We start from the raw sequence: 144,179 nt of genomic DNA, 5'->3' as shown, positions 1-144,179 counted from the left end.
CTGCCGTCGTTAGTAAATTCTGCTGCTGGGTAATTCTGACCCATAATAACATGTGAAAGGCGAAGATAACGAACGCAATACAAAATGGATAGTTGGGCAAACACGGACCCTTGGACACAGCAGTGGTGGGATCAGTTGCCTAGGAGGAGTAAGCATCTACTGTCGACCGGTCACATCCGACGTTAGCCCTATATCCTGATCAGGTAAACGGAGTTATCTTTAGTCAAAATCAGTGTACCAAGAACGACCTAACAATCGGTATGAAACACGTCAGATAGCATTTGACCCAATGATAGGTTGTACTGACGAACTAGATCGTTATAGCGAGCATAGACCTTGCGAAATGATGACTTCAATCGAGACTGTTTAAACCCCAGTACCATCAACTTGTTTGTCAGTAGCTTGCCTCGATTCAAAAACTGACTATACATAAATAAATACATATATAGTGGGTATCTGGCTATAGATAGTGAAATATATTGTTAGAATGTTAGTGCTCTAGCGTTTGTAATGGCAGCTTGCACTGTATGCTTCCTAGGAGGCTGAGAACGTTCTAGAATGATATAAGGTCTGCCGGAGTAATAATGCATTGTAAAGCGCTTTGAGCAGCATACGCTGGAAAAAGCGCTATATAAAACGAATTATTATTATTATTATACGCAGAACAAGTTCTTGCGTATCGAATCAGTTGAGAGATATAAACACCATATGCAAATGATAATGGAATATTGCTTCATAAATATGGGAAGTTGACGATGGAGAAGCTGAAATCAACCCGTTTGTAATACAGTTGAGTTGTCAGTTTGCCGTTAATGTCTACTTTCAATAACATATCTAAGTATGAAGCAGAGGTGAACGACTCCGTGATGTCTTTAATATCGAGCGCACAGGGATATATCGAATCGACATATGAATGAAAGTTATTGTTAATAGACAAAACGTCACCGATATATGTAAATGTCGAATTGAATGCCACAGCAAGAGATATTTTCTTCTCGCGTAGAAGTTTTTGATTAAATTCTGCTTCATATGAATATAGAAACAGGTCAGCTAACAAAGGAGCACAATTCGTGCCCATGGAAATTCCAACAGACTGTTGGAAAACCTGATCACCAAAGACCACGAAGATATTGTCAATGAGGAACTTTAACATATTTTTTATTTCAACTTCAGAGTACTTGTGTGTGGAATCAGAGTAGTGTTCAACAAAGTAAATTTTAAGATGATTGATCACTAGATATGAGTATTTCCGTTTTCCATTTTCTATGATGTCAAAAAGTCTAGTCTTTAATATAGCATGAGGAATGGTCGTGTATAGTGTTGAAAAGTCATAGGTTCTGATGTTATTAGATTTGGTGGAAAGTTTGTGATTTCAAGTTTCCTTTAGAATCCATATTTCATTAACACCACTTCTGGCATATGTAGTCACACAGTACGTTTGAAGTTTCTCCTTCACAGCTGTTAATATTTTGTCAGGAGCAAAGATAAGGGCTTGGTAGACCACTTCCTGGATGCAGTAATTTATCTTTGTTTGTAAGGGCTTTTATGTAGATTAGGAATCCAGTAAAGGTATGGTAACTCATATTGATTCGACCCATTGACTGGGATATTGAATGTATCTAAAACTGAAGCATGATTTTGAAGAATTCATCTTTTGAAAGGGCAGTTGGAGTATAAATACGATTACGATACGCCAATGAAAAGACCGAGGTTGTCTGTCTATAGGACCTTTTAGAATAAGTTATTTTAGGTCCTCATTTTCAACTATATCGACATCACCAGTAATGACATGTCCAGCTGGACTATAGTTGAAAGAGAACACGTTGGTGGGTTACGTATAAGATGGTCTATATCTAGGCACTGCAAAGTTGGTTAATAATTACAAAGTTTGGATGCAATAATAGAAGTATAGCTGTAGGATATACAGGGTGTAGACTTGAACTTGAAATAAGTTGGAATGCACGACTGAACCCTTTTATGACGAAGAATGTTGCTTATGTTGACGGCATCTATTCCTTTGTTTGTAAATTTGAGCTTAAAGAACTGGGGGCATGAATTGGAAGGAATATCGTCCATGTATAAGATATGTTATAAGACATATTTGATATCCCGTATGTTTTATAAGATATCTCATAAAGTTGATGAGGTATCTTACAAAAATTCATTTATGAGATATCTTCTTATAAAACATATGAAATATCTTGATATATGTTTTATAAGATATCTTACAAAAATAAATTTATAAAATATTTTCTATGTTTTATAAGATATCTCATAAATTTTATAAGATATCTTGTTCAATATACAAGATATGTTATAAAGTTTATGAGATATCTTATATAGTTTTAAAAATATCTTGTATATTTTATGAGATAGATTATCAACCCTAAATTATATGAGACATCTTGTCAAATTTATTAGATATCCGATTTAAAATAGAAGATATCTCATAGATTACATTTGATATCTTTATAAAGGAGTAAATATAAATATGGCGTGACATACATCCTAATAAGTACGAGTGCGCAAACACGCATAGAAATATAGATGAGCACACAGAGTGAAATACAAAGGAAGTACTATAGTATCATTTGCCATGGTTTGATAAGAAAATGAAATCTTTGAATTCGGCATAAACAACACTGCGTACACAGTTTTAATTTTAGTGAACATAAAATTCATGAACAGCACTTTACCACTTATCATGTTAACTTATTGTAAAAACAATCCATCAGTTCTATCATGATGAACAGCATTTAAAAAAAGGAATTTAAGTCATAGGTAAGTCAACTACTAGCGATAAGCATGAAAGTAAAATGTACGAAATAGCTACAAAATTGGCACTTTTACAAAGTACGCATCAAATTGAACAGGTGGAGTAAGCAAGTCTATAAAATTGCAACTTCATAGGTATGAAATACTTTTCATACATGAAATTTGCTCTTGTAAAATACATTGTAGACCTATCGGCGACCAACTGTACCGAAACGACCAAACGTGCCGTAACAAGGCTACGAAGATATTGTCAATGAGGAACTCCAGCATATTTTTATGTCAACTTCAGAGTACTTATGCATAAAATAACACAAATGTTTAACCAAGTAATTTTTGGATAACTGATCATTAGATAGGAATGTGTTTGTTATAGTTTTGCGATTTTAGATTTACTAAAATTTCTTTTAAGAAAAACTTGAAATCCACATTTGATTTACACCACTTCTGCCATATGGCACAGTACGTAAGTTTCGCCTTCACAACCGGAAATAAAATAGTAGGTCTAATTTAGCCTTTTTGCGCGCTTCAACACCCCGTCCCCTTTCCTTGGGCGGAAAATTTTCTGTATTGAATGATATAAATATTGATGCTCAAACTGGAATTTCTCTTTTTAAGGACCTATTGCAATTGGTTGTCGTCCGTCATCGTGCCTCGTCCGATATGCGTTAATAGTTAAAACATTTTTAACGTCTTCTTGATAACTACTATTCCAATGCTTTTTCAAATTTAGTATTAAGCATCTTTAGGACAAGGGCGGCGGGGGGGGGGGGGGGGGTAATGATTGTAAATTGCAGGACTCCTGGGGCCTTAGGGGCGGGGCAAAAATTGACCAATTTTCAAAAATCTTCTTCTCTACAACCGCACATATGTAAGAAACACTAAATGTATAGTGATGTAGGGTAGGAAGGCCTCTACCAACACTGTAAATTTCATGATCCCCAGGGTAGGGGTTCTGACCCCATGGTGGGGCTTAACTTAGTTCATAGTGTTTGTGTGTAAACACTTCAATGATATATTCTTTAGTGCTATTGATACTAAATTGAAACTAAATAAATATTTAAAAGAGCAGGTAGTCCTATTACAAAATTGTGAATTTGATGATTCCATGTGTAGGGGTTTTTGTATCAGGGTGTGGCCAAAATGGTCAGTTATTAAATGAGCAATAGAAATTTTTCAATTCTTTTTGATAACTACCATTCCAATTCTTTTCAAATTTGGTATGAAGCATCTTTGGGAGAAGGGGAACATAAATTATAAATTGCAGGATGACTGAACCTCTAGGGCCTTAGGGGTGGGGCAAAACTACAAAAACTTGACCAATTTAAAAAAAAATCATCTCTACACCTAGATATCTTTAAGAACAAGTACATGCATAGTTATATAGAACAGGGTGGCTTCTACAAAAATGATCTTTCATCCCTGTGGTAGAGGTTCTGTCCGCAGGACGGGACCAAACTTGGTATATATATATATAGTGTGTGTGTGCAAAATATGTAGATGATATCTGCTTTAATGCTATGGATACTAAACTGAAACTAAATGGATATTTAGAAGGTGTAGGTAGTGCTTTACCATAATTTAAGTTTCAAAATCCTAAGGGGTAAGGATTTGGTTTCAGGGTGGTGTAAAAATTTTTATAATGATTTGAAGGACTTCTTCAAGTTTGCTGATACACATGTACCGTATAAAATCTAATACATATCTAGGAATAGCAGAAAACGATGTACAAAAATTTATGAATGAAGTATCATCAGTTTTAGTGTTAAAACAATTCTTTCTGTTTGTATGTACATTTTTCCATACTAGATCTGTTGTTGCTGTTCTACTTAGTAATCTTATTTTACGTAATATACATTTCTTGGATGATAGCGAGGGAGATGTGAAGATTTATTCAACCAAAAAAATTAATTTTGCATTATTCACAAATCTTTACTTGAAAAATCAATGGAAAACATCAACTATAATTTAAAGTAGATTGATCATCGTGTGATGTCATAAGTTTTTGAAGAAATCTTTATTATTAAACTTCGCGCATGATAGAAGTATATCTTTCAGAGGAATTTTATTATTAAAAAAAAAATTGGTAAACTATTGATAGTGAAAAAGTTTATTTTTTCCATAGATAATCAATTAGCTATAATGGAAAAAAAAATGTTGTCAAGGGCGAAATGCATACTGTATATCTGTTATACAACGATTTCCCTAATACCTACAGTTAATTTATACATATCTATATATTAGCAGTTCTTCCAACGTTTGACATAAAAAATCTCCTTTAAACAATTTTTTATCATTTTTTAATTTTTTTTATTCCGTTTTATACAACACTAAGTTCTTATAATCTTTTAAATATTATTCTGTTTTATGAAAATGTGTGATTTTCTGATGTTCACCTATACTTCTGTTTTTGTGTGTCTGACATCTTAAAAAAAGGTGGCAACATATTCAACTGTACATTTTTCTAAAATTTCTACTTTATTTGATGCGTCCAAAATCTTTGGATATTACTTACTTTAACCACTACGCTGCCCATATACCATGTGTGTAGACTAGAAAATAATCTCAGACTGATAGTCAGTCACCATGATATGTGACACAAGTCTTTTAAAATTGCTTCTTTATTCTCTATCAGTTCAGTACTTTATATCTATATTTCCCAGTCAATAAACAGACGCTTTAAATACCAAAGAGCTACCGAGGCAGAAAAAAACGACAAGACATACTGATGAAATTCAAAGAAAACTTTATAAAGGCAGTGTTACAGAAATAGCATGTATACCCTCCAGAAATCACTGCTGGTAAAACAAATAACATCACAACACGTTAAGACTTAAAATGAAAAATACTGGTCAACAAAATAATCAATATTGTCAAAATTACAAAAGCTCCGGATAAAACTCTTGTCGCCATTTGTACAGGAAACACAGCTCTACTATAAATGTGGTTTGATCGTTCGGAGTGGGATAGCTGTAAAGAAATTCCAGGAAACTATTAACAAGTACAAATATAGCAATCAGAGTAGACGTATAATCATTCTTTCTACATGTCAGTTTTCAAAAGCTGATTATTGTTGGACTTTTTTTTTTTCCATCAGTCGGTGTGTGTTCATTTTGACGTATTAACTTATTTGGGGTCCTCATTTCCTTACCCTACAGTACTGACTTGAATTTCTTGGGAAAATCTCAAACTGAAGTTTGATGTTTCCTTTATTTGGAGCAATCAAAAGTGAGGTAAGTGGGTTTTGCCAAGAAACCCAGGCCTGGTATAGATTTGGGCTGGGATTATTTTTATGTTCCTCCGATAATTCAGAATGTGTCAGTCATATCGAGACATCAAAGCCCCTGTGTGAAGTGCAGCAATTTAAGATGTGTACATGCCATTCAGGGTCATATCAGTTAGGTTATATTATCTTGCCAACACATGTCGTGACCTCAGCAGTAATGTCGGAAAGACCCGTGACTTTCGCGTCTAGACATGTATATATTTACGTAAGAAAGATGTCCCTGCTCTTTTGGTTTGACGCGACCAAAGTATCTGCGGGACAGAACCCTTAAACCAGATGTTGATGGAATAAAGTGCTTTACCATCGTCCAACTGAATCACTCTCACGTACCTTACAATGCTCCTTAATACAGTTCCCCTGTGCTGGATGTTGAATCCATCTCGAAATGAGAATAGCCGGCTGGGTATGAAACAGTCCACCAGGGCAAACCCTGCAAGGGAAAACAAAACTTGCTGAATACACATAATGGATTGTAATGTCCATGTATTTCAGATTGGGGAAAGTAATCAATTGTAGGAAAGACAATGTTTAATCTACACTAATAAGTAAGAATAAGTCCAGATTCCAGCCTCCGTATTTAACTATGTATTAACCACATGCATTTTATTTATTGTTTTTCTATGTGGAGGTAAAAATTGACTTGCATAGTGGAGATAATAATTACATAGGAACTGTTTCAGACTTAATAATTACCTTGTTTTTTACAGCATAAAGATTCACGATTTGGCAGTCCGCCTTGAAGTTGATAATCGCCAGTGCAGTTGAATCCACCAAAAGCATCTGTTGGGGGAAAAACCCACATTATAAGATTTGGAATAAATGTCAATGTTGTTTGTATTATCTGGTTATATAAACAACGACAACATGTTATACATGTATATGTATACTCAACATAGAACGGGTTAACCGGCTGTATACTCAACACAGAACGAGTTAATAACCGGCTGAAATTATTCCCATAATTCCGTAGTGTTTATATAATCACCCAGTCTCTACCCAGAGTTGTCGTTCCTTGCTCTCACTTACACCTCTATTAATGTCTCAAAATAAGCAATGTTATTCCACATGTAAATCCCCCTTTTTACGGCTAATAAAACTAAGAACTATTTTATAAAATATCGGGAAAACGTAGGACAAGCAACTATTTGTAGATTTTTTTATCATTACTATATATTCTTCATGTACCCATGTATAGTCCTGGTGCAATAGAACTACCCAATATCCACGTTTCAACCCAAATCAATGCTTCTTGTGTCACAAAAAGACTTGACATCTGCTCAGTATTTATTTATTTACGTATATTTTTGTAACTGAAGTCAAAACCCTACTTTATTTGAGCATACGTGCCATTTTACAATAAAGTGCACCGCCACGGCACATGATACGCCCGTCACATATTGTTAACAGTATAGATTGTACCCATTAAAACATTTTTTTTTATATCACCTTAATTAAATGTCACAGTGACCTTAAAGTAGGATGCGACACACCTTCTACCTAAGATGCATTAATTGACCAATTTTGGTGATTCTAGGTCTAATAGTTTTCAAGTTATGAGCCGGACAAGTTTTTGCCATATATGGACATATCTTCTTAATGAAAAGTCACAGTGACCTGGTTTTAATGTGCGACACACCTTCTACCCAAGATGTATCTACAGACAAAGTTTGATGATTCTAGGCCTTGTAGTATTTAAGTTACGGCTCGGACACGAAAAAGCTAACAGACGGACGGACAGACGGATATCTTCTTAATGAAAAGTCACAGTGACCTGGTTTTAATGTGCGACACACTTTCTACCCAAGATGTATCTACAGACAAAGTTTGATGATTCTAGGCCTTGTAGTATTTAAGTTACGGCTCGGACACGAAAAAGCTAACAGACGGACGGCCAGACGGATATCTTCTTAATGAAAAGTCACAGTGACCTGGTTTTAATGTGCGACACACCTTCTACCCAAGATGTATCTACAGACAAAGTTTGATGATTCTAGGCCTTGTAGTATTTAAGTTACGGCTCGGACACGAAAAAGCTAACAGACGGACGGACAGACGGACGGACATGAACACCATACCATAATACGTCCCGTCTTAAGACGGGCGTATAAAAATCTTGTAAAACCCTTGAGACGTTGACAGAGGTGTAAGTGAGTGTAAGGAACGATAACTCTGGGTAGAGATTGATCATCACCTAAACATTTTATACACTGTATATGGGTTTTTGTGTCAAAATAGGTGGATCTTTTTATTTATAAATTTAAACATGACACAAGTTTGTTATGGGTGCGAATATACACAGAATTTTATTAACACACAGACTTCCATAAGATCTATACATACTGCGGGAGACTGGTTTCTTGTTAGCAGTCGGGGACTTTTTTATGAACGTATTTTTCATATACATATATGTACAGGAGTTGCACTCGCAATAATTCGCACACAAGGAAACGTTATAATTCTCTGCTTAAGAAAATTACCCGAAGCCCAAACTATTCATTTTAAAGGTAGAACAAATATATCTGCAAATTTCAGCGCTTCTTTACTGTTCATTGTCTTGTTTTCGGACAGTTTTACAATTTGATATGTCACATGTTTCATTCAATGAAACTTTAAATGGATAACATGTATTAACGTGGCATACCAAAACAATTCGGTTACACAGAAATGTTTTTCGCAGATGTACATTTTCCATTGCTTCCTACACATTGATGATACACTGGTTCCCTTACTTAAATACTCACTTTCCCTTTGTATTGAAACATTTCTGGATTGATAAATATTTTCAATCTACTTCCATGTTTGTACTATAACTTAAAAAAACATATTTAAGAACTAAATTTCATTTTCCAAAATACAAGAGGGCATGACCTGCGACTTACGCTGGCATATTTTATGAAACATGTTGTCTCTTTGTAAAAAGTATGCCGGTGTGAGGCATCGCAAATTCATAGTCTCATATATTTTCAAAAAAAGCAAAGATTTATTAAGTCCTATTTTCATTTATGTCGGAATTCCGAGCCGGTAAACTAGACGATTTATATTTATTTGTATTCCAATGCGGATTCTTTACAATTACAATTTAACGCATCCATGAGCAAATAGCAATCATTACAATTTGTTAAAGCAATACGGGTGGTAACTGACGGTATTTTTTCAACTATCCAATTATTCACCAAATAATACCTATCAGTATAACTAATATGATCCCCAAGATCTGAAGAGTAATTCAGCAAAATGATCATGGGAATATTATTTGAGAGCATACCTACAAAGAGCGTTTCGTATAAACCGTCACTGCATCGTATACACGGACATGAACACGATTATTGCCGAACATAATAGGGTTACTAAGACCGAGGTCATATATAAAGACGGAAACTGAAGTGTCTATACATTTCGTTTGTTTTAAAATATTATATCATTTCATGAATGACAAGAGGTACTATAAAGGCACATTTGCGTAATTATTACTTTCTTACACTTATAGTACTATTTGTTTACTAATCTGACACGTACTCAGCGCCTTTCTTTCGCTTTTTCCGAGTTGGCTACCTCCGAGGTTAATGCACATCGGAGAGTACGAGCAGGAATTACTGACCGGATGACAATAATTCATAAATCGACATTTTCTGCTGATTTGACGGGGTTTATTGCTTCACATCCACTCTGATTCTGTGAATTTATATATATTCAATCACAAATACATGTATGTTAAATATTTGTTGTTTATTTTTCAATATATTTACCGTCAGCTTGTATTACTTTATGATATGAAAGATATTGGAAATATAAATATAAAATAAGGAGTAGTCATTATACATGAGTAAGTGAGGCTCAATTTGCCTGAATTCCTTGGGTAGCCTTGTGGCATTCCACGAATTAAAAACCCCTACGAAATATAATATTTACAAAATGTGTTCGTTTACAAAAACCATATTCAAGAAACAACATACCAACGAAACTGGAGGACCATGTCAATCCATGGAAATAGGTCCCCGAGAAATTAACTTGTTCTACACATTAACTGACAGTAAGATTTTCCAAATCTGTTCCTAAATGACGAGGGGTTTTCATTTAACAGTGACATTAACTTGTCAGAGGAGATGATGTATCTGTCAAGTCGTCTCATTAGTGTAAACGATAGCTTGCGTAATATTAAAATATCTTAACTGCAAAAGGGCATACGGACTGGTTCCGTTCAAAGAGCAGGTCTGTGTTTTTATTTTGAAAGAGAGTGTTATTTGGAAGGCTACGGAAACAAAGATTTATGTATGACCGGAATCAGTTCATCTTAACAGCAGTAATTCACCTTTGTGGTATCCTATCAAATAAATTTAATCTCCAAGTATTTTACGTTGCGGTTTCAAAAAAAGTCAACATGCATGTACGATGTCGACGCTACAACAGCTGTAAAGATAGCACGCATGTTTAAGGTAAACACGCTGTATGTTTTTCATTTAACATTTTTCTGTAAACAAAAAACAAAACAAAGGTTATGATATACGATATTTAATGCATTTTGTGTCCAAGCGTCCACCAGGTAGTTACTAGGAATGTTTTGAACATAAAGTTTCCACATTATCAGATAATTAAGTGTAATTTCCATGCATCGTATTAAATATTCTGCAGACACGACATAGCGATGCAATAACGGGCTTACGTTGGAGCGGGGTTCATGCAGAAAAAACAATATTTCTGGATTACTTTAGATTTGGGAATTGTGGCAATGTTTTTTTTTTCTTAGGTTGATTTCTTAATCCAGGGGGGAAATGTAAGCTATTGTTTTTACCTAACACAAGTTATACAAATCTATAGCAAAAATTTAACCTTTCGAACATCTTATTGTTGCGAATTAAATCGGAACTACAATATATGGTTTAGTGTATTAAGCATAAATTCTACCTTGGACAAAACACCTCCCGTTCCATGGGCCTGGCACACACGTGTGGGTTGCTTCCGCGTCTTCCGGTCCGCGCCGAATTCCGACATCCAACTGGTGGTCTTCGCAGACACGTCGAAATTCCGTCTGTGCGGCAGACAAATTAAGGGCGATCAAAAGGTATGCTGACCATTGCAGAAATTTGGACGACATTTTCTGTGTCTAGTGTACTGGTTGATAAAGATAAATCATCAGTTATTTCAAAGCAGTTCTTCAAAGGGGGATATTGCCATTGTAATGCATACAAACTATTTCTCCTTTGCCTTTTCGAAAATGATATGTAAATAAATGTATTTGGCAAAGCAAAAGTATAAATTCTTACCTTGTAATTGATATTTGATTGAAGTCGTCTTTTAACTTATGTTTATATATATATGTGTGTGTGCAAGATATGGGTTGAACATGACTTGCCCCTGACTTCTAATATATTCATGCACACCAATGAAAAGCCAATAGCAGAAACTTGATTGATTATAATTGAACTTTAACAGGTGTATAATTTATATTTAATTGAAGAAAGACTTACAGGGCGAATGGCTGTGTACACTTTGATATTTTTGTAACCAATAGGTGATCCGGGAGAAAACTGCACCTAACAAATTTATGTGCAGAGTTTGAAATAAACAGGTTATTTTGGAGTTCCTGGTCCAATAGAACCCCTGATCACTGATTGATATTGGATCGATTGATATTGAATTTCAAAGGTTATTCATGTCATGTTTTCTAATCGTCTGGTTAACGACTTACTTTGACATAATTTTGTCTGTTTATTTCACATCTGACATAAATCATCGTGTGTTGATTTGGGCTTTACTTTGAACTTTGAATTGCTTCAAACTTATCAATTGTGCTATTTGATAAAATGTGATTGTACACCTTATAGCGGTACCCGGTGAAATCGTCCATCGTCATCAATGAAATCGCAATTAAATGCAATGCATTTGTGTACTATTACAACATCCACCTTTGTCCCCGGCACTAGATTTTAGAGCAGGGGTCATGGGCGAATGGGCAAAACGCTTAAAATGTCAGTATAACCTTCAATTGTCGTGTTGATTACTGATATATGTAACATGCGTCACAGATATGCGGAGTAACCGCTTCACCTATCACAATGTGTAAGCATGTTGTGTACTTATAGAATAATAAAGTTGTAAAACATAAACATTGTGTGGCAAGGGCATTTACATTATCTGATATTGGATTATTCGCGGTTTTCATTATACAATACAATACTAAGACTTATAGAGCACCCTAATCAATTAAAAATCTCTAAAGCGCTTTACATAAAAAGCAAACAATTCAAAGTAGACACAACAATGTCCTACATAACAAATGATGGTACATGTATATGATTGTAATACACCTTTAAACAGTTTGTGAATAACATAGATCGTCTCTTTTAGCTAGATATTAAAAGCAGTATTTAAAAAATGAGTCTTTAGATGTCACTTAAAAATGTACAGAGATTTAGCTTGGTGTAATCCGAGTGGTAAAGCGGTCTACAGTTTTGGCGCGGAGTACTCAAAACGCCTGTTTCCGTGAGTCTGTGTTCTTATTTGTGGAACATTTAGAAGCATCCCATTTCCCGAACGTAAATTTCTTGGAGGGCAATACCGGGTAATAATCTCACGTTGGTCCGGTTTTGTGAGCTAACGGTCGCGGTGCTTCAGTGGTTTGAATGTTTGCTTCGATACCAGGTCGTGGATTCAAGCCACGCTTGTGCTTTGAGGACCCAAAAGAAGTCAACATTAGATGAGGATAATAATGCCCGCACGTTAAATATACTCTCCGTCGTACTTGTGTAACTAGCATACCATATATATTTTTACTATATATGTCAGTTTTTTAAGTATATTTGAAACAATTGAGGTATTGGCCCTTAAATCATATATCCAGATACAATGGGTATTCCGATAGACAATTGTACTGGGGTCATCCCAACACCAACATTTTTAAAATCAAATATCTTTGAAATGTGTGAGATTCCCACCATTAAAGCAAATATATTTTTTGTTGCACACGACACAATGCACTGAGCACCAGGTTTTTGTTCGTCGTTTTTTCATCTCATTTGCCCCTTAAGGTGAAAAAGAAAATTCCGAAAACTTATTGCACATGAAAAGGACACCAACATCCATCGTTCAAAAGATGGTATGGCTACGCATATAATGTAAGAGGAATTCTGAGAACCTGGTTTTTGTAGAAATTGTCGTTTTCGACCCCCTATTTGGCCCCCAGGGTGACCTTATTGCACATCTACAGGTCACCACCAATCATCTTCCAAAAGATGCGTAAAATGTATGAGAACCAGAACCAGAAGTCCCGCTTCGTGACGTCAAACTTAAAACCGTACGCCCGGCATTGAATTTGAGAGTCACGGGTTTCTCGTGTGATGCCTTGAAAATTGAGGTTCTGCGTCACGAAAAACGTTTGACACGTTAAAAAACGAACCTTTGAACGTCACATACTGGTGTACATTCGCGGTTTACATACAGCTGGCGACGTATCAATATCAGTGAAACATTCTCATATACCGTATTCTTTTGCTATCACCGTTGGAATAAAAAGCTCAAAAAGTCATGAAGCTAATTTCTAATTATGTATTCTCTGAGTCGGATAGTGAACGTCCCATTTCGAACTTTTTATGATCGCGTGACGTCAAAAGTAAACAACTACAAGGCAACCTAGTGAAAGCGTGTACGCGGCCTGCAGGCAGTTGACGGGACACATTTAGCAATACAGACAGTCAGACGGAAAACAGGATAGAGAGAGCCACTTTTAGCAATAGAACGGGAGTTAAATTTTATGTTCAAAATGAAATCCACATTCAGTAGGACTATATATTCCCATGATGTTTCTTATAATATTTTTCTCACGCGCTTGCGCACAACCACCATAAACGTCACTCCTTCATATGTTTTCTCCTTACTTTGAGTAGATCTACTCCTTTAATACCCGTATATGATTTGTTGAAATTGTCAAATCGTATTATTTTTTATAGTTTATCATTCTGACAAAACTTTGTTCTAGTTTTTAACATCAAACAATACGACCCATTTGCATTTAAACAACGAATGCAGGGAAAGTTGTATGGCAAGTTTTAGTTTTTTTGTCCATAAGGTAGAAAAATGTTTGACTTCTTAATTTACTTACATACTGATTGCAAAAGTGAAGATAACGGAAGAGTTTTCAGTCTTATAAACATGATAGAGAGTACAGAAGTGAGTATGGCAAACAGAGACCCACATGCACACCAGAGGTGGGATCAGGTTGCTATGAGGAGTAAGCATCCCCTGTCGACCGGTCACACCCGCTGTGAGCGCTATATCTTGATCAGATAAACGGAGTAATACGTAGCCAAAATCAATATGTAAAGAACGGCCTAAGACACCAGACAGTGAATGTAGCGTGGGTGAACATTAAGGCCCATTGCCCTCTTTTTAGTAGAACATGCGATTTATTGCATACCCGGTTGAATGGGATAAAAGTGTAAGAATCAAGAAAAAATACTTGTATTTGGTATGCATATTCATTTCATGTCAATTTGCATTCAGGTACACGACATTGCAGAAGAAAAATGTGAAAGACCGATGTAATGTCACTTCATGGGAGGTGTTCATTAAAAACCCAAAACAGCTAAAATGTCGGGCTCTTGTCAACATTTTCAAAGGACCCTTGTTTAATAAGAACCTGTGTTCCAGTAATGAATAATTTGTAATACGTGTGCAAGAAGTATTGTGATATTTAAAAAATCGGTCAGTTAAAAGTGTAATATAAACTGAAAAAGGTTAATTGCCTTTCCTGTTATGTAAAGAATTGGTATGTAGAATAGTAAATCAAAGAATGGGTTTTACATTATCGTAATCAAAAGTTTTCAAAGTAGAGCAAAATGAATAGAAAATCAATATCAAAGAGAAAATATATAAATATACTTTAAAAATCTTTCTCTAGAAATGCAGTATACAAGTTTGATATTTCTCAAACGTTTCGCTGTACATTCTATCAAGCTTATTTCTCAGCGATATCAAATTCCCCCTCTTTATCAATCGATTGATTGTATATTGTTTAACGTCCCTCACGAGAATATTTCACTGATATGGAGACGTCACCATTACCGGTGAAGGGCTGCACAATTTAGGCCTATGCTCTTTATTAAAATATTCCATTCTGAAACACCCCCTCTGAAGATAAACAGGGTGAAGTTGTACGGTTGTATGTCGGTTTATGTTATGCTTTACGTCACTCATGTAGATACGTCACCAGCTGTGGGTGAAGTGTCACAAAGTTTGACGTGTGCATGACGTTTATGTAGGGGGTTGTACTCTATCGTGCCAACGCCTTGGGAATCCTGGTTAGAATAGGTCCTCAGTATCCTTTATTTGTTGCAAGAGGCGATTGCTTTGGATGAGATCGCAAAAACCGAGGCCAATTGCCACAGCAGGTTTGGCACGATAAAGATCCCTCACTGCTCAACGGCTGTAAGCGCCGAGCATAGGCTTAAAATTTGCAACCCTTCACCGGCAATACTAAGGTCTCTATATGAGTGAAAGATTCCCGAGAGGGACGTTAAACAATATACAATTAATCAATCAATACTGGGTCTTGGCGAAGGAAGGGTCACGACCTATGTTAAACTCAGCGCTGGGATCCAGAATCCGGGCCTCCCAGAGGTGAAATGAGTGTCCTTAGCGGTACAATGGAATACGAAACTAATACAAAAGTCATACGGTATCTAAAGTTTGGGTTCAGAACTTCAGACACCCCCCCCCCCCCCATTATCTAGAACTAAAAGTACTCTACTTTGGGTACTGTCACGGTCTTTTGGACACATTCTCCTGTGTCTTGATATCAATTATGATAAAAACACACACTGTGCAATCAATCTAGTATATGCATGTACTAAAATAATGCTGTGTTTCTAGACAGTTTCTTAAGTGTTATCAATATTTTAAGAATGACATTTATTGATATGTTTAAAATATGGATTTAAATGCGTTCAATCATTCCAATAAATTATAAAATCGTGTTCGTTTTTTTTTTTTTTATGTTTGATTGATGGAGAAGAGGAGATTTTCAGTACGTTTTTCTGTTCAAAAAGTACAATTTCTCGCAATTTAAAAACCGCTGCTCTCCGCCTTCATGTGAAAAACAATTCTATTGCGAAATGAGTCATTTCAAAATATAGTTATGCCGTTGGGATCCGGGCTAGAATAGGTCCTTTTCTTGTCGTAAGAGGCGAATATATGCGGAGACCGTAAAAACCGAGGTCCCGTGTCACAGTAGGTGTGACTCGATAAAGATCCCTCCCTGCTCAAAGACCGTAAGAGCCAAGCATAGGCCTAAATTTTGCAACCCTTCACCGGCAATGGTTTCATCCCCATATGAGTAAAAAAAATTTCGAGAAATATCAACATATGGGTATTATCAAGGAAAACTGACTCACGGATGTTGCATGTGATACATAGGATCAAATACATGTTTACATATTACATGTACATAGTATCAATTGATGTGTACATATTTGATAGTATTGATTGATTGTATCATGCTTAACGTCTCACTCGAAAATTTTTCACTCATATCGAGACATCACCAAGACCGGTGAAGGGCTTCAATATTTGATAGTATGCAATACGCATGTACAGTATGAAATATGCATGTACACATTATCAAGTATCAAATAAATGTGTACACGTACATATTATATACTATCAAATACATGTGTACACATACATATTATATAATATCAATTCATGTGTATACGCACATACTATATAATATCAAATCCATGTGTACACGTACATATTATATAATATCAATTCATGTTTACACGTACATATTATATAATATCAAATACATGTGTACACGTACATATTATATAATATCAAATACATGTGTACACGTACATATTATATAATATCAAATACATGTGTACACGTACATACTATATGATATCAAATACATGTGTATCAATTCATGTCTACACGTACATACTATATTGATATTAAATACATGTGTACACGTATACATTATATAGTATCAATTCATGTCTACACGTACATACTATATGATATCAAATACATGTCTACACGTACATACTATATGATATCAAATACATGTGTACACGCACATACTATATGCTATCTAATACATGTGTACACGTATACATTATATGGCATCAATTCATGTGTACACGTACACATTATAGGGTGGGACCTCAACTAGGGGATTTTATGGGAATATATAGGGAAAGTTGGAAACATCTTTAGATTAATCTTCATCTCAATAAGACCAGGGCCATGATTAGTCATATTAATTCACAAGTATCTCCAGACACTACAGATTCAAGTTTATTAAAATCATGACCCTCGGAGGAGAGTAGAAGCCTCGATAGAAGATCAAGCCTTACATAAGAATATATAGGGGAACATGTTTAGAAATCTTAATTTTAACAACAACAGGACCATGATTGGTTTTATCAATATCTACAGGGAAATCAAATTTGCACATATCTGGGGCCGTGATAGGATCAAAGTTTCAAATGGTAATATACAGGTAATATACAGGTAATATACAGGTAATATACAGGACACTAACTTAAAAACAAGTTTCTTTCCAGAGTAGCAGGATCACACTAAATCATATCGGTCCTAAGTTGTGTGGTTTCAGTCTGGAGTTTACCTAAGTTGTGTGGTTTCAGTCTGGAGTTTACCTAAGTTGTGTGGATTCAGTCTGGAGTTTACCTAAGTTGTGTGGTTTCAGTCTGGAGTTTACCTAAGTTGTGTGGTTTCAGTCTGGAGTTTACCTAAGTTGTGTGGATTCAGTCTGGAGTTTACCTAAGTTGTGTGGTTGCAGTCTGGAGTTTACCTAAGTTGTGTGGTTTCAGTCTGGAGTTTACCTAAGTTGTGTGGTTTCAGTCTGGAGTTTACCTAAGTTGTGTGGTTTCAGTCTGGAGTTTACCTAAGTTGTGTGGTTTTAATTTGGAGTTTACCTAAGTTGTGTGGTTTCAGTCTGGAGTTTACCTAAGTTGTGTGGTTTCAGTCTGGAGTTTACCTAAGTTGTGTGGTTTCAGTCTGGAGTTTACCTAAGTTGTGTGGTTTCAGTCTGGAGTTTACCTAAGTTGTGTGGTTGCAGTCTGGAGTTTACCTAAGTTGTGTGGTTTCAGTCTGGAGTTTACCTAAGTTGTGTGGATTCAGTCTGGAGTTTACCTAAGTTGTGTGGTTGCAGTCTGGAGTTTACCTAAGTTGTGTGGATTCAGTCTGGAGTTTACCTAAGTTGTGTGGTTTTAATCTGGAGTTTACCTAAGTTGTGTGGTTTCAGTCTGGAGTTTACCTAAGTTGTGTGGATTCAGTCTGGAGTTTACCTAAGTTGTGTGGTTTCAGTCTGGAGTTTACCTAAGTTGTGTGGTTTCAGTCTGGAGTTTACCTAAGTTGTGTGGATTCAGTCTGGAGTTTACCTAAGTTGTGTGGTTTCAGTCTGGAGTTTACCTAAGTTGTGTGGATTCAGTCTGGAGTTTACCTAAGTTGTGTGGTTGCAGTCTGGAGTTTACCTAAGTTGTGTGGTTGCAGTCTGGAGTTTACCTATTTTAAAATAATGTAATATTATAATCAATATCTTTTGAACTATTTAAGGTTATGGCCAAAATGTTGCAATTTTCAGAATTGTACATGAATTTATTTTATCTACAAATAGATTTGTTTAATTTCATATATTCTTTCATTCTCATACCACAGAACCAACTTGTTTATATCTTTTTTCCTGTGTAATAAATTTCTATATCCATACCTAAATTATAATTGTCAGTCATACATCAAGCTGTAAATTATCATAGAAATGGAAGCTGTTAAACATATCAATATTATTTTGCTTCATTATCATTATATGATAACTATATCTGTATGATCTTTACCATGTATTTGTTTGGAAAGAGCTTATATTGGCAACGCCTGTTGTCCAATCCTTTTATGTATTATACATTATAAAATATTGTTTAAAAGAACTATTTAAGGTATAATTGTTATACTTCATATATAGATTTCTTATGACAAACACTTTTATTTCATACTATGACCTTTGACATTCTCTAGTACAGTAAAGTCATATTAGACAACAGAGGATGTTTACTCCTCCTAGGCACCTGATCCCACCTCTGGTGTGTCCGGGGGTCCGTGTTTGCCCAACTATCTATTTTGTATTGCTTATAGGAGTTATGATATTGATCACTGTTCGTTATCTTCACCTTGCATTAGACATTGGTATTGGGACATCCCGATATAGTATGAATTCAAGTTAGATTATGTCTTGACCCTTTGGGGCTATCGAATCGAAATATGGGATCAAAATCTTTCATGGGAATAAAGATGATTTTTTTTTTCTATAATCACGGCAGCAGGACTTGAGACTCGGGTGAGCGATTTGGCTCAGGGGTCTTTTGATGACTGACCAAAGATATGAATATTTCCGAGTTCTATTTCTATTGAAAAAGCAGCTATCTATGTCAAAAAGCCTTATTAGGCTCCGCCATAGTGTACGTCCATCAGGACTTTCTATGGCACACAATGACCTAGGTTTTATATATAACAGTTGGATTACGTGCAGGAAGACCCTTTTCGAATTTCAGATTTGTCTTGACGGAGTTATGTGACTTTGAATTTTTAATACTTATATAACATTTTATGGCACGTAATAACTTGATAATACTTGCGGAAATTTTCGTATATTTAGTAATGCTCAGATTAGATAGAAGAGTTTCATTTTCAGATTTAACGGTTTTGTCGTTACGAAGATATAGGACGTTTATCTTAAAGTATTCATTGAGAGACCCTAACTTTTTAAGTTTTCTTGTCTGTAATTTATCCTGAGGAATGTTGGTGTAAAGTATTGAAAAGTCGTACGTATTAAAAATATTGCTTTTGGAAAAGTTTTGTGATTGGAAATTAACTTAAATGTTCGTTAGAACGTTTTGAGAATTCTCGGTTGAATCACCCCACTTCTCGTACACACCCGAAGTTTGTCCTTCACGGCAGTTATAATAGTTTTGCGAGATGTAACGATGAGGGTTTGGTAGAAAGTATTTTGATGAACTTTTGGAATCATGCTTTCCATTATGAATTCAAAATGACACTGCCAATTTTTTCTCTCTCAATGCATCATTTCAATAAATTACACTTGCTTATTGTTATCCTGAAATTTGATTGAAATCCCTGTCAAAAGACACACAAAAAACCAACAAAAAACCATTACATTCTATGGTAAAAAGGAAAAGTTTTATTTTTTAACATGATTTTTGAGAAGATGCCTTTAATCTGCGCCAATAAGCTCACGTTTATCTTATTAATTGGACTTGTCAAAAATAACTCCGTATTAATTGAATCAATGTTTGAATTAGAGATATAAGGCGTAAAGGACGTGGAGTTTGTCCTCTGTAAAGTTCTGGTGACATTATGTAGTATTAAAGCACTGTTTGTAAAACATTAATACAAAACCTGAGTATTCCGCACAACAAAGAATTCTCTAAATATTTCACTCAGCGGGACATTTCCTATTGAGTGATTGATCGATAGGAATTCTGACAACTATTCTTCCTTCATATGATGGATGAAGTGGAACCTCGGAGTTTGAAAATGAATTTTATTGCAATAAGTTGCAAATTATACACTAAAAATACAAGAATAGTTGTAAAAGTGCACACTCTTCTCAGAGGTAACGAACTTTAAGTAAAAATATTGTGTTTTTATGAATAATTAGGAATTTTTAAAATGTTATTTTCATCACAATCAAAACTGGTATATTAAAGTTCATTTTGAGTTTTACTACTTTCCTACTTGACATAAAGGAAATTATTTGATAGCATTTTTTTAAGTTGTCAAAATCTCGCAGGTTGGTTTTCGTCCATCGTCCTTTAACAATTGCACATTTTTAATTTCTTTTTGATAACTGCCATGCCGATTCTTTACAAATGTGGTATGAAACATCTTCGGGGGGGGGGGGGGGCATTAAATGTAAATTTATGGACTCCTACACCTCCGTTGGCATACGGACAGGACAAAATTTGATCAATTTTCAAAACGCTTATTCTCTAAGTCCAAAGGTCATAACTTAGTGAATAATCAACGGACCAAAACAAATAAAACTTGCTATGGCAAAGCAATGTACCAAATATCAAATTAATATTTCCTATGGGGATCCGGGTAAGAGTAGGTCCCCAGTACCCCTTGCTTGTTATAAAAGGCGACTAAATGGGTCGGTCCGTAAAAACCGAGACCAAGTGTCACAGCAGGTGTGAAACGATAAAGATTCCTCCCTGCTCAAAGGCCATAAGCACCGAACATAGGAAACATTTTGCAGCCCTTCATCGGGAATGTCTCAGTATGGGTGAACAATTAATCAATATACAGTTAATCATTCAACAATCAAATGAATACAGTGTATCTGCAAGCACAAAAAGACCGGAAAATTGATAATTCATGATATATAAAGCAATGTGCCAAATATGAAATAAATATATGCAAGAACAGAGATAAAAGTGCGGAAAACTTATAATTCATGCTATTTTTGTTTTTGTTTTGTTTTGTTTTGAACATATTTTATTGATGAAATCAAAAGGATTGGGAACAAGTTCTGACAACTTACAAGTCCCTCTCCTAAAATATTACATGCTATATTTCTAAGTCCAAGGCCGATAACTAAGTGAACAATCAACTGAACAAGGTGAAACTCGAATTTAAGGAGGTATGCTACACCAGAGGTATTTGATGTGGATGAAAAGTGGAGGATATGTACAACAATATTTTGAAGTTGAAAATTTTCAAATTTACTTCATTTTGTCAAAAAATACAGTTTTAGTAGAAGGTAATCTGGAAAAAAAATATTAAAACCACTGCTGGACTCGAACCTGCGACCTACAGTTCAGCAGTCGGCATTCTAACCTACTGGGTTACTCGGCTAAGTACTTAAATGGAAAAGGAAAAGTCAAATATTGCTGATATCGATTTTTTCATCCATGTTTTTAAAGGAAGTCAGCCATTATGACGATGTAGAGTACTACCTTAATTTGTAACTTGTTATTGGAAAGCAATGTACCAAATATGAAACAAATATCTGCAAAAACAGAAAAAAGTGCGGGAAACTGATTTGCAGGACAGACAGACGGAGTGCAAACCCTAAGTCCCCTTCGAATTCGTCGGTAGGGGAATAGTAATTGTCAATAATGATGATCGTCAAATGCATTGATAAAAAAATTTACCCAACGACCTCAGGGACAGTGGCAGTCACCCTTGTGACGTGTAGTTGTTCAGACTACAAACCACATTTGTAATACCTTGTTCACGCATAGGAATAATATACTCATTTTATCAATTAGATTCAGTTTATACACAATGTTGATACTTTTTGCGTGTTTCATACTTAGCATGAATATTCAGTATAGCAGATCAATTATTATCAGTTTAACACAAATCAATACCTGTCTGAAACCAGTGATAATTGAATACAAATCAATTTCGGTCTGAAACCAATGACACTGTTTCATTCAAACCGTATTGGAATAAAATTACAAGCTTCCTTCTAAGAAACCATTAATCTATGTTTCGATAATTCAAAATTATTCAGGTTTGTTCTTTCCTAGGTGACATCCTCTGATTTATTTTAAAAGTTCCAATGTTCAAATTAACAACAAAATTTCAACTTATCAATTAACTAGAATAGTCCGATTGTTACGTCGGCGAAAATATTGTGCATACCATACACATATTCCGAGAGTTAACGTATATTACACAAACTATATCAATTTTTAGTTACAAAAACTACTCGTATTCTAAATGTTGTCTAATGCTAAGCTTCAGATTTTTATACCCCTGTATTGAAAATGGTGGTCGTATTGTTTTTGTCGTCGTATCAGTTTGTCTGAACCTTGCTTATAACATCTTAAAGGTGAGTGCATTACATATTTCATCATACAGTGCATTCCTTTCAAAGGTTTTGACCTTCAAGGCTTCTTACTATTAAGAAAATTTAACCTAGGCAATATCTCTTGAACTACTAGTGTTTACGGTAGAGCTTAAGGAATAAAGTCATTGTCAGAAGGCAAGACCTTTGTGGCCACCGGGGACATAATGTTTCATAAGGACATCTTGTTTATTTTTCACGCATTAGCGGATTATACCTGTATTTAATTAGTACTCAATGCTGTTTAAACATTTATCAAATTATTATTCGAGGTTTTTTTTTTTCTCGTAGAAAGAAATCTCTGACGTGAATTCAGATCAAACAAAAGTGAGGGACAGCGACAATCTACAATGTAGATTTTGTTAGAATTAAGTATGGAAAATGCGGCTCAGGGTCGGTTTTTCATCATTGTCGAATAAAAACTGTTGTGGCATTCCCATCCACGCTTTCCTTTGTAAGCTCCTTTACACTATATAACTGATTTTATTTTTGTCTTGAATGTATCAGTCAAATCATTTAATAAAAATGAGCAGATGTCTAACTTATGAAACACGAGACCATTTCCTGACGTCGACATGTCAAGTCCACATACTGCACGATACAGAATCATGCCATTTCCCCATTCAAATGACCTGCAATCCGTAATGGCAATGAAATGTAAATTTGCAAACCTTGTCGCCGTGTTTTTTTGGGTACAGATGAACCAGGAGTGCATGAAGTCTTATCACTCTTCACGTTCGAAGAAATAAATTTCATTTTTGGAATATCCATGAAAGTATAAATGACAATGCTTTACGGCTTAACGCTTCATGTTAGTAGTGAAATTGATCACTGTTCGTTATCTTCATCTTTCATGAAAGTATGAAGGGTTCTTGTTCCTATTTTCTCGTATTTACTTCTTATCTTCACATTTCTTTTTCATTTCTTTAGGAGCGTATCTAACGATTGAAATAGCCGTACCGTATTTTCCCAGATTTACACACACAGCGTTCACAATCATGTGGACATGCCTCATTTCCATTCATAACGATATCGACGGCAAAACATTGGAAATGTAATTATAATGAATAGTTCAAGTAACATAGCACTGAATACAAATGGATATCTTGTTAAAATGTAATACCCCTATCAAATGGAAAACAAAGGACTTTTATAGTGTTATCCTGTAGTGACGTACAGTATTATAGTTTTACCCTGTAGTTATGTACAATATTATAGTTTTACCCTGTAGTTATGTACATTGTACAGTATTATAGTTTTACCTTGTAGTGATGTACAATATTATAGTTTTACCCATGTAGTAATGTACAGTATTATACTTATACCATGTAGTGATGTACAGTATTATAGTTTTACCTTGTAGTGATGTACAGTATTATAGTTTTACATTGTAGTGATGTACAATATTATAGTTTTACCTTGTAGTGATTTACAATATTATACTTGTACCTTGTAGTGATGTACGATATTATAGTTTTACCCATGTAGTGATGTTCAATATTATAATTTTACCTTGTAGTGATGTACAGTATTATAGTTTTACCTTGTAGTGATGTACAGTATTATAGTTTTACCTTGTAGTGATGTACAGTATTATATTTTTACCATGTAGTGATGTACAGTATTATAGTTTTACCATGTATTGATGTACATTATAGTTTTACCCTGTAGTGATGTACAGTATTATAGTTTTACCTTGTAGTGATGTACAATATTATAATTTTACCTTGTATTGATGTACATTATAGTTTTACCTTGTAGTGATGTACAGTATTATAGTTTTACACGTATAATGATGTACAATATTATAGTTTTACCATTTAGTTATGTACAGTATTATTGTTGTACCTTGTACTGATGTACAGTATTATAGTTTTACCCTGTACTGATGTACAGTATTATAGTTTTTCACTTAAATGGAGACCTCACCATTGCCGATGAAGAGCTGGAAAATTTAATCCTATGCTCGATGCTTACGGATTTTGAGCAGGGAGGGATCTTTATTATGCCACACCTGCTGTGACACAGAGTCTTTTGTTTTTGCGGTCTCATCCAAATAGTCGCCTCTTACGACAAGCAAGGGTTACCAAAGACCTATTTAAATCCCGATCTCCACGGGACTTGCGACTCAAGTTTGTACCTTTTCCGTTCCTAAAAGGGGAATTGAAGATCCAAAAATGTCGAAAGTGACGTATTTTGATGAACTAAAAGGGGGAGGGGTTTGCAACCCCATAGCTCCCCTTTAAATCCATCACGGTATCTTCCTCGTCACTGACCTCTTGTTTGCCTTTCTCTATCAGTCAAGATTTATAATCATATTACTTATATACAGCTTATTCAACGACGGACCCTCCCCTCTCTCTCCCGAGACCAACGATCTGACACATCGAAAAAAAAAAATTATGAATACGATATACATCTGATAATTTCGATGTTCCTAATTTCCCTCGTAATTAATGAAGTCGCTGTTTCGAATTTTGGTAATGATTTCATTAATAGTTACTGATATGTACAAAGTACATGGAACGATTTTTCATTTGATTGGATATGTTTTGTGATGACAGATCTTGAAAGTATGTAATAAGTAGAAAAATGTCCAATATGTCAGATATCGAATGGTCCGGGACCGTTCTGGGAAGTTTGCGTCTTATAACTTTAAATTAAAACATTTCACCTAAATTAGGTTGTTACACTATCTGGCAATGTCCAAGAAATCAGATCACTATTTACAATATAGCAGTTTTTCTGTTTGTCATTCATATAGTGGATTATTTTTTCGATTATTGTGTCTGACGAGAAGAAACCACTTGTATGCATAATTTTGCCCTTCAGTTGTCGCACTGGAGAAAAACTACTATTGTATACAAATTCGCAATATTGAGTTTCAAATTTTGAAATTATGAACGACCATTCATTTTGTCTTTGGTCAACTATTCGGCATGTCCGGTAACGATTGCATTCGTAAAATCATTATCTAATATTCATTACGGAGAGAGATCATTTATGTTACATAAAGAACATTTAATTTGGAGCTCCGAGTGACTTCCTACTAATCAAGTTTTATTTACTGTATATGATATCAATAAATATATCGTAAATAATGCACGCAATTATTCACGATATTGTTCTTAAATGCATTTGAATTAAAAAATACTTTTATAAAGTCCTTCCTCTATCCAATATTATTTTATTGTGATTTCCCGCTCTTGCGTACGGTTTCATCTAGTAGTTTAAAAGTGAATTAGTCGCTTACCAGTGGAGTCGATGGGGAGTTCAAGTTCAAGTTTGCACACCGTCCGTCTCTGTCAGTCCGGGAAATCGTTTACTTTTTTCGTCATGCTTACATTTTCATTTGATATTTGGTACATTGCTTTACCATGTATAACAAATAAGTTACAGATCGAGTACGAATTTCTTGTTCTGTTCCATTGATTGTTTGCTGGTTATGGCCCGTAAACGTAGAAGATAAATGCAAAAACTCAGTTTTCCCCAGTTTTTTCGTCATGCTTGCAGATATTAATTTCAATTATTTGATATTTAGTTTATTGCTTTACAACGCCAAATTACAGACCAAGTTCGAATTGTGTTCCGGTTCGTTTATATTGTGCCGAGTTATGACTCCTGACCTTAGAAACTTAACGCAAATACTCAGGTTTCCGCACCCATTTTAGCTTACCTGAGCTGAAAGATCAAGTGAACTTTTCTGATCGCCTACTGTCCGTCCGTTAGTCTGTAAACCTTTTACATTTTCGACTTTTTCTCCATAACCACAGGCCAATTTCAATCAAACTTGCAAAAAGCATCCTTGGGTGATGGGATTTCAAGTTTGTTCAAATAAAGGGCGATGTCCCCTTCAAAGGGGAGATAATCACAAAAATGCAAAAATAGGGTGGGGTCATTTAAAAATCCTCTCAAGAACCCACTGGGCCAGAAGAGCTGAAATTTACATGAAAACTTCCTGACATAGGGCAGATTCAAGTTTGTTAAAACCCTGGTCCCCAGAGGTACGTTGGGGCCAGAATAGGGAGTAACTTCTCAAAAACCACCGAGCAAGGAAAATACAAAGTTACATGAAAGCTTCTTGTCATAGTGCAGATTCAAGTTTGTTAAGATAATGGCTCCTGGGGATAGGATGAGGCAACAATAGGGGATCAAAGTTTTACATACAAATGTATGGGGAAATGTTTAAAAGACTTCTTCTCAAGAACCACAGGGTCAGGAAAGTACAAATTTACATGACAGCTTTCTGACGTAGAGCAGATTCAAGTTTTTAAAAAGCATGGCCCCCGGGGGTACGTTGGGGCCACAACAGGGATCAAAGTTTTACATGCGAATACATATAGGGAAAGCCTTTAAATGCGGGCCAAGGTGACTCAGGAGAGCCCTGTGGCCCATGGACCTCTTGTTTGTAATGCACGCATTTGATTTTTCATACAATGCTTAGCTATGTCAAGTTCGAATTATTTTTTTATTTTTTTTTTTAGGAATTCCTGAAATCTTGGAGACTACCAGGTAATTAACTTGTATCAATTCCTTCAATGGTGGGTGGGTCTTTATTTCCTGCACCCTTCTTGATTTGTCACTATCTTCATCTTTGTTTTTACTACTTGTGACGAAATGGAATTTTGTCGTATATAACTTTTATTTTCTGGGACCTGGTTATTATTGTGCACAAACTGTTGACGTATGATTATTCACATAGAATATTGAAAACGGTAGGGGAGATATTGATATGCAATATCTACAGAGCGCCTGTTTTATTTTATTTTTAAACAAAGAGAAAAAAGGTTCGATACAATGTATTATTGCGCTATGTTACAATATATAACATTATATTCTTTGACAAACAAACGATCATTGAGGAATTTATATAAATTTCAAGGACAAATTGTAACCAACCTTGTTATTCATTTAGGAAAATCTTCTTTAAAATTGGATTCCCTGCAACTCTTAAGCTGATTTACATGTATTTGATATTTAACTACAAATCACTGTTAATAAATGTAGATGTCAGCATTTTCTGAAAGCCGGTATTTGGCGCTGACCATAAGACTAAATGATGGACGGAATATGCATGTAACTAAGATGACTTGCTGCTATGCAGATTGTTAAACTTACAAGACATTGCACTGAGAAGAATAAGTTGGTCATCAGTAATGATATTAAAGTTCAAGAATGTGCTGTCTACTGTAGACGAACTTCAAATTATTTGATTTACGAATCAGTCTGTTCACATATTATGAAATGTCAATTTCCACAGTATGTGTGGCATGTGAATGAAGTGCTTGTCTGTTGTAATAAATCACAATATTTACATTCCCAGTGTTTTTGTCTCTGATATCTTTACCAATTGTCATGATAGTCATTTCCTCATGAATGCGTGTATATATATATATATATATATATATATATATATATACACAATTACTCACTCGCATACACTCCTTCTCACACTCACTTTCATTCAATTTTTTAAAAATCCTATCTACTTATGTATTTTCCATGAAAAATGAAAAAAACCCCAGCAATTATAACCTTTAGACAGACAGATATTTATCAGTTGATAAAGGTTAAAGGTTTGTTACCAAACTTCAATTACGTGAACAGTTTAGTGTTCAAAATTTGCACTCAATGATCGAAATGTTCATTCCTTTGACCTTATTTCATGGACTGTCCTTCCATTGCACTGATCATCCGCCAATGAGTTTTCCGGGACTGTAAGCCCAGTGTTTATCAATGGGAGGTATCACGCAGTCCCTCGTGAACGCTTCCTTGATCTTTCACCGGCATCACATGACGCACGGTCATTTTCTTTGTGACCGAGTTATGAAATAGTCACGTAGAACTACCCAAAACCGCTTCAAACTTGCTGCTTAGAAAATCGTACCTCGTTCCACGACAGCACACCGGGAAAGGCTCAGTATCAATGCGTCATGCCTGACCACGTGTTAACAGATTTATGGATAATGCTGCATTGAAATTTAAAAGGAACGTTAAGCTAGCCTGATACACATGTGATTGTTACAGTGAGGCCAAAATGGTCAGTTATTAAATGTGTGAACAATAGAAATTTTTAATTTTTTGATTACTACCATTCCAATTCTTTTCAAATTTGGTATGAACCATACATGTATTTTGACACAAGGGGACATACGTTGTAAATTTCAGGACTCCTGTACCCCTAAGGTCTTATGGCGGGGCAAAAACTGTCAAAACTTAACCAATTTTGAAAAATACTCTTCTCTATAACTGCACATGTGTAAGAAAACCTAAATGCATAGTGATGAAGAGCAGGGAGGCCTCTACCAAAATTGTACATTTCCCGATCCCCGGGGTAGCGGTTCTGACCCCAGGGCGGGAACAAACTTAGTATATAGTGTGTATCTGTAAAACACTTACATAACATCTTCTTTAGTGCTATTGATACTAAATTGAAACTAAATGGAGATACTAAATCAAAACTAAATAGATATTAATAAAGAGTAAGTAAATTTGATGATCACAGGGTTAGAAGTTTGGTTCCAGAGTGGTGCCAAAATTATTTTAATGATTTGAAGGTGGGGCTAGGTATTGTCTGGAAATTTCGTATTGAAATATTTCAAACTGCATTGTGATATGTATGATTGTAATAGTTTTACTATGAATTAAAATGATCTTATCTTATTACGTAAGAAAATGTATGACCCCAATCAACGACACATGTACCCAAAGAATCACTTTACTCTACACTTATTAAGTGTTTTGGTGGTGTGGTACGAGGTTATAATATTGAAATAATTGATATTATTGAGGACTGAAATGGAATTTTAGCTGTATGCAAATCCACCTCACCAGGATGCAATTTAATAATTTTATAATTGATGATTTGAGCATATCTCCTAAATTTTCATTGCGTTTTTGAAACAATAGGTAAATAAAAAAAAACCGTCTTCGTCTCTCAGAAAGATGTGCTAGTATCTTAAAAGCTTTCGTTTTATTTTTTAATCCCAGGGTTGTATAAGGTATTTGGTGATAAACAGAAGGGTTTAACCCCCCCCCCCACCCTTTTCCTGCTTTTATTTGCATCTGATTAAAGCGTGGCTCGATTGTAGTTATCAAGTACCACTTGTGTGTTTTGATGGATTTCATTATCGCTATAGCCCCTTTTTAAGGTTTGTGTTGAATTCCCTTCTTTCTGGCTTTCTTGTAGTGCATGTAAATTTCCATCACTCGTTTTTCTCATATGGTGTATGGTTTCACCTTTAATACATCCCATAAAAATGAAGGATTATGTGCACTTTTGCATTTGAAATACTGGATCGTGTTTATTGGTTTGATGTACATGTACGTTTTAAAACCTAGGATCCGAGTTTCCTTAAGTCGCTTCCCTTTAAACACCAAAGTGTCCAAGTAAGTAATTATTTAAAGTCGGTAATATACAATTTAATCAATTGGTGGGTAGAATTAACTATAGTGAAACAAGATGTGTTTGTGAAACACAAATGCCCCCGATAATGGCCAATTCCGAAGATGACCAAGGTCACAAGGGCAAATATCTTGGTACCAGTAGAAAGATCTTGTCAAAAGAAATACCCATGTACACTATGAAAGCTCTAATATTTACCATTTAGAAGTTATGACCAATGTAAAAAAAAAAAAGTAGGTCAAATGTCAAGGTCAAAAGGTTCAATACCAACGGAAAGGTCTTGTAACAAGGAATACTCATGTAAAATATCAAAGCTCTATCACTTATTGTTCAAACGTTATTAGCAAGGTTAAAGTTTTCAAAAAGTAGGTCAAACTCCAAGGTTAAAGTCACGGAGTCAAAAACGTTGGTACCCACGGAAAGGTCTTGTCACAAGGAATACGCATGTGAAATATCAAAGCTCTATCACTTACTGTTCAAAAGTTATTAGCAAGGTTAAAGTTTCAGACAGAATTACAGAATGACAGACAGGACAAAAACAATATGCCCCCCGATCTTCGATCTCGGGGGCATAAAAATCACGGATTTCTTTTTCTTCTCCGTAAAATATACAGTGTAGTAAAACTATAATCACGATAACGCCCGTACCAGTGGTACATAATGCATATGTAATTCCGAGCCCGAATATTTTTGACGATATATCATCGGTACTGAAAAAACGTATTGCAATACGATATTTTTTATCAACGAACGCAATACACAGGAATATCAATATTATTGTGCAGCCCTATTTGAAGGACTTCTTTAAGTTTGCTGATACCGTATAAAATCTAAATGCATATTTAGGAATAGCACAAAAGGATGTATAAAAAAAATGGCGAATTTCACAACCCCAGGATTTTGACTCTAGGATGGGTCCAAATTAGTCATATCGTTTAATGTTGATAAATATATCATATCATGTAAAGCCTTTCATCATTGCATGCAATTTAGAGGGCATTGAAGTTTTAAGAACACATCTTGTGTTATACTGTTTATGTTGCTGAATATTAGAATTCAGCTTATACCGTATATTCAGAATAGGAATTTTTTTGATTTCATTGCCTTTTGGACTAGTGATACTTTTAACTAGTATTCAGGTGACAGATAATGCCTGTGGGCATCTTGTTAAAACCATGACCCCCCCCCCCCCCCCCCCCCCCGGGAGTAGGATGGAGCCACGATAAGGGATCAAAGTTTTACCTTCGAATAGATAGGGAAAATCTTTAAAAATCTTCTCAAGAACCACAAGGTCAGAAAAGTTCAAATTTACATGGCAGCTTTCTGACATAGTGCATTACAAGTTTGTTAAAGTTATGACCCCCAGGGTAGGGTGGGGCCACAATAGGGGATCGAAGTTTTACATGGGAATATATCGGCAAAATCTCTAAAAATCTTCTTCTCAAGAACTGAACCAAAAGAGTTCCAATTTACGTGAAAGCATAGTGCAAATTCAAGTTTGTAAAAATCATAGCTCCTGAGCGTAAGGTGGAGCCACAGTAGGGGATTAAAGTTTTACATCCAAGTATATAGGGAAAATCTCTAAAGATGTTCTTTGAACTATTTAAGCTAGGGCTTTCATATTTTGTACAAACATTCTTTACGAAAAGACTTTTCATGTGGTGCAACGGTGTGATTTTGTGTCCTTGACCTGGAAATTTGACCTACTTTTAATGAAAATCTGACCTATTCAATGTTCTGAAGGTAGGTCTTTCATATTGTATATGCATGAAAGGCACATAGAACTTTCCTTGCTCCTTGTAACTATGAATAATTAATGCAAATTAGGTGACCTATGACGTCGCAACATTGAAGCGGGCCATATATTGATACGACCCTATCAGGTATGCGCATTTCTATTTTCAGACGGGATTTTCCCTTTGCACTGATCTGAAATTGAGAGAATATAAATAAGCGCTTCGTTGGGATTTTTTTTTTATAGAAATCGATCAAGAAATGAATTTTTAATGAATTTTTTAATATTTTCGACTGGTTGTGATTAAAGAGATTGATATACTCCCAACTCGGTGATTAAACTAATAATTGTTATGAGGATATTTTGATTTGAATCTTCGATTTTTGTAAGTAGCTTGAATTTCCTCTGACGATTAAGTTGCAGTAAGTCCGATTCAGAGTTTTTTCCTCATTTTCTGGGTAAATCATATTTCCTTACAGCAAATTTTGAGAAAAATACTACTTCCGGTTGATTGTTTTCATTATTAAACGTAATTTTTCGTTAGATTTTTAAATTTTTCTCGGCTTTTGAAATGATATTTCAAAGAGAATTTGATTCAAATATGCATTCTTATCTCTAAAGTTTTCAAATTTAGGGAATACACTTGATTTTAGTTCCCATTTCTATAAAATAAAAGAAAATCATCAGTTATCTTCGTCAAGATTCAATAATGACTTGTTCTGGCAGATGGGGCAGTGCCTGTCTGAACTGTTTTACTTATTGCCCCTACACCACATTCAACAATGTTTATTGTCCACTTGCTTTCATTTATATCAAAATTTAAAAATCATCTGCTAAGCTAAATGTGTTTTTATCCAGCCCTCTGCATACAATATTTTGTACAAAGACTACAAGCCCTTGACTGAAGAGGGGGGGGGGGATGCTAATCCTGAAGAGATTATTTTGCCAATGGCATGGCCTATATTGAGACATCAGATTCCGTAACAAGGAAATCAAAATTTGTTGTAAGTCAAGATGATTCTTTCATTCGTTTGGCACCTAGCGCCCCCACTGAGCATGTAACTAGATTATTGTTGTAAGTCAAGATGATTCTTTCATTCGTTTGGCACCTAGCGCCCCCACTGAGCATGTAACTAGATTACTTCACCGTCTGATAATGCTTCTATTTTTAATTCATTATATGAATTTTCTTCTTGAGGTGGATAAGTAAAATTTTTAATTTCCAACTCTACTTTTCGCCATGTACGTAGCCTTACTAGACTCAGCTCAGGGAAGGTAGAAATCGCCAAGACATCGTTTACTAAAAATTTACATGCACGTGCTTCCGCTTCTAAAAATACACCGGATGTTGATATTTTCTTACCTATTTACGTATGGCGCATGCCCTAAAACACGCATATTAAGTACATCCGGTAGGAGCATGATTAGTTCAAGGAAAGTTCTATGTGAAAGGTGAAGACAACGATCAGCGACCAATCTCATTAACTCCTATAAGCAATACAAAATAGAGATTCGGGCAAACATGGACCCCTAGATATACCACATGTGGGATCAGAAATAAATATTGAATTTTTTTGCTTAAAAATCACAACAGCTGAACAATGGCAGGGCCAAGGTGACTAAGGTGAGCAATGTGACCTACAGACCTCTTGTTTAAATTTTGCTTTCGGAAACGTATATTTGTTCTATGAATTAAAAGAAAAACCAACAACCCCCCCCCCCCCCAAACAAATCCTCAAGGCAAATAATATCTATACACATAATTATTCCATAAATTGATTTGAAATTTCATGCTTTGAACGCTTTGGATTTCCTTCATGGTATTTAAGGTATCACACCGGTAATTGTCCAGTCAAAGTGAACTTAGTCCATTGTAGTTCCATATATTTAAAAAAAAAAAAATTTTTTCCTTGCGCGATTTTTCTCATTTCCTCTTCTTCTTTTCTCTTAATTTCTATACCCCTGATTAGGAAATTTTGTGTAATTTGTAGAAATAACCAAGTGTATACAAAGGAACTATTTGCTGTTGGTAGCTGAGGCTACTTCCTGAGGTGCAATCCGGCTTTTTACACACATGTGAAAAACACGTGGATTTGAAGATAGTCTTGTTTGCGGGTAGTTTATTTTCGAAAATGCTGCGTAGGGTGTTGTTTTTCTGGTGTTGGCAGACGAGATAGGTAACATAGAACGTGTCCGACTGCGTTATTCGGCATCAATGTTGTAAACTGATTTTTAATGATTTTTTTCCTCTATAGTAATATATAGTGAAAATAATTACCGGTGTGATACCTTGAAGGAAGTCGTGAATTGCACAATTTCCCGTTTTTCTCAGTCCTTTCCCTTTTCATCGGCTCACAATCAGCACTGTATATCAAAACAAGAGGTTTTAAAAACAAAACGGTGTTTCAATAGGTCATTCAAGAAACATGATGCAATACACAATGCGAGATTTCAATTACATCTAAATACGTATCAACAACGTATTTGTTGCCTTATACGGCTAAAAAATTGTACATATTTGTATAAACACCCATCTACATAGCATACACCGGCGGTTTTAACACTTACCACATCCAAAAGACGTATCAAAAGAACAAGGTACGATTGTATACATGAAAAGGCCCAAAAAAATTCTCTCTATAAAATGTGTCTGGAATTAACCTTAATCAGCGATTTAAGAAAGTAAAATATATGCCAGGTATACTATGTCAACAAAATCATTATGGTATTCCTAATTGGATGGCATTATGACATCATGAATAAGACATTTCCCGCCTTTTTTTTCAAAATAAGCCTGAAAACTGCCAAATATCATACATATTATTGCTCAGGAAAAGATGTGCGCATTTGTCGAGCAAAATGAAAATGATATATATTGTGTATTATTTTAAGATGAAAAACATACTTGAATATGAATTTGCTCGACGCATGCGCTGTATGTTTTCTGAAAGGAAAACCCCCTGAATTTGTGGCTATTTTTATTGAAAATGGCATTTCTGCAATTTTTTGCCAACTTCTAGCTCTCATCATATGACACAAATCATTTTGCTGATCAAACTGAGCGGATTTTGGGTTTGCTAATCTATTTCTTATTTCAATGTCAGTGTTTAAGCTCCAAGTGAAATCATCGATATTTTGGGCCAAATTACTTTAGAAACTGTACCTACTCCTTTCACATCGATATTACAATACGCATATTGCACAATAACCCCTCCCCCTCCTCCTGCCTTGCACAACTGTTAGATGGATTTTCCTTGACATTCATAAGCATCATACATAACTCTGTGACTTCTTGATTCAATGTCCTTTTTGTAAATTAACCCAATTAAGAGATTTCGTATTTCTGCGTAGAGTTTAGAAATTTTATTTTATTTTTAATTTTATGTCCTAAAGAGAAATTCAGATAATTCATGGTAAATGCCCGTCAAGGTCACTCATATGAACATCAAAATGTCTCCTTAACACAGAAGATTTTTAATTATTCGTTTTAAGGGCCCAACACGCGAAGTAATATTTTTGGCACGATTTACGACAGTCCCCTCCGTAGCAGGATACCAAAGCTCTGACGGCGTAGGCCATAATTCTATTGCTGGCTTCTAAAGCGTTGACCAAAACTTTGTGTTCTGTCCTGCATATTAAGTTTGTCACTAGATATTCTTACCGTTTTGAGCATTTTGAACATTTGCAATTCAACGTCACTATACCTAGCGCCCTTGATATTTGACCTACATCTTGTTTAGAACCAAAATTTAGGAAATGATTTAGCTTAATTTTTTTGTAATGAACAGTTACATCGATGATTTCTGTATGATTTGTGTACACGTTTAAAAACGTCATATTATCCAGTCAGACTTTAGTCTTATTTATTTGTTTTAACCAGTATTTAGTCTTCTTAATGTGTTACCCCTGCTTTGAAGAAAGGCTAAATACGCACAACCCCTGACAGATTAGGGGGCCATTATCTGAAACACTAATCACCCGTGAGTATCAACTTGGTTTAATCTGTTAAGCGTAATTAATGGGCTCTTCTAGGATACCAAATTGACCAGATGCAGATTCCATTATAGTACCGAAAATTGAATATTTTCACAAAACCAAAGATCTCACTCATATGAAATAATTAGCAATTAAAAAAAATATATAAATAAATTTAGGATTAATAAGTGATTGAAATAGCAAATTTCATCATTCTTCTTTCTAATGAAACCATTTTTGCGGAAATATCTTGATTTCATACAAAGTTATTTCAATTTAAAAAGTACCACAGGCGCCTCATATTTCACTGATGAAACAGGCAGAAATCACGATAGTCCCCAGGGGAAGTAAATCACCAGTTACGTCAGTTATCTTGTTCCGATCGCTATGTGCATGGGATATACTATTGATGAATGAAACGGGCACCTGCTGTGCAAATTTGACATTTTTTGATGGAGATTTAGTTGTCTTCAAGGTATCACACCGGTAATTGTCCAATCAAAATGAACTTAGTCAATTGTAGTTCCATATATTTAAAAAAAAAAAAAAAAAAATTCCTTGCGCGATTTTTCTCATTTCTTCTTCTTTTCTCTTAATTTTTGTACCCCTGATTAGGAAAGTTTGTGCAATTTGTAGAAATAACCAAATGTATACAAAGGAACTATTTGCTGTTGGTAGCTGAGGCTACTTCCTGAGGTGCACTCCGGCTTTTTACACACATGTGAAAAACACGTGGATTTGAGGATAGTCTTGTTTGCGGGTAATTTATTTTCGAAAATGCCGCGTAGGGTGTTGATTTTCTGGTGTTGGCAGACGAGATAGGTAACATAGAACGTGTCCGACTGCGTTATTCGGCATCAATTATGTAAACTGATTTTTTTCCTTTGTAGTAATATATAGTGAAAATAGTGCCCGGTGTGATACCGTAATGATTTCCAGCTTTGGTTTTATATCCAAGATAATGCATTTAAACACATACTCAGATTTCAAAAACAAGACCACAGATTTGAACTCAAATAATATTGATTTACGGAATTCATTATCTAAATACTAACTACCCAAATTTACACCATTATTATAAATCGTCAAACACCTGTGTTAATGTGTTTGGATAAGAATAGGCATAATAAGACATTAGTACATCTGTACCTTTATGAAGATTTGTTATTAGCTGAATGTATGTACTATGATGAATTGTTATAGATACAAATTAGTATTTCAGTCTCTAAATAGTTTTTGGTACTTTCATTCTTTTTGGGTAATTAGTGGCACCGGTCAAAATGGCTGTGATAAGTGAAAGTGCATACGGTTTTACAAGTTTCAGTCACTTGAAGCTATTCTGGACTTCAATTTATGAATTAGAATTAGGGTAAGAAATGCAACTAAAATGATATCTAATGCTGCATATTCTATATGATAGCTTATAGCAATGGTCAAGCATTCTGTTTAGTGATACAGTGCCATGGCCCAGCTAAAATTCGACCAAAATAATAGTGATTTTTTTCCGAATTAATTTCTGCATATCTTGGGAAGTATAAGGAATTTCGGGATGAACTTTGGTAGTAATGTAGATTGATTATGTAGGAATATATTAGAATACAGAGTAAAATCTTAAACCATTTGGTTTATTGTATTTACATCGGCAAACTAGGGTACCCTATATCTAGAGTTCTATACTTTTACTCTTTAATAATAAATTCGAACCTAAGCGATATAATTGCCTATGGTTTTACATAAGTTTGATGCTTACCAAGATTGACGTTTGCACATGCGTTAACTTTTCTTGTTTAATGAGGAAATATATCCTCTGTAACTGCAATTTTCAAACCCAGAGACTAAAATATCCAACTCAAGTTTATATCGTGTGATATAGCCACTGTTTAGGAAAATCAACTAGTGATATATTTTGATAAAATAACCCAATAATCCCCAAACATGCAGAGAAGGTCTTGTGGCCAAAGGGTCGTTACTCTTAAAATTGAATATCGAAGGGTGTTGCTAATTACCTATTTGAGTTACCTTTCTTACAAGATTTGCATTATCTTTTTAATCATAAAGAAATACTGAAACAAGAAGGCACTTCCCAACACACGTATTTATTTTTGGTATAAATCATGACAATTATAACAGGAATATATAGAACTAAAATATTTATTGGTAAAATATACGCTTAATTATACATTGAAAAATAGAAAGTTTGATGTGTTGAGAGCAGAAAGAGCATTCAAGAAATCCAACATCCCATGTGGACACAGACTACCAATTATTTTGCTATACATTCCATTATAACATAAAAATTAATATAAAAAATTCCACCGCCTCAACCTACCTGAAACTTGATACAGACTTAGAGCAATTCAAGTCCAAAAGTATTTGTGAATCTCAGGAAAATCCACCGCACACAAGACCTGTTATGACACCGCAAGTAACCCCTACCCTGCATATTTCCCTTTCCCTTTGAGAAGCAGGTAAACAAAGGCCTATTTACACCCTTCGTAATACACACTTAAGAGCAGAATTTCCCATTATTATAAGTTTTTAATTTTTTTCCAGACCCTCTTCTTTCCATCTATGCCCTATAATAACACAAATCCACCCCACATACATTGCCAAGAATTTTGAAGAAAAAATCTCTATTTATATAAACAGGCACTACTTGCGTGGTAAATGAAATAAGGGTAAAATTAGTAGTCTGTAACCATGTAAGATCCCGCCCTAAAATGTCTGATGTCTATCTGCAGAAGAAGAAAAAACTTTTAAGAAAAAAAAAATGATAAAGATGAATATCAAAACAATTAAGCAAAATGGATTTGCAATGTTTAGAATGAGCAATTAAAGTTTTATCAGGAACAACAAAACATGTTGTTCAAGAGAGATGAGAATTGTTTCATTTCGTTTTTTCTGACATTTGCAAAACCTCCCACCCCTGTTCTGGCAAAGACAGAATAGCACAATAATTCACAAAGCACGTTAAAAAAAAAAAAAAAAGAATGAAATTACCGTAAAGACAACTCGCACATAACATGCGATCTTTACCAGATGTGTCAGATATTTCCATTTCGATAACTCGCTGCCATTAAAGCGCAAAACAATTTGTTTACATGTGGATGTGGGATAACTGCCAATCATTCCATATCCCATATGTAATTTCATCACCCGATTTGATTTATACACCAATTAATACGTCTCCAGGGAGTAAATAAACACGTGAAATTCTATCATTTTTTCTTTTCGTACATACCACATGCATACTACACGTAAATCTAGTGTAAGAGATGTATTTTAATACCATATTTTTATGTATATGTTAGAAAAAGAAAAAAAATATTTTAGCATATCTAGGATTCGAACCGGGGTTGTTGTGGTCTGGAATTACCAATCCGGTGTGGTTACCACTTGACCACTGTAGATTATATACGATAGCAAAGTTGTTACGCAATTATTATTTTTTTCATAGTCGCACTCTCAAAAATAATGCAGTCATGTATATTAAGTTTTGTGCAGATTCAGAGTAATGAAGATATTGTAACTTATATTTTGCATTATTTACATGTTTAAAATGGTATTGTTTTTGTAAGAGAAGTTTTTGAAATATGTCAAAAATTGGTCATAGAGATTATTTTTCTCGTGCGCGCCATTTGTATTATGGTCTTTAGTCAAACTGCACAATGATTTTCCTGTATTATAAAGTACATTGTAAGTATTGATTAGAAATTGAGATGCATACAGAGTGTGTAGTATTTGTGTGATATATATTTTTAAGATATATTGTGTAATATGAAATTGGATTATTTAATAGCAATGTTGTCAAACTTTGCAAGTTGGGTGAAATACCAGAGTAATGCCGATTGCTTTTCTATTATGATTTTATTCTTATTATCAAATTATTAAGATAAGGGTATTGTTTACAGATAGATCAGTCAATGCTGTGTCAGTACGCTAGTCTGTTTGTCTGTCTGTTATTTGGAGACGTTCTGACATACCAGTGTTTCCCTATCTGGGGTAGGTATAGTGGTCAGATAGTATGATATCTTGTATGCTTTATATTTTGTTTTTATTATTTATGAACCATGAACCTACATTGTAATATTTGTGCAATAGTGTGTACTAGTTGTATATTTAGTAAAGGTTCATGAAGGTGATGCATATACATATAATTGTAAATAGAGCAGCACATAAAGTACTTGCATTTATTCATGTATTAGTAAAGTAAATTGAGTATTCATAACTTATTTGATAAATAGTTCATATCATGGTATTGATGTAGAATAATAATCTGAATCTGAAAATCTTTATAATTATTTTTTTGGTAATTTATTTTCTACAACATTTGTAACTGTGTTTTGTAGATCCATCACCTTGATACGGTTGATATAGTTGATACTGAATACTTCATATCATTTAATAAAGAATAAAGTCAACAAAAAGAATCCAGTTTCTTACACTAGGATTTATATTAGTTGCAATTATAGCATTATTTTCATGTTTTCATTCAGATTCTCCTAATGTAGTCTCAAACGATCATAATTCAAGCAAAGGGCTCTCAAGATGGTTACACGAGGAATATGTTTTGGTTCCTGCTGACAAAGCTTGTAACAATTTTTGTAAAATTCATTATTACAACTATATTCTAATTAAACATGGCGTTAAGCCCACAATTCGTTATAGTACTTATACTCCAACTGACCTTTTCAAAAGATGAACATTTCACCAAATCTATGGTCGTTTTAATGATGTAGTTTGCCACTACAACATATCACTGGGACAAATGATGTTTGACGTGTTTCATACCGATTGTTAAGCCGTCCTTGACACACTGATTTTGACTACGGATAACTCCGTTTACTTGATCAAGATATAGGGTTCATGGTAGATGTGACCGGTCAACAGCGGATGCTTACTCCTAGGCACCAGATCCCACCTCTGGTAAATCATGGGGTCCGTGTTTGCCCGACTCTCCACTTTGTATTCCTTATACTATTAGGAGTTATGAGATTGATTACTGTTCGTTATCTTCGCCTTTCATTGATCAATTTTCGCTATCTTCACCTTTCATATTCCTATATAAATAAAAGTCAAATTCTGCGAAATTCAAAGCTATGATCCAGGACATCATTTCACAAAATATCTTACGATCAGACGTAAGATTGGCGTAAGTTTTTGCGGTACGATTGTGGTTATTCACAAACAAATCTTACGTTTGAAGTTACGTCGAAAAACGTCGTACGTCTACAAGCAGTCTGGGGTTATCTTAAATCACAACTCTGTTTACGTCAGCCTGCTTTCTCTTAACTGGTCCCCTATTGTGACAGCTCCCAAGACCAGTTAACGTAAACCCGGGACAGGGGACATGTTGAAAATGGATTAAAAGCAAGTAAGTGTTGATTTCCTTGTGACAGTTTTGTGCATTACTGCTAAATGTTTGAAAACAAGTTGTCTATTGCGTAAATCCAGGCACATCTGAGTCGAAACGTCGGACGAAGCATAAACCGTCACCAACTCCGGCATTTACACGTTTTCCAGAATCAAAATATGAATGCTTGCAAAGAGAAGTCGATGAAGGCTATGCCTTTCGACTTCTCTAAAGAGAATAAGACATTGGAGGCACTTATTTCACCTGAGACACGGACAGTAGACGTTGACAGAGTGAATGTGGAGGTAGGCCTAGAAGTACCGGTAATAGACCGTGTGGGCTGGGTTTCTGTGAACTGGCATAATGCACCGGGTGACATAGGTGTATGAGGAATTTGTGACTGTTGTTGAGTGTGCGGTAGTTGTTCAAGGAATGTGTATTTTTGTTTCCGGTCACATACACCTGGAGATTATCAGGGACATTACAATCTGTCATTTTTTGTACAAGAGCTTTGCAGACGCTAGTGTTCGTCAATCGAGGCGAGGTAAGTTGCAAGCTAGTTGTGTATTGATTATGACGTCAAGGGATATGTAAGATAAACGTAACGTGATATGAAAGATAGAAATATCTTACATACCTTTCTTTCATAAAATATCTGTATCTTACATACGTACCGTATATACTAGCCTATAAGTCGGTCCGCCTATAAGTCGGTTGTATTTTTTAAGGTTATTTTGTAGGAATTTGTCATTGACCCGCTTATAAGTCGGTACATTTTTGTCAGAATAGGTTGACAATTTCAAATCAATGCTCTAGTTCATTCATTCATTCATACTTTATTTCCTCCTTTAGGAGATTATGAAGAAAATACATTTACATCAATATAATTACAAATACATGTACATACAAAGAAAGAAAGAAAAGAGAAAAACACATTATGTACACAATATAAACAAAAATAGAAAAGAATAGGATATTCTTAGTTGTACACCTCAACATATGAGTACATATGGTAGCAGCTGTCCCTTTTAAAGCCAAAGCATATTTAATATAGATATATTTACTGCAGTGAGCATCTGTAGTATAGGGCTGAAGTGCTGCGCACCAATTTAAAGTTCAGCAGACGGAATGATGTGGCGTCCATCTTATTTAAAGGTGTAGATATTTGGCCACCAAGAAGAACAAGGTACCATTCAAATTCCGAGAGCCCACAGAGTTCTGCACACAGTTCGACACTGAAATTATTAGCGATGGCGTTCCACCACTGTTCTCGTATGCTGGCGGTACTTAGACACAAACAAGACGAGTGACAGAAAACATCCATGAACGAATTACCACATAAATGACAGAAATGAACAAGGCCATTTACATGCATACCTGTATATATTTTGCATATGAATTTGCAAAGTTCAATGTTACCTAATTTCCAAATTGTGGCAGGTTTTATATCTGAAAATATTTGTCTGAATAAATGGAAATCCGGACTGTTCATCCTCAATTGCCGCTGGTCTTGGTGATACAATGATACGGTATTTCTGGATATCCTTTTCCAGGATAACTTATCTGGGAAGAATCCGTTGTCAAGCCATGTACTTATATAATTGGTAAGATTGTATGTTTGCAAGGTTTGAATGATATCTGGAATAAAACCATATTGGACTTCTGAAAGGTTTTGCCAGTAAGAAAATAATCGAGTCAAGAATATTTTCTTTGGTAGAGTGTTTATGTCCATTCGACAGAGCCTTCCTAAGAACAGTAGTTTTCTTGTATCTATTTCTGCGCTGATGGGCAATACATCAAAAAGTGACTCACATATATCGGATCTGCATAATTTTGGTAAATTTAGAGATTTTTTGCACACAAAATGTTGAAAAATACAAAGGTTTTGGCGGTCTGAACAGGTCATATTATTCCAGAGTTCGCATCCATAAAGTACTGTAGGCATAACGATTGTTTTATATAAATGAGATACCGTCATTGGGTTGAGAAAATGGGATCCTATGTCAGATAGTGCAAAAAAGGATTTTCTGCCCTTTTCGCAGGCTCTTCCTATTCTTTCAGAAAGTTGGAATTTGTGATGAATCACGATACCTAGGTGGTTATAGGATTCTTCACATGGAATCGATGATTGTCCCAGATGCCAAGGAAAGTTGTTATCCATTTTACTCCTCTTACCACGGAATTTCACCACGCACGATTTTGACGCATTGAAGGAAAATCGCCATTTATTCGAATATGCGTATGCAATATCTAACAAGTTTTGGAGGGCCATTGGGGATAATCCAATGCAGGATATATCATCTGCCAATGAGGGACAGCTGCTCATAACATTAAGGATACCTGTATTAGGACTACTTAGCTCTAATTCATCAACAAGATCGTTAATATAAACAAGATATAAAAATGTAGACAAAACACCACCTTGTCTTACACCTTGATCAACAGAGAACCATCTAGATTGAGTTTGATTTACAACAATAGAGCTAGATGTTCCTTTATGACAGTTATTAATCAGTGACAGGTTTTACCTTTTATTCCAAGTTTGTAAAGCTTTAACATGAGGCCATCCCTCCAAACAGTATCAAAAGCCTTACTGCTATCCAAAAAGCTAACATAGACATTGTTGCCTTGTTCTATATTATGAAAAATTGTCTCTTGTAAATTAAACGACGCGGTTAAACAACCTAGATATTTTTGAAAACCTTGTTGTTGAGCATTTGGGAAATGTTTTGATACAAGAGTTGAGTTTGAGATACGAGATAGAATTATTTTCTCAAGTATTTTAAAAAAGCAGGGCAAAAGAGATATAGGCCTATAACTGTTGCATGCGGCTTTCGATTTGTCTCCACCTTTATACAATGGAACTATTAAGCCGCGCTTCCATTCATGGGGAATATTACCGCAGGCTATGACTGCATTGAACATTTTCAGAAGACAGAGAGTAAGAATTTTACCTCCGTGAATAATATGTTCATTTGTTAGTGAATCATGGCCAGGTGCTTTCCGTAACTTTAGATTATTTATAATTGGTGTAAGTTCTTCCAGTACTATATTACCACCCGGTAAGTCACTAACATCAACCTCACATTCTTTTATAATGTTGCTAATATTATTCTCAACTTCGTATTTAAAGTTAGAATCAAAATGTTCCTCTTCTAAAGGACTGTAAATTTTTTCAAAATGAGAAGCAAAGACTTCCGCTACACTATTTGGGTCATTTTGAATCTGACCATTGTTGTCTTCTATTTCGGGATAAATTCTAGAGGTTCGGGGTTTTCTGCGTTTGGCTAATTTCCAAAATAGACGTATGTCACATTCTGCCGCATTGTCGAGGTCACGGTAAACCTTACACATGTGTTTTTCATGTTCTTCATTTAGAGCGTTTCGAAACAGTCGCTTTGCTCTTTTATAATTTCGATATGATGTAAAGTTCATACCGCGAGGACGTCCTTCAGATATCCATACACGACGCTTAGAACGTTCAATAGTGTGAAGTTCTTTAACGACTTTTGTCCATTCCGGACGAGTAAAAGGATTGAATGACGTAAATGGGATTGATTCCCTGGCACATCTGTGGAGAGTATTCGAAATAGTACGGATATACTCGCCCAGGTCTGTATTGTTATTTATGTTAGATTCTAACAGGTGCTCTAGGGCGTTATCAACTTTCTGTTTGTATTCTACGACAGCCTCGGGTGCAGCTTTGTGCCACGCCGGTAATTGTGATTGGGTGTACCTAAGATTATGTGTAGCTATATTGAAATCCATAGTTGCTATGATAGGTAAATGGTCAGAAGTTGTAGAAAACGTACCTTCCGGAATAATTCTATAACTTTGCAAATTTTCTAAGACATACTTGTCAAAAAGAATATAATCTAAGGTTGTAAATTTTTGAACAAAAGAAAACTTCTCACCTTCTACGACAAAGTCAGTATTCTGAATGCATAAATTATGCTTTGAAACTAAATTTAGCAATAAATTTGATTTGCGTGCGTTTGTATTGCAGAAATCAACAATACTGCCATTCATGTCACCTGCAATAATGACTTTACCATAATCCGAGTAATAATTGTACAAACTATCTACAATATTCAGAACATGTTGATATGCATCAATATCGTTGTCTGATGGTAGATAAACACCAAAAATATACATAACACAACCTTTTTGATCTTGAAGTTGAATACCTAATACTCGATTGGTTTCAGAACATGGAATTTCTTTCACAGAAAAAAATAATGACTTTTAAACATAATTGCAACACCTCCTCTACCATACATATTAGAATTTTGCTGCGAAGCGTTCTCATCATCTATTTTTACAAAGCTGTGGTAATCTTTGTGTACAGAGTTTAAATAATGTTTGGTATTTTCTCTAAGCTTATGCTCAGAGATAATTACAATGTCACAATTTTCTCTATCCAACAGTGAGGACAGGCATAATGTGGATGAAATAATTCCACGAACATTCCACGCCATCATGACTACCATAATAAAATGAAGGAAAATAAACCAATGCATTATTTAGTTCTGTTGTTAGTTTTCTTTACACGATCAGATGCGAGATAAATATCAGTCAACATCGTGTTCACAATGAATTTCAGAGTCCCAGTTCTCTTGGGTTGGTTGCAACGCGCATTTTTTACTCCAGTCTCTGTTGTTTAACCACCGCCTGCACCTCACTCCTTCAGGCCAGAATCGGGGCGATTCTACAATTTTACAATCCAAGCCATATCCGTTTGGGGTTTAAAAGCATCCCTTGATCTATTATGGACCATGATCCCTTGTTTATATAAGCAATTATGGTCTCCTAATGACCAGTACCTGACACCGTGTTTACTTAGTGGCACGCGCCTCGCGAAAACTGTTATTGTGGGATTCCGGTATAATTCCTTGTATCAGCAATAGACTTTTTAAGAGTCAAGAATGATGATCTAAATTATCTGTTAACAATATTCGATCTTTTATGAAATATATTTCAGCCGGTATACATATGAATATTTCAATATTAAATCGGGTTCGTAATTCAATTTTACCGATAAACGATAGATTAGTTGAATTGAAAGTATTAGTTACCGGTATGTAAATAATTTTAAACTAAATAAAAATATATAAATACTTGTACTTTATACATGATTTTAAAATACATAAACAATACAATATGTCTAAATATTTGTGAACAATAATCATACTTTTTGGTAGTCCATGATAATCATCGGAGTTGTTTAAAAACAGTAAATTACGCCGCCCAGAAAAATACCAATCTTCTTAGGACGCGCCTATAAGTCGGACATAGAGTTTTGGACCAAAAATAGACTCCCAAAAAACCGACTTATAGGCGAGTATATACGGTAGATATGAAAGAAAAACAGTTTCCACTCGGCAAATCAAACAGATCCAGAATTCTTACGAGAGGGACGACAATAGCAAAATCACCTCTGGTATCAAGGAAACCTTGACAGGAAATAAGATTTAAAAATCTGAGAAGAGTAATGCTCAACTTTACGAGAAATATAGAACATAAAGCCTTGAAACAAAACCACGCTACACTAGTTTGTGGTGATGCAAACCATTCTGGGTGACATCTCCTAACGTTTCCGACAGGGATACTTGTGTCTGCACATTGCTGACACTATGCATAGTAAGAAGTTAGTAAAACAGACAACCTGCATGACTGAGTTAGGTTATATGTGCTGTGTACTATTTCCCTCCACTGAGTTGACGCCTGTGACCTAGATCGTTTTATACTTCATGTTATTTTTAGTAGAAAGATGACGTAATGGTTTCAAGATTGTTCTAGAAAATTCATTCCTATTAATATATATACACTGAAATTCGTATGATAAAAAGAGCTCTGGTTAGATACTTTCTATGCATTTGGATTTTTTTATTTATACTGGGAACTACGATTTTGGAATTGCTATTTTATCTGTTCGGATTTACTGTTCAACTACCGTCAGTTAGTATTTTGTTACTGTTACAATTTCCTATCAATTATTAATTGTAAACAAATATTATCAATGGTTTCATTGCCTTTTGTTAGTAAATTCTGCTGCGCTATAGTAAGGGTTTGTTCTGACCCATGACATATGCATGCGACACCAAAAGCATTGACAGCATGGACGTGCGATTCTTACAACGTTTAGATATCAAGGTACAGGTAGATGGGATTGATAGGGCAGAAAAAGTTCCCTAGTTTAAATGGTAGAAATTAGACAGATTTACATCAGATTCAAACAACACGTTTTCAACATAGAAAATCAAAGTCGACACTACTGCAATCTTAAGAAAAATATTTCTTCAAAAGTCCCCCAGTTGAAATTCCCATGGGTATGAATTGTGCTCCTTTATTAGCTGACCTGTTTTTATATTCATATGAAGCAAAATTTATTCAGAAACTTCTACGGAGAAGAAAAAATATCTTGCTGTGACCTTCAATTCAACACTTAGATATATTGACGACGTTTTATCTATTAACAATAATAACTGTCATTCATATGTTGATTCGATATATACCTACAAGCTCGAAATAAAAGACACCACGGAGTCGTCCACTTCTGCTTCATACTTAGATATTTTATTGAAATTAGATATTAACGGCTAACTAACAACTCAACTGTATGACAAACGGGATTATTTCAGTTTCTCCGTCTTCAACTTCCCATGTTTATGTAGAATATTCCATTATCACCTGCATATGGTGTTTATATATCTCGAGTGATTCGATATGCAAGAGCTTGTTCTGCGTAAGGTCAGTTTTTAAATCGAGGTAAGCTACTGACAAACAAGTTGATGGTACAGGGGTTTGAAGTCAGCATTTCGCAAATTCTATGGTCGTTATAACGATCTAGTTTGGCAATACAACCTATCATTGGGTCAAATGCTGTCTGACGTGTTTCATACCGATTGCTAAGCCGTTCTTGGCACACTGATTTTGACTACGGATAACTCCGTTTACCTGGTCAAGATATAGGGTTCACGGCGGGTGTGCCGGGCTGACAGGGGATGTTTACTTTTCCTAGGCACCTGATCCTACCCCCGATTTGTCCAGTGTTTGCGCAACTTTCTATTTTGTATTGCTGATAGGACTCTGTCGTAATCTTCACCTTTCATAAGATATTTCATAGTTTTGGAGTTAGGAAGAGTTATATGAGAATTGTCCTTCGTGTTGCTTAATTTTCCTACGATTATTGATCACTAATGATCTTAATTTTTAAAATGTATTGCAAATTAGGATTCTTGAACACAGTTATGAAATAAATCAGTGTATACATGTACTATGTCCAAAATGCAGAACAAAAAAAAGTTATTTATACTGTTTATACACATATGCCGCATAATTTTTAGATCTCTAGCGTAATTCTGCCACAGGATGAATGAATATTTTATTTCATAAAAATATACTGGATTTTATTGTAGTAACACCAAGGACATAATTTTCAGCTGTAGTATGTAAAATCCTAGTTTATTTCTAATAAATGGGTTAATTTGTTTTGTGCATTTTTGTTGTTCCTTCCAGTTTTTCAATAGTTTGTCAAAATAAACCTGCTAAAATCACAATGTAAGCAATATACAATATAAGTTTATGACTTCTATCATATCCGTAAGAAAGACGTTTTTAGAAAATGACCCTTACATATACAGTACACAACTCGAGTTTTATACACCCCTCCGTGGAAAGACCACGGTGGAAAATCCACGGAGATACACCATGTCATCCGTGTTCCATGGTGTGTTATTTGCGAATACACACAGCTTCTAAGAGCTTTCTTGTGGCCATGGGCGCCTTGCAGGGGATGTGAAATGTGACGCAGGCTAAATAATCATGATAAAAGTGGAATTTTAAGAAAAGAAAAAATGTCAATATTTTTCTCCCCGATACTTATATTGTTGTTTTAGCATTTTGAGCCAATTCCAACCATACCAAATACTATATATTATGTTTTTTGAGAAAACTGTTTTCTTTTTTTATTTTCTTTTAGTCTTCTAATCCCTTTCTTCTTTGAAATATTTTTAAATTCTATGTTTAATAATAATGCGTACTGCAGGCAATTCCTGTTTTGAATGTGAATTAGTATGTTCAGTAAATGAAAAGCATACATGTACAACATGTAATAGGGATATTCATAATTACCGATGTGCTCTCTCTCTCTCTCTCTCTCTCTGACGAATGTGCTGTTTAATGTACATAATTACTTCTATCATATTGTGTTAATATGCATTTTGACAAATATAATTTGATCCAATATAGAAATTGGAGCATTAACGAATTGGAATTAATTTATTACATAATTAATAGAAGTAAAAATACAAACCATCGAATAATTTATTTTTAAAATCCCGAGTTAGTTACATTTAACCGAGACTTTTGTTCAAAAAATGTTCATCGGGAGTATCTGGAGAATGCAATGATTTTTGTGCAATAAGTATATTCCATGCAAATTCCTAAGGTCTTTGTCACAGTATAACTAAATTACGGTTAGCTAGTTTGGGTATTTGAAATTAACAGTAGTTTTTGACTTCTTATGAAAAGTGCGAAATATATTTGGTCGGTGCGATATCAGATCTAGTCTAAGATCACGAGTATCTTGCGCCGACCCAATATATTTCACACTTTCCGTAAGACGCCAAATCACGTCTGTTGATTTCAAATACACGGATTAGCTGACCCCCAATTGTTCTACTGAGGCGAAAACCACTTCGAATTTGCATGGAATGTACAAGTTATACACAGGTCATTGTTATAGTCATAGATCATAGTCCCGCTAAACCGGCAAACATTTTTTTATATTTTTAAAGAAGTTATTGAATGACAAAATATGACCAAACTGCAGATTGAACTTTATAGAGCCCCGCGCTAACATTACTTAAATTGTGTGTGTGTGTGTGTGGGGGGGGGGGGGGGGGGGGGTAGTAGTCTTTATCCGTTGAAACTGTCTCAATTCCCCCTTCCGACTACAATTTCTTAAATCGTGCAAGATGCATATTAACACAATATGATGGAAGTAATTATGTACATTAAATAGCGCATTCGTCAGAGAGAGAGAGAGAGAGAGCGAGAGAGAGAGAGAGCACTGTAATCAATATTTAAGGATGTAAAACCTCGGTGTCAAATGCAACTACTTCATGAAAGAAATCAATTTTAACAAAAATGACAACGATTAGCATTTTATCTGCTTCTATTCATATACGTTTTTTTAATTGCTGTATGAAATCATTTTTAAATGTAAATGCATAAGATAATGAAAGCAACATCATCTAGATCGAGAGAACATTGGTAATCATTGATTATGATATACATGAATGTATGCAGATACGGGAAGTTTAAAATATTCAGTATAAACCTTGAAAGTACAATTTCTTTCTGATTAATTATCCCCTTTCATTCTGATATTTAGTTTTATTTCCCATATTGTTTTCTTTACATATATGTTAAATTTTTCCGCTAGCACGGGTTAGGACTAATGAATGAGTGTCCCCACCCCCTTCTAAAACGTAGTTATGTGCTTAGCTGTCTATCTCCCTCTCAGTCAAAAATAAAATAAATACAACCTATACTACATCATTGGATTTACTGGATAATTCTTCGATTTGAACTTCATAATACATGTTTATGCAAGAGGACTATCTAGGTATTTTTTTCCCATCTTCGCCAGCCAAGATCATTCGTCCACGAAGGCACATTTGACCCAAAACCCATTGCTAGCGGAGATGAGATGAATTTTACCTCCGTATTATGTTATAACTACGTTTGTTTTACAACTTTCATTCATACGGGCAAGTCTGTGAGTCACTGAACGTTGTGTATGATATCGGTTTTTGAAGCATGTGAAGAATGCGGTAACACGTGAAACTTAACGGCCCAATTTCTAGGTCACATGGTAACAAAGGTAAAACCGAAACATGTTTTTTTCATTTCCGCACGTCATTTTCCGATACAGTGAAGAAAATGGATTGTCACTATCTGCAGTATCCTATGTCAAATATACAGCCCAAACCTTTGTTGGATTTTTTGCCAGCATCCTCGAAAAGATATGTTTTTGCCTAAGATACAATTCTGTCTGTGAGGAGTAAATGTTTTCTTGAATGATTATATTGGTCAAGTTCTACAAATTGTAAAAAGAGTGATTACACATGTATTTAAACAATCTCTTTAAAAAGTTGAAAACATGTATTAGTAAACTTAAATTAATTTATTTACAAACTGAACAAAAATGTGAAGCGTGAACAGCAGATAATCATATACAACCGCTACATGTATTTCTTTTTACTACTGCATAACTGGTGGTTACGCTGTCCTGTCGTTAAACATTGTAACTATATCCATAATGCCGAATGTTAGAGAAGGGTGGGACTGTCAACAACTTATGCCTTCCTTACATTAAAATGTCCTTCCCTAGTGCAGATCTGCTGTTTGTCTTAAATGTAAATCTAATTGATGCCGTGTGGAGGACGCTGTCTCGGAGCAGGAAAAACTGCTTATAAACGTTACGTTTAATGGACATTTCTAAAGATTCAATCACAAACCAAAGTAAAAACTTCTTCAAAAGACATTCAAATTACCACACCATATGTGACTTTGCTGTATTTCAGTTAAAATGTTTTGCGACTGACACGATCTATTGGATGCCGCTGTTTCAGAGGAGGAAAAACTGATTTTAACGTCTAATTGAAATTTCTGAATATATGATCCATTACCAAAGTAAAACCTTCTTCAAAAGACCTTCAAATTACAACACCATATGTGACTATGCTGTACTGTACTCCTGTCTGATTGATTTTTATTCACACGACTTTCTTAACCTGAAAACAAGAGGTCCATGGGCCACATCGGTCACCTGAGTCACCTTTGCTCATATTTAAAGATTTTTCCTATATATTCGCATGTAAAACTTTGACCCCAACCTACTCCCGGGGGCCATGCTTTTTTCAAAATTGAATCTGGACTAGGTCAGAAAGCTTTCATGTGAATGTAAACTTTTCTGGCCAAGTGATTTTTCAGAAGAAGATTTCTAACAATTTTCCCGATATATTTGAATGTAAAAATTGATCCCCTATTGTCGCCTCATCTTACCCCCGGGACCATGATTTTAACAAACCCGAACCTGCACTATGTCAGGAAGCTTTCATGTAAATTTCAACTTTCCTGGCCCATTAGTTTTTGAGAAAAATACTTTTAAAGATTTTCCCGATATATTTGTATGTAAAACTTTGATCCTCCTTGTGTTCCCATCCTACCCCCGGGGAACATGATTTTTACAAACCTAAATCTGCACTATGTCAGGAAATTTTCTACTTTCCTGGCACAGTAGTTTTTGAGAAGAATATTTTTAAAGATTTTCAAGATATATTTGTATGCAAAACTTTGATCCCCCTTGTGGCCCCATCCTACCCCCAGAGGCCATGATGTTAAGAAACGTAATTCTGCACTATGTCAGAAAGCTTTCATGTAAATATCAGCTTTTCTGGCTCAGTGGTTCTTGAGAAAAAGATGTTTAAAGATTTCCCCTATATATCTGTATGTAAAACTTTGATCCCCAATTGTTGCCCCATCCAACTCCCGGGGGCCATGATTTAACCAAACGTGAACCTGCACTATGTCAGGAAGCTTTCATGAAAATCTCAGCTTTTCTGGTCATTGGTTCTTGAGAAGAATCTTTTTAAAGATTTATCATATATATTTGTATGTAAAACTTTGATCCCCTATTATGGCCCCATCCAACCCCCGGGGGCCATGATTTGAACAAACTGGAATCTGCACTATGTCAGGAAGCATTCATGTAAATTTCAGCTTTTCTGGCCCAGTAGTTCTTGAGGAGATTTTCTAAATGACCCCATCCTATGTTTGCATTTTTGTGATTATCTCCCCTTTGAAAGGGACATGGCCCTTCATTTGAAAAAAACTTGAAAGCCCTTCTCCTAAGGATGCATTTGGCCAAGTGTGGTTGAAATTGGCCCAGTGGTTCTGGAGACGAAGTCGAAAATGTAAAAAGTTTACAGACAGACGACGGACAACAGGCGATCAGAAAACCTCACGCGAGCTTTCAGCTCAGGTGAGCTAAAAACGGTTTCCAAGTATTACATATACATGTACAAAGGAAATATTGCATTGTGACGGAATGTATTTTTAGCAATATAAAATATAATCTTATGGATGAAAAGTGAACATAACGAACAGTGATCGATTATATAAGTCCTTTTGGACTTTTGCGAGAAGGGCTGACTTTTATAATCAACGGCCGACTTTGACACGAGGAAAATGTACGGAAACCTTTTCGTGACATATCCGTATACATGGATTTAATGATGAACCGATGCAATATACAGAAATGTTCAAGTTTTCTAAGCATGATAGAGTTGTAACTACAAAACTGATGCATAATGTACACAAGAACCACAAGCGGAAATGCATGATGTGACTTCAATAAATTCACTTAAGTAAATCTTTAACATTTATTCATAGAATGAAATTGGTTGTTTTAGAAGTTGTAATATTTTCACAAGATACGTTACATATAAAATGGACAAACGACAAAAGAGAACACAAAATAATCGGTATTATATGAGATAGTTATTATAAACTGTCAGAAAATATAAAGAGCATCCACTCATTCCATAAATACGTACATTTTCTTCATTTATACGTTTATTCGTTGGTTGTATCGAAGTATGTATCTTCAAAAGCATTTGTATTTACATTTCCTACTGGGGTTTTTCCTGTGATAACCCTTTGAACCTTCAATGATAATTTCATAGACAACATCTTGTAAATCAGCGCGTGTCATGAGGTTAGAACCTAAAGGTGAGAGTATTGAAATTTACATGGAATATCGTGTGTATTTCAAATCGTAAAGAATATATATGCTTTCATTTTTATTTCAAATGTACATATATAAGTAATGAGTGTCAAGCTTGTGGGGTATGTGAGTGATTAACAACATTGGGAAGGGTAATTCATGTATAACGACGAATATTTCATATTGTTAGATTGTCTAAAAGATGGAAATTGAGGCATTTCATGATACTTTGATTCATCTTTCAAATTTAGGCTAAAATTTTGTTGAATTTTCAAAGTGTTTCCATGTGCGTTTGTGTTACACCTTGATAGATTTGTTTTGTATGCTAATACAGAGTTATGATTTTTCGTAATTAATGGAACAGAAGACACTAATTCACTTCTTTAGAATATGCAGATGTAGCTGGGAAAATACAGGTTAGACCAGGGCCGTTATAAAAACCTTCGATTAATGGCTGAAAAAACTCTGCACACGGTTGAGGTCGTAAATCGCTGTATTCTTGTATCGTCGTCTCAAAAATTTAACGTGAAAATTTCTAACATACTTCCCCGCTATACTTGTGTCCAAATACAACTCCATGCATTCATTAAAGCCTCATATAAACCGAAAATTCACACCTTCAATTGATTTCGTTTGTTGATTGATACCCAGTAAATTCGAACCCTACTTCATTCAGAGCTCCAGATAATATTTTACTACAAAGAGTATTTACTCCCTGGTTTTCAAATCAATGAGTAATTCAAAAGTGCATTTTGTTAATTTACTGATTATCTTTGCTCTTTTGCGCAGAAGATGTCACCAGATAAACGACACTTAAATTCTTCCGTTAAACTTTAACTTGAAGTTTATACGAAAAGGCCGCTCCAGCTATTTACGGGGGAAATCCTTTGCAGTTCTTTTTATTAAAACTATTCATTGTCATTGGCGATTTGATATTTATCATTGATGCATTAAATTTGAATATGTCAGACACTCAGTCACATGATTATGATCCAATTCTGCATATCATTCGTCCACGATTGATAATACAAGTTTTTTTTTCGTGCTTTCAACCACACACTAACTCTTTAAGAAAGAAAGTATAAGTAGGCCTATATAATAGTGTTTTCAGTTAACTCTTTCAATTTTTCAAAATTGTGATTGTCATCAAAACGTATTTCATAGCGCTAAATATCATGTATGATCAAGCCCTGGGCTAACCTGAGGATTTTTAATGCTATATAGTCGGTTAAAGAGCTCTTAGCTCATGTTTATTGTTTACCTGTATATAATTCCGACTTTACATAAAAATTATTTACTTACTTACTTAACCTCAATTCATATGAATAGATAATTCATATTTATATCATACTAGTACATGTATCACAAATACGCGGACTAATACGCATTACTTTGGGAGTGTAAAGCCTATTTGCATTCGCTAATGTGTAATTGTAAGCATGATTTTCAACTTAAATGCGTATTTGGTTAAATTTGATGAGTATTTACGCTGATACGCACCTTATCTGGAGCTCTGCTTCATTTCCATACTCGTACTCTTTTCTATGTGACGTATTATCCCCATAAATATGTGTAGGTCTGCGTCCGTCGTCATGATCCGTGCGTTAACAGTTGAACATTTTTAACTTTTTCTTGATAACAACCATTTAAATTCTTTTTGAATTTGTTATGAAGCATCTTTGGGACAAGACTGGATAAAGTAATTTATAATCAATAATCACAGAGAGACTGGAGAAAGCGATTTATGATTAATGGCAGTTACACAATTGTGGGGTCAAGTAACTCACCGAAAAGTACAACAGAAATAATAATAATTTCAGCCTCTATAAGGGTTTATGTTTTCTTCAAACAATATAACATTCAATATATTTTGAAATTTGGTTAACCAACAAATTATAGTAAAAATGTTCCTATGAAGGTAGTACTCTACATCGTCATAATGGATGACTTCCTTTAAAAACATGGATGAAAAAAATCGATATCAGCAATATTAGACTTTTCCTTTTCCATTTAAATACCTAGCCGAGTAGCTCAGTAGGTTAGAATACTGACTACTTAACTGTAGGTCGCAGGTTCAAGTCCAGCAGGGGTTTTAAATTTGTTTTTGATTACCTTCTACTAAAACTGTATTTTTTTTACAAAACAAAGTAAATATAAAAATTTTCAACTTCAAAATATTGTTGTACATATCCTCCACTTTTCATCTACATCAAATTTCTCTGGTGTAGCATACCTCCTTAACTCAGACATTGACAATACAAAACGTATTAAATGCTTGAATGGCGTGACCGACTCGTTAATATTATAAGGACTACTATAGTCAGTAAGTAGATCTTTTATTATGTGACATATGTAATACAACTTTTGTATTTCAGTAAGATACATGTACATGATAATATAATTTTACACCCGGCCCAACGGACCTATTTGTCACTTTAAGCAATTTAACATATTCAACGATGTCTGCACGTGTACAGTCATTTGGATGTATAGTACTATCATAGATAATTGAATTATGTGGCTTTCCTTAAGTATTTTTGTCTGATGTTATAAGAATTATAGATAAATTTTGCAGTTTGTCTTGTGAAATTACAAACAATATTAGTAAATGCAGAGTCATCAATTTGATTTAAATTTACATAAATCCATTTTCATTATATAGAGTTTTTCTTTGTTCTTTATAAAAGGCACACACGAGTAGAAAGTGTTTTTCAGACTCAATTTGATTTAGGTCACACATAGAACACATTCTATCCTCGACTGGTTCTCCTTTATATCGATCTGCAAGGGCAGGATTCCACATCTGAACATGGCCATATTAGATCTTAATGGTTTTGGAATATCCAATGTTACGTATTTTTCTACGCTATAGCATGATTTCAAAATGGTGTAAATTCAGAGTTTTGGAACATGCTGTAAGTCATTCAACCAATCGGTTTCCATGTTTAAACGTATTTTCTCCTCTGTGTGCTGTAAATTACAAAGTGTAGAGTTTTGGTAGATATTTTGAAAGTGTAAAGAGTCCATAATGTTTTTATATGAAAATTTCAGTTAAATTGATTATTTTGCATCCGATTCGAGAGAAACACGTGCTTTGTAAGTCGTTCATTTTCCATGTATATTAGGCGATTCCAAAGGCGTAACATATTTATTTCGTGACGACAGAATGACATAATCCATCCACATGCCCCTTGGACTGCTAACACGATGTACATTATACACTATATGTATGTTATTTATCCCAGAGAGTACATGTATGTCTGGGATTTTTGTTTTCGCCATAAAAAATTATACATGAGTGGAATTATTTAAAGAATTCTAACATTTATTTTCTGATAACCGCTTTGTGGTTTATTTTGTATACACACGACCTCAGTTGCTGGCAAGTACTATCTCATAAATATCTAAACACGGAAACATGAAAACATGACGTATCTTCCTTTTGGGGCGAAAAAAAATTCCCAGATTTGCCTCTGTTTACTATATTATGTAAGATTTCTTCTTTGTTTCCTTTAATTTCAATTTCCTTTGTGAACGTCGAGGATGGCTGGTATGATTGTACTTCTCGTTACAATGTTGGTGAGATTTTACCTAAAAATTTACATTTATATCTGTACCGGAATGAAAATTTAGTCTCTTTGAACGTCAAGTCAATAGATTCAAGTAAAGCTACGCAAGTAATCGTTTTGTCGATGTGCAGTTGGATTTCATGTGAATACTCTCAGAGATGCATTTTCATAGAATAAAATACATATTTATTTTTTGTGCCAATTTTCATTATCAAGAAATTATTTAGGAAATCATCTAATGTTTATCAAATATGAAAGTTGTAATATTTGACATAGCGGTAAAGTGAAACATTTGCGAAAAATGCACATAAAGTAATAGTGTATGAAAAATTGTTGACCGCCCGTTTTGGGCCCGAACTCTGTGATACCATTTACTTTGGCATACACTTTAACACTAGTGAGACAAATTGACATAATACAAAATCATATAACAGGGCAAGTCATCAAATGTTCTTTATGAAAAAAACGAACCTTCAATATATAATCAACTCTGCAATTCTTTATTTGTATTGAATCTTTGGATTTCATAAAGAACTGGATGTTGAAAACGCTTATAAAGATTCTTAAAGGCATTCATTAAATCATAAAAATATGTCGTGACTTGGTACTTGTATTTTCTATGTGTGTAAGCAAATTTGTATTTTAAAGTCATCTTTAGACAAACGATACCTGCATGCATGAGACAAATGAAGACAACAAGTATTGTATAAAATTAAGTGTTAGGATTGTTCAAGTTTAGGATATTATTGGGAACAACATTGTGAAAATGATTAGAAAATATTCTCAAAGAAGGTAAACGCTAGAGAAGAAAGGTGTTTTAACATTCTGGAGCATAAACCGTTCTAGAAAAGAAATTTTAAGAATTCCTTGTAAGTTTATGGTAATATAACCGCGTTTTTTCAAAGGTTATTCCACATGTATCATCTAGATGCGAGTTTGGCCGTCCTTTACCAAACGTCTTTTGTGGGCGTGGTCCTTCCAGACAAAACTGTCCTTCCGGATATACTTGTAACATCGATCCAGCGGACAGGTTCGCAGTTTGTTGTCCTAAAAGGGTAAGTTATTTTATAAATAGCAATATACATATAAAGACCGTGTCGATGAATGTTCCTTTTCATACAACTTCGTTTGTCATTCCTTTAAAGGAAGTTAGCTCCTCAACTTTTGAGCACAACTGCACAGTGTGTTATAACTTTGTATGTACTGGTTCAATACTGATCTCATTGTTCCAAACATGTTATGCATCTATTACTTAACCCTATCAAGTCGAAAAACAATTGTGTCAATTCAACTTTTAAAAGGATTTGGCAGGGACTACATTTTTTGGTGGAAGGATTGTTAAATCAAAATGTTCTAAATTAGCATGATTTTACAGCTTTTTTTATCCAATATATCGTCAATGTTTATATCCCTATACTTGTATTTCAGTTGTATAATTTATGGTACAAGTAGTTGAGGCATGGAACTAATTCAAATGTTGTAATTCAATAATTTGGTTGATATATTTCTCCAAACAGAACCACGAACTTTAAATAGTTTAAAAAGGGTGTTGCACCGAAGCGGGAATTTTCCCTAACCGGAACTCGGTACCAGCACTCGTGACGTAGAACTGACCCTCATCCATATTTATACTCTTATTGCGTATTTGCCATTTAAATACCTGTAGGATTTCACAATACTAAGGACAACCTAAAACATTTTATTTGTCAATACATTACACATGTAGTATAAACAGTAATTTTTAAATCGTGAAAATTAAATTGTTTTTCTTCTTCTGCGGAGTATCAGAAACAATGTACATGTATATGGTTACGTTTTACGAATGTATAAAATATGTAATATTCTATACTACATGTACTATAGTCTAAAAGCTCGTATCTTCTCCACTCAAACTGTTTAGCAGTTACTTACCTTGTTTGACCTTAAAGTTTTTCTTTCAGAGCTTTGCACAGTTCACAACGGGTTTTCGTGAAAAACACCATATTATGCCTTTGTCAACACCTTTCACTCAGAAAAACATACAAGTTCTCGTTAGCAACCGTGACTATTAAAACACAGGTATTGCATGCTGTATTCGGCGTGTTCACAGTGGATTCCATTCACAATCTAAACAGTGTTTGGGTTGGAAGCTTATTTCAAACTCGGCGCATTGTAATAAACAGAGATTTGATCTGAAACATTTATAAAAACTAGAAGTGTGTTTCAATAAAAAAAAAAAATCTAGATGGATAATGTAATATGAAAAAAAATATTGTGCTCGTGAGTGATTCGAACCCGGTCGTTTTCCAAAAAAAAAAAAAAAAAGAAAAAAAGAACACATCTTAACATATTCAATTCGGCGACCTTCTCCACTGAACCACACAGTAGACCATACATTTCGAAGGAAAATTAAGGTACAAGTGAAGTTGAAAATAATATCACTGAAGTCGATTGTATTTTTTGAATTTTACAAAAAATGCCCCCGTGAAACAAATTTCAAAGCGACAGTTTTTTTTAGTGGAAAACTCGAAGCACATGTCCATGCTAAATTGATTTTGTTTCACGGAGGCAGTTTTCCTGAAATTCGGGGATACCCCTCCATTTTAACGCTAAAATCATATAAATCGCTTATTGATTTAAACTCGAATTACTTGGCTAATTTTGTCAATATACGTATTTAAAACTTATTTTCAAGAATGTTTGAATCAACCAGTGCTCGAGGTGGGCTTCGCCATTTTCGCCAATGGCGAATTTGTTTCAAAAATGGCGAAAAAAATTTTAAAGTGGGGAAAATCCCTTTTTGCAATAAATTGTATTTTAAAATTTCCTTTGTCGGTGACACATCGCCTGTTTGTTTCTGCAGTCAAAATCTGTTTATTCAGTCAACGCGTGCGACCGGAAATCTCGCGTCGCTCCAGTGCACACAGAGCTGGTCACGAAGGCCAGATAATAGCCTCAGGTAAGGTATGGCTGCAAAAAAGTCGGTGATTATGTAATAAAGTACACTGGACAGCTATGTAAAGTCTTATTCATTATCGTGTTATCATCTCCACATTAATGTCAATTCTTAACCACAGAACCAACCGGTAATTGAATTGGCCGTATTATTGTGTATAATGCATATACATTAATTGTTTGTTTTTGCGGCCAAGCTCGTTGATTACAAGGTTCTTATTTTGATGTGTTTGATTTTAGTTCGAATATTTCATAAATAATGCGGTCGGTCACCATTGATATGGACATTGCAATTTTGATAAATAATTTTCTTTGAAGTTCGGTGCGCAACAGTTTAAAAATGCTAATCTCATAAGACTATGCACCCCATTCTATTTTGACACTAAACTTGTAGCTTCTGACCCTAGTCAGTCTAAAATTAAAAAATATCTATGTTTGGCTTTACTGTCAACCCCACCTGCTCAAACATCCGATTTTGTCCAAATTGCAAACTCTTCCATACCAAAACGGAAATTTAATAGGGAATGGTTGAGATACGACTCTAAATTGGGCTTGGTGTTTTGTGACATCTGCATTTCGGCCAATGTACACAATGTTTTCACTGAGGGGTGTAGCATCATGAAGTTTATATTTATATAATTTATGATCTGATTTTTGATTTTGATAAATTCTATCAAACAAATCAACTTATTATTATTTCAGAAAGAAGTGTTTAGGTATGGTAGCTGGGTATGATTAAGTAATGTAACTGATTCAAAATGCTAAAATCAGTGTAATGAATAAAATATTATGGAAATAATTGTAAAGCATGAGATTATTTTCGCCGCGCCGCACCCCGAAAAAGTGGCGAAAGGGAATTTTGATCCAGTGGGAGCACTGGAATCAACACGTAAGTTCCAACTGGTTTTATCATACATTTAAATGACGTAACTTTATCGATCTTTCATGCATCGCCTTTAGGGAAATTAACATGAGACGTGCAACACCTTCTTTATTTACCCGAAATTTTGTTTAAAAATCCAGTGTTTTGGCCAATGATTAAATTTTTTAATCTTTATCCTCGCAATGTTTAAAGTTCCATTTTAAATGATAAGACAACACTTTGCAATTCATGTGCAATTTTAGAAATTGACATAACTCCTGCGTTCTTTTAAACTCTCAAATTCTTTATCATGAATTTTTCTGTATATCATGTGAAAAAAGGTCATTCTTTTCAGTTTACTAGTATTATAATCTTTTATATCTGTATTGTTAGAAGATATAAGTATGTACCTATTTCATTATCGTCCACAGGAGCGGCCGATCCTTTTGTGGTTGTGTTAGTACGCATGCGCATGGGTAAATGATAAATCGTCATATCGATTGTGTTGATTAAATAATTTTTATACGCCCGTCATTAGACGGGACGTATTATGTTATGGCGCTGTCCGTGCGTCTGTCTTGCTGGCTGGCTGTCCGGCTGGCTGGCTGTCCGTCCCGGGTCATGTTTTCCGGACTTTTTTCCCCGTAACGGATGCATGTACAACTTTGAAATTTGGTCACAATATCTCCCTCAAGAATTGTAAGAGTGAGTTTGTATTTCAGTTGACCTACTTTAGAGCTATAAGTAGGTCAAACAGTTTTCCGGACTTTTTTTCGTTAAAGATACAGATATTGCCCTGAAATTTACACATAAGCTTCCTTTCAGAGGAATATAAGTTCAGTTTGCATTTCAGCTGGATTGGTCCATCCTTGACCTTCTTTTGGACTAAAAATAAGTCAAAGGCTTCCTCTCAGAGGAATACAAGTTCAGTTTGCATTTCAGTTGGATTGGTCCATCCTTGACCTACGTTTGGACTAAAAATAGGTCAGACAGTTTTCCGAGTTTTTTTCATTATGGATACAGATATTGCCCTGGTAATTAGTCAAAGGCTTCCTATCAGAGGAATACAAGTTCAGTTAACATTTCAGCTGGATTGGTCCACCCTTGACCTACTTTTGGACTAAAAATAGGTCAGACAGTTTCCCGGGATTTTTTTTTCATTATGAATACATATATTGCCCTGATATTTAGTCATCAAACATTTCAACTTAATTGGTGCACCATGACCTACTTAAGGGCTAAAAGTAGATCAAATGGTTTCCTGGACGTTTTATCATCATAAATAGATATTGCACCAACATTTTGTTCCAATCTCACTCCTGGAGAAATACATAATCAGTTCACATGTCAGATGGATTGGTGCGTCATGACCCACTTTAAGGCTTTTCTATTCAGAATGTGTGTTGTATCAATTCAGAGTGCACAATATGCTTCCAGGTTGAATTTCACAGTCCGACGGGCGTATATTGTACCGTTTGTTGATAACATGTTTAAAACTGAAAGTAGATTTTAAAAGTATATAAATATAAGTCTTGATTACTGTCTTCAATACATTTAATTTTTATTCATTATCAAACAAATATTATGAATTTACAATTTTATACGAAGTTTTATGCAACAAATACATATGCTCCTCCGAATGACATGCGAAAAATATAGGAGCAATTCAGTATGAGTTTCCAAATATTAATTGAATAAATGAATTCATAAAAACAAAGGTTGTTTTGATCTGTGCTGCAAATATCTATATATCTATACAAACTGTATTTTGGTTATTACTTTGCTTAAAATGTGCAATGACATGTACAGTATAGCCAGTCCAGCAAATAGTATTGCCATCATAGATCCTAGGTATGCCTTGCCGCTGTATTATCAGATACATTAAGCACATTTCTGAAGCATGTTTGGTTTCTGCTATTTATTGAAAATCAGAATCCGATAATACTCGTGTTTGATTCATTTGTATACCATCATAATGGTACTTGAACACTTTATCAATGAGTTTAGCTTCTTAAATACATATTACCTTATAAGCATGAGTGGGTTTAGGATTTGAAATTAGAGGGTCATGGACAAAAGGGGTCTGTTGTCGCTTTTAGGTCCCCAGTTCCCCCTGATGGGGTGGGGGTTGGGGTTGGGGGTTGGAAAGCCACTGGAACTACCGTGTTTAATTGTGTTGAATCATTACTTTTGTTTCATTAATGAAATCTGGTGTAAAACTGTATATAAATTTCATGTTCACATGTAGCAATCTTATTTTGGAAAGAAAAACCGATAATTTATACATTCATATATTTTTAAAACTCTTGAGTGCTCTTACATATATGATATTGTTTTGATTTTTTATGGGTGAATATTTGAATTGTTTCTTAATTTTGTCTTCATTTTTAAATAGAATATTTCATATTACAATTTAAACTATTTGCGCTGATTTGGTGTTTTGCATGAAAATCATCTTGTGATTTGTGTTTCTTTTTTTGTTTTTGTTTTTGACGCCAACAGACAAATGAAGTTTGATCGAATAAATCATGAGTCAATTTGAAGTGCAAAAAAGATCAAGTTTAAAACACTGTAGTCAATAACAAGCATTATGGTCCCCGTTTTTCTTTTTAATTTCCAAATTCTTCTTAAATATAGAAATCAAAAGTACACTTCCCCAAAAAATTGTCAATACTGGCAAGGCATACCTAGGATCTATGATGCTAATATTATCTGCTGGACTGGCTATACTGTATGTGTCATTGCACATAGCAGATTTTAAGCAAAGTTTTGAACTTCTTTAATGCTGTTTATTTCAGGTCATTCCAGAACCTTTAGCTTCATGTAAGTTTGGAAGTCCTTTACCGAATATCTTTTGTGGGCGTGGTCCTTCCAGACAAAACTGTCCTTCCGGATATACTTGTAACATCGATCCAGCGGACAGGTTCGCAGTTTGCTGTCCTAACAAGGTAAGTTATTTCATAAATAACAATATACCTATAAAGACCCTGTCGATGAATGTTCCTTTTCATACAACTTCCTTTGTCATTCCTTTTAATGTAATTTATTTCAGGTCATTCCAGAATGTAAGGTTGGTCGTCCTTTACCAAATGTCTTTTGTGGGCGTGGTCCCTCAAGACAAAACTGTCCCTGGGGGTATTATTGTAACATCGACCCAGCAGATAAATTTGCAGTCTGTTGTCCGCGCAAGGTAATCAAATTTGGTTTGTTTCCCTTAGATCGCTGGATTGATTTATAAGCGCTTCATTTGTCAAACGCTCGGCATAAGATTAGTTTTGTTGTATATAGTGTTTTACGTTCAATTTAAGAATGTTCACACAGACGTCATCAGCTGTAGGTGATGTGAGGGAGACGTTTGACCTGTGCAATGCACTTACAATTGTAACGAATGTTTTCCCATTTTGCGGGTCTTTTGTTTAAACTTACGTCTTTGAGAATACATTACCAGCTTTATGTTATGTGGCACAATTTGGACCTATGTCGGCGAACATTATTGATCCTTTATCGTGTAAACTTCTACCGGGATATTGTGCCATGTTTGTATGGTCTAACCTCGTACGGAGAACGTTTAGTGGTCAGAACTCAGCTGGGACTGCTCCGGTTCTGTTCTTCATCACACTACATTGCTGTGTATAACCCCAAGACGTTTCATATAGATAGACAAGAATATCATCCACCATTAGTTGTGAAAGTCATGTCTTTTAAATATGACGTTTAAAAACGGATGTCCCATGTCATAGTAAGCATCAGTACGATAGACCTCGCAATGAGTGTCTACAGACTTTTTCTATGAAGTCCCGTGATGATCTTGATCCCAAGAATAATAGAACCCTTCCTTTCGTGATAGTAAAGAGCTACATGTGACCTATCAATTCAATAGAGCAAACGACGTATCCAGTCGAGTGTCTACAACCTCAGTGTAACCCACACCAACGGTTCCGATTATACTGCATCCTCTCAATGAAATCGGGGGAGTGGGGGTCGGAGGGGGATGAAAAAGGTTTTCAAATGAACCTCATTCTCTAGGACCCACTCTCATTTTATGATGTCTATTTCAGCGTACCCCACCCGCCTCTGCTAGATGCAAATGTGGTCAACCTATTCCAAATTATTCATGCGGTCGTGGTCCATTTAGGAAGAATTGTCCTCGTGGTTATTTTTGTAAACGTGAAGTATGCTGTCAAAGACGTAAGGGTATTTCTCTCTCTCTCTCTCTCTCTCTCTCTCTCTCTCTCTCTCTCTCTCTCTCTCCATATATATATATGTGTGTGTAAATTCATTGTAAAGACTAAATTGTATCATCAATCTTTTCTTAATTTCAGGACGACGATGCTACCAATAACAACACACTCAAGAAGCCATGAATTATGTCTTGGTCATAGCATAGGAAAATTTAAGAGCTGAGAGAATGTTATTATTCAAAGGAAACTTTAATGATAACGTACGTGTTTGTACATAAATCTTTTGCACACTCGAATGCTATGCTTTGTCAAAGGTCATTGCGGAATTAATATCCGTTTTTCATCAATGTGAACGACGATTAGGCAACATCTAAAACATGTGGTTAAGTTGATAAAATTATGACAGTCTTAAAAGATACAGATTAACGTTACCACTAAGAGTTGCATATTCCATTCATGTTCGACTTGATTTCAGCTTGTGGAGTAGGTTGTACATGTACCACTCCCAATTCCCCGACTTTGTTGACGTTGTACTTTTTTTTAAATCATTAAATGAAAATGCTTGACTTATCGACTGTCTGTCCCTCCCATTCTATGGCAGTAATGAAGAAGTGGAAATGTAAGTTTAAACCAACGAATTAAGCCACCTATTGAAGGGCGTACCTGGATAAGAATCCAGTAAAGAGGGTATTGCTATTTTAATATCAGTAATCTGTTTTCACTGTCAAAGTACGTCTGTAACAAACCGAAACAAAGAACAAGATGTGTTTGTGAAATACTGAGGCCCGGTATAACACAAAAGTAATTATTGTACTATACCCAAGGAAAGGTCTTGTCAAAAAAAATTCACATGTGAAATATGGAAGCCCTATCACCAACCAATCAAAAGTTATATACAGAGTAAATGTATCTCATCTGCGTTGTTTACCTTCGTGTATTCGGTTTTTGTCAAGTTAATCACGTTTTATTCTAGTTACCACAGGCATAATTGATTTCGTAAATTTCGGGGTCTTAATAACACCCCCCCCCAAAGGCGCTCATACCTAATTGATCACCTAATTGGCCACCAAGGAAATGATAAATATTGAAAATTTTCGAAAACATTGTAACTTTTCTGATTCTAAATTGCTTTATTTTGATACAGGAAAAAAAACCACACAGATAGAATGAGTCATTTTATTCATTGGTATATAGAAATAGCATACGTTTTCAAGTTCATATTACGACATAAACAGGACACATATAATGGCTCATACCGCATTTAGTCACAGGCAATTACATCACTCGGGTTCGAATTTACTACTATAGAGTAAAGGTATACAACTCTAAATATAGGGTACCCAAGATCGCTTCTGTAAAAACAATAAACAAAATGGTATACAATTCTACTCTGAATTCTAATATATTCATACATAATCAATCTACATTACTACTAAGGTTCAACCCGAAGTTCTGTATACTTCCCAAGGCATGCAGAAATGAGTTTGGAACAATGCCTATTATTTTTTGTTCGACTTTCAGCTGGGCCCTGGCATTATACGACTAAACAGGGTGTTTGAGCATTGTAACAAGCTACTACATAGAATGTGCAGCACTAGATATCGCTTCTAAGTCAAATGTCTTACCCCAATTCATAAACTGAAGTTCGCAATAGCTCCTAATGACTAAAATTGTAAAGCCGTCTGTGCTTTCACTTATCACAACCAGTGCAACTATCTACCTAAATTAACATCATTGTTATAAATTATCAAACACTTGTGTTGATGTGGTTTCGATCAGAATAGAAATAACAAGACATAAAGATTTGTTATTAGCATAATGTACAATAATAATTGATATTGATAAAAATCAGTATTTGAATCCCTAAATCGTTATGGGTCTTTTATTCCTTTTTGTGTAATTAGCTGCACCGGTAAAAATGGTTGCGATAAGTGAAAGTGCAGACGGTTTTAATCATAGCATTCCATTTTCGCACGCTTTAGTCATTAGAGATCGCAGTACAATCCAGCGTTTTTAGCTAGATTGTATTAGATACAACGTACTTCTTATAGTATATACAGAAATAAATACATCCATGGAAATTTTCACAACACTGATATAACATGCATTCAGTTTAGTGCTGATGTTGTCAAAGTTTCCAAACCTGTCAAGAAAATGATTAAATTAAAAACAGAAAACAATCGAAATAGAATAAAGGAGTTATTGGACTTAATTTGGTGAAAATACGATTAATGGTGTTTTTCTTCTTCTTTTAAACCCAGCACGTGCTAAAGCAAGTTCAATCAGCCTAGCATTATTGTATAACTAATAAATTTCAGGAATACGATATTCCTAAATTCTAGAGCATTAAATGCATTAGACTTCAAGACATTGATTGCACGCATTCATACCAGTACTTCAGTTTTTAAGATGGCGGGAAAATGGATCAACATAAAACACACCGGTCATGGTAGCTCAGTGGTACAGTCCCTGAAACGTTCTTCTTTCCCACTTGAACAGTGAGCGAACGGTGAACGCACGGTGAAGGAACGCAGAGCAAACTGTGAACGAACGCAGAGTGAACGGTGAACGCAATTTGGTGAACGGTGAGCGAACGCAGAGCACAAAGTGAAACACTATAATCTACATATATAGTGACATCCAGAATTTACAGGTGTTCATGTATGACTTCAAACTTTACGAGCTCGATCGTTTGGGTTACCTGTAATTAACAAACACCCCTGAAAGGAGTCAAGATAGATGCAGTAAACAAACAATACGGACGGTATACCCTGTGTCAACACCTCAACACTCCTAACAGTATTAAATATTCCTATTTACATTTTGTGTCATTCATTTGTCGCAGGTACATCGACCCGAGGAAATAATCCTAGAATTTATGCACTAGTACTATTTTTATTATTGATGTGACCATAAATTGCAGTTAGATCGTGCAATATTTGTATATATATGATTTAGATAAAACTGTTTATTGTACTGAACTATCAGTAGAGTGTTTAAAGGCTAATACAAAAACGTATAAGATAAACAATTACATTTTTGCATTAAGGACAAATATTACAAAAGTTTCAAATTTGGTAAGAGTAGTAATTATCAGTTTATTGATAATGTCTTTCATAAATATAGGCGTAAAAATACCTATATCAGTTTGACATTTTGACACGTACATACGGTACAATGTACATTATGTAGCATTGTTTGTTTTTAGTTTTCAAAGTAGGGGGAGGGATGACTTGTTTAAAACTCTTGTCAAGCAATGCAAAGTAATTATAATAATTTGTGCTTTTGCCCGAACTTGTAAATGCTTAATCGTAAACACAGGGGAAGAGGTTTTCATTACCCGAAACTGCCTTATTTTTTGTAATTGAGTTAAATTCATAACGACAAGCTCTTGTATCCGTCTCTCATTTAGAATATTTTTAACAAAAGCTCAAATGAACCTTTCGGCATTCACAGTGGATAATCCTGACATTTTTTACTTCAAAATTAATTTTTTGATATAGTAAGAAAGTCTCCTTCCACTCTTACGCACACGTTCAATTTTCATTTTCGTCTTGCTATCAAGATTGGTCCTTTCACTTTGGTGTTCCGAATGACAATGAAAAGACTGAACGATGAACGAACGGTGAGCGCACACTGAACGCTTTGTGAACGGTGAACGAACGGTGAGCGCACGCTGAACGCAAAACTGTGAACGGAAAGTGCACGGTGAACACACGCTGAACGAACGGTGAACGCACGGTGAGCGAACGGGAAAATGGTAAAGTAGAACGTTTCAGGGACTGTAGCGCGTTCACTTTGTAACCGGGAGGTCGTGATTTCGAGCCCCGCTAAGAAGTTAAGATAGGTAGTGATTGGTCCTTCGCCAAACGCTCGGCAATGCCGGGTCTTTCGGATATGACCTTTAAAACGGAGGCATGCGTTGGCACGATAAAAAAAACCCTCACAGCTATTAAACAGTCTCGAGGGATTCGGATTAGAATATGTCCTCAGTACCCCTTGCTTGTCGTAAGAGTTTACCGAATGGAGCGGTCCTTCGGATGAAACCACAAAAACCGAGACCTCGTGTCAAAGCAGGCGTGACACGACAACGATCCATCCCTGTATAGTAATTAGGTATAGGGTATATCACGTGTGACGTACTTCCTTTCGACATAAACGTTTCACTACTGTACTTGCACAAATATATATATTGAATTCAAGCATATTCTCCTGACAGTAATATATTTTACGCTATATGTACATGTATAATTATGGTATTTATTATGTTTATGCATATGCTTTATGCCAATTGTTATCAATTATAGTTGTATAGAATTTATGTATATCACTGTTAAACTCTATTTGTAACATGTATCTTTTACTGTCCAGAATAATATTTGTCTGTGTTATATTATAAATGTTTATAAGGTAGGTGTCTCTTAGCTTAGAATAAGATTTGCATTGAAAAAGAAAATGAATTTCATCCTCATTCACACCAGTATTGCAAGCATTACAACATCTTTCATTCATTGATGTGGAATTATATCTACCATTTTCTATTGCAAGTCTATATGCACTCAATCTAATTCTACTAAGAGAGGATCTCTCAGATCTTTTTCTGAGTAAATCAACATATGGACTTCTTTTTCTTGTGTATAATATATATATATATATATATATATATATATATATATATATACTTTAAATAATTTGAGTTACTACATGTTTGGAATATTTTTTCATCAAGTAATGATAAAAGATACTGGAATACACATTTTAAGATTACAGAATATACATGCATATAAAAAAAATTAAATTGAACTAAACAAGTTTGTACCTTATCTAAGTAAAATAGCAATTAATGTAAGACAACATTAAGATTATACATAAGGTACATTCAATTTAGCAGGCAAGTTTTTCGTCAATGACAAACATGTACGTCATCTAAGATTAAGAATTTTACAAATAACTACATAGAGCAATCACGTTACATAACTACATAATGTAAAACTTATACGGTACCAATTTTGATGCACCAGATGCGCATTTCGACAAATAATGTCTCTTCAGTGATGCTCAACCGAAATGTTTGAAATCCGAAATAACTATGAAGCTTTAGAGCTAAATATAGCCAAAAACCAGCGTGCCAAAAAGTGGAGCCAAATTCGTCCAAGGATAAGAGCTATGCATGAGGGAGATAATCCTTAATTTTGAAATGAATTTCTAAATTTTATAACAGCAATTAAATATACATCCGTATTTTCAAGCTAGTAACGAAGTACTTAGCTACTGGGCTGTAGAGACCCTCGGGGACTAACAGTCCACCAGCAGAGGCCTCGACCCAGGGGTCATAATGTAAAACTTATACGGTACCAATTTTGATGCACCAGCTGCGCATTTCGACAAAAAATGTCTCTTCAGTGATGTATTCTGATATTAATCATCGAGTTAAGTATACGATTCTCTTTTTTACATGCTTGAGTAATCGCTGAATCTACTTGTAGTATATCGTTAATAACTACCCAGCGTAAACATGTTTTCCACAAACATTCAATATAATTTGAAATGTGGTTAACCAACAAATTATAGTAAAATGTTCCTATTAACTCAGACATAGACAATACAAAATGTATTATAAATGATTGAATGGCGTGACCGACTCCTTAATATTATATGTATCAGTACTACTCCATGTATGGAGAAGGCTTATATAGGCTGCAAGCCTGCTGCCTAATGCAAGGTGAAGATAACGAACAGTGATCAATCTCATAATTCCTACAAGCAATACAAAATAGATAGTTGGGCAAACACGGACCCCTGGACACACCAGAGGTGGGATCAGGTGCCTAGGAGGAGTAAGCATCCCCTGTTGACCGGTCACACCTGCCGTGAGCCCCATATCCTGATCAGGTAAACGGAGTTATCCGCAGTCAAAATCAGTGTGCCAAGAACGGCTTAACAATCGGTATGAAACACGTCAGACAGGATTTGACCCAATGCGAGGTCGTATTGACGAACTAGATCGTTATAACGACCATAGAATTTGCAAAATGCTGACTTCAATCGAGACTGTTGAAATCCCTGTACCATCAATTTGTTTGTCAGTAGCTTACCTCGATTTAAAAACTGACTATACCCAGAACAAGCTCTTGCATATCGAATTAGTTGAGATATATAAACACCATATGCAGGTGATAATGGAATATTGAAACATAACTGTGGGAAGTTCACGATGGAGAAGCTGAAATCATCCCGTTTGTCATACAGTTGAGTTGTCAGTTTGCCGTTAATGTCTACTTTCAATAAAATATCTAAGTATGAAGCAGAAGTGGACGACTTTGTTTGTGTCCTTTATTTCGAGGTCACAGCGATATATCAAATCGACATATGAATGAAAACTATCATTGTTAATAGACAAAACGTCATCGATATATCTAAAAGTCGAATTGAAGGCCACAGCGAGAGATTTTTTCTTCTCACGTAGAAGTTTTTGAATAAATTCTACTTCATATGAATATAAAAACAGGTCAGCTAACAAAGGAGCACAATTCGTGCCCATGGGAATTCCAACAGACTGTTGGAAGACCTGATCACCAAAAACTGCGAAGATATTGTCAATGAGGAACTCTAGCATATTTTTTATTTCAACTTCAGAGTACTTGTGCGTGGAATCAGAGTGGTGTTTAACAAAGTAAGTTTTTGAATGACTGATCACTAGATATGAGTATTTCCGTTTTCCGTTTTTGTTGAAGAAGCAACTGTTTATGATGTCAAAAAGTCTAGTCTTTAATTTATCGTGAGGAATGGTGGTGTATAGTGTTGAAAAGTCATAGGTTTTAATGCTATTGATTTGGGGAAAATTCTGTGATTTCAAGTTTACTAAAAGTTCTTTAAAAATTTTTAGAATCCACATTTGATTAACACCACTTCTGGCATATGTAGTCGCACATTAAGTTTGAAGTTTCTCCTTCACAGCTGTTCACATTTTCGTGAGGAGCAAAGATAGGGGCTTGGTAGAGCACTTACTGGATCCAGCAGTGTATCTTTGTTTGTAAGGGTTTTTATGTAGTTTAGGAATCCAGTATAGGTACGGTAACTCATATTCATTCGACCCATTGACTGGAATATTAAATGTGTCTAAAACTGAAGCATGGTTTTGAAGAATTTCGTCTTTTGAAAGGGGAGTTGGAGTATATGTATGATTACCAAAAGTGGAATTAATGCCAAGTTCGTTTAAAATACAGTTGTAATAATGAGCCTTACAAACAAAGACAATATTGTTACTAGCTTTGTCAGCTGGAACCAAAACATATTCCTTATGTAACCTATCTAATTCTTTTATCACTTCTGGTTTACTACACACAGAAGGATAGATGGTACGTACTTTTGTTTTCATGTGTCTAATGCGGAATTTTAATATCCCTCTTATGCTTTTAACCCATTCTGACAATGTATCAAGTTCTTCTTTTTCATATTTAGTCCATCGTCTGGCATAATCTTCGACAGAACTCATAATAGAGATGAAGTTCTGTCGGCAATTAAAAGACCGAGGTTCTCTGCATTTAGGACCTTTAAGAATAAGTGATTTGAGGTCCTCATTTTCAACTATATCAACATCACCAGTAATGACATGTCCAGCTGGACTATAGTTGAAAGAAGATGAAGAACAAGAACATGTTGGTGGATTACGTATAAGATGGTCTATATCTAAGCACTGCAAATTTTGTTTATAATTAAAAAGTTTGGATGCAATAGTAGAAGTATAGCTGTAGGAAATACAGGGTGTAGACTTGAACTTGAAATAAGTTGGAATACACGACTGAACCCTTTTATGACGAAGAATGTTGCTTATGTTGACGGCATCTATTCCTTTGTTTGTAAATTTTAGCTTGAGGAACTGACGGCATGATTTGGAAGGAATATCACCCATGGTCCGTGCTGGTTTATAAGCCTGTGGTAGGTAACATCCATAATCATAGAGTTCAGTCTATATTCAGGTGTTGAAAAATCCATTTATGTTTCATACATAATAAAATATTGTTTAAATTACTCCATGTATATTATTTATTTCAGAGACCTATGTTTGCTGGGATTTTTGTTTTCGCCATAAAAAATCATACATGAGTGGAATTATTTAAAGAATTCTAACATTCATTTTCTGATGACCACATTGTGATTTATTTTGTTCACATGCCGCTAGCAGTTACAATCTCATAAATATCTAAACACGGAAACATGTTCTGTTAGGCGAGAATTTTTTTTCCCCAGATTTGCGTCTGTTTACCATATTATGTAAGATTTCTTCTTTGTCTCCTTTAATTTCTATTTCCTTTGTGAACGTTGAGGATGGCTGGTATGATTGTACTTATTGTTACAATGTTGGTGAGATTTTACCTTTACATTTTTGTCAATATGTATATTTGTACCGAAATGAAAATTTAGTCTCATTGAACGTGAAGTTAATAGATACAAGTAAAGCTACGGAAGTTTTGGTATTGTCGGTGTGCAGTTTGATTTCATGTGAATGTAAATACACTCAGAAACGGATTTTCACAGAGTAAAATGCATAATTATCTTTGTGCCGATTTTAAGTTTTTTCTTTTATCGTGAACGCATATACGTTTTGAAATTGGTTTTCAAGTATTAAAAAATCCGTTTTCCTAGGTATTGTAAAATTGTTATTGTAATTAAAAGTTTTCGTTACACAATAATTATCTTGTAGAATGTAACTCATTTAGTGTCCTGGGAATAAACTATATCTGCTTTGTGATTTTTCATTATCAAGAAATTATTTAGGAAATCATCTAATGTTTATCAAAAATATAGATTTTAATATTTGACATAGCGGTAAAGTGAAACATTTGCGAAAAATTCAAATAAAGTAATAGTGTATAAAAATGATTGACCCCCCCCCCCCCCCGTTTTTGTTTTTACTTTGGCATAAACTTTAACAACAGTGAAAAAAATTGACATGATACAAACTCATTTAGCAGGGCAAGTCATCAAATGTTCTTTATGAAAAAAGAACCTTCAATATAGAATCAACTCTGCCATTCTTTATTTGTATTGAATCTTTGAATTCATAAAGAATTGGATGTTGAAAGCCTCATAATGATTTTTAAAGTCATTTATCAAATCATAAAAATATGTCGTGATAATTTATTCTAGACTTGGTACTTGTAATGTCTATGTGTATAAGCAAATTTGTAATTTAAAATATTAGTGTCATCTTTAGATAAACGATACCTGCATTCATAAGACAAATGAAGGCAATAAGTGTTGTATAGAATTAAGTGTTAGGAAATGGAAACTAGCTATATGCTAATTTGTGTTATCCTGGATGATAAAGGCTATTATTATTAAATGAAGACAACAAGTATTGTATAAACTTAAGTGTTAGGATTGATCAAGTTTAGAGTATTATTGGGAACAACATTGTGAAAATGATTAGAAAATATTCTCAAAGAAGGTAAACGTCAGAGAAGCATTCTGCCGCATAAACCGTTCTAGAAAAGAAATACTATCTTACGGAATTCCTTGTAAGTTTATGGTGATATAACCTCGTCTATTCAAAGGTTATTCCACATGTGTCATCTAGATGCGAGTTTGGCCGTCCTTTACCATATGTCTTTTGTGGGCGTGGTCCTTCCAGACAAAACTGTCCTTCCGGATATACTTGTAACATCGATTCAGCGGACAAATTCGGAGTTTGCTGTCGTGAAAAGGTAAGTCATTTTTATACATAACAATATACCTGTAAAGATTTTGTTGATTAATGTTCCTTTTCATATAATTTACTTTGTCATTCCTTTTAATGCAATTTATTTCAGGTCATGCCAGAATGTGAGGTTGGCCATCCTTTACCTAACGTCTTTTGTGGGCGTGATTCCTCAAGTGAAAACTGTCCCCAGGGGTATTATTGTAATATCGATCCAACAGACAGATTTGCAGTCTGTTGTCGTTATAAGGTAACCAAAGCTTATTTTGCTTACGTTAGATCGCTGGATTGATATATAAGCGCTTCATTTGTCAAACACCCGGCATAAGATTAGCTTTGTTTTGTATATTGTCAATTTGAGAAAGTTTACACAGATGTCATCAGCTGTAGGTGAAGTGGAGAAAACGATTGACCTGTGCAATGCACTTACAACTGCAGCGGATGCGTTCCCATTTTGCGGGTCTTTTGTTTAAACTTACGTCTTTGAGAATGCGTTGCCACAATTGGGACCTATGTTGGCGAACATCATTGATCCTTTATCGTGTAAACTCCGACTGGGATATTGTGCCATGTTTTAGGGTTTAATTACCTGAGAACGACTTAGTGCTTATAGCTCAACCGGGACTGTCCAGGTTCTGTTCTTCATCACACAGCTGTGTCAAACACCAAGACATTTAGATAGACAAGACTATCCTCCAGCATAGTTTAAAAATGCAAGTGAATGATGAAGATAACGAACATTGATCAATCTCATAACTCATATAAGCAATGTTACAGTAAGCATCAGTATGATCCACATTTATTTGATTAAAGTTACCACCAAGAGTTGCATATTTCATTCATGTTAATCAAATGTGGATCATGTGTACTTAGTCATCGTAGATCTCATGTGCTCGATCTCAAAATGTTCCGTAAAAATTGTAAAACTTGTGACATACTGATCACTAGAAATTCAAATTATAGTAATCTCACGGGACGTAGTTTCTGTACCAAAACTTTTGATAATTTGACTTGTAAATCTTCTAACGTTGTCTACGCTTAATTTATGTTGGTGAAACTGAGGGTTCACTTAATAAGAATATCGGGGCACAAATTTCAATATATAATGATGGTTACCAACTTATTTACAAGCATTTTAACTCATCGGACCACTCCATACTGTCCATGAAGGTAAGGATTTTGAAGAAAAAATACCATCACACCAATAGTCCAACATTAAGTACCCCTTTTCGTAGACAATGAGAAGATCACTGGATCAGGACCCTTGGTACCGCTTGTCCATACGGATGCAGTGATAATGTATACGATGTGGGAAATTTGACTAGTCCACGAGGAAATAACGTGAATATGATACGACTCTTTCCCAATACTCAAAGACGGAAACGCAGTCACGGAAATCGTTCATATAAAAGACCAAGTCTAAATGATGTCACGTTTGATTCACATTTACCTTACGTCAACAGATAATTAGGTCCACATCATATTCGTGCAAAACTGTGCTCTGTTCCATTGAAAGGTTTACATACGTTATTTCAAGAAACCACAGCTATGAATTTTCAAAACCTGAATATAGACTGAACTCTATGATTATGGATGTTGCCAATTACAGGCTCTTTAAACCACCACGGGTCATGGATGCTATTGCTTCCCAATCGTGCCACCAGTTCCTTAAGCTCAAATTTATGAACAAAGGAATATATGCCGTCAACATAAGCAACATTCTTCGTCATAAAAAAGTTCAGTCGTGTATTCCAACTTATTTCAAAGTCAAGTCTACACACAGTATTTCCTACAAATATTCTTCTACTTTTCATTTCTAAGTATAGACCATCTTGTACTTAATCCACCTACATGTTTTTGTTTTTCATTTTAGTTCAACTATAGTCCAGCTGGACATATCCCTACTGGTGATTCTAATATAGTTGAAAATGAGGACCTCAAATGACTTATTCTAAAAGGTCCTAAATACAGAGAACATCGGTCTTTCAATTGGCGAGAGAATTTCATTTTTATTATGAGTTTGCAAGATTATGCAAGACGATGGGCTAAATATGAAAAAGATCTTGATACATTGTCAGAATGGATTAAACGTATAAGAGGAATATTAAAATCACGCATTAGACATATGGAAACAAAATACCGTACCATCTACCCTTCTGTGTTCAATTACCTATTTAATTCTTTTATCACTTCTGTTTTACTACACACAGAAGGATAGATGGTAAGTACTTTTGTTTTCATGCGTCTAATGCGGGATTTTAGTTGAAAGAAGATGTAGAACAAGAACATGTTGGTGGATTACGTATAAGATGACATATATCTAGGCACTGCAAAGTTTGTTTATAATTAAAAAATTTGGATGCAATAGTAGAAGTATAGCTGTAGGTGTAGACTTGAACTTGAAATAAGTTGGAATACACGACTGAAGCCTTTTATGACGAAGAATGTTGCTTATGTTGACGGCATCTATTCCTTTGTTTGTAAATTTGAGCTTAAGGAACTGGCGACATTCCAGTCAATGGGCCAGATGAATATGAATTACCGTACCTATACTGTATTCCTAAACTTCATAAAACCCCTTACAAAGATATATTGCTGGATCCAGTAAATGTTCTACCAAGCCCCTATCTTTGCTCCTCACACATATATTAACAGCTGTGAAGGAGAAACTTCCAACGTACTGTGCAAATACATATGCCAGCAGTGGTGTTAATAAAATGTGGATTCTAAAGAATTCTAAAGAACTTTCAGTAAACTTGAAATCACAAAACTTTTCTCAAATCAACAACATCAAAACATATGACTTTTCAACTCTTTACACGACCATTTCTCACGATAAATTAAAGACTAGACTTTTTGACATCATAGACAGTTGCTTTTTTAACAAAAATGGAAAACGCAAATATTCCTATCTAGTGATCAGTCATCCCAAAAATTACTTTGTTAAACGCCACTCTGATTCCGCGCACAAGTACTCTGATATTGAAATAAAAGATATCCTGTAATTCCTCATTGAAAATATCTTCGTGGTCTTTGGTGATCAGGTCTTCCAACAGTCTGTTGGAATCCCTATGGGCACGAATTGTGCTCCTTTGTTAGTTGACCTGTTTCTATATTCATATGAAGCAGAATTGATTAAAAAACTTCTATGCGAGAAGAAAAAATATCTTACTGTGCCCTTCAATTCGACATTTATATATATCGACGATGTATTATCTATTAACAATAATAATTTTCATTCATATGTCGATTCCATATATATTCCAGTGAACTCGAAAGAAAAGACACCACAGAGTCGTCCACTTCTGCATCACAGTTAGATATTCTATTGAAAGTAGACATTAACGGCAAACTAACAACTAAACTTTATGACAAACGGGGTGATTTCAGCTTCTCCATCGTCAACTTCCCACATTTATGTATCAATATTCCATTATCACTTGCATATGGTGTTTACATATCTCAACTGATTCGATATGCAAGAGCTTGTTCTGCGTATGATCAATTTTTAAATCGAAGCAGGCTACTGACAAACAAGTTGATGGTGCAGGGGTTCCAGTCTCGTTTGAAATCAGCATTTCGCAAATTATACGGTCGTTATAACGATCTAGTTTGCCAATACAACCTATCATTTGGTTAAATGCTGTCTGACGTGTTTCATGCCGATTGTTAGGCCGTTATTGGCATGCACACTGATTTTGACTATGGATAATTCCGTTTACCTGATCAAGATATAGGGCTCACGGCGGGTGTGACCGGTCGACAGGGAATTCTTACTCCTTTTAGGTACCTGACCCCACCTCTGGTATATCCAGGGGTCCGTGTATTCTCTATATTGTATTGCTTATAGGAGTAATGGCGCGTGTATGTTAAGGCAGGTCATGCTTCATTTATGCACGTAAACTGCATAATTTTTAAAATCTGTCTTACACTGAGAGAGGGAGCTACTAACTCTTTAAAACTATTCTGGTTGTTTACATGAGAACATTTTGTATCATAACAACACGACAAACATGCGCTTCTGTATCACGTCTTTGCATGACTGTTATAAATAGATCATGGAGGTACCTTAATAGAAAATGTAAAAGTAACACATTATCCCAAGATTTGAATATTGGTGTAACTGGCGATGATGACGGTAAAATACCCCTAGTATATCAGAATTACTGATAGAATCCTACCACTTTCAATAAGAAATAATTAATGAACATTTAAACACGAAACAATCTAGGCCTAGCCCATGTTTTACATTTTGCACTGATGCTATACAGTTTTCTTTAAAAGTTTTCTTAACAGACGATTCTATCAGTTATTGCCATGTACATTAGTTTATGACCTTTCAAACGGTGTATAAAAAGTCTCTAAAAGTATACGGCCTAATGTGCTACTTTTGCAGTTTTATTTCAGTCTGTGACAGAGGAAAATCGGATCGACATGCTAAATGGAATGTTTTCTCCGTTAAACAAAATTGCCAATGAATGATATCAACATACCTTCTTAATATCAAAAAATTCTCAGCGTTTCACATATATATTCCATATATCCCATGTCATATATTTCATATACTCCACATTTTGTCGATATTTGCATGGCACACATGAACAAATTCCTTGCATGTGTCAACGTCACTCGATGTATAGTCATGACGTCACCAGTTTACTTTCATATCGATCAGAGAAGAAATTACACAACAGCAGTATAGCATTTCGAATTTCGTTGGATCTTAGTAGCTGCATGGTTTATTTTATGCATAAACAAAACTTAAATAAAAAATAAAATCGGAATTTAATATATACTTAGTGATATACTTATTTCAATTATGACGTCACATTGTTTCGCGGATTTTATCCCAGTTAAAATTGTCATAACTTGCCTTAACGTACCCGCGGAGATTGATCACTGTTCGTTATCTTCGCCATTCATCTATCAACCTATCTATATATGTCTCTGTGTGTATGTGTGCGTGTAAAATCATTGTAAAGACTAAATTGTATCATCAATCTTTTCTTAATTTTAGGACGACGATGATACCAATGACAACACACTCAAGAAACCATGAATTATTTCTTGGTCGTAGTAGAAGTAAATTTAAGACTTGAGGGAAAGTTATTATTCAAAGAAAACTTCAATGAAAACGTACGTGCCTGTACATAGATCTTTTGCACACGGGAATGTTATGCTTGGTCAAAGGTCATTGTGGAATTCATATCCATTTCTTCATCATTGTGAACCAACGACGATTGAGCAACAACATCTAACACATTTGGTTAAGCATATAAGTTGATAAAATTATGGCAGTCTTAAAAGATACAGATTAAAGTTACCACCAAGAGTTGCATATTTCATTCATGTTGACGATTTCAGTTTGTGAAATAAGTTGTATATGTACCCTTCCCAGCTCCCCTACTTTTTGACGTTATATTTTTTTTTTATCATTAATTGATTGATTGAATATTGTTTAACGTCCCTCTCGAGAATATTTCACCCATATGGAGATGTCACCACTGCCGGTGAAGGGCTGCAAAATTTAGGTCTATGCTCGGCGCTTATGTCCTTTGAGCAGGGAGGGATCTTTATCGTGCCACACCTGCTGTGACACGGGGCCTCGGTTTATGCGGTCTCATCCGAAGGACCGCCCCATTTAGTCGCCTCTTACGACAAGCAAGGGGTACTGAGGACCTATTCTAACCCGAATCCCCACGGGATGATTGCCCCCTCCTATTCTATGGCAGTAATAAGGAAGTGGAAATGTAAGTTTGAACCGACGGATTAAGCCACCTATTGAAGGACATACCTGGATAAGAATGCAGTAAAGAATGCATTGCTGTTTTAATATAAATTCGTTTTCACAGTCAAAGTACCTTTACAAATAGGTCTGTATCAAAACAAAACAAAGAACAAGATGTGTTTGTGAAACACTGAGGCCCCGTATGGCACAAAAGTAATTATTGTACTATACCCAAGGAAAAGTCTTGTCACATGGAATACACATGTGAAATATGGAAACTCCATCACCAACCATTCAAAAGTTATATACAGAGTAAATTTATCTCATCTGCGTTTGTCAACTTCGTGTATTCGGTTTTTGTTAATTAATCACGTTTTATTCTGGATATTGCAAGCATAATTTAATTTCGCAAATTTCGGGGTCTTAATAACCCCCCCTCCACCCCCCCCACATACACACAAAAGCGCTCATACGCAATTTATCACCAAATCACTGAAAAAAATGATAATTTTCCGAAAACATGGCAACTTTTCTGATTCTCAATTGCTTTATTTTGATACAGGAAAAAAAAAAAACCACATAGGTAGAATCAGTCCTCTTTTATTCATTGGTATATAGAAATAGCATATGTTTTCAAGTTCATATTCCGACATAAACAGGGGACATATAACAGCTCATACCACATTTAGTCACAGGCAATTACATCACTCGGGTTCGAATTTACTATTATAGAGTAAAGGTATATAACTCTAAATATACGGTACCCAAGTTCGCTTCTCTAAAAGCAATAAATAAAATGGTACATAATTCGACTCTGAATTCTAATATATTCATACATAATCAATCTACATTACTACTAAAGTTCATCCCGAAGTTATGTATAACTATAAGATATGCAGAAATTAGTTCGGAAAAATGCCTATTATTTTTTGTTCGACTTTCAGCTGGGCCCTGGCATTATACGACTAAACAGGGTGTTTGAGCATTGCAACAAGCAATTACATAGAATGTGCAGCACTAGATATCGCTTCTAAGTCAAATTTCTTACCCCAATTCATAAGCTGAAGTTCATAACAGCTCATAGTGACTAAAATTGTAATGCCGTCTGTATTTTCACTTATTTTCACCAGTACAACTATCTACCCAAATTGACTTCATTGTTATAAATCATCAAACGCCTGTGTTGATGTGGTTTCGACCAGAATAGAAATAATAAGACATAAAGATTTGTTATTAGCATAATGTACGATAATAAATTGATATTGATAAAAATCAGTATTTGAATCCCTAAATCGTTATGGATCTTTTATTCCTTTTTGTGTAATTAGTTGCACCGGTAAAATGGTTGCGATAACGAAAGTGCAGACGGTTTTAATCATAGCATTCAATTTTCGCACGCTTTAGTCATTAGAGCTCGCAGTACAATCCATATTTTTTTTTAGCTACATTGTATTAGATACAACGTATTTCTTATAGTATATACAGAAATAAAAACATCCATGGAAATTTACACAACACTGATATAACATGCATTCAGTTTAGTGCTAATGTTGTCAAATTTTCCAAACCTGTCAAGAAAATGATTAAATTAAAAACACAAAACAATCGAAATAGAATAAAGGAGTTATTGGACTTATATTGATGAAAATACGATTAATGTTTTTTTTTCCCTTTTGAACCCAACACGTGCTAAAGCAAGTTCAATCAGCTTAGCATTATTATATAACTAATAATTTTCAGGAATACGATATTCGTAAATTCTAGAGCATTACATGCATTAGACTTCACGACATTGATTGCACGCATTCATACCAGTACTTCAGTTTTTAAGCTGACGGGAAAATGGACAACTTTGTAACCGGGAGGTCGTGAATTCGAGCCCCGCTAAGAAGTTAAAGATAGGTAGTGATTGGTCCTTCGCCAAACGCTCGGCATTTAGATGTGAGAATCACGAGTCTTTCGGATATGACTTTTAAAATGGAGGCATGCGTTGGCATGATAAATAACCCTCACAGCTACGGTCCTGAGCTGAATGTTAAGCATATATCTATATTTGTGGTACTTCACCTTCAGATGGAGATGTCTCATTGAGTGAAAAACAAACTATCAATCTATATAAAAAACTGAAACATTATTTACGTTAATAATCAAGAAGATATTGAACTTGCATGTATATTGATGAATAATGGCACTCATTTGGTGTGCAAATTCTCCCCCAAGTTCGATATTTTAAACACAATTCGGCTTATATTCACAGTGAACAAAACCTTTAAGCAACGTACATTGTAAGTAGATAATCCATTTCATTTTAAAGTGCAATATTCAGGACACGCTATTGAAGAACTTTCCATGAAATGGTTTGGTGCCGAAACGCTTCTGAAACAAGTTAACATTATTATTGTACTTAATTAATCGGCCCTCTGGTAAGCATCATGACTGACGAATTAAATGTTTTCATCTTCATGTCAAAATAACCACAGTACACATAATCACCATCCATTCCGCTTGGTCCATTCAGAAATACGAACTGACAATTGTTGAACCACCATCCTCCGCCTCTAGAAGTTGCGCAGTTCTGCCAAGGTCTGAGGTCGTTATCACGGTCAAATGTGCTGAATTTCTGGTCGTCCATACGTCCTACCTTCCCGACAGTAGTGTGCCTGGTGCTGCAATCGCCTGGAGGTTTATATTTCATAAAATGAACACATATTAATTTACTTGCTAAGTGATTTTTCGTTGATACATTTTATATACGAAAATGAAAGGACTTCGAATTGAACTTTCTTAAACAGAAATATACGCACACAAAATGTAATTTAAAATTAAGAATCTAGCAAAAGTCTAACCAAATCAATGGATTGAAAGCAGGATAATGAAATCAAATGATATGCATTGAAGTAAATGGTTTAAAGCACATTACAAATTCGGCCATTCCCATACATGTACACATGGAAATCTATTGCCACATCAGTAGAAAGTCATATTTACATTTTTACATAGTGTGACTTAAACATCGTATAATTATACAATATACATCTTAAAGGTCAAAAGAATTCTTTGTAACTCATTTGCTCCCTTTCAACTGATAAAGTTTTCTCTTTCCTCGATACTATGATTAGAAATCTATGAAAGCCTACCAGCGGTCCCATTCGCTTGTCCTCTCAGATAAATCCTGTACCCGTCATCCTCTGCAGCAAATCGAACGTCATCAAAACTTTCATACCAGTATTTCCCGGCGTTGTTCGAAACCCCAAGGTACATTGTCGTAATATACGCTGAACTTGACGTCAATAGATGTAGGTACTCATTTCCTATCAGCAAAATTTGTTATATGAAAATTTTAGATATAGTTTCAGCCTGTTTATGAGAAAGGAAAATAGTAAACCCCGAACGGACGGACAAACATCACTGTGCCATTATAAGTAGGCATTCTTGAATTGATATTAAAAAGATACTAAAATTCCTCATTGACAATATCTTTGGTGATCAGTTCTTCCAACAGTCTGTACAAATTGCCATGGACTTTTACAAGGCTGAATTTTTGTTTTAAAAAGCTTCTACATGAGAAGAAAATATTTCTTGCTGTGGCCTTTATCTCGACATTTAGATACATTGACAGCGCTCACTTTCATTCATGTGTTGATTCGATTTATCCCAGAGAACTTGACAATAAAAGACTCCGCAGGGTCTTCAAAACCTGTGGATATTTCACTGAGTGCAGACATTAATGGCAAACTAACAACTCAGCTTTATGACAAACTTCAGCTTCTCCATCATCAACTTTCCATATTTCTGTAGCAATATTCTATTATCACCTGCTTATGTGATATTTATTCGATACGGAATAATTTAAGTTTTATTTGTACAAAGGACAAAAACCCATGGCTTTTCCTTACTGGGTACACCATTTTCTTCGCCAGACGATCTCCTGTGTGATATTCAGTATCTTATTTATCAACAAGAAATGTTCCCTCCGATGTCAACAGAGAAACAATTGAAAGATCTTGTCAAAAGGAATCTATATACAAAATTGTTAAAACAAATATTGTCTGCATTGACTTTTGAAAAATAGAATAGGTCAAAGTTGTAAGGTCAAAAACTTTGGTACCAAACGAAATGCCTTGTCACAAAGATTATTAAGAAGTAAATTATGAGATTCCTACCATTCACCATTCAGAAGTTGTAAGCAAGGTTTAAGTTTTGAAATTTGGGTAGACTTCAACGTCACAAGTGAAAGATCATGGTTGGCATATTAAAGGTCTTGTCATAAAAAAATCTCTATGCAAAAGCCATACCTTAAAGGGACTGATTCACCATTTTTCCTAAAATTTTGTTTTTCACTTTTAATGATCAAAATCTAATGTCTAATGCAAGGTGAAGTCTAATGTGTTTGAAAGATTTCAAATGAAAATTAAGGTTATACATCATCACAGAAGCTCATTTTAGAGAGTTTATTATCTGTTTTGTAAACAAAGATTGCGGTATGCTATTGTTTACGAATTTTCAAAAGAAATGGATATCGATCTAAGTTTATTATATCTTTCACATTACAAGCATTTTGGGAGTAAAATGTGTCATCTAAAAGTTAAAATTTGTGATTATGCAAAATTAAGATGAATTATATTACAAAATCAATATTTCACTTGTTTGTTTACATAAAAAGATTCGAGTCTTTGTTTACATAACACAGATTTAAGGCTAAAATATTGCTTTCATTCTTGCATTCAGAAGGTCAAAAGTTTGGCTGTCAACATCAAATGAGTTATATTTTTAATGTTTAACATCAAAAATGAAAAATATTTTGGATCAAAAATCGTGAACCAATCCCTTTAAATAGATAGAGATATTGCCTATGACAGGTGAAGATTACGAACAGTGATCAATCTCACAACTCCTATAAGCAAGAGAGTTGGCCAAACGCGGACGCCTGAACACACCAGAGGTGGGATCAGATGCCCACGAGGAGTAAGCATCCCCTGTCGACCGGTCACACTCGCTGTGAGCGCTATATCTTGATCAGGTAAACGGAGTTATTCGTAGTCAAAATCAGTGTGCCAAGAACGATGTAACAATCGGTATGAAGCACGTCAGACAGCATTTAACCCAAATGATAGGTTGTATTGGCAAACTAGATCGTTATAACGACCATAGAATTACGAAATGCTGACTTTAAACGAAACTTTGAAACTCCTGTACCATCAACTTGTTTGTCAGTAGCTTGCTTTGATTTAATAAATGACCATACGCAGAACAAGCTCTTGCTTTTCGAATTAGTTGAAAGACATAAACACCATATTCAGGTGATAATGTAATATTGCTACATAAATGTGGGAAGTGGACGTTGGAAAAGCTGACATCATCCCGTATGTCATAGTTGAGTTGTTAGTTTGCCGTTAATATCTACTTTCAATAGAATATCTAAAAATATGTTCTTTTCTTAAAGGTAGGTCAAACTCCAAAGTCAAGGTCAATAGGTCAAAAACTTGGTAGCTAACAAAATGTCCTGTATCATTGATCAATAAATCACATAGTTTGTTGTAATTGTTACAGTAGTGACCACTCGTATACGTAGTGATTTTCAGGATGTCTGATTGCGCATGTCGTAATTACACAAACATTTCCGGGCAGTAATGCTAATATACGTGATGCATGCTGAATTGGTTGTTCACAAAATCCGAAATATCAGGCCTGAAACAGAACAAAAGCAAATAAAAAAAAACCCTCCGCAATTAAGGTTCTTTTTTAGTTCTAAACTTACCGAGCCAAAAATCTCCATGAAGATATCCGAAGCCATTCTTATAATCACTCCAGTTCCTGTTGAAGTCAACGTCAAGGAGATATCGCTGCTGGAATACCTACGGAAATCAATTTACACCGTATACCTTGTTCCCGATGTGTACATGTATACTAGCGGGAAAAAAAGAAACTATAGTTTAGTAATTTTATTTATAGATTCATATACAGAGTATGTTCAATCGTGTATGCAATTATTTAATATACTGCAGTCTTTCAATTCAAAAATCATATCACGGATTGTGTCCATTATGGCTGATACGAACAACAACTGCAAATAAGGGGGCGAGATGCAAAGAAGTTTCACAAGTATGATAGCGTGTATGACCGCCATTTGCACCAATGCATTCTAGGACACATTGAACGAATCAGGTTTAATGCAGAAATGCTTGATAAAGAACAATGCAAAGCGTCCAATGTACATATAGGTTGACTCTTGACGTAAACGGTGTTCCATTTCATCCTAAACATGTTCTACAGGCGAGGAATCCGGTGCCACATTCATATTTTGCTGCTGTAGATAGTCACTTACAACACGTGCGGTGTGAGGTCGCGCATTGTCCTGCTGCAGAATGACGTTAGGCTGGTTGTTGTGAATGAATGGAATAACGTGCTGACATACAATCTCGTCTCGGTAGCGTACGCCGGTTAAATTGCCGTCCACTATCACCAAAGAGATCATTCCATGTGTTGTAATTCCATTCCAGATCATAAAGCTCCCCCCTCCGCCGAATTGGCGACGCTGAATAACACAGGCGTCAATGTAACGTTCTCCAGCACAACGGTAAGCCAAAACACGACCGCCACTGCTGTCGATATGAAATCGCGACTCGTCCGTAAACATAACTCCTGCCCAATATATGTTATTGAAACGACGATGCCTCCTACACCACGCTAACCTCGCAACACGGTAACGCCAGAACAGGACGGATAGCAGGACGTCGAGGACGGATGTTGGTATCTTGGAATCTGTTCCTTACGGTACGAGGATTTATCCTCCGATGCACAGGTATGCTTCTAGAGGTCAAAGAAGCCGATTGGAATTGATGACGTAATTGTGACGTCCTTATATACGTATCTTGCTGACACGACGTCACACGGGGGTGTTCTGATCATGGGCGGTCCCGAACGTTGCCAGTTTGCTGAAATTGTCTCCATAAAGTATTTTCAGTGTTAATGTGAACTCCGAACTGCCTTGTCACATTGCTATGAGACATTCCAGTTCCCAGCATCCCAATGAAAGGTGAAGATAACGGACAGTGATCAATCTCATAACTCCCATTAGCAAATACCATTTTTGACAATGCGAGGCATCTCTCAATCAAATTTTTATTCCAAAAATCAATGTTTTTTCTAGTTCAATACATTGAATACTGTCAAGTAATGTACGAATTTCTAATTGATAAGCAAACACGTGTCGCTTAGGCACGAAACTCCAGAAAAGCGTGCTGTGGCCATTAAGGCGAATCGAACGCGATATTTAACAAATTGAGTACCCAAAACACGCGTTTAATATACCTTTTAAAAATTTAACTTTTAAGTATAGACATTTTCTGTTTTTACAAGTATATATTACACTCTCTGTTCGTTTAGTTTAATTGAACATATTGTATTATATTGTGGTCTTTGGAAAGATTAAAGACACTTTAACAAAGTAGCAAACTATATCCATTGTGATATTAATGAAATTAAAATGTAAAGAATTAACAAACAATCAAACTCACTGTCCATCCACCGGGCGATATTTCCATGTTACACAGGACATCTTTGGATTTTTTGTCTTTTCCCAATGGATAAATCTGATAAATTCCGGAAGTATTCACTCCATTCTGGAACATCTCCCAACAGTCGAAAGGTCGAAGTGCTGAACAAAAGGCTTTGATAAGTGTACGATTTATGAAATTGATAAACATTTGATATCAATATTCCTGTTTTGAGTTGGTGAATAAACGACCAACACGTATCACTACATAGCAATATCTAAATTAAATGTTACAGCAAGATAGAGCTTACTTTCTTACGCATGTTCAACAGTGTTATAGGGATACTACCACCTGCAAAACGGCTAAACGTAAAGCTATATAATCATGTAATTAATATTTATATAGTATATTGATTGATTGAATAGTGTTGTACGTCCCCCTCGATAATATTTCACTGATATGGAGACGTGACGATGAAGGGCTGCAAAATTTAGGCCCATGCTCGGCGCTTATGGCCATTGAGCAGGGAGGGATCTTTATTGTGCCACACCTGCTGCGACAAGGGACCTCGTTTTTTATTGTATCTATAATGGCGTTGTATAATAACTCATGCAACGATAATTGTTTGGTTTCATCTCAGATGAAATAGGCCAAAATGTACATTCATTTTTGACTAATTTAACGTTCTGTATGACATCTTTTGGTTGGATGATCGGCCTCTTTTGACCACACGTATATGCATTGGGCGTACCTTCTTAACACGTGATTGGAAAGAAAACAATGGTGGTAAGTTTGGTCATCAAGTTCGTCGACTGTTGATGAACTCGACTGTAGATATAGGAATGCACACCCGCCAGACGAAATTCATTGTACTATAACAGTTTTGAAACTCTGAAAGGTAGTTAGGTATACACAGACCCAAGAATCGATGAGAAAATATTTCAGTGTACATACAAGTAATATGCTAATAACTAGGATTCCACGTTGTATACACTCGGCTCTTATGTAGAAAGACATGCTGTAATTGGTTTGGGCGCTCAATTCTTAACCGGAAGGTCCCGTGTTTGATACTTGATCCTAGCCCAGAGTCAACCAAAAACGATTATATTAGGAAGAGACTATCAATTCGACAAGTGTTCAGCATTAAAACTGAAAGCCACGGGTCTTTGTCTCTAAAGCAGAGGTCCAATGTCCTGGTAGGCGTTAGTATCATCAAGAACCTCGCTAGCACCTTCTTCAGTGTGATGTTCAGTATGTGGTAGTTCACCTACAGATGGTGAGTGAAAATTCTTATCCGGGTATTCTTGCTTGTCGTAAGAGACAAAAATCTGGCGGTCCTTAGGATGAGACCGCAGAAGCCATCACAGTAGGTGTCACACGATCCCTCCCTGCTTAAAAGTTGTAAGCGTCGAGCATTGGTGTAAATTTTGCAGCCATTCACCGGCAATGATGGCGTCTCTATATGAGTGAAAAAATCTTGAGTGGGACGTTAAACAATATACAACCAACCATCTAACATGATATTATATTTGAAACAAAGGTGACTTTCACATGTAATGTCGATTACTTTGCTTTAACTACAAATGTCAATGTTAAACGCCGTAGATTTGACCCGGCATTATGATCGAGAATTGTTGTGATGATAAATGGATCGGAAGATATATATATCCAAATTCCATCAATAAACTCAATGTTGCTTCATATGAAATACTTTATTGAAAGGCTATCGAGTTATATTCCCTTGAAAGTATATAGAAAAACTGCAACATTGTTCATCTTCACTGAATGCATTAACAGCATATTTGAACCAGATGGTTTGCTCGCGACAAGACAAACATTGCAATACAGGAAAGTATATCAACTAAATATTTTGAGGATAGAATCGGTATAGAAATAACATATAGGTATAATAAAGAAATAGCTGTTAGGAAGAATACCACACCAGAGAAATTTGACATGGAAGATCGATGAAAAGTGGAGGATGTGTATAATAACACTTTTAAATTGGAAACATCTAAACTTACTTTATTTAGTAACACAATGCAGTTTGAGTAGAAAGTAATCTAAATATAAACCCGATGGGCTTGAACACGTGATGTACAGACCAGTAGTCGACACGTTGACCGACTGATTTATTCAGCTAGTCACATGTAAAAGGAATAAAGAAATAGCACTGGTATTTCTATATTCATTCATGTTTTGAAAGGAAGTCCGCCATTATGACGATGTCGTATCCCTCCTTAAAGGATATTCTAGCTAATTGCATGAAGTGGAAACATTTGCAGATATATGTCATTGTTATTTATTTGATATAATTATGTTCTATTCAGTTTTGCTTATCTTCATACCTGGTTTTGATGATGTACTGGTTATGTAATCAGACGTTGTGTATGAATCCTCGGTGGATGTTTCTCGTTGGATAGTGGAAGAGTGTGTCGATATTAAGGAGAGATGTGGCTCGTCTGTTGAAGTGTTGTAACTCTCCTTGTAGGGGTGGACGCCATCAGACTTGTTGTCCTTAGCTAGAAATAAAACAAAACAGCTATCGGCTCTTAAATAATTCTATATGTTTGACACTTGATAAAGATTAAATCTGTCTCTGAATAAAAATTACCATGGTAGCACCCAAACATGAAAGAAGAAAAAACTTGAATTATCTCAAGTTTTGAATGAACTCTGTTTAAATGATTAAGATAAATGGTTCACGGTGAGTGTGATTGGTCAAAAGAGGATGCTTAGTCAAGCTATAGACACCTGATTCCAACTCTAGTGTGTCCGAAGATCCGTGTTCACCCATCTACCACTTCTTTAACGTTTGTAGGATTATCATATTGATCATTGTTCTTCATCTTCACCCTTTTCACCATGATATCCTATATGTCAATTTGATATATCCCTGTGAGCTCGAAATAAAGGACACCACACTTCTGCTTCATACTTAGATATTTTATTGAAAGTAGACATTAACAGTAAACTGACAACTGAACTATATGACAAACGGGATGATTTCAGCTTCTCCATCGTCAACTTCCCATATTTATGTAGCAATATTCCATTATCACCTGCATATGGTGTTTATATATCTCAAATGATTCGATATGTAAGAGTTTGTTCTGCATATAGACAGTTTTTAAATTGAGGTAAGGTACTGACAAACAAGTTGATGGTACAGGTGTGTCAACAGTCTTGATTGAAGTAAGCATTTCGCAAATTCTATGGTCGTTATAATGATCTAGTTCGTCAATACAACCCATCATTGGGTCAAATATTGTCTGACGTGTTTCATACCGATTGTTAAGACGTTCTTGGCACACTGATTTTGACTGCGGAGAACTTCCATTTACCTGAACAGATATAGGGTTCATGGCGGGTGTGACCGGTCGACAGGGGATGGTTACTCCTCCTAGACACCTGATCCCACCTCTGGTCTGTCCAGAGGTCCGTGTATGCCCAACTATCTATTTTGTATTGCTTATAGGAGTTATGAGATTGGTCACTGTTCGTTATCCTCACCTTTCATACTGGAATTATCATTAAATTCAAATGTCGTGTGGGGAATTTGAAATATCGCCGCAACTAAAGCTGTGAAAATACAATTTTATCTCCAATTGATCGTCCTAAGTAGGGAACACGGTTCACCCGACACGGTCTACCCGACACGACACGGTCTACCCGACACGGTCTACCCTTTTTCGCACTAAAACGTCCATCGTAATTGTCTGGAATCTTCAAATGACTTTTAAAAATGTACTACACATAACATTATAGACACTCAAAAGCTGTGTAGATTGTTAGGATTTATATGTTCCTGTTCTTTCTCATATATGACACGATTTTATTTTCAGGCTTTTAAAAAATGAAATTATACAGTTACTGTACAATATTTATCTTCATTCTGCCGTACATTTCAAAGATAGGAAAATTATGATATGCAGAATTTGAAAACAAAATAGTCAGGATGTTCTAAAAGTGACAGGCTGTTGAATGTTGTCATTTTTGTTTGAAATTATGAAATCTGGATTTGTATTGTGTCCCCCCCCCCCCGAAATATGCATTCATCGCCATTATCTTACAACGAGCGAATGATTGCCATCATTATAAGTGGATCATTTTCATGCGTTGACAACAGCAATGTTGAATTGTGCTGATTCTTTCAATAGCAATATTGTAAATACGGAAACCACATATCAACCTACCCATGCTGTCCAGGGTTTATATTTTCAAAAAAAAAAAAAAAATACAAAAAATGAATTTAAAAAAAAACATTATTGCATTGTAAAATGTATGTTTTGGACGTCACATTCGACAATAGTAATCTGCTTGGGAAAACGATTCGTTTTTCGTTTCATAATATTTCCAAAATTAAATGCCTGTGGTCACAGATGTTGATTGCTGAAAATTCCTGCCCGAATATCGCTATTGTCACGATAGCACTTGGTTCTATCAATTGCTATTGATAATTAGAAAGTGGAATGTAATATATTTACCGATGTACATTGAGCCGATTCCAAGCGCAATCGACAACGCTGCCACCACTACGATCACCACAAGGAGCACCTTTTTCCAGTGGACAAATTTCTGGATTAAAAAGGGAGATATTTTTACCGCTTTCTTGCATTTACCATTTTGATGATGTAATGCATGTCAGCAGAACATTGATATAGTTATAGCATGTATAAAGGTACCTGTGGAAAGGTGTCGGCATTGTGTTCTCTACATGGGTGAGGGTCCTGCTAATAGAATAAGACATGTATTTTAATGTGTCATATATTTATAAAGTCACCTAGACATGAATATAACTATTTTGGTGAGTCATATATTGATAAAATTACATAGATATCATAAGATCTCTCACTATTTTAATGTGCCATATATTTATAAAATTACCCAGATATCATTAGACCTCTCACCATTTTAATGTGTCATATATTGATAAAATTACCCAGATATCATAAGATCTCTCAATATTTTAATGTGCCGTATATTGATAAAATTACCCAGATATCATAAGATCTCTCACAATTTTGATGTGTCATATATTGATAAAATTACCCAGATATCATAAGATCTCTCACTATTTTAATGTGTCATATATTGATAAAATTACCCAGGTATCAAAACATCTCTCACTATTTTAATGTGCCATATATTGATAAAATTACCCAGATATCAAAACATCTCTCATTATTTTAATGTGTCATACATTGATAAAATTACCCAGATATCATTAGATCTCTCACTATTTTAATGTGTCATATATTGATAAAATTACCCAGATATCATAAGACCTCTCACTATTTTAATGTGTCATATATTGATAAAATTACCCAGATATCATAAGATCTCTCACTATTTTGATGTGTCATATATTGATAAAATTACCCAGATATCATAAGATCTCTCACTATTTTAATGTGTCATATATTGATAAAATTACCCAGATATCATTAGATCTCTCACTATTTTGATGTGTCATATATTGATAAAATTACCCAGATATCATAAGACCTCTCACTATTTTAATGTGCCATATATTGATAAAATTACCCAGATATCAAAACATCTCTCACTATTTTAATGTGCCATATATTGATAAAATTACCCAGATATCAAATCATCTCTCACTATTTTAATGTGCCATATATTGATAAAATTACCCAGATATCAAAACATCTCTCACTATTTTAATGTGCCATATATTGATAAAATTACCCAGATATCATAAGATCTCTCACTATTTTAATGTGTGATATATTGATAAAATTACCCAGATATCAAAACATCTCTCACTATCTTAATGTGCCATATATTGATAAAATTACCCAGATATCATAAGATCTCTCACTATTTTAATGTGCCATATATTGATAAAATTACCCAGATATCATAAGATTTCTCACTATTTTAATGTGCCATATATTGATAAAATTACCCAGATATCATTAGACCTCTCACCATTTTAATGTGTCATATATTGATAAAATTACCCAGATATCATAAGATCTCTCATTATTTTAATGTGCCGTATATTGATAAAATTACCCAGATATCATAAGATCTCTCACTATTTTAATGTGTCATATATTGATAAAATTACCCAGATATCAAAACATCTCTCACTATTTTAACGTGCCATATATTGATAAAATTACCCAGATATCATAAGATCTCTCACTATTTTAATGTGTCACATATTGATAAAATTACCCAGGTATCAAAACATCTCTCACTATTTTAATGTACCATATATTGATAAAATTACCCAGATATCAAAACATCTCTCATTATTTTAATGTGTCATATATTGATAAAATTACCCAGATATCATTAGATCTCTCACTATTTTGATGTGTCATATATTGATAAAATTACCCAGATATCATAAGATCTCTCACTATTTTAATGTGCCATATATTGATAAAATTACCCAGATATCAAAACATCTCTCACTATTTTAATGTGTCATATATTGATAAAATTACCCAGATATAAAAAAAATCTCACTATTTTAATGTGCCATATATTGATAAAATTACCCAGATATCATAAGATCTCTCACTATCTTAATGTGTCATATATTGATAAAATTACCCAGATATCAAAACATCTCTCACTATTTTAATGTGTCATATATTGATAAAATTGCCTAGACATTAAAATATGTATCACTATTTGATGTGTCATATATTGATAAAATTCCCTATACATTATGAAATTGATTACTTTCAACGTTTTTATACATTGAACTTGCATTGCGTCATACTCACGGATTTTTCTTACAAGTCCTTACGGATCTCCGACTCGTAGTCAATCGCAAGCATTCGTAAATAGACACTCGTAAGGATCCGTGAAAGTAGGGGCAAGTTTTTTGACATGTCAAAAATAATTTTCACGATTGTCCACGGATTTCATTTTCCGCAAATAACTTGTAACAATCTGTAAGTATCGTAAAATGGTCGCAAGAACACGTAAACTGTTCGTAAGAATCCGTAAAACATTCGTAAAAAGTTTTTTTTTTTTTACGAATCTTTGCGGTTAGTTTACGATATGCTACGGATAGTTTACGAATTGTTTACGGATTATTACGAATGCCTAAGTGATATTTACGATTTCATTCACGTCGGTTTACAATCGCTTTACGGATTGTTCAGAGTCATTACGAACGCTTTACGTATAGACACGATTACTTTACAAGTACATACTTAACCTTTACGATTAAGGAAAGGTGTAAAAGATACAAAATCTGACAGTTTCTTTCAGTTGTTATCAAGACATTAAAGTTACACATTAAGGGAGTTACACATTAAGGAAGTTACACATTAATGTCAGTTGTCGAATGATGATACACAGCCAATTACGAACACTTTTGAGTCAAAAACGTAAACAATCGTAACTAACTCCTAACTATTCGTAACAGCACGTTATCAACACGTTAACAGGTCGTGATTTACACATAAAGGCTAAGCTAAATCGTAAATGTCCGTAATATACTCGTAACAATCCCTAAAAAGCTCGTAAAATGTCGTAAATTGCTCGTATTTATCCGTGTTCACTCGGAACAAATCGTACATGTTTGCCGTAAATGTATCGCAAGAACTCGTAATAAACCGTAAATCGCCAGTAAATACTCGTAAATACTCTTAAAACGTTCTTAAGCAGCTCTTTAAAGTGTCCAAATCGTAATAATCCGTGTACTTTTACGGATTTGTGGAATACGTAAGGATCCGTTAAGAAAAATCCGTGAATGTGAAGGTACCATTACACTTTATTTTTTTCTAAGAGATAATATCTGTTCAAAAATACTTTCTGGTACATACTATTGTCTCTATTCTGTACCTGTACTTTTATCAAATTTTCCTTTTACTGTACGACACGTGTTGTGCTCTACCTTTTCCAGAAATTAAGGGGTTAATTAAGTAATCTTCCATATGCAAAAAAAATTAAGATGTAGAAAAACACAATTACTCGACATATATCTCTGGGAAAAGTTTAAACTAGAAAAAACAGCACAAATATGAACAACTCTAATATAACGATATTTTGTTTTGCTTACTTGGATTTACTTGCACATTACTTACCAGAAGTGGATGATTAATATCGCAATCCTACAAGGGAAAGACATGTAAATTGTATTACAGGTATATGTGTTTATTATTATAAATTTGAATGTATTTGGTATTCAGTCTCTCTAAAAGGTAGCTGCAGAACTGTAGCTCTCTGGAAAAAAATGAGGCAGATCAGAGACTATCGATCCACCTACATAAAACTCTCTGTTTACTGCGCACGTTATTCTGCGCACGTCTGATGTCTTGTATCGCTGCCTCAAAATCTTAACGAAGTCCTAGCATTGTGCTCCTCTGTTAACTGACGTGTTTTCACACTCTAATGAGGCAAATGTTATTCACAACCTTCTACATAAGAAAAAATATCTTGCTATGGCCCTCAACTCGACATTTAGATATATCGACGATGTTTCATCTATTAACCATAATCATTTCATATGTCGATTTGATATACCCCAGCAAACTTGAAATAAAAGACACCACATGATCCTCCAAATCTGCTTCATACTTCGAGATATTTTAATAAAAATAAATATCGACGGCAAATTAATAACTCATTTTTATGCCAAACGAGGCGATTTCAGCTTCTCCATCGTTAACTTTCCAACTTCTGCAGTCCTAATTAGGGCCCCGTGATATGGCGAGTGCCTTATAGTACTGTAATCACTTTTTGGACACAATAGCTTTCCTTGAAAATATTTTCCTAGATTTTATGCATAATACTTCAATTGCTCAGAATTCAATTTCCAGATTTGTCAGGTTTCTTGTTACGGTGTTGTGGGACTCGGATGTTTTTATATATATATTTAAAAAAGATGTCAGCGCTGTCTATAGCACGCGATAATGTGAGATTACATTTATTACAATGATTTTTGTACTTTTTACGTAACACTCGGATTAGTCAAAGGAACTTTCAGACTCCAGTCCTTCCTTTCTGGGACAATTTAAGTTTCTTTAAGATTGAGATATTTTAGCATGAATAAAACAATAGAATTTTCTATGCCATGCCTGCCTCTACAATATTCATAATGAGACCCTTTTTAATGGGTCAGTTATCTCTTGACAGGTTTCATTTGCGTCCGGTCGACAAGGGATGCTTACTCCTTCTAGACACCTGGAGTCGTATGCATAAACATTCTTAAGTCCTTAAGCATATACTTAAGTATGAATTTCTTGCTTAGCAGGTTGAGATTTTACTTAGCATATTGCTTAACAGATTGCATAAAACTTCTTAACTCGTAAGTATATGCTTAGTATATGCTTAAAGTTAAGCATGGTCTTTACTTGTCTTAAGTTCTTAAGCATATTGCTTAGCAAGAACAAAATGGCTGACAGAAAACAGAGAACATTCAAACCACGAATTAATCCCTTAGAATCAATGACAGCAGCAGAACTGCAGCACAGATTTAGATTTGATCAGGAAGGAATTGAATTTATAACAGATTTAATTCAAAATGACATTATGCCTTTGACCAACAGAAATCACAGTGTACCTGCAATTGTGCAAGTCATGGTTGCCTTGAGATACTATGCTACAGGTAAGATGCAGCTATGTAGTGGTGACAACTTTGGTCTTCACCAGTCAACGGTTTCAAGAATAATTCAAAGAGTTACTACCGCTCTTGTTCAACCAAATATTGTCAAGCGATTCGTTTCCTTTCCAATGGACCCAGGAACTATTCGAAAGCACCAGGTTGACTTTTTTGCCATTGCTGGTTTCCCTGGTGTGGTTGGGGCGATTGATGGAACTCACGTGCGAATTATAGCTCCCAGTGAACACGAAGTGGAGTATGTCAACCGGAAAAACTTTCACAGTATAAATGTACAGATTGTATGTGATGCCAGTTATAAGATTTTAGACATCGTGGCAAGCTGGCCGGGAGCGACTCACGATGCCAGAATACTGAGGGAGAGTGGTCTATTTCAGCTCTTTCAACGACGTTTATTGCCCGTGAAATGCCATCTTCTCGGTGATAGCGGTTATCCTGGGAAAGACTGGCTGCTGACACCTTTTTTAAATCCACAAGCTGGTCCACAGTCACGGTACAACAGGTAAGGAAATTAAGGCCTAATATATATCGGAGCACTTTGAAAAATAAACACTTATCGCTTATATTACGAGAAATATTCTCATATTCTCTAGCAGCACACCCATCATGACGAGGACGCTGCTGTTCATCCAAATTGTTGGGGTTGCTGCTTTCGGTAAACGGTACCGAGGCATTTCGACCCAGTTTAAATTCGCTCTCCCCATTCTGCATAACAAACATAGATATCATTCATGTTAACTATTACGAAAGATACAAGTCGAATTTTTGTTGTTGACATGCGTGTATCTTTAAAACTTTAGAAAAAACATGGCTTAGGGACTAACATAGAGTACAAAAATAATAGATTAAAAAAAAGAAAGAAAGAAAATATACAGCTCAAAAGTATATTCAAAACACTAACGCATTCTGGATTCTAATATCCATCTTCATGTGGATATACTTTGGAACTGCATATTTTCATTCACACACATCTCTCTTTCTTCTCTATCTATATATGAATGTAACACACACCTCTGACACCCCCCCCCCAATTATTTTTCTCAAAGTATGAAGAACCTGGAACCGTCTTTTTAAGTGACAAATTGTTCTCTCAACAAGGGTGCGAGTGCACTTATGCGACCTTTTAAAAATGAAGATATAGTTTTACATAACATCGCAAAAATGTTCAATCTGCCCCTCCCTGACGATGATGACAACGCAGATGCTTACAATGACAATGGAAATGCCAATGACCACATAGTTGCAGATATCCAGGGTACAGATGGTCGAGCTTACAGAAACCACATTGTTTCTGCTCATTTTATGTAAACAGGTATGTGGTCACTGCGTAACAGTAAATGAAAAGATACAAATAATCAAAAAAGTACTGGCAACATTATTTAATTCAAGATTATAGAACTATTTGATAATTACTAAATGTGAGTAAATTCGTGTCAAAGCGCTGATAATTCACTATTTGTATCTACTCCTTCAATTCTTTCAATCTGAAGTCGTATAAACTTGTTTCGGAGGGTGAGATTCTCAATTTCTAGTTCTAGCTTCTGCTTTTGCAGATGCGGGTCAATTACGGTGTGGGTGCAAACATTGGTAGGACATGCGTTTGGCTGTGGGACAGTAACAAAGTTTATTTGTTGCTGCCCATCTCCAGATTCACTGGTGCTGATGACATGGAGATCTTGAGTCACAAAGCCATCTGATTCACTGAAATAAAAGGAATCGAATTCTTATACATTGATAAGTTTTGTTTTTTTTTTCAATTTTCAATCCAAGAATTAAGAAATGGTGTATAAAATTCCTGAACATACATCGTACTCGCTGTGGTTTCCGTGCTGATCTTTGGTCTGTCGAGCATTAGATATGTTGTGTCAACTGTACCAGGGATCCCACTGATACTTATATTGTTGGTACCAATAACACTCCCAACTGCTTCTGCTAATGGCGTTAAAGGTTTTCCCGCTGGTCCACCGCCTACAAAATTAAACGAAATACGCTGGTGCCAAAACAAGTAATGATAAATAATGTAGTATAATTCTAATGTTATTTATTACAATTGTTTTGATTGGACAAAAACAAATCTAATCGTGAATTTACACATCAATAAATCCAAAAACGCTATGCATAGGTACATGCACTCGCCTGAAAACAAATAACACAGTGCGGGAAAACTATTCAAATTTTTGAAATTGATAATACAGGGAATCAAACATCTTTTTTTTTGGAAGAATTTATTATGTGTAAATTCTGAACATTTTACAGACAAACTTAACATAAAAGTGCCTTGCACTTTTACTCCGTTTGTGAGTAAAATGTCCAGAGTTTACACATCGATAAATTCTTTAAAAAGAATGTTCAATCCTATAATATATCTATCAATCGATATTGCACATAGAGATGGTAGCAGCTTGGTCCGGTTGCCTAATGGGGGGGGGGATAATTGATGCGTTCGAATGTTGGGATAGAAGAATACTTGCTAGTATAAAAAAAATGTTAAACTAGGCAATTATGTGTAATTTCGAAATTAATGCAAGTATTTATTCTTTAGAAATAAAAGAAAATAATTCATACTTAAATGCATCAAGGAATCAAAGACTGTCTGAAGTTTGTAATCAGTGGCGGATCCAGAGGGGATCCGGTAGTTAGACCCCCCCCCCCTTTCGTCACATGATTTTGATAAAGAAAAGTATAAACTACGCATCTTTAAGATGTACCCCAATTTTGAAAACCAGAATTAATTGTACCCCCCCCCCCTTCAAAATTCTTCGATCCGCCCTGGTAATAATTAGATGATGAAAAATTGTTTGAAAAATTCCTTTTTAAGTGCCTGTATTGCATAGATAGGGCCAGCTTTGGGTGGGTAGTTATTGAAAAAAAAAATCACACATCATAATAATTATGTATTTTCTGTATAATCTAGAAAACACACAGCTTGTTGAACATAATTCAAATCAAACCACAAACCATGGGACATCCTATATTTATTTCTACATTACAAAGTCTTACTTATTCTATCAAATTTAAGATGAAATCACCAAGGTTGTTTTTTTAATTAGTCATTAGGTAAATTAAATCAAGGTAGATCTATTCTCATTCTGAACTTCTGTCATAATTTAGAGATTTCATAGTTAAAAAAGCAGGTGTCCGGGTAGGGCGGAGTTAGCGCTCTCGCTTCTACAGTAACAGTTGTGACCCGAGTTCGATCCCATAGTGCCAATATCCGTGCATCAAAGGGTCCCATTGCAAATCAATTTCGAGCTTCCGTGGGTTATCCCTGTACTTTATGCATGCACATTATATTTATTTAGAAGGGTCATATCGATCAAAGGTTTTACATTATTCATATTTTTCTGTCATTAAGTTAAATTAAAAATTTCTCAAAATAGCAATGGCTTATACGTCACCTATGTAAGCTAACTTTCCACACTTACTTTTTCATGATTTATAAGGATCTATTCATGACCGGAAGGGGGGGGGCAAAAAAGGGACATAACCTTTGAATAATATTACGTCATTTCAGTCAATGACGTGACGATGCATATTTCGACATTTTGTTTACTGTGTATAACTTTGTGCAGACTGCGATATTCGAATTTGTTGAGGATTTGATTGCTGAATACAGAAACAACATATGATATTGGGCCTGTTTGGCTACATACTAGATGGTACGGTAAGATAACATACAATTAGGCTACCCTCGAGTGCCTAGGTCTCTATTTATTTATAAATGCGATAGTAAAGAAATATAGTTCATCATCAGCACATTACGGGGAATGGATTTAATGCCTGTCTTGTTCGTGTATGTTTTTCAAGCAAATTTGAAATGCATACTATATATATACTATATAGATTTAATATATATTCGTTTACCCGTTTGTTTCACACTACGTCGTGCGTCTGCCAGCTCTGCTTTCCCCTTCATCTGTATATTGTGCCATTTCTTCTCAACCTCCTCCACCGTTCGCTTGGTGGAGGAAGAGTAGTTAGAATAATCTAACTGTGTCTCGGGACAGGCCCTCACCACAGTTAGAATACCTCCCATATACCCGTAATGTAGCAGAAAATTGCGGAATCGCTCCAAAACGATTTTAAACTTATCAAAGAATAAACGCGTACATTTAAAGTTAAATTTATATACAACTAACCTCATTGGTAATTTGTAAGTCCTTAACACTGTAAAAAATCGTATAATAATATTGTAAACTCAACACTTTGAAATGTCACTTTTCTCGATTCGAACTGACTGCCATTTTACCGGAAACTGCCATCGGAACACCCTGCTGCATGCTGTTTTCCAAAAACGAACGCTTACCTAATTTGCAAATAAGAACGGCCCAAGTGGGTCGTTAAGATAACTTTCCAAATGCATATGAGTGATGTGTTACATAATTTTACCGAAACATGCACTGTGTGCAATTTTCATTTTGCTACATTGCAGGTATATAGGACGCATTCTATCGTTAAATCGGGTCCGTAGGACATTATCATTTTAACGATAGAACATTCTATCTAGAGGAAGAGGCATTGATGGCATCTGTGATTTTCCTCCAAATCTCCTGTTTCTTTAATGTCGTAACCCCCGTTCCGAATTTAGCTCGAAGGATACTTTTATGTTCTTCTACACACTTGCTTAAAAACAAGCATTCATCTGCTGTCCAATTCGGTTTTCTTTTCTTAGTTGTCTGTAATGACTGACTCTCAACACCTTCTCTTTCTGCCATATTTTCAAGGATCAATGCAGATGCAGACGATAAAATCGGATATAACGTCATATAAAACGACATTTGATTTTTGGTCTATTTATTTTATTAACCTTGCATAACACAAAAAATTATAGTATTCCATCATTTATTAGCGATACAAGAGAGACTTATCAAGAAAATGTTCAACTCCATGCAATCTGTGTTTACGGTAAAGTGAAAGCGGAAATGACGTTTGACATAGCAACGATAAACTTAAGCATATTGCGATGTACTTAGCTAAAAACAACTAAGCATGTTGCTTAGAGGTTTTATGCAACGGAACTTAAGAATCTTACTTAGCTAAGTATATACTTAAGAAATTTAAGTATATACTTAAGAAAATTCTTAGAATTTTTATGCATACGACTCCTGGAGTCGTATGCATCAACATTCTTAAGTCCTTAAGCATATACTTAAGTATGAATTTCTTGCTTAGCAGGTTGAGATTTTACTTAGCATATTGCTTAGCAGATTGCATAAAACTTCTTAACTCTTAAGTATATGCTTAAAGTTAAGCATGGTCTTTACTTGTCTTAAGTTCTTAAGCATATTGCTTAGCAAGAACAAAATGGCTGACAGAAAACAGAGAACATTCAAACCACGAATTAATCCCTTAGAATCAATGACAGCAGCAGAACTGCAGCACAGATTTAGATTTGATCAGGAAGGAATTGAATTTATAACAGATTTAATTCAAAATGACATTATGCCTTTGACCAACAGAAATCACAGTGTACCTGCAATTGTGCAAGTCATGGTTGCCTTGAGATACTATGCTACAGGTAAGATGCAGCTATGTAGTGGTGACAACTTTGGTCTTCACCAGTCAACGGTTTCAAGAATAATTCAAAGAGTTACTACCGCTCTTGTTCAACCAAATATTGTCAAGCGATTCGTTTCCTTTCCAATGGACCCAGGAACTATTCGAAAGCACAAGGTTGACTTTTTTGCCATTGCTGGTTTCCCTGGTGTGGTTGGGGCGATTGATGGAACTCATGTGCGAATTATAGCTCCCAGTGAACACGAAGTGGAGTATGTCAACCGGAAAAACTTTCACAGTATAAATGTACAGATTGTATGTGATGCCAGTTATAAGATTTTAGACATCGTGGCAAGCTGGCCGGGAGCGACTCACGATGCCAGAATACTGAGGGAGAGTGGTCTATTTCAGCTCTTTCAACGACGTTTATTGCCCGTGAAATGCCATCTTCTCGGTGATAGCGGTTATCCTGGGAAAGACTGGCTGCTGACACCTTTTTTAAATCCACAAGCTGGTCCACAGTCACGGTACAACAGGTAAGGAAATTAGGGTCTAATATATGTTGGAGCACTTTGAAAAATAAACACTTATCGCTTATATTACGAGAAATATTCTCAAATTCTCTAGCAGCACACCCATCATGACGAGGACGCTGCTGTTCATCCAAATTGTTGGGGTTGCTGCTTTCGGTAAACGGTACCGAGGCATTTCGACCCAGTTTAAATTCGTTCGCCTCATTCTGCATAACAAACATAGATATCATTCATGTTAACTATTACGAAAGATACAAGTCGAATTTTTGTTGTTGACATGCGTGTATCTTTAAAACTTTAGAAAAAACATGGCTTAGGAACTAACATAGAGTACAAAAATAATAGATTAAAAAAAAAGAAAGAAAGAAAATATACAGCTCAAAAGTATATTCAAAACACTAACGCATTCTGGATTCTAATATCCATCTTCATGTGGATATACTTTGGAACTGCATATTTTCATTCACACACATCTCTCTTTCTTCTCTATCTATATATGAATGTAACACACACCTCTGAAATCCCCCCCCTCCAATTATTTTTCTCAAAGTATATCTTCATTTTTAAAAGGTCGCATAAGTGCACTCGCAACCTTGTTGAGAGAACAATTGGTCACTTAAAAAGACGGTTCCAGGTTCTTCATGGAGAAATACGTCAGCATCCTCAACGTGCCAGCAATGTCATCATAGCATGCGGAGTTTTACATAACATCGCAAAAATGTTCAATCTGCCCCTCCCTGACGATGGTGACAACGCAGATGCTTACAATGACAATGGAAATGCCAATGACCACATAGTTGCAGACATCCAGGGTACAGATGGTCGAGCTTACAGAAATCACATTGTTTCTGCTCATTTTATGTAAACAGGTATGTGGTCACTGCGTAACAGTAAATGAAAAGATACAAATAATCAAAAAAGTACTGGCAACATTATTTAATTCAAGATTATAGAACTATTTGATAATTACTAAATGTGAGTAAATTCGTGTCAAAGCGCTGATAATTCACTACTTGTATCTACTCCTTCAATTCTTTCAATCTGAAGTCGTATAAACTTGTTTCGGAGGGTGAGATTCTCAATTTCTAGTTCTAGCTTCTGCTTTTGCAGATGCGGGTCAATTACGGTGTGGGTGCAAACATTGGTAGGACATGCATTTGGCTGTGGGACAGTAACAAAGTTTATTTGTTGCTGCCCATCTCCAGATTCACTGGTGCTGATGACATGGAGATCTTGAGTCACAAGGCCATCTGATTCACTGAAATAAAAGGAATCGAATTCTTATACATTGATAAGTTTTTGCTTTTTTTCAATTTTCAATCCAAGAATTAAGAAATGGTGTATAAAATTCCTGAACATACATCGTACTCGCTGTGGTTTCCGTGCTGATCTTTGGTCTGTCGAGCATTAGATATGTTGTGTCAACTGTACCAGGGATCCCACTGATACTTATATTGTTGGTACCAATAACACTCCCAACTGCTTCTGCTAATGACGTTAAAGGCTTTCCCGCTGGTCCACCGCCTACAAAATTAAACAAAATACGCTGGTGCCAAAAACAAGTAATGATAAATAATGTAGTATAATTCTAATGTTATTTATTACAATTGTTTTGATTGGACAAAAACAAATCTAATCGTGAATTTACACATCAATAAATCCAAAAACGCTATGCATACGTACATGTACTCGCCTGAAAACAAATAACAGTGCGGGAAAACTATTCAAATTTTTGAAATTGATAATACAGGGAATCAAACCTTTTTTTTTTTTGGAAGAATTTATTATGTGTAAATTCTGAACATTTTACACACAAACTTAACATAAAAGTGCCTTGCACTTTTACTCCGTTTGTGAGTAAAATGTCCAGAGTTTACACATCGATAAATTCTTTAAAAAGAATGTTCAATCCTATAATATATCTATCAATCGATATTGCACATAGAGATGGTAGCAGCTTGGACTGGTTGCCTAATGGCGGGGGTGGGTGGGTGGGGGATAATTCATGCGTTCGAATGATGGGATAGAAGAATACTTGCTAGTATAAAAAAAAAAGTTAAACTAGGCAATTATGTGTAATTTCGAAATTGATACAAGTATTTATTCTTTAGAAATAAAAGAAAATAATTCATACTCAAATGCATCAAGGAATCAAAGACTGTCTGAAGTTTGTAATCAGTGGCGGATCCAGAGGGGATCCGGGAGTTAGACCCCCCCCCTTTCGTCACATGATTTTGCTAAAGAAAAGTATAAATTACGCATCTTTAAGATGTATCCCCAATTTTGAAAACCAGAATTAATTGTACCACCCCCTTCAAAATTCCTCAATCCGCCCTGGTAATAATTAGATGATGAAAAATTGTTTGAAAACTTCCTTTTTAAGTGCATGCACATTATATTTATTTAGAAGGGTCATATCGATCAAAGGTTTTACATTATTCATATTTTTCTGTCATTAAGTTAAATTAAAAATTTCTCAAAATAGCAATGGCTTATACGTCACCTATGTAAGCTAACTTTCCACACTTACTTTTTCATGATTTATAAGGATCTATTCATGACCGGAAGAGGGGGGGGGCAAAAAGGGACATAACCTTTGAATAATATTACGTCATTTCAGTCAATGACGATGCATATTTCGACATTTTTGTTTACTGTGTATAACTTTGTGCAGACTGCGATATTCGAATTTGTTGAGGATTTGATTGCTGAATACAGAAACAACATATGATATTGGGCCTGTTTGGATACATACTAGATGGTACGGTAAGATAACATGCAATTAGGCTACCCTCGAGTGCCTAGGTCTCTATTTATTTATAAATGCGATAGTAAAGAAATATAGTTCATCATCAGCACAGTATGGGGACTGGATTTTGTGCCTGTCTTGTTCCTGTATGTTTTTCAAGCAAATTTGAAATGCATACTCTATATATACTATATAGATTTAATATATATTCGTTTACCCGTTTGTTTCACACTACGTCGTGCGTCTGCCAGCTCTGCTTTCCCCTTCATCTGTATATTGTGCCATTTCTTCTCAACCTTCTCCACCGTTCGCTTGGTGGAGGAAGAGGCATTGATGGCATCTGTGATTTTCCTCCAAATCTCCCGTTTCTTTAATGTCGTAACCCCCGTTCCGAATTTAGCTCGAGGGATACTTTTATGTTCTTCTACACACTTGCTTAAAAACAAGCATTCATCTGCTGTCCAATTCGGTTTTCTTTTCTTAGTTGTCTGTAATGACTGACTCTCAACACCTTCTCTTTCTGCCATATTTTCAAGGATCAATGCAGATGCAGACGATAAAATCGGATATATCGTCATATAAAACGACATTTGATTTTTGGTCTATTTATTTTATTAACCTTGCATAACACAAAAAATTATAGTATTTCATCATTTATTAGCGATACAAGAGAGACTTATCAAGAAAATGTTCAACTCCATGCAATCTGTGTTTACGGTAAAGTGAAAGCGGAAATGACGTTTGACATAGCAACGATAAACTTAAGCATATTGCGATGTACTTAGCTAAAAACAACTAAGCATGTTGCTTAGAGGTTTTATGCAACGGAACTTAAGAATCTTACTTAGCTAAGTGTATACTTAAGAAATTTAAGTATATACTTAAGAAAATTCTTAGAATTTTTATGCATACGATTCCTGACTCCACTTCTGGTAAGTCCAGGGGTCGGTGTTTGCCCAACCCTCTGTTCTGTATTCCTTTTAGGAGTTATGATGAGATTATGAGATTAACACACACACACACACACACACACACACACACACACACACACACACACACACACACATATATATATATATATATATATATATATATATATATATATATATATTAGTGTGCCTCAGTTTAACACTTGGCCATATGGGTTTCCGTATCGAAACAGTTGAGAAATTAAACACCGTATGCACGTGTTCATGGACTATTGCTACATGAATATGGAAAGTTGACGATGGAGAAGCTGAACTCACCCCGTTTGTCAAAACGGTGAGTTGTTAGTTATGTTCAATATAACATCCAAACATGAAGGGTGATTAAACTTTTGCGAAACTATAGTTGATATTTATTCCGTCAGAGACAAAATACGGTCACAGTATCTTTACGTACCTTTTCATTGAGGGTTATTTTCAACAGATATATAGTTTGCGAACATATTCTAGTACAAGTCTTACCAGTGGCACGTCTGAAGGATGAAAAGGGTAATCCTACAAACAATACAGAATTTCATTATCATGTTGTCTTATGTTTTACACTGAAGGCATACGTACTCTCCCCAATTTAGTGTACTAGTTCCACAGGCAATTACATCGCTTGGGGTCGAATTTTACTACTAGAGACTCTTTAATAGTAAAATTCGACCCCCCAAGCGATGCAATTGTCTGTGACTAAATCAACAGCGAACTGAACACAGCGATGATATACAAAGGTCATAAATACAGCACTATAAACCCATGTCGTTAATCCTGTATAAACATATCCCAGTCATTAACACTGTATAAACATATCCTAGTCAGTAACACTGTATAAACATATCTTAATCATTAACATTGTATAAACATACCCTAGTCATTAACACTGTATAAACATATCTTAATCATTAACATTGTATAAACATACCCTAGTCATTAACACTGTATAAACATATACTAGTCATTAACACTGTATAAATATACCCTAGTCATTAACACTGTATAAATATACCCTAGTCATTAACACTATATAAATATACCCTAGTCATTAACACTATATGTATATGTATATATATATATATATCCTAGTCATTATCACTTTATAAACATATCCTAGTCAGTAACACTGTATAAACATATCCTAGTCAGTAACACTGTATAAACCTATCTTAATCATTAACACTGTATAAACCTATCTTAATCATTAACACTGTATAAACCTATCTTAATCATTAACACTGTATAAACCTATCTTAATCATTAACACTGTATAAACATACCCTAGTCAGTAACACTGTATAAACCTTTCTTAATCATTAACAATGCATTAAGGATACCCTAGTTATTACATTGGAAGTATACTATACTGGAGAGAGAGAAAAAAACCAGAAGCAACTTTAAACACATGAAACCTGCAATATTATATGAAATCATGAATAGAATACTCGATTTTTCCGTACCGCTGGAATGAAGTCATAATGATCCTCCCTAATAATGTCATACACCTCCTTCAAAAATAAAGGCACACATGATTAACGTATAATAATAAATATATCTGTGCTGTAGTATTAGCAAAATATTAAAGGAGTGATATAGTGCACGTCCTTATATTACACCAATGCAGATTCAATTATCATTCCTCTCTCTCTCACACACACACACACACACACACACACACACACACACACACACACACACACACACACACACACACACATGAAGTACTTTTAACAGTACGTCTACTTTTTGACACAATATTTTACTTGATTCAACTACACTGTACGTTTCCCTAATTGGTTCTGAAACTTTACTGCATTCTTTAGAACCTCCCATGATAGCTACTGAGAAGATGATCTATGTCCTACTGCAGACAAAATTCCCCAGGCTTTGGATTGGTCGACAAGCTGGGAATATGAGGTCATGAGGTCATGTACCTTGCCACGGTATACAAAATGGATTCAATGGATCTATATTCTTAACCGCTTCGTAAAATAATCATTTTTCAAATTCTTTCAGAAATTATTTGTAAAAGTACCTTATTTATTTTCAAGGATTAAAATAGCTCCGCTCGTGACGTAATAACGATGCTTATCGTCTGCGCGTTTGTGGACTAATAAAATCACGAAGCGATTTCTACCTTGTCCGCTCTACAGTAGGACATATTCGTTAAATGGATTCTTGACAGTAAAGATCGGGAGAATATAAACTTTGACATGAAAATACTCTGCCAAGAATCCATATAACTAATAATATATAAGCTATAATTGACAACATGGAGACAAGAGTCATTTCATACTTTTTGGAGTAAGGATATAACCACATTTCCTATGTAACATTGATCTATGTTAATTGTAGATTGTAATAAACACGATTTCCTATCCAATGTCGTTCAAAAACAAGACAATAAAAGATGTACGGATCATCAGTCCTTTTTTTTTTTTAGAAAGTTGATTTCATCTACATCATTTCAGTAACATGTACCTAAATAATACCTCGTTATGATCTGGGATATCACAAACATCCAGGCTTCTTTGTATTCTTGTCTATTAAAAGATATTAAGCATACTTAATTTTATACACGTGCATTGAAGAATGGCACTAAGCTGCATTAAATACCTTCTCCGTTGTGATGATTGACAAGATCAACACAACTTTACTAATGGGATTAACCATAGATATGGACTTTGGTGACACGACCTATTCAACAGAGAGTACACTGCACTGATGGAAGACGTTATCCGGTGCGTCTAGTACATGGTTTCATAATATAGTAAAATTATTAATCGTATTCTCCAACCCTCCGATACAAGCATCAATCTTGATATTTTTCTTGACAATCGAAGCCAGATGCGTTTGTGACGCAAAATTACAAATAAAAGGCGCGAACGTGGTCGACAACACTTTGAGACTTTTACAAATGTATCGATTAATAATTGTCCATTTTGGATCCGGGTTAGAATAGGTGCTCAGTACCCCTTGCTTGTCGTAAGAGGCGACTAAATGGGGCGGTCCCTTGGATGAGACCGTGAAAACTGAGGCCCCATTTCACAGCAAGCGTGACACGGTAAAGATCGAGGGTCAAAGAAAACAACTGTTGTCCGAGGACACAGTCTATAACTGTTTTGTTATACACTTTCAATTTTTAGGATGTTTTACTAGATGCACATGGTTTGTTGACTTTGAACTTTTAACATTACGTGACAGAGAAATTGTATACATTTATCAACACATCCACTAGTTTAAAAGGAAACCTACATAACATCCTAATTGATAATCAATAATTACATTTTTTGTGTTTCTGTTCTGCGTTCCATCTAATAAATTCTGTATGTACATCAGTCAAATCAGAGAACCTCGCCATTACGTAAAGCAAAGCAACATACCGAGAACCACGTGACTTACATAGCCAATAGAAATAAAGCAGACTATTGCCCGGTCAACAGTTCGTAAATGTTGACCGGTCAATAGACCAAGAGTGTGAGAATTGTTTTAACAGTAAAAATGTTACTTCTAAATCGTATTAGTTTTATATAGGAAATCTTTTTAGGTGTATAACAATAGAAATTATCGTCTCTTGAAAACCATTATCAGGTTGGACTCTATTTGTGGTGACAATGAAATGCACGGGGTTCTTCATTTTTAAACATATCAATGAACACCCTCAACTCCATGCATTTATCTGATTATTTCTTGATATTCAGAAAAAAATAGATATGTTTTACATGGTACTACACGTATACACTGTATTACAATAAAAAGAATCAGATATTTCACGTACGTCTACGTTGTCACTCTGAGTCGTGCTGATTGATACTACTTCTGCGTAGTCCGACCGAAGGGACGTTATATATCCACGTCTACAGCCAACCTTTAACAGCAACAAATAGAACCGGTATTAATCTATCCAATCTTTAACAGCAAGAAATACAATCGGTATAAATCTATTCAACCTTTATAGCAAATAATAGCAAATAATAGAACCGGTATTAATCTATCCAATCTTTAACAGCAAGAAATACAATCGGTATAAATCTATTCAACCTTTATCAGGAAGAATATAAATATATCCATGCTTTGAACCGGTGTACAGTCCTTGAAACGTTCTAATTGCCCACATGAAGGGTGGGCGAACTATGAGGAAACAGTGAAATGTGAGAACGCTGAATGTGAACGAAACGCAAACACGAGCGCAAAATGAATATGTGAACGCAGGGTGAACTAAGACGAACAATTTATTCAAAATGTCTCTGATGTTTCCCTGCATTGCACTTATTCCATCATCAGGTAAGAATGTGTTGAAATTACCAAACTGCAATTGAAGCTATACCACTTATTGTTGTGAATATTTCCTAAAAATAAAGACTCGTGTAATGTCGCGAGAAGGAGTATAAATCTGTATATGCGGATTGCAAGAGTGTATGCCGTATGTCTATGTTACTTACAAGATCTCATTTTATTCAGACGCTATTAACAGATTTATAATGATATTAGTTTTACATGAAGAAAGAACAGTTAGCATACGATTCACTACACGGCAATTAATGCTAAAAAAAATTATGTTGGATAATGCAGGATGTTGTTTAGTAACTTGATCGACGATTATGATACTCGCATTAAATGTCGAGGTCCCTATTGACATACAACTGAATGTACACAAATTCCTCGGTGTTGACTGAAAAAAAGTGAATCTAGTAAACCGGAATCGGGAAACTTGAGTTTTATTTTAAATCCCATTGTTGATAAACCAGGTGTTTTGTAGTTCCAATGACATCTCTGATGTAAACATTCCTTCCATTGCTACACATGCCTTCCTCTTCAGTAATCATTCTGTCCCTCCGTCTCTCAACACTTTCTATGGCAAGCCATAACTTAAGTTTCCAAGGAAATTTTTTTATACATCTTATACATGATATTTGAATTAAAAAAGGGAAGACCTCTTTCGATTTTCAGATGCATCAGTTATGTTGTTACAGAGATATGGAACTTAGATATTTTTTTTAACAAAAAACATTTATAAGATAATAGCACTTACTATGTCGTGTCTGCGTCTACAATATTAATCACGGGGCACTTTCTGACTAGTCAGTTTTCTACAATATTAATCACGGGGCACTTTCTGACTAGTCAGTTTTCTTGTTCATTTTGTCTTAGTCTTTGTCCTTTCACTTCGGAGTTACCAATGACAAAAAAAAACCCCCAAAACTAACGCTGATCGCTTTGTGGACAATGATCACGAGCGGTTGGTGAATGGTGAGTGAACGCTGAACGAACACTGTTCGAATTCAGAAAACAAAGTTTCAAGGACTATAAATATATCAAAACTTTGATAGTTACAAAAATAGAACCTGCGTATATCTATACAAGGTTTAAAAGGATAAATTACAACGATCGTAAATCTATACAAGTTTTAACAGTGAAAAATAAAACCGGCGGAAATCTATAAAAGGTTCTACAGTGAAGAACAAAACCGGCATAAATCTATACAAGGTTCAACAGTGAAAAATAACACCGGCGTAAATCTATTCAAGGTTGTACAATTAAAACCGATGTAAATCTAGTCCAGGTTTAACAGTGAAAAATAAAACCGTCTTAAATCTATGCAAGGTTTACCAGTGAAAAATAAACCGGCGTAAATCTATACAACAGAACTGACGTTAATGTATCCAATACAGAACTGACGTGAACCCATTTCCTGGTGATGAAATAACTGTATTACAGAAAAAGTATATTGTATAAATCATTTGTTGTTCATACATAATTTAATATACTGAAATTACAAAGGCTTTGTTGTGTTTGTTGTTGTTGCTATTATACTTACATCAGCATGCTGATCTGAATCACGGTCTCTAGAAATAACGAAAATTTCCTGAAAGATAATAGGAAAAATAATCATCATAATTCATACATGTAATATATTATTTCAAAAATACATTTAAAACACGATTCTCGTAATACATGTAATATACTATCTCATAATAAATGTAATATACTATCCCCATAATACATGTAATATACTATCCCCATAATACATGTAATATACTATCCCCATAATACATGTAATATACTATCCTATAATACATGTAATATACTATTCCCATAATACATGTAATATACTATCCCCATAAAACATGTAATATACTATCCCATAATACATGTAATATACTATCCCATAATACATGTAATATACTATCCCCATAATACATGTAATATACTATCCCCATAATACATGTAATATACTATCCCCATAATACATGTAATATACTATCCCCATAATACATGTAATATACTATCCCATACTACATGTAATATACTATCCTATAATACATGTAATATACTATCCCCATAATACATGTAATATACTATCCCCATAGTACATGTAATATACTATCCCCATAATACATGTAATATACTATCCTATAATACATGTAATATACTATCCCCATAATACATGTAATATACTATCCCCATAATACATGTAATATACTATCTCATAATACATGTAATATACTATCTCATAATACATGTAATATACTATCTCATAATACATGAAATATACTATCCCCATAATATATGTAATATGCTATCCCATAATACATGTAATATACTATCTCATTACACATGTAATATACTATCTCATAATACATGTAATATACTATCTCATAACACATGTAATCTACTATCTCATAATACATGTGATATACTATCTTATAATACATGTAATATACTATCTCATAATACATGTAATATACTATCCCCATAATACGTGTTATATACTATCTCATAATACATGTAATATACTATCTCCATAACACGTGTAATATACTATCTCATAATACATGTAATATACTATCTCATAATACATGTGATATACTATCTCATAATACATGTAATATACTATCTCATAATACGTGTAATATACTATTTCATAATACATGTGATATACTATCTCATAATACATGTAATATACTATCTCATAATACGTGTAATATACTATCTCATAATACATGTAATATACTATCACATAATACATGTAATATACTATCTCATAATACTTGTAATAGACTATCTCATAATACATGTAATATACTATCCCATAATACATGTAATAGACTATCTCATTACACATGTAATATACTATCTCATAATACATGTAATATACTATCTCATAACACATGTAATCTACTATCTCATAATACATGTAATATACTACCTCATAATACATGTAATATACTATCCCATAATACATGTAATATACTATCTCATAATACATGTAACATACTTTCTCGTAATACATGTAATATACTATTCCCATAATACATGTAATATACCATCTCCATAATACATGTAATATACTATCTCCATAATACATGTAATATACTATCTCCATAATACATGTAATATACTATCCCCATAATACATGTAATATACTATCCCATATAACATGTAATATACTATCTCATAACACATGTAATATACTATCTCATAATACATGTAATATACTACCTCATAATACATGTAATATACAATCCCATAATACATGTAATATACTATCTCATAATACATGTAACATACTTTCTCGTAATACATGTAATATACTATTCCCATAATACATGTAATATACTATTCCCATAATACATGTAATATACCATCTCCATAATACATGTAATATACTATCTCCATAATACATGTAATATACTATCTCCATAATACATGTAATATACTATCCCCATAATACATGTAATATACTATCTCACAATACATGTATTATACTATCCCATAATCCATGTAATATACTATCTTCATAATACATGTAATATACTATCCCCATAATACATGTAATATAGTATCCACATAATACATGTAATATACTATCTCATAATACATGTAATATACTATCCTATAATACATGTAATATACTATCTCATAATACATGTAATATACTATCTCATAATACATGTAATATACTATCTCATAATACATGTAATATACTATCTCATTACACATGTAATATACTATCTCATAATACATGTAATATACTATCTCATAATGCATGTAATATACTATCCCCATAATACATGTAATATACTATCCCCATAATACATGTAATTTACTATCCCATAACACATGTAATATACTATCTCATAATACATGTAATATACTATCTCATAATACATGTAATATACTATCTCATAATACATGTAATATACTATCTCATAATACATGTGATATACTATCTTATAATACATGTAATATACTATCCTATAATACATGTAATATACTATCCCCATAATACATGTAATATACTATCTCATAATACATGTAATATACTATCTCATAATACATGTAATATACTATCTCATAATACATGTAATATTCTATCTCATAATACATGTAATATACTATCTCATAATACATGTAATATACTATCTCATAACACATGTAATATACTATCTCATAATACATGTAATATACTATCCCCATAATACATGTAATTTACTATCCCATAACACATGTAATATACTATCTCATTATACATGTAATATACTATCTCATAATACATGTAATATACTATCTCATAATACATGTAATATACTATCCCCATAATACATGTAATAAACTATCTCATAATACATGTAATATACTATCTCACAATACATGTATTATACTATCCCATAATCCATGTAATATACTATCTTCATAATACATGTAATATACTATCCCCATAATACATGTAATATACTATTCCTATAATACATGTAATATACTATCCCATAATACATGTGATATACTGTCCTATAATACATGTAATATACTATCCCCATAATACATGTAATATACTATCTCATAATACATGTAATATACTATCCTATAATACATGTAATATACTATCTCATAATACATGTAATATACTATCTCATAATACATGTAATATACTATCTCATAATACATGTAATATACTATCTCATTACACATGTAATATACTATCTCATAATACATGTAATATACTATCTCATAATACATGTAATATACTATCTCATTATACATGTAATATACTATCTCATAATACATGTAATATACTATCCCCATAATACATGTAATAAACTATCTCATAATACATGTAATATACTATCTCACAATACATGCATTATACTATCCCATAATCCATGTAATATACTATCTTCATAATACATGTAATATACTATCCCCATAATACATGTAATATACTATTCCTATAATACATGTAATATACTATCCCATAATACATGTGATACACTGTCCTATAATACATGTAATATACTATCCCCATAATACATGTAATATACTATCTCATAATACATGTAATATACTATCCTATAATACATGTAATATACTATCTCATAATACATGTAATATACTATCTCATAATACATGTAATATACTATCTCATAATACATGTAATATACTATCTCATTACACATGTAATATACTATCTCATAATACATGTAATATACTATCTCATAATGCATGTAATATACTATCCCCATAATACATGTAATATACTATCCCCATAATACATGTAATTTACTATCCCATAACACATGTAATATACTATCTCATAATACATGTAATATACTATCTCATAATACATGTAATATACTATCTCATAATACATGTAATATTCTATCTCATAATACATGTAATATACTATCTCATAATACATGTAACATACTATCTCATAACACATGTAATATACTATCTCATAATACATGTAACATACTATCCCCATAATACATGTAATTTACTATCCCATAACACATGTAATATACTATCTCATTATACATGTAATATACTATCTCATAATACATGTAATATACTATCTCATAATACATGTAATATACTATCTCATAATGCATGTAATTTACTATCCCCATAATACATGTAATATACTATCCCCATAATGCATGTAATTTACTCTCCCATAACACATGTAATATACTATCTCATAATACATGTAATATACTATCCCCATAATACATGTAATTTACTATCCCATAACACATGTAATATACTATCTCATAATACATGTAATATACTATCTCTTAATACATGTAATATACTATCCCCATTCAAGCAATCCCATAACACATGTAATATACTATCTCATAATACATGTAATATACTATCTCATAATACATGTAATATACTATCTCATAATACATGTAATATACTATCTCATAATACATGTGATATACTATCTTATAATACATGTAATATACTATCTCATAATACATGTAATATACTATCCCCATAATACGTGTAATATACTATCTCATAATACATGTAATATACTATCTCATAATACATGTAATATACTATCTCATAATACATGTAATATACTATCTCATAATACATGTGATATACTATCTTATAATACATGTAATATACTATCTCATAATACATGTAATATACTATCCCCATAATACGTGTTATATACTATCTCATAATACATGTAATATACTATCTCCATAACACGTGTAATATACTATCTCATAATACATGTAATATACTATCTCATAATACATGTGATATACTATCTCATAATACATGTAATATACTATCTCATAATACGTGTAATATACTATCTCATAATACATGTAATATAATATCACATAATACATGTAATATACTATCTCATAATACGTGTAATAGACAATCTCATAATACATGTAATATACTATCTCATAATACATATAATATACTATCTCCATAACACGTGTAATATACTATCTCATAATACATGTAATATACTATCTCATAATACATGTAATATACTATCTCATAATACATGTAATATACTATCTCATAACACATGTAATATACTATCTCATAATACATGTAATATACTATCTCATAATACATGTAATATACTATCTCATAACACATGTAATATACTATCTCATAATACATGTAATATACCATCCCCATAATACATGTAATATACCATCTCATAACATATGTAATATACTATCTCATAATACATGTAATATACCATACCCATAATACATGTAATATACTATCCCATATAACATGTAATATACTATCTCATAACACATGTAATATACTATCTCATAATACATGTAATATACTACCTCATAATACATGTAATATACTATCCCATAATACATGTAATATACTATCTCATAATACATGTAATATACTTTCTCGTAATACATGTAATATACTATCTCGTAATACATGTAATATACTATCTCATAATACATGTAATATACTATTCCCATAATACATGTAATATACCATCTCCATAATACATGTAATATACTATCTCCATAATACATGTAATATACTATCTCCATAATACATGTAATATACTATCCCCATAATACATGTAATATACTATCTCACAATACATGTATTATACTATCCCATAATCCATGTAATATACTATCTTCATAATACATGTAATACACTATCCCCATAATACATGTAATATAGTATCCACATAATACATGTAATATACTATCCCCATAATACATGTAATATACTATTCCTATAATACATGTAATATACTATCCCATAATACATGTGATATACTGTCCTATAATACATGTAATATACTATCCCCATAATACATGTAATATACTATCTCATAATACATGTAATATACTATCCTATAATACATGTAATATACTATCTCATAATACATGTAATATACTATCTCATAATACATGTAATATACTATCTCATAATACATGTAATATACTATCTCATTACACATGTAATATACTATCTCATAATACATGTAATATACTATCTCATAATGCATGTAATATACTATCCCCATAATACATGTAATATACTATCCCCATAATACATGTAATTTACTATCCCATAACACATGTAATATACTATCTCATAATACATGTAATATACTATCTCATAATACATGTAATATACTATCTCATAATACATGTAATATTCTATCTCATAATACATGTAATATACTATCTCATAATACATGTAATATACTATCTCATAACACATGTAATATACTATCTCATAATACATGTAATATACTATCCCCATAATACATGTAATTTACTATCCCATAACACATGTAATATACTATCTCATTATACATGTAATATACTATCTCATAATACATGTAATATACTATCCCCATAATACATGTAATAAACTATCTCATAATACATGTAATATACTATCTCACAATACATGTATTATACTATCCCATAATCCATGTAATATACTATCTTCATAATACATGTAATATACTATCCCCATAATACATGTAATATACTATTCCTATAATACATGTAATATACTATCCCATAAAACATGTGATATACTGTCCTATAATACATGTAATATACTATCCCCATAATACATGTAATATACTATCTCATAATACATGTAATATACTATCCTATAATACATGTAATATACTATCTCATAATACATGTAATATACTATCTCATAATACATGTAATATACTATCTCATAATACATGTAATATACTATCTCATTACACATGTAATATACTATCTCATAATACATGTAATATACTATCTCATAATGCATGTAATATACTATCCCCATAATACATGTAATATACTATCCCCATAATACATGTAATTTACTATCCCATAACACATGTAATATACTATCTCATAATACATGTAATATACTATCTCATAATACATGTAATATACTATCTCATAATACATGTAATATTCTATCTCATAATACATGTAATATACTATCTCATAATACATGTAATATACTATCTCATAACACATGTAATATACTATCTCATAATACATGTAATATACTATCCCCATAATACATGTAATTTACTATCCCATAACACATGTAATATACTATCGCATTATACATGTAATATACTATCTCATAATACATGTAATATACTATCTCATAATACATGTAATATACTATCTCATAATGCATGTAATTTACTATCCCCATAATACATGTAATATACTATCCCCATAATGCATGTAATTTACTCTCCCATAACACATGTAATATACTATCTCATAATACATGTAATATACTATCCCCATAATACATGTAATTTACTATCCCATAACACATGTAATATACTATCTCATTACACATGTAATATACTATCTCATAATACATGTAATATACTATCTCATAACACATGTAATCTACTATCTCATAATACATGTAATATACTATCTCATAATACATGTAATATACTATCTCATAATACATGTAATATACTATCTCATAATACATGTAATATACTATCTCATTACACATGTAATATACTATCTCATAATACATGTAATATACTATCTCATAATACATGTAATATACTATCTCATAATACATGTAATATTCTATCTCATAATACATGTAATATACTATCCCCATAATACATGTAATATACTATCTCATAATACATGTAATTTACTATCCCATAACACATGTAATATACTATCTCATAATAAATGTAATATACTATCTCATAATACATGTAATATACTATCTCACAATACATGTAATATACTATCTCATAATACATGTAATATACCATCCCCATAATATATGTAATATGCTATCCCATAATACATGTAATATACTATCTCATAATACATGTAATATACTATCTCATTACACATGTAATATACTATCTCATAATACATGTAATATACTATCTCATAATACATGTAATCTACTATCTCATAATAAATGTAATATACTATCTCATAATACATGTAATATACTATCTCATAATACATGTAATATACAATCTCATAATACATGTAATATACTATCTCATAATACATGTAACATACTATCTCATTACACATGTGATATACTATCTCATAATACATGTAATATACTATCTCATAATGCATGTAATATACTATCCCCATAATACATGTAATATACTATCCCCATAATACATGTAATTTACTATCCCATAACACATGTAATATACTATCTCATAATACATGTAATATACTATCTCATAATACAGGTAATATACTATCCCCATAATACATGTAATATACTATCTCATAATACATGTAATATACTATCTCATAATACATATGATATACTATCTTATAATACATGTAATATACTATCTCATAATACATGTAATATACTATCCCCATAATACGTGTAATATACTATCTCATAATACATGTAATATACTATCTCATAATACATGTAATATACTATCTCATAATACATGTAATATACTATCTCATAATACATGTAATATACTATCTCATAATACATGTGATATACTATCTTATAATACATGTAATATACTATCTCATAATACATGTAATATACTATCCCCATAATACGTGTTATATACTATCTCATAATACATGTAATATACTATCTCCATAACACGTGTAATATACTATCTCATAATACATGTAATATACTATCTCATAATACATGTGATATACTATCTCATAATACATGTAATATACTATCCCATAACACATGTAATATACTATCTCATAATACATGTAATATACTATCTCATAATAAATGTAATATACTATCTCATAATACATGTAATATACTATCTCATTACACATGTAATATACTATCTCATAATACATGTAATATACTATCTCATAATGCATGTAATATACTATCCCCATAATACATGTAATATACTATCCCCATAATACATGTAATTTACTATCCCATAACACATGTAATATACTATCTCATAATACATGTAATATACTATCTCATAATACATGTAATATACTATCTCATAATACATGTAAAATTCTATCTCATAATACATGTAATATACTATCTCATAATACATGTAATATACTATCTCATAACACATGTAATATACTATCTCATAATACATGTAATATACTATCCCCATAATACATGTAATTTACTATCCCATAACACATGTAATATACTATCTCATTATACATGTAATATACTATCTCATAATACATGTAATATACTATCTCATAATACATGTGATATACTATCTCATAATACATGTAATATACTATCCCATAACGCATGTAATATACTATCTCATAATACATGTAATATACTATCTCATAATACATGTAATATACTATCCCCATAATACGTGTAATATACTATCTCATAATACATGTAATATACTATCTCATAATACATGTAATATACTATCTCATAATACATGTAATATACTATCTCATAATACATGTGATATACTATCTTATAATACATGTAATATACTATCTCATAATACATGTAATATACTATCCCCATAATACCTGTTATATACTATCTCATAATACATGTAATATACTATCTCCATAACACGTGTAATATACTATCTCATAATACATGTAATATACTATCTCATAATACATGTGATATACTATCTCATAATACATGTAATATACTATCTCATAATACGTGTAATATACTATCTCATAATACATGTAATATAATATCACATAATACATGTGATATACTATCTCATAATACATGTAATATACTATCTCATAATACGTGTAATATACTATCTCATAATACATGTAATATAATATCACATAATACATGTAATATACTATCTCATAATACGTGTAATAGACTATCTCATAATACATGTAATATACTATCTCATAATACATATAATATACTATCTCCATAACACGTGTAATATACTATCTCATAATACATGTAATATACTATCTCATAATACATGTAATATACTATCTCATAATACATGTAATATACTATCTCATAACACATGTAATATACTATCTCATAATACATGTAATATACTATCTCATAATACATGTAATATACTATCTCATAACACATGTAATATACTATCTCATAATACATGTAATATACCATCCCCATAATACATGTAATATACCATCTCATAACATATGTAATATACTATCTCATAATACATGTAATATACCATACCCATAATACATGTAATATACTATCCCATATAACATGTAATATACTATCTCATAACACATGTAATATACTATCTCATAATACATGTAATATACTACCTCATAATACATGTAATATACTATCCCATAATACATGTAATATACTATCTCATAATACATGTAACATACTTTCTCGTAATACATGTAATATACTATTCCCATAATACATGTAATATACTATTCCCATAATACATGTAATATACCATCTCCATAATACATGTAATATACTATCTCCATAATACATGTAATATACTATCTCCATAATACATGTAATATACTATCCCCATAATACATGTAATATACTATCTCACAATACATGTATTATACTATCCCATAATCCATTTAATATACTATCTTCATAATACATGTAATATACTATCCCCATAATACATGTAATATAGTATCCACATAATACATGTAATATACTATCCCCATAATACATGTAATATACTATTCCTATAATACATGTAATATACTATCCCATAATACATGTGATATACTGTCCTATAATACATGTAATATACTATCCCCATAATACATGTAATATACTATCTCATAATACATGTAATATACTATCCTATAATACATGTAATATACTATCTCATAATACATGTAATATACTATCTCATAATACATGTAATATACTATCTCATAATACATGTAATATACTATCTCATTACACATGTAATATACTATCTCATAATACATGTAATATACTATCTCATAATGCATGTAATATACTATCCCCATAATACATGTAATATACTATCCCCATAATACATGTAATTTACTATCCCATAACACATGTAATATACTATCTCATAATACATGTAATATACTATCTCATAATACATGTAATATACTATCTCATAATACATGTAATATACTATCTCATAATACATGTGATATACTATCTTATAATACATGTAATATACTATCCTATAATACATGTAATATACTATCCCCATAATACATGTAATATACTATCTCATAATACATGTAATATACTATCTCATAATACATGTAATATACTATCTCATAATACATGTAATATTCTATCTCATAATACATGTAATATACTATCTCATAATACATGTAATATACTATCTCATAACACATGTAATATACTATCTCATAATACATGTAATATACTATCCCCATAATACATGTAATTTACTATCCCATAACACATGTAATATACTATCTCATTATACATGTAATATACTATCTCATAATACATGTAATATACTATCTCATAATACATGTAATATACTATCCCCATAATACATGTAATAAACTATCTCATAATACATGTAATATACTATCTCACAATACATGTATTATACTATCCCATAATCCATGTAATATACTATCTTCATAATACATGTAATATACTATCCCCATAATACATGTAATATACTATTCCTATAATACATGTAATATACTATCCCATAATACATGTGATATACTGTCCTATAATACATGTAATATACTATCCCCATAATACATGTAATATACTATCTCATAATACATGTAATATACTATCCTATAATACATGTAATATACTATCTCATAATACATGTAATATACTATCTCATAATACATGTAATATACTATCTCATTACACATGTAATATACTATCTCATAATACATGTAATATACTATCTCATAATACATGTAATAAACTATCTCATTATACATGTAATATACTATCTCATAATACATGTAATATACTATCCCCATAATACATGTAATAAACTATCTCATAATACATGTAATATACTATCTCACAATACATGCATTATACTATCCCATAATCCATGTAATATACTATCTTCATAATACATGTAATATACTATCCCCATAATACATGTAATATACTATTCCTATAATACATGTAATATTCTATCCCATAATACATGTGATATACTGTCCTATAATACATGTAATATACTATCCCCATAATACATGTAATATACTATCTCATAATACATGTAATATACTATCCTATAATACATGTAATATACTATCTCATAATACATGTAATATACTATCTCATAATACATGTAATATACTATCTCATAATACATGTAATATACTATCTCATTACACATGTAATATACTATCTCATAATACATGTAATATACTATCTCATAATGCATGTAATATACTATCCCCATAATACATGTAATATACTATCCCCATAATACATGTAATTTACTATCCCATAACACATGTAATATACTATCTCATAATACATGTAATATACTATCTCATAATACATGTAATATACTATCTCATAATACATGTAATATTCTATCTCATAATACATGTAATATACTATCTCATAATACATGTAATATACTATCTCATAACACATGTAATATACTATCTCATAATACATGTAATATACTATCCCCATAATACATGTAATTTACTATCCCATAACACATGTAATATACTATCTCATTATACATGTAATATACTATCTCATAATACATGTAATATACTATCTCATAATACATGTAATATACTATCTCATAATGCATGTAATTTACTATCCCCATAATACATGTAATATACTATCCCCATAATGCATGTAATTTACTCTCCCATAACACATGTAATATACTATCTCATAATACATGTAATATACTATCCCCATAATACATGTAATTTACTATCCCATAACACATGTAATATACTATCTCATAATACATGTAATATACTATCTCTTAATACATGTAATATACTATCCCCGTTCAAACAATCCCATAACACATGTAATATACTATCTCATAATACATGTAATATACTATCTCATAATACATGTAATATACTATCTCATAATACATGTAATATACTATCTCATAATACATGTGATATACTATCTTATAATACATGTAATATACTATCTCATAATACATGTAATATACTATCCCCATAATACGTGTAATATACTATCTCATAATACATGTAATATACTATCTCATAATACATGTAATATACTATCTCATAATACATGTAATATACTATCTCATAATACATGTGATATACTATCTTATAATACATGTAATATACTATCTCATAATACATGTAATATACTATCCCCATAATACGTGTTATATACTATCTCATAATACATGTAATATACTATCTCCATAACACGTGTAATATACTATCTCATAATACATGTAATATACTGTCTCATAATACATGTGATATACTATCTCATAATACATGTAATATACTATCTCATAATACGTGTAATATACTATCTCATAATACATGTAATATAATATCACATAATACATGTAATATACTATCTCATAATACGTGTAATAGACTATCTCATAATACATGTAATATACTATCTCATAATACATATAATATACTATCTCCATAACACGTGTAATATACTATCTCATAATACATGTAATATACTATCTCATAATACATGTAATATACTATCTCATAACACATGTAATATACTATCTCATAATACATGTAATATACTATCTCATAATACATGTAATATACTATCTCATAACACATGTAATATACTATCTCATAATACATGTAATATACCATCCCCATAATACATGTAATATACCATCTCATAACATATGTAATATACTATCTCATAATACATGTAATATACCATACCCATAATACATGTAATATACTATCCCATATAACATGTAATATACTATCTCATAACACATGTAATATACTATCTCATAATACATGTAATATACTACCTCATAATACATGTAATATACTATCCCATAATACATGTAATATACTATCTCATAATACATGTAACATACTTTCTCGTAATACATGTAATATACTATCTCATAACACATGTAATATACTATCTCATAATACATGTAATATACTATCCCCATAATACATGTAATTTACTATCCCATAACACATGTAATATACTATCTCATTATACATGTAATATACTATCTCATAATACATGTAATATACTATCTCATAATACATGTAATATACTATCTCATAATGCATGTAATTTACTATCCCCATAATACATGTAATATACTATCCCCATAATGCATGTAATTTACTCTCCCATAACACATGTAATATACTATCTCATAATACATGTAATATACTATCCCCATAATACATGTAATTTACTATCCCATAACACATGTAATATACTATCTCATAATACATGTAATATACTATCTCTTAATACATGTAATATACTATCCCCATTCAAACAATCAAAGTAGTTATTTTTTGTGTGTATATTTTCAAATTTCTTCCTACGTATTAATAATGTATTGATTTTATATGTTGAAAGGTCCTTGCTTTCATGGGAAAAATTTTCATTACCAATGTTTTACCTATTGTAATGATGGTGATTTTTTCATGAATGTGAAACAATTATGAACAGTATTCTTATGAATCGCGTTAGTACAGTATGTCTATTTTAAGGGCTGGGAATTTCGACAGAAATGAAAGTAGAATATACCTATGAAAAATAAATTTAATGTAGTTTAAAAATGAAATTTATTTCCTAAATATACACAACAATACAAGGACATGTATATAATTGGTAAAAATATTGTTTAATAGAAATATTTCTGATCAGTATGTTCCAAACAAAAAAAAGTTTTGTTTTATTATATTTATACATTATACATAATACAATTACATTTATATACACAAATTAATGTGCACTCAGAGTACGGAGCTGTTTGTCAATAATGAAAGAAAATATAGTACAACTAGTATCATATAAATGTGGAACCATTAGTAGGAAGTTCTCTGACAATGGGGAACAAAATCTCTAACCTAACATATACGAAACCATGCCCTCTGACTGAATATGACGTAGACTATATCCCTCTGTCTGATTGTGACGTACACTATTGTTCTACGTCATTTACAAGTACTGACCTCTTGTGTATTTGAATTTGCTGCCGAACATTCGATGTACCCTTCATCCTGCTGATATTCTGAAAGAAAACAAAACATGTGTCCATCATTGAAATGTGTATATAGCCTATCTTAAGCCTTATACAGATTGAAGGGCTTTTATATAGAGCAGTTGCCCGGATCAATTTTCCATAATTAAAACAGTTTTGGTTGCATGATTCAACTACTGCGCAGGAATGTCAATATGCTGCCGCAATCTTAAAATAAGATTTTACTGAACGATGAAATGCCTCAATAGTTATGCAAATTGAATTCAGGTGAGCGATTTAGGAACGCGGGTTCATCGGGATAGTATACGTAAGACTCCTCTCTACGTGTTCACCGCAAACAATGAAAGCAATGCGACATAGAATGGTTTAATACATTTCATCAGGACTGTCTTAATACATGTTCAAATGGCAAATGGATATAGAGAAATTCCGTACAGAAATTTCCAGACCTCGTTTCTTGCTTATTTGCTTTATTCATACCTATCATCAGATTTAATGTTGTTGTTTCCTGTACCTTGTATTGGGTAAACCTGGATATGCGATACACGTCTCGATTATTTGTTAAAATTCTACAGTGGTGTATAAGAAGGAAACAAACTCAGGAGATAAGAGTCTTGTGTCATGAAAGCAATTATGTTATTCTGTTAAAGTTTATTTAATTTATTTACTACACAAGTTTTTTTCCTATGTAATTAAAACTCATCATCGTGTAATTCAGAAGACGATACACATGTACCGCATGATAAAATAAACATGACAGAAGAATGGTACCATACATGTGTATGACTGAGAGTATATCAGTATGTTATTAAAATTAAAATATTAATTAAAATTAAAGTTTTTTTCGGTATACATGTATCTATTTTTTTTTTAAACTGTGAAACAACATACTTTCGCATTCGGAGGAAGAATGTAATGGAAGGGAAGAAAATGACTAATTCAGGAATTGGAATGGTACCCACAGGCGCTTGCTTAATATATCTCATAATCAGTTATAATGGTTTTACAACACACATATATTAGTATGAAGCATATGAAACGTTGGATTCTGCGGACGACTTTCCGTACTCCCTATAATTTCTCCTTCCCTCGTTCAGAATAAGCCGTTTGATTTTACGAAATGCTGACATCCTCATAGCGTTATTGCATACAACATTTTCCGTTCCATTCCGTTATCCGTTCCGCGTTTGAGCATGGCTCCTTGATTTGGTATTTAAATCGTTTGATTAATCAATGGGTTTGAAAGGCTCAGTTTCAAGTTAAACGGAGCAAACTGTCACACAGAGTATTGTAACGTAAAATGTGTCTCATGTCTATAGGAGATCCAGCAGTTTAATTTTACAACATTGGATACTTTAAATGACTTGAAAAAAGCAAAAACTCGATGTTTGAAATAATTCAGTGAATAAAGCTGTTTACAACAAGATTTGATAGAATACCTTCTTTAAACTCGTTACCAAACTTCTTGAGAACTATATACATGTACAAAATATGCAAGAACCTTTTTAATCACATTTCTTCAAAATACCGACAAACCCCCTAGTAAGTCTTCACATAATCCTCATAAACTATCACACAAACATCCATAACGACTCTAAAAAGTTATACAAAAATATCAATAAAATGTCTGCAAAAGAAATATTACTCACGATAGCAAAAAGAAATATTACTCACGATAGCAAAACTCGTCCCCTTATATACCATGCAAACCCTGATACATATAGCAATACCACGTTCATCTAATATGTCGAATAAGCAGCGAAATATTTCGTATCCCGAAAATTCTACTCTATTTAAGAATTTATGTCAGCTTTGATACATGTTTCGAATGGCTAACGGTTATAACAGGGAAATTCCAGACCTCGTTTCTTGCTTATTCATATCTATCACAAAATTTAATGTTGTTACCTGTATCTGTGTTGGGTACACCTGGATATGCGATACACCTCTAGATGATATGTCATAAGTGTGGTGTATCTTATATAAGAAGGAAACAAACTCAGGCGATAGGAGTCTTATGTCGTGAAAGCATTATGGTTTTCTGTTAACGTTCATTCAATTTATTTACTAACAAACATATTCTACATGTATGTAATATAACCTCATCATCGCGTAATTCAGAAGATGATACAAATGTATCGTATGATAAAATAAACAGAGGTGAATACTGGTATCACACACGTGTACGATCGAGAATATATCATTTGATTTCATGTCTAACAGTTTAGATTATATGAATAATATGATTCGATAATTACAAATCCATATTCTGAATAAAGTTCTTCCCACTCCCTTTGGGTCTTACTTTGGTATGTTAATCGATTGATTTAATTAATTGATTTAAAAGACTTGTTGTCAAGTCAAACGAAGAAAACTGTCACACAGACTATCGCGACGTAAATTGTGTCCTTCATGTCAGTTAAATTTTTCAACATTGGATACTTTAAATGACTTGAACAATGCGAAAGTCGATTTTTGAAATAATTCAGTGAATAAAGCTATGTAGAAAAAGATTTGATAGAATACCCTCTGTAAACTCTTTAACATATTCATTGAGAACTATATACAAAACCTGCAAGAACTTTTTCAATCAAATGTCTACAAAATACCAACGAATCCACTATGAATTCTTCACAGAATCTGTATAAACTATCAAAAACTACAAAGCTATCCATGAAATTTCAAAAACAACTGGAAATATCAGCGACATCTCTGCAAAAGAAATATTATCATCAGTATTCTTACAGAAAATTAACGTCATTCCATTTTAAGGACATGATACATACCTAAAACTCGTCCTTTGATCAGAAATATTTTAATTTTGACTAAACAGTTGAACTGTACCACATTTATATACCAAGTGTTCACAGAAGTCAGAACATAAGTTTGAAGATAAACAACTGAATCAATCTAGTTTAGCTAATTTTTATCTATTTTCAAAAACAAATGAAAATTCTTAAAGACCCAATTTTAAGTTGACACCCCCAAATTGTAAGCTGCCTGCCAATCAAACATTTAACAATAGATCTCAGGTGGAGTGACATCTGCAAACACTGTGGTCTGGGGCTACCCCAGAGAGGTGTTTTGATAACAATAACAGCCAGTATCTACAGGCACTCTTTAGATCTTGAGGAAGCCCAGTCTACCTGAGTTTTGATAGCAATGACCTGTCCACAACTGCTATTTTCTTGTAATTCAATTGTTTTTAAAAAGGCCCCTGAACAATGCAATTTCAATATAATTGTAATTTTCCCCTCTATATACCTGTACATGTATTATAAATTACACAATCAGAAATCAAACAATAATTTGCACAATTATTTCTAAAACTTGTAACCTATTGAAATAATTTATGTCATCAATTTATGATACCTCTATATTCATAACAGAAATTATTCATTGAGTCAATGACAGAGAGAAAGAGGGGTGGGTGTAGAATGTGTGTCCGCTACCCTTAGGAATACAACCATTATTCAAACACTATGACCACAGAAACTCTGCAGAGGTCCCTGAGACAGGTCCTGTGTATATCAAAACTATATATATATTTAAAAAAAGCATGGACAGGTAGATTTCTACCATGTTCTGCCTCTGTGTATTTCTTTGAGTGCCATGGGATATAGCAATTAACACCTTGGTAGACCCTGGCCACTCCAGGTAAATAACATCTGTTTAGATTAGGCTCCGCCTACATTTTCACTGACCGTACGGTCATGAGATGGGTCTTTAACACAATTATTGAAAATCATAATAAAAAATGAGACATCAAATTTACAGACCTTCGTGTGGCGTAGACATTTTCCCGTTTGTATTTACTTCCGCCTTTGTTGATTTCACGGTGTCATATAAAGGGAACGGTCCAGTGGTTTTGAAATACAAAGGGATGTGTTTTTATTATTTACATTTTACCCACAATAATGAATGAACAAGTGAAGACAACGAACAATAGTCAATCTCATAAATGCAATTACGAACACAAAATTAAGAGAAAGTAAAACAGAGACCACTGAACATACCATAGGTGGGATCATGTGCTTAGGAGGATTAAACATCCCTTGTTGACCGGTAACACCCGGCATTACCCCTATATCTTGATTGATTGATCATCTATTGTTTAAAATCCGAATAGATTTTTTTCCCATTATCATGGAGACGTCACCATTGCCGATGAAGGGCTGTAAAAGGTAGGTCTATGATCGGTGCTTATGGTCTTTTAGAAGGGAGGGATCTTTATCGTGCCTTGGATCACCTAAGCGGAATAATTTGCAGTCAACATCAGTATGCAAAGAATGGCCTAAAAATTGTTATAAAGCACGCCAGACAATATTCGACCCTGTAGCAGGTTATATTTGCAAATTATATCACGATAACGACTAACAAATTGCGAAATACTCACTGTAAACGAGACTGTTTAAACCCTTGTAACATCAACTTATTTCTTAGTAGCCATCCTCGATATGAAACCTATCATACGTATGACATGCTATCATGTATCGAATCAGTTGTGAGGCATGAACACCAAATGCTGGCGATGATGGAATAATGCAAGTTGTTAGTTTGCCGTTGACACCTTTGTTCAATAAAATATCCAAATATGAAGCAGATATGGTTAGCTGTTTGTTTCACGTCCAGGCGACAATTTTTCACCAGACATCACCATTTGTAGGTGAAGTACCACCAGTTTAGATCTATGCTTAGGGCTTATACTTGTAAGAGTGAGGGTTCTTTAACGTGTCAACGCCTGCTGTGAACTCCATTTAAGGTAATATCCGAAAGAGCCGCGAATCTCACTTTTAATAAATGTCGAGTGTTTGGCGAAGAAGCAATCACTACCCAGGTTTATGTCTTAGTTTTGACGCAGCCATGGTACATGTACGAGTGAGGCTCAAATTCATGACCTTCCAGTTTCAAAACGAATACTCTACCACCGAGCTACTGCGACCGGTCAGAGGCATATTTGAAAGACTGTGGTGTCCTTTATTTCAAGTTTACTGGGATATGTTGAATCGAGATGAATGAAAATGAGCATTGTTGATAGATAAAATATCGTCGAGATAGCCCATTGTAGAGTTGAAGGCCATAGCAAGATCATGTAGACGTTTTTGAATAAATTCTGCCTCACACGAATACAAAAACGGGTCAGCTAATAATGGAGCACAATTTGTGCCATTGGAATTCCAACAAACTGTTAAATGACCTGATCACCAAAGACTGCTGTTGTGTTATGCATTGTACGTGATTGACACCTGTACCTACGCAATATTGAAGATGTTCTATTCATAGAACTATGTTTGTCAAAGTTTAGTAGATCCAAAAAGAATATGTAATTCAAGCTCATCTTCCTCATACACTTTCTAGGAAAGGAATTGTCTGAAAGTTTGTTTTAATAAATTAAATTGAAAATTTTGTGGGAAGGACCACTCTCCTGGAAATTTGATTTGGAATTAATAGCCGATTTGTCAGGACTTATTCTCGTGTGTGAATTCAGCTCGGCAGTATTTTTTGTGAACTGTTAGTTATTAATATTTATCGATATATTACATATAATCTGTAAATAATTATAAATAGATTCTTAAATATCTGAATTCCTTGTGATTGATTTCTGCTGATCTGGGTTTATTCTGAACCGTTACACTACGTACACAATCTCAATGAGGATCTCCAGCATATTTTTAAAATCAACTTCAGAGTATTTGAGCGTAAAATCGGAAGGATGTTTAACAAAGCAATGTTTCGATGGCTGAGTACAATATATGAATATTTCCATGTTCCATTTTTATTGAAGGAACAACAGCTGTCTATGCAGTTTCGTGAAGAACGATCATGTCAAATGTTGAAATGCTGTTACTTTTATATGTTGTTGGTATGATTTGATGCAGGACTTGGTATATGTAGAACGATCCTGCAATGCATTGTGTCATATAGGAAAGGAAAACATGTTTGGGTTGGACCGGGACTCGAACCAGGAACCCCTGCATTATTAGTCAGGTGCTTTAACCACTGAGTTATCCAGGTCGATATCCACGCTCCATATAACCTTATCTAATACAGTAACTATGTATGGGTTTTGGAGTCCAGTAGATGTACAGTAAGTTATATTCATACATGATTTTGAAGATTTTTTTCCCTGTAGAATGGGAACATGGATAAGTTAGATGGCCAAATTCAAAATTGAAGCCACGTTCAATACAGTTCTAAATTAGAACAATTCCTACATGTAGTACACGTTAGTCGCACACGAATAAACACAGCCATTGTGTTAAGATATGTGGCGACATTAATTCATGATTTCCCCAAAAATTTTGCTTCACGTTTTTAATGATCAAAATGTACTGTTTAATGTGTTTCAAAGGTTTCACAAAAATAAGGTTATACATTATGATAGAGGTGTATTGTAGAGTTGTTGTAATTATTTGTTGTATAAACAAAGATTGAGGAATTTTATTATTTACAAAGGTTTGAATATTCTTAATGATCAATGTTTACGATATGTATAACATTTCAAGTATTCTTTAGGTACAATGTGTCAATGAAAAGTTAAATTTGTTTCTGCAAAATCAGAATGTTTACAAAATCTAAATTAACATTGTTTGTAAACATGAAAAGGCTCTAGTCTAGAATCAAGCCTACAATATTGCTCTTATCCTTGCATTAAATGGTGCAGATTTTGGTTGTCAACTTTAAATGTAAAGCTTAACATAAAAAAGTGTAAAATATTCTTTTGTTAAAAAAATGTAAACCAGTCCCATTAAAGTATAGGTGTACTTTGTTTGATTAGAAGTGGAATGCGGACCGGTTTCGGTTCGTATTCTATATTGAGTATCACACATACTGTAACTAAGAATGATAAGATTCTCGCTGAAACAAACAGAAGCCCTAAAATAGAGCAACATTCTAAAATTTGAACATTTATAAAGAAGATTAGGACATCGAACCACAGGTTGTTTTCAGCATGTTGATTAGTTGGAAGTACAAATAAAAATCATTTGCATGGAATACGAAATGCAGTAGATGTGTCGTATATTCACACACTGGCACAGCTGCTCCCACCACTAAATTAACTCCTGTTTATCTGTGTAATGTGATAATGAAATAACAGATATGACTTGTGATCTGATATACACACATTGTGACACTATGTCATTTCTTAGTAAAAGATCTATAAAACACACAGGTGCTGTCCCCCTATGAACCAACTCCTGATGATCTATTTAGTATGATAATGAAATAACAGATGTAAAAAGTTAGCCGTGACTGCACAGATTGTGATTGACACGTTACCGGTTTTTTTTCCTAGTAAAAGGATGGTTGACCTATACTTTGATACAAGTGTTTGAGACGGAAAGTTTTAAGGAATGGCGATGTCTGTATGTCCGTTCGTTCTCTCCTTCGTTCGGGGTTTTCTCTTTCTATTTTCATTTGTCTGTCACATATATCAAGCTGCAACTTGCTGTGTAGCTTCCTTTGGGTTACACTAGGTTGTGTTGTCATTTTAGAAATCATACTTCAATAGATTCCTCCAAAATCTTGGGTATCTTATGACCTTAAAACAAACTTTTGAAAATGGTGTGTACATGGAATTTTCCATTATTTGTTCAAACAAGAATGCAAATTGGTCATAAACACATGAAAGTGTACCAAAAGACATTTTTGAAGGATTTCAACTTTTAGGTAATGTTTTCCATTGAATTTTGAAGTAAAGATTTGTCAATGATGCAAAAATAAAGGTGGTTTCATGGGGAGTTTTGTGGTAAACTTGGGTTGTTTAGCAATATTAAAATATTTTAAAACTTTATTGATAATGGTTTTTGGACTATATCCTTAAACTGGTAATTTGTCGTTTCTATAAAGATTTTCTTTCAATACAATATCTTTCGATTAATGAGGACCTTTTTGTCATGTCTAGACACTGCAATGGGATATCTCATAAGAAATGACCGCTATATTAATTGAAATTGTAGTCGTGAAACTGACCCCGTCCTGTTAATCTAAACACAGATAAGGCATAGTGTTCCACTTATTGTAACTGTCAATGGAATATCGAGAATAAAGGCTTCTGTGTGTAGTTTCATTTGGGGACTAGTGCCAAAATATACTTCTTCTGGGAAGTAAATCTTAGGTGAGGTTCCTCATTAATATTTGATGACAAAAATATAAACCACTTTGTCCTATTTACCTGTGTAAGTATTTACTGATAAGAAGCATTGTCCGGTCATTGACTAAGATGGTTCTGATTCTGTCCGTGGTTTTACTGGGCTATTTGTCTGGTACTTGTGCCGGTCTTAAGGATCTACAAACCGAAAATGAAGACTTGTCATTGCGAGAATTAGTACTGGAACTGAAGAACACCATATCATACCAGAACAGGAGAATTACAATACTTGAGGACAGAGCACGAGCATTAGAAAACGTGAACGGAAATCAGTCAAAAGATATCGCAGTACTTACACAGAAGATGAAGGAACAAGAGGAGAAGAATTTGAATTTGATTAAGATGAAAAGCGTATGTGAAGAAAACGCGAGGAAATTCGAAAATCTCTTCGGTTTCTCTAAAACGTTGGTAGGAGGACAGGCCTCGGAGCTGTATACTTCTTCCATCCTCCCGACCGTGACTCACACACCCGATTACTCATCATTGTTTAGAAAAGGTATTTCATGAATTAAAAAAAATGATGCTCAAAGAGTGCATATATGAAATTACTGACTGGATTTCATATTCAAGTTCTATTTTGTATATTGGACTATAAACCATTATATATCGATACATTTCTTTAAATTGTCCTAAGGATTGATTGATTGATTGATGTTTTCCGCCACACTGAACAATTTTTCAGTTATCTTGTGGCGCCCAGTTTTTACTGGTGGAAGAGAGAACCCAGATACAATGTACCTGGGAAGAGACCACCGACCTTCCGAAAGTAAACTGGGAAACTTTCTCACTTACCGGCGCGAGCGGGATTCGTGAATTGTCCTAATGTACATTCCAAATCGTCATTGCGTTTGATTTGTGTTACCCAAACATGACACGCCACCATTTCCATGTCAGTGAAGTGTCATAAATATCAATCCATGTATGGTGTTCAATAACATAGCTGTGTATTGTTTTTATCGTGGCATGTACCCCTTGGTTTTTAAGGTCTCATGTGAAAAACCAATGATTTTCACTTCTAATACCAGGGCCCGATTTTTCGAAAGGTGGCTAACTTTAACACAGTGTTAAAGGACACATCTCATGTTTTCAAAGTATACAGAATTATATGCATTTTGTCTTCCTTATGCTTATAGAAATTAATTGTAATAGTTCGTTCGCTGAAGTATTGCGATAATTAGCCACAATACGGACTTAAATCTAAGCCCCGATTTCACAAATCCTAGTTAATTAGATAGGTACATGTAGTCACGTGGTACAGTGATGTCATATGCGATCTTCGTCAATCAACTTGTTGTAAAAGTAGTGTGAGATATTTGTAAAACTCGGGTTTTAGGCGTCTAATTTATTACCATGGATAACATTTATTTCGATGTTGAAGAATTCCCCGAGTCTTATATCTTTTAGCCACCAGTGCATACAAATAGCGACCCAAATGTAGCGAGGAAAGCGAATATGAAATCTGCACTTGACAGTAAATAATGTTTACATGGGATCGCTGTCTAAACAGTATTTGATAATGACATTTCTTTAAACAACTGTAATTAGCGTTGTTACTTTTCTAAAAATAAACAGTGTAATTATTATTAAATTTATTTTTGCACAGTAGTGGCATATAAAAGGCATGGTACACTCTACCGGATCGGGTTGCATAGCTTAGATTCAACCTTGTTTGATTCCCTGCATAAAGTTGGCCATAAATGTACAAAATGTACTTTCCATTCCCCCCCCCCAAGAAATTTGACTTTGTGACAGAAAATCTAAATTTAAGCTAAGTCAAACACATTTTATCAGACTACAATCATCATTTCCATAATCTAGACAAAATTCTGCATCAAATCATATAGGTTGTATTTTGTTCTACCCTAGGTTGGGGTTACTTCCGTTTTTAAGCCTCTTTTGCGAAACGACCATAGCACTATTTTCAAATCTTCTCGCTCGAGGTCGCATATGACGTCACAGATAACGGCGCGTAAATATCGAAGAAAATATGCATATCGCAAGATTTGAACTTCATCGCTTTCAAACTCAAAAACTACGCATTTCATTTAAAACATATGTAAAGTAGTTTTAGGCATGAAATCAATTAATTTTGCTGAAAAAACAAAAAAGTTTAAAAACATGTGATGTGTCGTTTAACTTCTGTGATTAAATGTTTTTCAAAATGCAAGTTTGCGTTAACACTGTGTTAACGTTGTGTTAACTTCAATCCACCTCCAGTACCTGTGTTAAGTCTTAACACAGTGGTTAAAAATGGCCGCCGACTTCATTTTCTGTCCGCCTCAGACCAAAAATCATGAAAATTTTAAAGACTCCGACATTTGAGGTGTGTACTGATGCTGAACTATGACAGTTTGTTGTTGATTTTGTCATAAATTGATATATTCGTCAAATCTCATAAAAACGTAAGGGGAATAGCTAATGGAAAAACTAGAACAGTTGGATGATGGTGCTACACTTTTCTGTCAGTGGCAATATATTGCACGTATCTATAGATACTTTCGGCATCAACTTTCAGTCGGGGGTGGGGTGGGGGTGTCAATAAAACTCGGAATATATTCACTAATGACAAATATGTAATCCTGCAACAAGACCCATGCTTAAGATGTAATTTTACCTATTTTTGGGCTTTCAAATGCCAAAGTGCATGCAGGCCTTTAGGTTACGATAATCTCCATTGAAACACCAACTTAAAAAATATTATCGTCTGCACTGGCCTTGACCTTTTGAAAATTCCTTGTATCATTTAAAACTGATTCAAATGAAGATTTGCATGCATGAAACTTACATATTTTCTTTTTTGAAGGTTATCTAATATGAACAGTATTCAATTTAGACTAATACAGAATAGTTGTTAACACAAATTTATGAAGAAGTGTTTTTCATTGTTGATAATTTAGATTAATCTCCCTCAGTAGAAATGGAGTGGTAGATCAAGTATTATGTTTAAACAAAAAGAATAATAAAATAAACAAATGCATTAAAACGTTATAGAAATGTATGCCAACAGACTATCATAAGGGGAATTAATTGATCATTTTCTTCATGAATATGTTTAACTGTTTTTTTTGGGGGGGGGCTAAGAAAATAAAAAAGAAAAGAAAAGAAATTTAGAAATTTTTAGAAATTTAGATATCTTTATAGGCTAGCATCGTCGTTAAACCCCTCCCATGAATTTTGTCCGATTATCAATTAAACAATATATAAAACCATATGTTTTATTTCCTATATTAATTTTCAAGACGTGTAGCACCCACCCCACCCCAACCCCTTTTTTTCTGACAACATACGTTTATTATTATTTTTACATGCAAAGTCTGACACCCCCTTCCCCGATTTTTCATATTATAGCACCAGTGATTGGTAGTTGAAATGTAAGCTTGAACTGAACCCGTATATTGTACTGATAAAGAATCCCCCTCACGCAATTTAGGATTTGAGGTTCGGTCCGGAGAGAAAAACAACTCATTTTAGGGGTGGGGTGGTTTTTTTTTTGGCTTGTCAAGTATTTTCAAACAATTGTGAAGTTAACTTGTTGTCTGACTCCCTATAAACCCCCACTTTGATAAAATATGCAATGAGTCTGCTTTCTACCACACAAGCACCGTTTTTCTCAACTAAGCTTATGCCTAGTATATATCATTAAATAATGCTCTAGCTAATACCTCCATGATTATTCAAATTGACTAGACTAATGAATGCATTTGTACGAGTATAAGTGCATGGCCCACAGTCACTGTCATGTATTTGGAAACTAACCAATACACGCACAGTTCAACAACTATCTCCCACAAACAAGACTTTCATTTACCCTTGAATTCGTATTGTTTACATAGGAAGTACATGTGCATTATGGGTAATCAAATGATTAGCAAGTGGTTAATTCTGTTAACACAGTGTTAACTAACCACTGTGCTAAACTGCTTTTTAAAAACAGAATTTAACCATCGTGTTAGCTGATCACTTGGTAAGGAGTTAACACTCCGTTAAACTTAACCACTGTGTTAAAGTTAACTAGTTTTCGAAAAACCGGGCCCAGGTTTTTAGCACAGGCACAATCATGCGTGGACCGGAAATCTAACTCGGGATCTCTTTCAACAACCACAGCGTGTTAAAACTAATGTATTGTTGCAAGTGGAAATAATACTGTGTTATTGTTCAACTGTCTTTCGCGGTCTGTTCTGTGTGAAACTGTTTTAATGAACTATTGATATCGTTACAGAAAGACTGCTGGTATCACAGGGACCATCGTCACAGTCGTCAGAGACCACGGTAGCTTTCTACGCTTACCTAACTCAAAAAATTCCTAGTCCAAGTGCACACTTTGTTTTGACCTTTGACACCGTGATTACAAATGTTGGAAACGGTTTCCATCATCATTCCGGAATTTTCATCGCTCCTCGTACTGGAACTTATGCATTCACTTGGTCCTTTAGGATTCAAAACGATGCGCATATGTCCACTGAGCTTATTGTCAACGATTTAGCTGTAGGTGCCATTTATTTCGACGCGGCAGGTGGTGTTGGTGGAAACAAGGCCGGAACGGTGGTTGTCCATGTTGACCAAGGTGATGATGTATTTGTTCGAACGACCAGTTTCAACAATCTTGGGGACATTATAAGTGATCATATAGGTAGATCTTATTTTGCTGGTTGGATGATTGGTTAGATGGCATCTTGGACGTCCATTCAACCAATGGGTTAGTTACTGAAGATCAATAAATCGCATGTACGATGAAATTTTAGTATGTGTTATTTCTAAATGTTTCTGTGAGAAAGAAGTAGAATGCTAATTACGAATGCCACAGATGATTGAATGCAGTTTAAAAATTCATTTTAGGTCATAAAATACTATACAGTACAAAGGAATGAGCAACACATTTTTTTCGGGACGACCTTCCCTTCCTCAGAAGGGGGGATAAATGATTACACACTTTATCCCAACTCACGTTTATACACAAAACGTGATCAATCTCGTACAACCGACAAAGAATACAAAACCGAGAACAGACTCCTGGAAACCTCAGAGTTGGGATAAAGTGTGTTGGAGAAGTAAACACCATGGAAGGTGAAGATAACGAACAGTGATCAATCTCAAAACTCCTATAATATCAATTACAAGTAACACTATCGGTAGCGGTAGCTCAGAGGTTAGAGCGTTCACTTCATCCATACACGGAAGGTCGTGAGTTCGAGCCACATTCGTGACATGCACGCCGTACACTGATTGGGACAATCAGCAAACGTTCATAACTCCTATAATCAATACAAAAAAAGAGAGTTGGGCAAGCACGGGACCATGAATATACCAGAGGTGGGACCAGGTGCAAACAAAATCGAAATGAACAATAATGAGCGATAGGAAGCGGGTGGTCTGGAGACCGTTATTGACTAGGTGATCAGCACGGGGTGCACGTGTAAATCAGACGCACTGGTACTGATGCATTCTATTGTTTCGTAGCAGTTAGAAAAGTTGGATCAATCTATTTGGTGGATTACCTGATGAAGTAAGTATATTAGTTGTTAATTGGATGGATTTCTTCCCGACTGACAGAGGAGTATTACCAGACTCTTGCTTAAGGGTTAAGCCTAGGGGTAACATTTTATCGAAAGTTAACATCGTATCAGTTCACTTCTTTACAAATCATAAGGAATGTGTATAGTTTTGATAGCTGAACCACCTTGATGAGGCAAGAATAATGCTCGCCTCTTTCTTAACAAATGCACCCGAATATGACATAATCTAGTATATACGTCTAGGGATTGCTGAATGAAAATGTTGCTGAAAGGTGAATCAAATGTATGTGATTTACCTAACAAAGGAAGGATCGCATTTAAACATATCATAAATCATTTTAGAGAGGAATGTCATAGATAATACATTTTTACCCCGGATCTTAGGAAGAACTAGATATCAACCCCACAATACGATAGAACCGTTTATTGCCTACCCCATTACAAAGTAATATGATACATGTAACAGCCTAGATAAAACACGAGACGAAAGAATCCTCCGACAGACGGATAGAAATAGTGTATGTAGTATACAGTTCTTACCACGTTTGCAGGAAATCTAGACAAACATCCAGGTGTTCAGATATAAAGACAATTTTGAGCAATGTAATTAATAGTTTGTGTATAGTGAAAGGTGAAAATAAAGAACAGTGATCAATTCCATAATTCCTTTAAGGAGTACAGAATAAAGAGTTGGACTAACACGGACCTCTGGACATACCAGAGGTAGGATCAGGTGCTTAGGCGGAACAAGCAACCCCTGTCGACCGGTCACACCTGCTGTGAGCCCCATATCTTGATCAGATGGACGGAGTAATCCGTAGTCAAAGTCAGTGTAAAAAGAACGGCCTAACAATTGAAATGAAATACGTCAAACAACGTTTTACCCAATGATAAATTGTATTGGTAAACTAGATCATTATCATGACCATGGAATTTGCGAATTGCTGACTTTGAACGAGACTGTTAAAACTCCTATAACATGAACGTGTTTTTCAGTAGCCTCCCTCGATTTAAAAACTGATCGTATGCAGACAAGCTCCTTCGTATCAAACCAGTTCAGAGATATAAACACCGTATGCAGGTGAAAAGGAATATTTCTACATAAATACCGAACGTTAACGATGGAGAAGCTGAAATCATCCCGTTTATCATATAGATGATTTTTTAGTTTGTCGTTAATATTCATTTTCAATAAAATAGCTAAGTACTTAGCATGTGTGAAGGATTCTGTGGTGTCTTGTATCTACAGTTCACAGGGATATACCGAATCGACATAGGAATGAAAATGATGATTTTAAAGACTTGAAATGTATTATTTTCTTATAAAGCAGGTTTTATTCAAAAGCTTACAAATGAGAAAAAAAAATTCTTGCTGACATTCGCACCTGACATTTGGAGTAATGTAAATTTTTTGGGAAGTGTCTATTGTATTTCTACATTGAAGGAGAATTAGGACATTAAAAAGAACTGGGGTCGCAAC

At 34.0% G+C, this 144,179-nt stretch overlaps 7 protein-coding genes and 1 long non-coding RNA gene across 14 annotated transcripts; 4 read left to right on the top strand and 4 right to left on the bottom strand.

Annotated features, from left to right (window-relative positions):
- Positions 1–5,501: 5,501 nt before the first annotated feature.
- On the bottom strand, positions 5,502–11,348 carry LOC125662301 (uncharacterized). 2 transcript variants are annotated; one of them, XM_048894471.2, is made up of 5 exons: positions 11,320–11,348; positions 10,961–11,167; positions 6,752–6,838; positions 6,389–6,488; positions 5,502–5,742 (listed from the first exon to the last, which is right to left on the bottom strand). In XM_048894471.2, exons 2-5 carry the CDS (start codon positions 11,148–11,150, stop codon positions 5,652–5,654), a joined length of 468 nt encoding a protein of 155 aa, XP_048750428.1. In that variant the 5' UTR covers positions 11,151–11,167; positions 11,320–11,348; the 3' UTR covers positions 5,502–5,651. The 2 variants fall into 2 exon arrangements, with proteins under 2 accessions (XP_048750428.1, XP_048750427.1); XM_048894470.2 differs by lacking the exon at positions 11,320–11,348 and having other exon boundaries at positions 10,961–11,230.
- Positions 11,349–39,680: 28,332 nt separating this feature from the next.
- On the top strand, positions 39,681–40,654 carry LOC125662651 (uncharacterized). Its single transcript, XR_007365467.2, has 3 exons — positions 39,681–39,757; positions 39,973–40,063; positions 40,558–40,654. It is a non-coding gene; the product is annotated as an uncharacterized LOC125662651 (long non-coding RNA).
- Positions 40,655–57,662: 17,008 nt separating this feature from the next.
- LOC125661607 (uncharacterized protein ZC84.1-like) lies at positions 57,663–66,052 on the top strand. Its single transcript, XM_048893677.2, has 6 exons — positions 57,663–57,789; positions 58,685–58,834; positions 64,374–64,523; positions 64,628–64,765; positions 65,634–65,763; positions 65,898–66,052. Exons 1-6 carry the CDS (start codon positions 57,754–57,756, stop codon positions 65,915–65,917), a joined length of 624 nt encoding a protein of 207 aa, XP_048749634.2. The 5' UTR covers positions 57,663–57,753; the 3' UTR covers positions 65,918–66,052.
- A 7,948-nt stretch (positions 66,053–74,000) lies between these two features.
- On the top strand, positions 74,001–80,788 carry LOC125661608 (uncharacterized). The gene is made up of 4 exons (XM_048893678.2): positions 74,001–74,120; positions 75,314–75,463; positions 75,569–75,706; positions 80,474–80,788. The coding sequence occupies exons 1-4, from the start codon at positions 74,085–74,087 to the stop codon at positions 80,513–80,515; spliced, it is 366 nt and encodes a 121-aa protein (XP_048749635.2). The 5' UTR covers positions 74,001–74,084; the 3' UTR covers positions 80,516–80,788.
- A 978-nt stretch (positions 80,789–81,766) lies between these two features.
- On the bottom strand, positions 81,767–132,891 carry LOC125661605 (angiopoietin-related protein 7-like). Of its 6 annotated transcripts, XR_008797933.1 has the most exons (17): positions 132,814–132,891; positions 129,006–129,064; positions 113,855–113,902; positions 111,815–111,904; positions 110,529–110,579; positions 109,497–109,544; positions 108,520–108,552; positions 96,759–96,785; positions 93,366–93,413; positions 93,168–93,258; positions 91,029–91,202; positions 88,702–88,841; positions 86,943–87,039; positions 84,322–84,495; positions 83,678–83,860; positions 83,467–83,560; positions 81,767–82,752 (listed from the first exon to the last, which is right to left on the bottom strand). XR_008797933.1 is itself a non-coding variant. In XM_048893673.2 (16 exons), exons 1-16 carry the CDS (start codon positions 132,830–132,832, stop codon positions 83,517–83,519), a joined length of 1,326 nt encoding a protein of 441 aa, XP_048749630.2. In that variant the 5' UTR covers positions 132,833–132,891; the 3' UTR covers positions 81,767–83,516. The 6 variants fall into 6 exon arrangements, 5 of the variants coding, with proteins under 5 accessions (XP_048749630.2, XP_048749628.2, XP_048749629.2 ...); XM_048893673.2 differs by having other exon boundaries at positions 81,767–83,560; XM_048893671.2 differs by having other exon boundaries at positions 81,767–83,860.
- Positions 100,035–102,792, bottom strand: LOC130049433 (uncharacterized). Its single transcript, XM_056147000.1, has 2 exons — positions 102,158–102,792; positions 100,035–100,261 (listed from the first exon to the last, which is right to left on the bottom strand). The coding sequence occupies exons 1-2, from the start codon at positions 102,435–102,437 to the stop codon at positions 100,047–100,049; spliced, it is 495 nt and encodes a 164-aa protein (XP_056002975.1). The 5' UTR covers positions 102,438–102,792; the 3' UTR covers positions 100,035–100,046.
- On the bottom strand, positions 105,226–106,926 carry LOC130049434 (uncharacterized). The gene is made up of 2 exons (XM_056147001.1): positions 105,684–106,926; positions 105,226–105,580 (listed from the first exon to the last, which is right to left on the bottom strand). The coding sequence occupies exons 1-2, from the start codon at positions 105,728–105,730 to the stop codon at positions 105,313–105,315; spliced, it is 315 nt and encodes a 104-aa protein (XP_056002976.1). The 5' UTR covers positions 105,731–106,926; the 3' UTR covers positions 105,226–105,312.
- A 4,153-nt stretch (positions 132,892–137,044) lies between the features above and the next one.
- Positions 137,045–141,922, top strand: LOC125661606 (uncharacterized). Its single transcript, XM_048893676.2, has 2 exons — positions 137,045–137,682; positions 141,406–141,922. The coding sequence occupies exons 1-2, from the start codon at positions 137,259–137,261 to the stop codon at positions 141,849–141,851; spliced, it is 870 nt and encodes a 289-aa protein (XP_048749633.2). The 5' UTR covers positions 137,045–137,258; the 3' UTR covers positions 141,852–141,922.
- Positions 141,923–144,179: the final 2,257 nt, after the last annotated feature.

The sequence above is a fragment of the Ostrea edulis genome, chromosome 8 (assembly GCF_947568905.1).
Source record: "Ostrea edulis chromosome 8, xbOstEdul1.1, whole genome shotgun sequence".
NCBI lineage: Eukaryota > Metazoa > Mollusca > Bivalvia > Ostreida > Ostreidae > Ostrea > Ostrea edulis.
This window is presented reverse-complemented; position numbering and strand designations above follow the sequence as displayed.

Coding starts and splice junctions, on each gene's coding strand:
- LOC130049433 (XM_056147000.1), bottom strand. CDS start 102,437: ATGAGGTTAGTTGTATATAAATTTAACTTTAAATGTACGCGTTTATTC. Junction 100,262..102,157: donor ACGTAGTGTGAAACAAACGG/GTAAACGAATAT, acceptor TTAATTTTGTAG/GCGGTGGACCAGCGGGAAAA.
- LOC125662301 (XM_048894471.2), bottom strand. CDS start 11,150: ATGTCGTCCAAATTTCTGCAATGGTCAGCATACCTTTTGATCGCCCTT. Junction 6,839..10,960: donor CGGGAGGTGTTTTGTCCAAG/GTAGAATTTATG, acceptor TTCCCCCAACAG/ATGCTTTTGGTGGATTCAAC. Junction 5,743..6,388: donor GTATTAAGGAGCATTGTAAG/GTACGTGAGAGT, acceptor ATTTCTTTACAG/CTATCCCACTCCGAACGATC.
- LOC125661608 (XM_048893678.2), top strand. CDS start 74,085: ATGGCTGGTATGATTGTACTTATTGTTACAATGTTG. Junction 75,464..75,568: donor GAGTTTGCTGTCGTGAAAAG/GTAAGTCATTTT, acceptor AATTTATTTCAG/GTCATGCCAGAATGTGAGGT. Junction 75,707..80,473: donor CAGTCTGTTGTCGTTATAAG/GTAACCAAAGCT, acceptor TCTTAATTTTAG/GACGACGATGATACCAATGA.
- LOC130049434 (XM_056147001.1), bottom strand. CDS start 105,730: ATGCTCGACAGACCAAAGATCAGCACGGAAACCACAGCGAGTACGAT. Junction 105,581..105,683: donor GAAACCACAGCGAGTACGAT/GTATGTTCAGGA, acceptor CTTTTATTTCAG/TGAATCAGATGGCCTTGTGA.
- LOC125661605 (XM_048893671.2), bottom strand. Junction 91,203..93,167: donor AATCGGCTCAATGTACATCG/GTAAATATATTA, acceptor TTTTATTTCTAG/CTAAGGACAACAAGTCTGAT. Junction 84,496..86,942: donor TCATGGAGATTTTTGGCTCG/GTAAGTTTAGAA, acceptor TTTTGCTGATAG/GAAATGAGTACCTACATCTA.
- LOC125661606 (XM_048893676.2), top strand. CDS start 137,259: ATGGTTCTGATTCTGTCCGTGGTTTTACTGGGCTATTTGTCTGGTACT. Junction 137,683..141,405: donor CTCATCATTGTTTAGAAAAG/GTATTTCATGAA, acceptor ATATCGTTACAG/AAAGACTGCTGGTATCACAG.
- LOC125661607 (XM_048893677.2), top strand. CDS start 57,754: ATGGCTGGTATGATTGTACTTCTCGTTACAATGTTG. Junction 64,766..65,633: donor CAGTCTGTTGTCCGCGCAAG/GTAATCAAATTT, acceptor TGTCTATTTCAG/CGTACCCCACCCGCCTCTGC. Junction 65,764..65,897: donor TGAAGTATGCTGTCAAAGAC/GTAAGGGTATTT, acceptor TCTTAATTTCAG/GACGACGATGCTACCAATAA.